Source organism: Papio anubis, chromosome Y (genome assembly GCF_008728515.1).
Source record: "Papio anubis isolate 15944 chromosome Y, Panubis1.0, whole genome shotgun sequence".
NCBI lineage: Eukaryota > Metazoa > Chordata > Mammalia > Primates > Cercopithecidae > Papio > Papio anubis.
In genome coordinates this window covers 31,068-175,246 of record NC_044997.1, presented here as the reverse complement: position 1 = coordinate 175,246, position 144,179 = coordinate 31,068, and the positions used below count along the sequence as shown (strand labels likewise).

Genomic DNA, 144,179 nt, shown 5'->3' with positions numbered 1-144,179 from the left:
AACCATCAGATCTCATGATAACTCACTCACTATGATGAGAACAGCATGGGGGAAACTTCCCCCATGATTCAATTATCTCCCACTGGGTCCCTCCCATGACATGTGGGGATTATAGGAAGTACAGTTCAAGATGAGATCTGGTTGGGGACACAGCCAAACCATATCAGTGACCTTTACCACCAGGAGTGTAGATTCTCTGGCTGTTCTGATGTTTCACTATCTTATAACATTCGTTATACAAATCCCTTTGCTTGAATTTTATTTTTCCTCTACAACTAACTTACTTCTGTTTAGGAGTGTTTTTTAAGATATCTTTTAGAATTAGTTTAGCACACTGTTAAACTTAGTTAAAAAATAATATTTTCGATGGCTGTGTATCTTATTGTATATTAATTTGCAAGGGAATTCTCTTTTTCGTTTTTGCTTGGGTTCTCACATACACACAAAAAAGCATGAGACAACAATCTCTATGTAGGTAAGTATCTGGGGGAAGTGCTCCCCAGGAGCAAATCAGGAGAATGAGATAGAACACAGGGAAAGAGGAAGGTCAAGCATAAGAATGCAAAGGATGCTGGGTGCAATTGCTCACAGCTGTAATCTCAGCACTTTCAGAGGCCAAGGCAGGTGGATCACTTGAGGTCAGGAGTTTGAGGCCAGCCTAGGCAACACGGTAAAACCCTGTCTCTACTAAAACACAGTAGCATGCACCTGTAGTCCCACCTACTCTGGAGGTTGAAGCAGGAAAATTGCTTGAGTCAGGAAGAAGGAGGTTGCAGTGAGACCAATATCACACCACTACATTCCAGCCTGGGCAACAGAGCAAAACTTTCTCTCAAAAAATGAAAATAAAAAAGCAAAGCCTGAGTCGTGTGCAAGCAGGACCTCCTGGGAAGCTTATTTATTACTGACTGCTGCTATCAGTTTTGTTTTTTCTTCCAAGCTTGGCTCCTGTCTTTTTTTTTTTTTTTTAAGCCCTCTTTGCATCTCAGCCCTGTCCCATCTGCTCTGTTAGGTGATGCTTGTTAGTTGTAGCACCTGCCCTTCCAACACATGAAGAGGGAGTCGAGTGACTTTAGCTTCTCCATTATTTCTTCCTACAAGTTCCCCTCAATCCTCAAATAATGTCCATAAAAACCTTGTGTTCCCATGAATGTCCAGAGATCCCCTCTTTTCTCCAATGTGACATCTTCTGTCTCCTGCAATCAAACACTCAACAATTTCTACTGAAGTCATTTCTCTCCTCTACCCTCCAACTGCACACAAGGGCTGGTCCAGTTTTATTTCTTTTCATTCCCAGATGGCCCTGTTAGTGTTGAGTTTCTTGAACTCAAATTTTGCTAGACAACAGCAGATGTACTCTCACACAGACAACAGTCTTTCATACTATTTTGTAGGAGACATTGCAAGGAGTCGGGAAAGGAAGAGAGGGAAGGAGGAAGGGAAAGAGGGAGAAAGAAAGAAAAAAGAAAAAAGAAAGACAAAGGAAAGAATGAAGAGAGAGGGAAAAAAGAAACAGGATGCGAGAGAAAGAGAAAGAAAAAAACAGGAAAAAAGAAAAAGAATGAAAAAGAAAGACAAAGGAACAGAGAGAAACAAAGGAAAGAAAAGACAGAAAGGAACAAATGAAGAAAGGAAAGAACGGTGAAAGGAGGAAGGGAATGAGAGAGGAAGGAAGAAGGAAAAATGGAGGAAGGAAAAAATCTTTAAAAAATAAATAATATAAGCATTATATAGCTACCTATGACCTGGAAGCCCGCAATTTGAGTTGTTCCACTTTTCCCAACCAAACCAATAGACACATTACATGCAGTGATGGATTTATCTCCTAAAATAGGAGTGAAATATGACTGCTTAGTTTTTCAAATTTATTCAATTCATTATGTCATGCTTTCTCTCTGTTACACTAAATATTTTTTAAGTTAGAGATACAATTATTATCTTATTCAAGCAATAGAGGCTTTGGCAGTATATAGTTTAGGCACAAGCTCAACCCTAATGACATTATCTAAGATCAGAAAGAGAACAGAAAGAAAAAGAGCCACCACAGAAGACAGAGTGCACTAAGTTAGGGCAGGTTCAACACTACCACACCTGCAACCCACAGCCTCTCCTCTGTAGGACTCACTGCTTCCTCCCCTCTGTCTCTCTAGTGCATGAACTGTCTCCACCAACATGTGACTCTGTCTCTACTGCCCCACATCAGGGCAGCCCTAGCCTACTGCCCAAGCCCTAGGCCACACATGGGTACCACTCCCTGACCTGTTAGAAACTGGGCTGCATAATAGGAGGTGACTGCAGATGAGCAAGCAAAGCTTCATCTGTTTTTACAGTCACTCCCCATTGCTTGCATTACTGTCTGAGTTCTGCCTCCTGTCAGATCGGTAGCAGTGAACTCCATGTGCAAGGGATCTAGGTTACACACTCCTTACAAGAATCTAATGTCTGATAATCTGTCACTGTCTCCTTTCACCACCAGACAGGACTGTCTAGTTGCAGGAAAACAAGCTCAGGGCTCCCACTGATTCTCCATGATGCTGTGTTATGTAATTATTTCATTAGATAGTACAATATAATAATAGAAATATAGCCAGATGTGGTGGCTCACGCCTGTAATCCCAGCACTTTGGGAGGCTGAGGCAGGTGGATCACATGAGATTGGGAGTTTGAGACCAGTCTGACCAACATGGAGAAACCCTGTCTCTACTAAAAATATAAAAAATTAACCAGGTGTGGTGGTGCATGCCTGTAATCCCAGCTACTTGGGTGACTGAGGCAGGAGAATCACTTGAACCTGGGAGGCGGGGGTTGAAGTGAGCCGAGATCACACCATTGCACTCTAGCCTGGGCAACAAGAGTGAAACTCTGTCTCAAAAAGCAAAAGAAAAAAAAAAAGAAGTAAAGTGTACAATAAATGTAATACACTTCAATCATCCTGAAACCCTCTCCCCCAACCTGGTCCATAAAAAAACTGTCTTCCACAAAACCAGTTTCTGGTACCAAAAATTTGGGGACCTTCAAACCGCAGCAACTCCATTTTGAGTGGGGACTATGAAAACAAGGCTGAGTCTTGCTGCATTCCCAGAAAATTAGGCACTCCTAGACTCTAGATGTTTATGATTGAGGAAATAATTTTATGATGTTTACTGAAACAGACACAGACTTGGAAGCATCCAGGTATCCTGTTAGCTGGAGAAAAAGGGCATTCCTAATTTTGCTTTAAAGATAACAATATTGATTCTTGCAAAATACAATAATTATGAAAATTAATATTTCATCACAAACCCATGTAGCAGAGCACATCTCCCCAAGAGCTATTTCTATCCTATGTATACACAAGTGTTAGAAACAAGTGCTCAGTGCTGCAAAGAAAAACCAGCACTTAGGCAGAAAATTTCTCAGCAAGGCACCTTTATTTCTGCAGAATAGTGCTGCCTGGGTCTGATGCAATCACAAGAGCACACCAAACAAAGGAAGGGGTTTTTAACCCTAATGCCCTGCTTCTGTGTCCTTCCGCTATTGGCTGGGGTTAGACCCCACAATCAAAGCTGATCCTGGGTGGCTTAGACCTAAACTTTTTTCAAATAGGGTAAACATGCAATTTTGAGAAAAAGAGAAGAAGGTAGAACAAGAGGGGAAGATTGATTTACAACTTGTAAAACTTACGGCCAGGAAGTTGAGTCTTTGAAAGGGAACTTAGTTGTCCCAACAACTTTCTGCTTTTCTTTTGTAGTTCTTCCTCTTCAAAATTCTTTAACATGATCTGGTTTTATTGTTCTTCTTGGTTGTGTAGGAACAGAGCTTATCTGAGTACCAAGGGGAAGAGGTAATGGGGGTTTTTGTGAGAGTTGCTTCTATGAGTCTTTGGGTTAACCCGTAAATACAAGGTATGGTACAGCAGCCCATAGGATAAATACACCTCTAACAATTGTGAGGGAGGTAAATATTAGGTCATGAATCCCTTCCATTTTCCAAACCAACTTTCCCTCAGACCCTTAAAGGGGTCATCTATTCCAGAGTTTTTGGCTAATTCATTTGCTGCGGTGGTAAGGCCTTGTAAGGCTTTTGTGATTGCTCCATTGGAGGCTGTATTATTTGGGATAAAAGTACAACATTGAGCTGCAATCATGACACAGACCCTGCCCTTTTCTGCCAACATCATGTCAAGGGCTATCTGATTTTCCCGGGCCATTTTATGGGTGGGGTCTAACTGCTCAGCCATTCCCTTGATGGCATTTCTGGTATAATTTATGAATTGCTGTTGATTATAGTGTATAGTTTTTCCAGTCTACATTTTTATTTATAGTGGACCACTAGAACAAAACAGATTTGAACCCAGCAGCTATTTGATTTTGAGCTTTAAATTCATTTAGTATCCCTCGTGGGACCCAGATGGCATCTATATAAATATGGGGGTCAAATGACCCTTAAGAAATTTCTCTCTTTTTCCAGGTTAGTTCTCTATTCTCTTGTGGATGAAATGCCAGGGTGAAAGGGATAGTCAATTGGATTAGAATGCAAGTGCTGCTCGAATTGCTTGCCTGTGTACCAGTAAAGGTCCTCCACGATACCACTATACATCTGCTCCAGGTGGACAAGGGCCAACTGATTGGTGAGCTCTTGAAAAGGCTTGGAATCACTACACCCCATTAGATTTCCAAGGGATGTCAAATTTTCCCATTTTCATGACAGATATGAGGTAAAATTGGCATCAGAAGCTAGAATTCGAATGGCCCTTGGGGGCTGACCCACAGGCCTCTTGACTTGTGGAAACAGTAGTGAAAATGTAGGGCATGCTTTGTTTCCCCAGGCTGTGGGGTGCTGAAAGAGAGCCACCATACTGACTGTACCTGGCCAGTTAGACTATCTGAGTTGAAAGGGAACAATCTGGTTTTCTGGCCTACCCATTGCACAAGGGAAACAATTGCTTTTATTTAGGGTGCAGACAGAATATTTAATCCATTTCAGCCAGACCTTTACATCTTGGTACCTACCCTTAATGGCTAGAGTTTAAGTTTTTGACTTCTACTACAACTACTTTGGTTTTATCACTGGGCATGGAAAGAGAAATGGTTTGATTTGGTGGGCTTGGGGAGTGGGAGGCAGTAAGAATTAGAGGAGGGTGAATGAAGCACATTTCAAAGTAGCCTATGGGTCCCACCCAGCATCATTGGCTCCCATTACATAGAAGCATCTTAAAATAGGATTAGAACTAATAGAGGTGGGGACATTAATAGAGATTTGCACTGGGTTACATTGTTGGAGTTGGTAATTAGAGGGGGTAGTTCCTGTGGTAAAGAGGATGTGGGGCTTTAGAATGGTGCAGGAACCTTGTGTGGAGGTCCAGCCGTGATACTCGGTAGTCCAGCAAACATTTTCCCAAGAAGCACAGAACAGGAATCGACCCCAGAGAACTGTTTACTACAAGGGTTCAGGCAAAGATATTTTTTCCAAAGAGGCTAGCTGTCTTTGGCTTTGGAGATCTCCATAGGGTATGACGAGATAGGCATCAAACAAAACTGCTTGGGTAAAGGATATTCAGGTTATACTGATAATGAAATGTCCTTGGTAAACTAGAGGGAGGAGGAAGAGACAGATTAAACTCTTTTGAATGTAATTTGGAAGGTGTTGGTCCTGGAGTGATGGTCCATGATCCCACAAGGATGGGTCCCTTTTTACCCATGTGTGATGAGTTCATCATTTTTCAGCCAATCGCGTTGTTTCGGTTGTTAGGAGTACCAGGTAAGGTCCTTCCCTGGTTGGCTTGAGTTTTCCCTCTTTCCAACTTTTAATAAGGACATGATCCCCAGGCTGGTGTTGGTGAACTGGGAATTCAAAGGCTGGAGTTTGCATGAGGAGGCCTTGAATCCTGAGGGTGGAAAAGGTAGAATACAGATCAAATGTATAGTTTTTAAGAAACTGATGTTTTGTTTCTAATGTAGGGATGTCAATAGTGGAATTTAGATAAGGCAGCCTACAGAGCATTTAATAAGGAGACAGGCCAAGATCTTTTTGAGGAGCAGCTCAGATTCTTGATAAGGCAATAGGAAGGCATTTTGTCCATGGTAACTGGGTTTCTAAGATTAATTTGGTTAGGTGATTTTTTATAGTTTGATTAATCCTTTCTACCCTCCCTGATGAGGGTGGGTGACAGGGGGTATGATATTCCTATTTTATTCCTAACGCTTGGGTTAGCCCCTTAACAATGTGTGCACTGAAGTGGGTTCTGTTGTCTAAATCAATGTTCTTTATTAGTCCAAAACTGGCTATGATATATTTCAACAGGGCTTTTACTACCTTACTGGCTGTTGTGCTTGGGAAGTGGATGGCTTCTACCCAGTGGGTAAGATGGTCTATTATTACTAGTAAATATCTGAGATGGCCTACTGGGGGGCATTTCAGTGTAGTAAACTTGGATGCTTTGGAATGGCCCTAACTCTGGGTTTCTTCCCCCAAAAGGTTGTCTTTTTAGGACTTGCTTTTTAGTTTTTCTGCACGCTATACAACCATCCACCACTTGACTAATGGGGGTATATATCCCTATACACCAATAGGCTCTGAGGGCCCCAGTGAGTTCTTTGGTGAAGCTGTGACAGTATTTCCTTCATGAGGAGTTTAGACATTTCTCTTCCATCTGGTAATACCCACTTTCCTTCTGGGCTTTCTTCAGCTCCTCATTTTTTTAGTTTTTTGTAGTCTGCATGGGAGAAGATGGAGATTGCATCTGGAGGGGGAAGATGGGACATGGACAACTGCAATTTCTTCTGGCAGCTGAAGATTTTCTAGTACCCATGTAATTAATTCCTTGTGGATGAAATCTTGGTCTCTACTATTGATGAGGGCTCATTCAGTCCAGATTTTTCCAAAGGTATGGACTACTCCAAAGGCATCCTTGGAGTCAGTGTAAATGGTTACCTCCTGATTTTGTAGAGATTTTAAGGCTTGGTTTAATGCAGAGTTCACATGTTTCGGCACACCAGTTATTTGGCAGTCTTCCTGACTCTACTTCTGTGAGGGTTTCCCAACAGCTACAGAATACCCATTGTGCCTTTTTCCTTCAATGGTCTGAGAGTAGACATCTATAAAGAAGTGACGCTCTGTTTGGAAGGCGGTCTCACTTAGATCTATTCTGATCTGGCTTGGTAACTGATTAGATCTAAGCATTTATGTTCAGGTTCTTCTGGGTTTGGATTTCCTCTTAGGAAAGCAGCAGGATTGAGTGAATGATCAGTGGTTAGTGTTAGGTCATCCCTCTTGATAGCTTCATATTTTAAAATTCTTGAGTCAGTGAGCCACCTCCCTGCCTCCTGATTAAGAATGGTTCTCATTTGGTGAGGGATACTTATTATCAGATTTCCCCCAAAGGTTATTGTCCTGCTTTCTTCTGTTAGCAAGACAATTGCTGCTGTGGGTTGGGCACATTTGGGGATTCTTTACAAGACTCTTCATTGATACTGCTGTTTTTGATGGTAGTGTGGGTCCTCCTACTCAAAGGCAAACATGTCCCAGCAGTCCTCTGCTAAATGGCAAGTCCAAAATGCATCCTTTAAATCTATCATCGTGAATCATTGATGGCTGATGTAAGGATTGCGAACAACAGGGTGGGTGGTTTGAACTATTTGATTAATAGCCCGGAGGTCTTGCACTAGCCAGTATCACTCATCTGGCTTCCCTATGGCAATATTGGTGTGTTATAAGGGTACATACAGGGTTCAAGGAGTCCGTCATGGACAAGGCTTTCAATTTTAGGTTTTAAAACTATCCTGGCTTCCAAGGGAACAGGGTATTGTTTTCTTTTTACCACTTCCCTGGGAGTTTTTAATTTGACATGGATTGGAGGAACTCATAGCTTTCCTTGATTTCCTTCCTTTGACCATACATCACGACAGATTGGGCTTTCTTCAGAAGTGGCGAGTAGGTTTAAGGAAGTAAGGAGTTTTCCCTGATTAACGTATGGACCAATGCCTAACCCTAACATCAAGTCCCTTCCTAATAAGTTAGTTTTTGCTTCAGGAATCAACAAGAACTTAGTAGTGGGTGACTTATTATTATATTTGACCTCGGTTTACTCTAGAACTTTTGCCCTGGGAATCCTTCCCCTTTAACTCCTGAGACAGAAAGGTCCACTGCTGAGCAAGCTAAACCTGAAGGGAGAAAACCTAGGGAGGAGTGAGCTGCTCCTGAATTGACTACGAAAGTGACTATCTTTGATTTGGGTCCCATGTTAAATTTGTCAAGGGCTCTAGGTGGGACTCGAGATGAAAGATACAGAGATTTTGGCCCCCTACTATTCTTCAAATGTCATGAATGGAAGGATTTTCTTTTCTCTCTCCCATTTGGGACATTCCCTTTTTAAACTACCTGGGTTTCCACACCTGATATATTTGTTTTCCCCTCCCTATTTCCTGAGTTTCATGTTTTATCCTTTTACCTCCTGGATAGGATGTGGTAGCTGGGTACTTAGGAGGTTTCAAGTTATGTTTCCCTGGTCTCCCTGTTGAAGAGTTCTCTGTTGTAAGGTGGACAGCATAATTTTTGCCTTTTGCTTCTGCCTTTCCTCATCCCTCTGTATGTATACCTGTTGGACCTCTCTTAAAAATTCCTCTATTGGGTGGTCTTTCCAATTTTCTATCTTTTGTAATTTATCTATGATGTCCGGCCAACTATTGATGACAAAGTAGAGCTTTAGCACCCTTGTCCCAGTGGGTTCTCTGTGTCTAAACCTGCATATTTTCTCATCAGTTTCTTAAGTCTGTTTAAGAATTCCATAGGCCCTTCATCTTTCCCTTGTTGTACATTAAATGCTTGGTAGATATTTTGGGTTTGAGGAACTGATGCCCTAATCCTTTTAATTATCATATCTCTGAGATCTCTCATGTTCTCTCAGTGAGGATCTTGGACTGGGAATTTATGCTCTCCTGCAAGGACATTTTGACCAGGAGAGTGTTCATGCTCCCAGATTGTTATAGTGGCCTTGCGGATCATAGTTCTTTCCTTTCCTGAGAATACCTAGGATAGACGTTAATTCAGCTCAAGTGTACAGTTGTGGCCCTAGAAATTGGTTAATTTGATCTTCAACTCCAAAAGGTCATCTACCAGTGACCTGAGTTCCTTTTTAGATTCCTAACCTCTCAGCTAGTTAAGTGGGTATTTACAAAGCCAATATTACCCCCTCCCAGTGGTACTTCCCTTAAGGGAAAAAGGGTTGGACCAGACTTCTTGGAGGAAGAGGGGAAAGAATAGTGTTCAATATCCCTTTGGGATTGTTCTGTTTCCTGTTGGAGCTTTTCTAAGGAGGGGGAATGTTTGAGTGGCTGCCCAGAAGGGGTGTGGAGTATTAAGGTCCACGGGGCAGGATTATATGGGGAACGGACTGAGTGTTCATCTTGAGGCAGCAGGTTAGGTGGGGGAAGGGCTGAGTGTTCAGCTTGGAGCAGAGAAGTAGGTTGGGGGAGGCGGTCTAGAGGATCCCATGCATCTTTAGATATAGAATATGACTTAGCTAGGTTTTCTCTTGTGGACTTTGAGTTCAGCTTTGCTTTTTCAAACTTTGGGGGTGGAGGACAAGTCCCTATCTCCAACATAAAGCATAATCTATCTCCTCTTGAGAAACTGGACTTTTATCATTTACATATTGGATTAGGAGTTGTCATATCCAGTCCCCACTCAACCCTAACTGTGACCAAAAAACCGAAGGTTTCAAGATGGGTTCCTTAGTCAAAATAAAACAGCAATATTTTATTATCATTTGCTGTCTTTTCTTGTGTTTGGTCCTTTCATTATCTTTCCAGTATTTTTACATAAGGCCTAGGGGACTGTCAGGGGGGATTTTATTGTCTGCTTGGTCTTTCATAGTCTCTGTCTTACTTGAGGTAATTCCCAACCTGGAGGTTGGTGAGGCTCAATCTGCCGTATTCAGGATTTCTTGTACTCCCATATCCTGGAGGCTAAACCACCCCTTTTGGTAAGTTCAATCTCTCATATTAGAGATTTCTTGCACTTTCGTATCTTGGAGGCTAAATGCCCCCTTTTCCCAATGGAGGTTTCTTACATTCTTCTGAGCACTTGCTTCATCCTTATTGGCTGCTTTCCTTGTGGGAACTTTAGGTCCCTCTTAGCATTGGCAGGTCAGTATAGTCACCTGACAGGAAAGCCACCCTGGGGCCACCACAACGAGGCAGTGGGATGCATCTCCCCATGAAAGATTATCACTATTCCTTCCTGAAAGAGAATGAGATCCCAGATGAGCCCATAAGTTGTTATAAACAAGTGCTCGGAGCCACAAAGGAAAACCAGAGCCTAGACAGAAAATTTCTCAGCAAGGCAACTTTACTTCTGCAGAAGGACTTGTGCTTGATCCAATTGCAAGAGCACACCAAACAAAGGAAGGAAGGAAGAGGTTTTTAACACTAACACAGTTCCTGCTTCTGTGTCCTTCTCCTTTTGGCCAGAGTTGAGCTGCAAAATCTAAGCTGATCTCACAATGGCTTAGACCTAAACTTTGTCCAAATAGGGTAAACATGTGATTTGTGAGAAAAGGAGGAGGAAGAAAAAGGGGGTAGGGTTGATTTACAACTTTTACAACTTATAATCAGGAAGTCTTTGAAGAGAAACTTAGTTGTCCCAACACAAGCATTGCATCTAAGGTGGACACTATCATCCTCTTACTGTCAGGAACATCCTACTCTGTCTATGCAGTGGCTCTGTTCTTTCACCACTGTACTTTCTTAATAAACTTGCTTTTATTTTGCACTGCAGCCCCTGAAATCTTTCTTATGCAAGATCCAAGAACCCTCTCCTGGGGTCTGGACCCTTTTCCTGTAACACTTCCTCCTTGGCCCATGTTGATTGATCCCATGCTCACTCACTTCTGGATCTGCAGTTCTTTGCCCTGCCTGCAAGGACAGCATCATCACATAAACACCCTCAAACACAGGGTCTTCTGGTGCATAAGTAATGTAAGCTGAAAATAACCAATGCAAGATTGTATAAATATGTATCCTATTGCTAATGAAAATGTCAAACTCTGTAAAATGTTTGAAGAGATTTGTTCTGAGACATATATAAGTCACCAGTAGCCTGTGACATAGCCCCAGGGGACCCTAAGAATGTGTACCTATGGTGGTTGGGCACAGCTTGGTTTTATACATTGTAGGGGGACATGAGACATCAGTCAAAACATGTAACGTGTACATTGATCTGGTTTGGAAAGTCAAAACAACTGGAAGTGTGGGCAGCTTCCACATCATAGATAAACTAAAAGATTTCCTTATTGGCAGTTGATTGAGTTATTATCTAAAGACCTGGAATCAGTAGGAGGGAGTGTGTGCCTTGCTGTCAATGAAAAGAGTCAAACTCTGTAAAATATTTGAAGATATGTATTCTAAACCAAATATGAGTGACCATGGCCTGCGACACAGCCTTCAGCAGGACCTGAGAACATGTCCCCAAGGTGGCTGGGGTGCAGCTTGGCTTTATATATTTTAGGAAGGCATGAGACATCAACCAAATACATTTGAAAATGCATTGGTTTGGACCAGGAAAGCAGAAAAATTCAAAGAGGGGAGTAGGGTGTAGGGGCTTCCAGGCTATCGGTAAACGTAAACATTTTCTCGTTGACAATTTGTTGAGTTTGTCTAAAGACCTGGGATTGATGGAAAGAAAATGTTCAGGTTAAGATAAAAGATTGTGAAGACCAAGTTCTTTTGAAGTCTTATAGTGGCTGTCCTTAGAGATAATAGATAACAAATGTTTCCTATTCAGATCTTCAAAAACGTGCTAGACTCTAAGTTACTCTCTTTAGAATTGGGAGGGCCTGGAAGAAAAACATCCGGCTATGTAAATAGAGATTCTTGATAGATGCAAAATTTCCCCCACAAAGGATGGCTTTGTAGGGCCATTTTAAAAAATGGCAAAGAAACATGTTTTGGGTCATAATAATTTGATTTTCTTTGTCATGTAATGTTATACCAGAGTCAGATTGGAAAGCAAGTGACGGTATGTAGGGTTAAATACAACTCATCTGATGAGAATTTTTGATTTGCAGGCATGGCTCCCCAGACCGCTTAGATAGGAATTTGGGCAAGATAAGAAAAAATCAGAACGTAGTCTTCATTATGAGGAGTTGTGGAGCCCCAGGTTCCACAGATACAGATGAAACTTTCAGGCAGCAGACTTAGGGAAGAATAGATTGTAAATGTTTCTTTTTTCTTTCTTTCCTTTTTTTTTTTTTGAGATGGAGTTTCATTCTTGTTGCCCAGGCTGGACTGCAAAGGAGTGATCTCGGCTCACCGCAACATCTGCCTCCTGGGTTCAACCAATTCTCCTGCCTCAGCCTCCCAAGCAGCTGAGATTACAGGCATGCACCACCATGCCTGGCTAATTTTTTGTATTTTTAGTAGAAACGCGTTTCACCATGTTAGTCAGGCTGGTCATGAACTCTTAGCCTCAAGTGATCCGCGTGCCTCAGCCTCCAAATATACTGGGATTACAGGCGTGAGCCACCACTCCCAGCCTAGATTGTAAATGTGTCTTGTCAGAGTTGATTCTCTCCTGAATTGGGAAACAGGCCTAGAAAAGGAATGGGATTCTCTTCAGAATATAGATTTTTCCCATATGAGACAGCCTTGCAGGACTATTTCAAAATATGTCAAACAAGTACGATTTGGAGAGAGATGCTTTTATTTCTTTAGGGCGTGCTATCTGTCATGGGGTGATGTGCTAGAGACAGGCTGGAATTTGGTGTCTACTTTGTCAGTCCTAATGAGAGGTGAAGCTGGCTGGACTTCTTGGGTCAAGTGGGGACTTGGAGAACTTTTCTGTCTAGCTAGAGGATTGTAAACACACCAAGCAGTTCTCTGTTAAAAACACACCAATCAGCACTCTGTCCAGCTAAAGGACTGTAAATGCACCAATCAGCCTTCTGTAAAAACACACCAATCAGTGCTCTGTGTCTAGCTAGAAGTTTGTAAATGCACCAATCAGGGCTGTGTAAAAAAGCACCAATCAGCACTCTGTGTTAGCTAAAGGTTTGTAAATGCACCAATTAGCCCTCTGTAAAAATGCACCAATTGGCGCTGTGTCTAGCTAAGGACTGTAAACGCACCAATAAGTACTCTGTAAAATGGACCAATCAGCATTCTGTAAAATAGACCAGTCAGTAGGGTGTAGGTGGGGCCATATAAGGGAATAAAAGTTGGCCACAAGAGCCAGCAGTGGCAACCTGCTTGGGTCCCCTTCTATGCCGTGAAAGCTTTGTTCTTTTGCTCTTCACAATAAATCTTGCTGCTGCTCATTCTTTGGGTCTGCACTATCTTTAAGAGCTGTAACACCATTGAGGTCTGAGGCTTTACTCCTTAGGTCAGCGAGACCAAAAACCCACAGGAAGGAAGAAACAACTCCAGACACACCACCTTTAAGAGCTGGAGCACTCACTGTGAAAGTCTGCAGCTTCACTCCTGAAGTCAAGTGAGACCACAAACCCAGTGGAAGGAATAAACTCTGGACACAGCTGAACATTGGAAGGAACAAACTCCGGATACACCATCTTTAAGAGCTGTTACACTCACCATAAGGATCTGCAGTTTCATACTTGAAGTCAGCAAGACCAAGAACCCACCGGAAGGAACCAATTCCAGACACACTAAGGTCTCTGTTTTAATGTGGATGCTGGTCAGCGGGGTCTGAACATCAAAGGGAGGAGGGTATCAGGCATATCTGACCCACACTTGGAATCAGATCCTAAACAGTTTCAGATGAACTCTAGTATGCCCTTGGCTGAGTGAATTGACTGAGGAGCTTAGAGTTCTGTTCTTGGTTTACACTATTATCACAGGTTCAAACTTTCTCTTGGTTAATTAAAACCATTTTTGTGTGACAGAGCCATAAAATCCAGATGTCTCCATGATTAGGAAACTTCAGGAGGAGAGGAGAGGGGCAGAGGAGGGAAGAGGGTGCCGGGGAGGAGAGATGGGAGAGGGAGGGCAGGAAAGCAGAGGAGAGGAGAGAAAGGGAGAGGAAGGGGAGGAAAGGAGAGGGAAGGAGTGAGGAAAGGAGAGGGGAGGAGAGGGGAGGCAGCAGAAGAAAAGAAGGGAGGAAGGGTGGAGGGAGAAAGGGAGGAGGGGCAAACGAGAGAAGGGAAGGAGAGAGGAGGAAAGGAGAAGGGAGGGGAGACAGGTAGAGAAGGAGGGATGGAAGGAGGTAGGAGGGGAAGACACGGAAAGAAGGGGAGGAGAGGGGAGGAGGGCAGAGGGGAGAAGGGAGGAGGAGGAAGGGATGAAGAGGAGGAGGGAAAGAAGATGGAAGGAGAAGGGAGGAGGGAAAAAGGAAAGAGGAGGGCAGAGGGGAAAAGGACAGAGGGGAGGAGGGCAGAGGGTTAGGGGAGGAAGGAAAAGGGGAGGAGGGCAGGAGAGGAGGGAGGAATGAAGGAGAGGGGAGGGAAGGGGAAAACAGGGGCTGGGAGAAGAGAAAGGGAGAAGATGGGAGGGGAGAAGGGAAGAGAGGAGAGGGGAAAAGAGAAGTAGAGGGTAAGAGAGAAAAGAAGTAGAAGGGAAGAGAGAAGTAGAAGGAAAGAAAGGGGAGAAGAGGGCAAGGCAAGGGAGAGAGGCAGTGAACCCCAGTTCCCTTTACTCTGACATGGGATTGCAATGTGTAAATTCCTACCAATAAAACCCAGTTAATTACTCCCTCAAAAGTGTTGACGTAAGTCTGGAGCCTATCCCTGAGTCCGAGGTGTTGATGTCCCAAATCCACAAAGGGAAATTCTGTTTTTACACCAGTTTCTCATTAGTAAACTCAAGTGAAACTGCCTTCTGTGCATCCTATGATTCTGGCAATTCTTTTTTATTTCTCTTTTTTCTCAGAATCTGAATTCCGAGGAAGATTTTAATGGTTCTCAATTCATCACCAGCATTGTCATGGGACCCTGGAAATGTCTCAGAAACATGTGTCTCCTTTCCCTCTTTTTATTCTCCAAGATGGCAAGAGATACACTATCTCTTGCTTTCTCCACTACCTCTTGGTTTCTCGCTTTTCTTGAATCTCAATAAAAATGCAATTGTCCTGAAAAGTCTGGTGGATGTGCACATTTTATTGGTTGTGATTGTTAATCGACACAGCACATGCCGCACGCATTTTCTTTGTAATGTAGGAATGAGTACTGACTGCACGCCTGCGGTGTCTGCAGATACTACACTAAGTGATCGTTTCAAGGGGGGAAAAAAAATTGAAAACTGACATGGTTTTCTTCTGTTGGCCATACTTAAAGTCAGACATTTGCTTTCTAGGCAGTTGTTTTCCCATCACTGAGGATGTCTTATACATAGCCTTGTATGTCTGCAGAGAATGGGCTCAGCAAATGTCCAGTCCTGAAACAAATGCAAGCTGATTATTATTTTCCTCTCCAATAGGCTGAATATAATTTTCCTCTCCAATATGAGGAGCTTTGCCAAGTCAGGATAAAGCCGTAGCAGGGAAGAATGTAACTATTAGCCAACAACCACAGAGGCATCCTGGAAACAGCTAGTTTTCTTCCTCTTTAGACTATTTTAAAATCCAATTTCTCTCGTTGTCAATCCTTCCACTCCATAAATGGGAAGTGTGTTCTCTTATTTGCTAACGTTTGTCATTTGTTTTCTTTAAGTCAATTGTATTTCGTCTTCTTGTTTAGTAAAAGCATATGGGGAACACTAGCTGATTATTCATCTGTCACAAACAATTTGCAACACTGCCCTTTAGGTAGGGCTGTCAGTGTAGCAAATTTAAAAAACCGCTGTAAGTAGGACCCGAATGTTGCATGGGATATACTTACACTAAGATAAGATTTACTGTTTTCCCCAAATTCAAATTTAACGGGGCATCCTGTATTTTATCTGGCAAACCAACTTTATGAACTGAAACTACTGCTGTTCTGTTTTGTTGTTAAAGTACTGAAGGGTATGACAATGATACCATTGTGGTCTGGGAGAGATGCTTCACCACTGGCCTTCTGAAGAAACTATTGGAACCAGTCATTATGATGATAATGATACCACTGTGGTCTGGGAGAAATATTTCACCATTGGCCTTCTAAAGAAGGCCAAACATTTTTGCATTACAGTCTGCTTAGGGTTCTCTCTTACCTCACCAACAATGACAATTTGTTCTGAGGGTATCTATAACTTTAAACGTTCATACCCACAATTTGTCATTGAACATATAATGCTTGGTGCCATGGTTCACGTCCGTAATCCCAGCATTTAGAGAGGCCAAGGTAAGAGGACTGCTTGAGGCCAGGAGTTTGAGACTAGCATGTGCAGCACAGTGAGAAACCCCTCATCTCTACAAGAAAAATGTAAAAATTAGCCAGGCGTGGTGTTTTGTGCCTATAGTCCTAGCTACTGGGGAGGCTAAGGCAGGAGGATAGGTTAACACCAGGAGGTCTAGGCTACAGTGAACCAAGATTGCACCATTGCACTCCAGCCTGGACAACAGAACAAGACCCTGTCTCAAAAAATAAAATTGAAATAAACATATGACCTTGTGGAATGTGATGGGGTTCAGCTATTTAAATTATCTGAAAATAAAAAACATGTCTTTATTTTTTATTTATTTATTTTTCTGAGATGGAGTCTCTGTCACCCAGGCTGGAGTGCAGTGGCGTGATCTTGGCTCACTGCAAGCTCTGCCTCCTGTGTTCACACCATTCTCCTGCCTCAGCCTCCTGAGTAGCTGGGACTACAGGCATCTGCCACCACACCTGGCTAATTTTTTTGTATTCTTAGTAGAAACGTAGTTTTACCATGTTAGCCAGGATGGTCTGGATCTCTTGACCTCGATCCGCCCACCTCGGCCTCCAAAAGTGCTGGGATTACAGGCTTGAGCCACCACGCCTGGCCAAAAACATGTCTTTTAAACATGCAAGGAAAGACTTGCCATAGAATTGAAATGAATTAGAAATAAAGGTTGCCTTCCACTTCTGGATTTTCTGAAATAAAATTAAAACATACAAGTTTATGAGATGCTCCAGCCACTACCTTATAACCCTGAAGCAGATTCTAAATGATCCAGTCCTAGGCATTTACAAAATAAATGCACAGACCTTACATTTGTCAGTCCTATGAAAAAGAAAAAAAAAAAAAAAAAACATGAAAACACATAATACATATTATTCTGCCTTGAGAGAACCAAAACTCGTATAATCATTCCCACTGACCCACAATGATCTAGTTACAAAGAAAAATGTTCCCATTTTGTACTCTTTCTTGGAACCCATACTATCTGGACTGGGTTCTTTGAAGGATAATTGAAGGGGTGGCCTGCACCTTCACACCTGTGGGTGTTTCTTGTCAGGTGGGACGAGAGACTGAGAAAAGAAAGAGACACAAAGTATAGAGAAAGAAAAGTGGGCCCAGAGGACCAGTGCTGAGCATACAGGGACCCACGCCAGCACTGGTCTCTGAGTTCCCTCAGTATTTATTGATCATTATCTCTACCATCTCAGAAAGGGGGATGTGGCAGGACAATAGGGTAATAATGGGGAGAAGGTCAGCAGGAAAACATGTAAACAAAGGTCTCTGCATCATAAACAAGGTTAAGAAAAGGTGCTGTGCCTTGATGTGCACATATACAAACATATACAAATATCTCGGTGCAATAAAGAGTAGTATTGCCGCCAGCAGGTCTCACCTCCAGCCTTAAGGTGATTTTCTCCTATCTCAGTAAATAGAACATACAATCGAGTTTTACACCGATACATTCCATTGCCCAGGGACAAGCGGGAGACAGATGACTCCTTTTATCACAACTGTAAAGAGGCCTTCCTCTTTTACTAATCCTCCTCAGCACAGACCCTTTATAGGTATGGGGCTGGGGGACAGTCAGATCTTCCCCTTCCCATGAGGCCATATCTCAGGCTATCACATGGGAAGAAACCTTGGACAATACCTGGCTTTCCCAGGCAGAGGTCCCCTGTGGCCTTCTGCAGTGTCTTGTGTCCCTGGGTACTGGACATTAGAGAATGGTGATGACTTTTAACAAATGTACTGCATTCAGGCACTTTTTAACAAAGCACACCCTGCATAGTCCTAAATCCATTAAACCTTGAGTCAACACAGCACATGTCTCTGCAAGCACACAGCTGGGGCTAGTGTTACAGATTAACAACATCTCCAGGCAGGAAAATTTTTCTTAGTATAGAACAACATGGAGTATTTTATGTCTACTTATTTCTACATAGACATAGTAATACTCTGATCTCTCTTTCTTTTCTCCATATTTCCCCCTTTTCTTTTCGACAAAACTGCCCTCATCGTCATGGCCCTTTCTCAATGGTCGATGTCTCTTCGGAGCTGCTGGGTACACCTGCAGACTAACAACAGACAGAACAGGCACAGAAGGATTAATATGAAATTTACAATAGTAGTACCTCCGATGGTCTTAACCCAAGTGACAGGGTTAAGATTTGCGAGGCCATCAGCAACTCCCGCAATTGCCTCAGTTCTTGGTACCAAATCTAAATGGGTTTTGATGCTTCAAAAGTTTGCTCTTTTAATTTGGAAATTCTAAAGTGAGATTATCTCCTCTTCACTGTAGATAGAATCTAGTCATGTACCAGTGATGCTCAGATTCATTATGAACTCGGGGTGTAATACAAAAATCTGACATATTCCAGTCACACTGTAACTGGAAATCATGTTCTAAGCTCATGAGCCTATCTCCCATCCAAATGACAGTTTGTCTAAGATCATTAATTTGATCTGCCAATAAAAATCTGGTATTTTTGATCAATACCAGATTGTGAATTCCACAATCTTGTATAATTCTTTTGCCAATCATTAACAAAGTTTACTGTCTGAACAGAAGAGTGCAATGCAACTCCTGCCATAATGGCCATAGCTATGACTGCAATTAATGCCATAATCACTGTAATTCAAGTAAAAATGAATCTTTTGGATCTATTTAGAATGCTTTTTAATACTTCAGTTAAAATATGGACGGATGGTGAGGCCTCCCACGGTCAGTCCATGGACACAGGGATCCACATGCCTTCTCTTGCTCTCACTAGCAGAATACGGTGCTGCCAATTAAAAGTCGAATCAATGCAAATAAACAATCTGCAGTTTCCACAGGTTATAGTTTGGGGGTCTGGTTTAATAACTATATTTTCTACAACTAGCATATAAGGGGGCTTTACACAACTTTTCAGAGGACCTGTCAGACTGGAATTTAGGTCAATAGTACAAAATGGCTTACGATCTCTTGTTTCTATGGCTGGATTTCCAGACCAAATTCTAATGCGGTATGAGGCTACAGTAAGCCTCCATAATTCTGGATGTTCGGGACCAGAAACAGGACTAACCACTTTTGGTCCTGGAATAGAGATTCCTTTTTCTCCCCATTCCCAAGGGTAGAAAGACTGTAATGTTTTGTGCTTATGTTTGTCTAAACTAACTCTGTTAAGTCACTATTAACAGCTGGACTGACTTGTGCACTGGGACACGATTGAGTTTGTCCTGTGCAATTGTGGTAGAATTGACCTCTGGTTGCTCAATCTATAACAGTTCCAAATTCATCATTTTGTAATATCACAGCACTATCAGCCACACATTCTTCCCAAACTACAACTTCTGTATCTTTTGATCCTCTGGGAATATCATTGGGGCAAGATTTTCCTTTAGGCCTAAATTTTAATGATCTTTGATAAGAAAAGTCCTGTAAATAATTTACCTGTGGCCTGAGTGACATTCCATTTACATGAGATAAGTAAATCTACTAGTGGTACTGACAGTAGCTACTTCTACCAACCAATTTTGGATTACAAGAGTTAAACATCCTGGTGCTCTCCCTAAGCAATTGTTATCCTCCTACTTATCATCATTCCTTCTTCCTCCGGTTTGGCAGGGCAACGATCATCTGTGGGGCCAGGTGCCCATACACTATTGTTAACATATACTTCAATAGGATTATCCATCCCTGTGACTGCCTGAATTAGGGGTGGGAAAGACATGTAGGCCCAGTAGGTATAATTAGCTGCAGCTGTTCCTGCAGGCATGGGGAGACTTACCACCGTTGATAAAATCATCAAAGCTGCAAGCAGCATGTTCTCTGGAGTTTCTGTTACCTTTGTGTTCTCAAGGCCTTTTTTAGCTAACTGTGTCAGCTTCTTTAATTGTGCCCAAGTCAGTGGCTCCACTTTCTTGGTGGATGGTACTTTCTCTGTTCTTCTAACATCACCACTTTGTTCACCTTGTGAGTCAGTGATGCTTGACTGTGGTGTTTCCATCTCCATGGAGGTGCTTTTCTTTGTATCTCCAATGGGTTTATTGTAAAACTTCAAATGTTTAGTGGGTATCCAAACAGGAAACTGATTTTCTCCTGGTGAAACACAAGCAAAACCTCTCCCCTACTTTACCACCTTCCCTATTTCCCATGTCTTATTTTTGTTGTCTTTCCACCAAATCAGTTTTTCTTCATGTGGGTTGTTCTTTTTACCAGTAAGATATTCTGCACAAGTAGTAGTCTGATTTCTATTAATGTTTAAAAAATGTAAAGTATACAGTGCTAGATTAAGTAGTATCTGAGGAGGGGTACACTCCTTACTGTCTCCCCCTTCTTTTTGTTTAACTAATTGAGTTTTGAGTGTTCTATTAGTTCTTTCAACTATGGCCTGTCCTTGGGAATTATGGAGAATTCCTGTTATATGTGTAATTTTCCACTGATTTAAGAATTTTTGGAAACCTTTACTACAGTATCCTGGTCCATTGTCAATTTTAATTTTTTCTGGGACTCCCATTACAGCAAAACAAGATAATAAATGTGTGGTTTTTTTTTTTTTTTTTAAACATGGGAAGTACTTTCTCCTGTCTGGCAGGTTGCCCATATGAAATGTGAATAAGTATCAGCTGTTACATGGACACATGATAATCTTCCAAATGAAGGTACATGTATGACATCCATTTGCCATAACACATTAGGACACAGAATTCTGGGATTAACTCCTCCTGCCTCTTAAGTGGGCAGGTGTAGGACTTGACACTGGGTGCAGTGTTATACAATATTTTTTGCCTGTTTCCATGTGACATCAGATTTGTTTTTTAACTCTGCTGCATTTACATGAGTCAAAGCATGAAGTTCTTGTGCTTTTATGAATGCATATGATACCAGTAAGTCAGCTTGTTCATTTGCTTTAGTTAAAGTTCCTGGTAAATTAGTGTGTGCTCGAATACGAGTAATATAAAATGGGAAATCCCTTTTTCTTACAGTTTGTTGTAATAAATTGAACAGCTGGTTTAACTGATCCTCCATGCTATATTTAATTAGAGCTGTCTCAACATCCCTTGTAGCCTGTACTACATATGCAGAATCTGATACAATATTAACAAGTTGATTAAAATCTTGTAACACTGTAACGACTGCAACCAACTCTGCTCTTTGAACTGACTGATACTGAGTTTTGATTACTTGCTCTTTTGGCCCAATGTAAGCCGCTTTTCCATTGCTGGAACCATCAGTAAACACTGTCAGAGCATTTTCTAAAGGTTCATGTCTGGTAATTTTAGGTAAAATCCAAGTAGTCAATTTTAAAAACTGGAAGATTTTTGTTTTTGGGTAATGATTATCAATAATTCCCATAAAATCAGCAAGACCAATCTGCCATGCACCAGAATTGATAAAGGCTTGTCTAACTTGTTTCTTGGTTAAAGGAATAACTCTTTTGTCTGGGTCATTTCCACACAATTTTATTATTTGCAATCTTGCCTGACCAATTAATGCAGCTATTTGATCCAAGTACAATGTAAAAGCCTTAATTGTACTGTGAGGAAGGAATGACCACTCCACAATATCAGTATTTTGAACAATGATGCCTGTTGGAGAATGTGCAGTAGCAAAAATCAAAAGTTGGAGTGGGGCTAAGGGATCTATTCTACTTATTTGTGCTGACTGAATTTTTTCTAATTTAACTTCTTTTGTTGCCTCTGGGGTTAATATTCTTTTACTGTTTAAGGCTGGGTCTCCTCTTAGGATAGAGAACAAACTTGACATGGCATAAGTAGGAATGCCTAGAGTTGGCCGAATCCAATCAATATCTCCTAGCAATTTTTGAAAGTCATTTACTGTGTCTTTTCTTATTTCTATTTTTTGGGCTTAATTTTTCTATTTTCTATCTGCATCCCTAAATAATGAAAAGGAGCGGAGGTTTGAATTTTATCAGATGCTATTGCCAGTCCTGCGCTGGTAACCTCTGCTTGCAGAAATATGTAACAGCCAATTAATTTGTCTCTCGTTTCTGAATCACATAAAATATCATTAACATAATGAATGATGTAACAGTCTGAAAACTTGTCTGTAACTGAAGAGCTTGACCTATGAAAGTCTGACAAATAGTTGGACTATGAAGCATTCCCTGAGGTAACACTTTCCACTGAAACCTGGTGGCTGATTCTTTACTATTTATGGCTGGAAGAGTAAAGGCAAATTTTTGACAATCCTGCTTTGCCAGAGGAATGGTAAAAAAGCAATCCTTTAGATCAATTAAAACTAAAGGCCAGTCGTTTGGGATCATGGCTGGAGAGGGCAACACGGGTTGAAGAGGCCCCATGGGTTGAATTATGGCATTTACAGCTCTTAAGTCAGTTAGCGTGTGCCATCTGCCAAATTTTTTCTGAATTACAAACACAGGAGAATTCCAAGGCAAGAATGAAGGCTCAGTATGTCCCTTTTCTTATTGTTCCTTTGCCAATAAATGCAAATCCTCCAGTTTTTGTTTTGGTAACTCCCACTGATTTACCCATACCGGTTTTTCTGTTTTCCAAGTTAATGGAATGGGTTTAGGAGGCTCTACAGTGGCCACCCGTAAAAAGGATACCCTATTCCTTTTCTTTCTTGATTTTCCTCAGTCTCAATTGTGACTTTAATGCCATTTTCATTTTTTCCTAGTCCTTTTCCTGGTATATATCCCACCTTAGTCATGATTTTTTGACTCGTGGGGCCGTATAATGGAGTGGGCCTTGTGATTTCCGCACCCCATTGTTGTAACAAATCTCGACCCCACAGATTAACAGGAACTAAAGTAATCATTGGCTGAACAGTACTTTCTTGGTTATCTGGCCCTAAACAATGTAAAATCATCATACTTTGATACACTTCTGAGGCAGTGCCTACACCGACAAGTCCTGTAACAAACAAAATTGGCCTTTTGTTTAGGCCAATTTTTTGGCCACTGATTTAAAGAAATGACAGAGACATCTGCTCCAGCATCTACTCACCCTTGAAACTGTTTTCCTTGAATAATGGCCTTACACACAGGTCTGCTCTGTGAGACCTGACTTGCCCAATGTGCAGCCTTTCTTGCCAGATCAGTGCTTCCAAACCCTCCTGTTCTTTTTATCTCACTGTTTCCAAATTTAATATAAGGTAGGAGTAATAATTGAGCAACCGTGTCTCCTGGACTGGCACTCCAAGGAATTGAGGAGCTAATAACCAACTGAATTTCACCTTTGTAGTCTGAATCAACCACACCAGTATGAATTTGAAATCCCTTTAGATTTAGAGTTGATCTTCCTAAGATTAGTCCTACAGTCCCCTCAGGCAGTGGGCCATACATCCCTGTGGGGATTTTTCATGGAGGCTCTTTTGGAAGCAGAGAGACTGCTTGTATAGTACATAAATCTACTGCTGCACTGTCATTTGTGGCAGGGGACAATTGCTGTATTGTGTTAACTGGCTCATTCCCTGAGGCACTCATGATGGGGGTGGGGGAGTGGGGGGGGGGGGGGGAGAGGGTTGTCCCTGAAAACCCTGAGGAACAAAGGGCTGAATTGGGAATGCCCCAGTTTGTTGCAGGGCCTGAGGCTGGCGCCTCCTCTCGTTTCCCGACAGTGGTTGCCCATTTTTGTCAAATTTAGAACGACATTGATTAGCCCAATGTTTTCCTTTTTTACATCTCGGGCATAGGCCAGGTGGCTCTTTATCTGTTGTTGTAGTAGCTTGAGTTGTTATATTTTGTTTGAGACTGGGCAATTCTTTTTTAGATGACCAGTTTGACCACAATTATAACATTTTCCCAGAAATGTTCTAACTTGTCCTCCTAAAGCAACTCCTGTGATTGCTTGAGCCATAAGCATAGCTTTATGCATAGCTCCTCTAATTCCATCACAGGCTTTAATGAACTCTGTGATTACATCTGATCCTGCCAGGATCCTTCCTTTTAATGGCTTAATAGCTGATTGACATTAAGATTGACATTTTCATATGCCGTCAACTCCACTATGACCTTTTGCGCATTCTTATTGGCAATTGACTTTTGAGCAGCATCTTGGAGTCTTGCCACAAAATCAGGGTAGGGCTCTTTAGAGCCTTGTCTTATTGTATTGAAGGAGGGGCAGGTGGTTCCCAGGTCTTGCATTTTTTCCCAGGCTCTAAGGCAGATACCTCTAACTTGCTTAATGGCCTCATTTTGCATTGCTTGTTGATTAATAGCGCTCCAATTTTGACCTGTTCTTAATAGTTGATCTATGTCTATGTTAATTGGAGGATTGGCAGCCCTATTTCTTCAGACCTGTACTTGTGCTCCTTCATCCACCAAGTCTTAAATTGTGAAAATTGAGAGGGTGAGAGTGAAGATTTTGCCAGAATCTCCCAATCATAAGGACTGAGTCTATGTCCATGAGCAATGGAATCTAATAACGTTCTCATGTAAGGAGAGTTGGGTCCATACTGTTTTACTCCCTCTTTCGTATCTTTTAGCATTTGTATAGAAAAGGACTCATACCTAGCCTCAGCTAGGGGAGGCGCTACCCTTTGGGCCCCTTCTCCAGGTGGTATCGGCTCTAATATTACTGGGAATTGCCATGCTTCAGTATCTCTCCCTGTTTTCTTATCAGTAATTTTATGTAATGCGCTACCCTATCCACTCGGTGGTGCTCTAGGATTAAGTCTCATGGTGGGCGGCTGAGGCTATAGCGCCCTGCCCTGTGGCGCTGGAAATGTTGCTGGCTGTCCATATGGATTTTCTGGGGGCGGCCGACACTGAAGTTCGGCTGGCAGCCAGTATTGATAGGCTACTGGTGGCTGGGTCTTATTTTCTACTGGCTGATATTGTGGACACTGTATTGGATTGGCATTGCCATGACAGAGACTCTATCTTTTTCTATTTGATCTTCTTTTGGGATTTGTACTTGTCTAACCTGCATTTGAGTTTGTAATGTTACAGGCATCTGAGCTGCTGGAAGAGGAGTTGGCCATTGTAGTTTAGACTCTGGTGGCTCTGCTAATTCTGGACCTTTTTCTTCTAATTTTAATGATTCAGGATAAATTACCTACTGCAATTCATTATAGCCAACATGTTGCATTGACCGAGCCATTACCGGCTCTGCTACATATTTACAATGTGAACTTTCCTTTCCTTTCCAGGATTCTATCCCTGCCTCTTCTTCACAATGTATTACACAGTTTTCAGGGGCATCAGAAACTGAAATGTTATCTTCTTCTGTTTGAAACAGTTCTAAAGCTACTTTAATAATAGCCCAATTATTCCATACTGTAAATGGGATTTTACCCTCCCTACTTGTTTGTTTTAATTCTTTGTCAATTTTTCCCCCAATCTTTTAGATCTAAAGTTCCCTGTTCTAGAAACCATGGGCAGAATTGTTCTATTGTTTGAAATAGCGTAATTAGATGTTTTTGTAGAGGCTCTAACTCCCCATCTTCTTAGAAGAATTTTAAAAGAGCTAAGATGCATATTTACTTTTAGTTTGCCCCACTGTTACCCTAAGTTCTTCCAAGTGCACAAGCTTACTGCAAGGCTGACTGTAGACTTACTCAGGAATCTCTCCTCGACTTGTCCTCAATGACCACGCTCAAGCGCACCTTCACCCTAGAGAAAAGCACCCACGTTGGGCACCAGATGAAGGGGTGGCCTGCCCCTCCACACCTATGGGCATTTCTCGTCAGGTAGGATGACTGAGAAAAGAGACATAGAGACAAAGTATAGAGAAAGAAAACTGGGCCCAGGGGACCTGTGCTCAGCATACAGAGGACCTGCACCAGCTCTGGTCTCTGAGTTCCCTCAATATTTGTTGATTACTATCTCTATTATCACAGAGAGGGGTATGTGGCAGGACAATAGGGTAATAGTGGGGAGAGGGTCAGCAGGAAAACATGTAAACAAAGGTGTCTGTGTCATAAACAAGGTTAAGAAAAGGTGCTGTGCCTTAACCTATATACAAACATATACCAACATCTCAGTGCAATAAAGAGCAGTATTGCCGCCAGCAGGTCTCACCTCCAGCCTTAAGGTGATTTTCTCCTATCTCAGTAAATAGAACATACAATCAGGTTTTACACCGAGACATTCCATTGCCCAGGGACAAGCGGGAGACAGATGACTCCTTTTATCACAACTGTAAAGAGGCCTTCCTCTTTTACTAATCCTCCTCAGCACAGACCCTTTATAGGTATGGGGCTGGGGGACAGTCAGATCTTCCCCTTCCCATGAGGCCATATCTCAGGCTATCACATGGGAAGAAACCTTGGACAATACCTGGCTTTCCCAGGCAGAGGTCCCCTGTGGCCTTCTGCAGTGTCTTGTGTCCCTGGGTACTGGACATTAGAGAATGGTGATGAATTTTAACAAGCGTACTGCATTCAGGCACTTTTTAACAAAGCACATCCTGCAGAGTCTTAAATCCATTAAACCTTGAGTCAACACAGCACATGTCTCTGCAAGCACAGGGTTGGGGCTAGGGTTACAGATAACAGCATCTCAAGGCAGAGGAATTTCTCTTAGTACAGAACAAAATGGTGTCTCTTATGTCTACTTCTTTCTACATAGACACAGTAACAGTCTGATCTCTCTTATCCCCACAGATACTAATTTTCCAATTATTCTGTTCTAAAAGGAGTCCTCTATGTATTTCTAAGAATTCTAATTTACCCTTTTCTTAACTCTTTCCTTTAGCATAGAGGATAATAACATCTGACACAAGTTTGCATCTGTGCACGGGACCATAACAGGGACGGAAACAGTACGTATCCAATCTAACTCTGCTACCACTGAATAAATGAATAGTAGACATGCATTCATGAAATAGTAAGGCTAGATGTGGTTTCAAGGAAAGGGGAGGCCACCATAGGAAATGCTAAAACCACCTTTGCAAAAATTACAACTGAACAGACCTTCTGACCTAACCAACACCGTCTCAAAAAATAAAAATATAGAAAGCAACTTGTGGCCAGGGATGGCCAGGGGTGGTGGCTCATGTCTGTAATCCCAGTATTTTGGGAGGCTGAGGTGAGAGGATTACTAGAGGCCAGCCTGGGCAACAGAGCAAGATTCCATCTCTACAAAAAAAATTTTTAAATTAGGGGAATGTAGTGACAAGTGCCTGTAGTCCCAGCTGAGTTACTCAGGGGGCTGAGGTGGGAGGATTGCTTGAGCCCAGCAGGTGGGGGCTGCAGTAAGCTACAATCACACCATGGCCATCCAACCTGGGAGACAGAGCATTCATGACCCAAAATAAATATACTGAATGGTCTCGAGGTGTAAAAAAAAACAAAGAAATAAAAAAATTAATTAAAATTAATTACAGCAACCTTAAAAGTATAATAGATGATTAACCTAAATTATAACTTCAACTATTTAAAAATGCAAACCAAAAAATATCTTTTACCTACACAATTGGCAAAGAAAATTCAAAAGTATAGTAATATTTATGATAGCAAATGTCTGAGGAAAAGTGTGTTAAGAGAACAACTTTAGCTGCATTACATTTAAAAGAGTTGAATTAAGCAAAGAACAATTTGCAAATTGGGATGACTCCCAAGTCAGAGTGGGCTCTGAGATTTTAGCGCAGCCACGTGGCAGGAGATTTGTAGACAGAAAAAGGAAAGCAACATACGGAAAATAGAAGTGAGATTCAGAAACAGCTGGACTGGTGACAGCTCAGCTTTTGCCTTATTTGGGCACAATTCGAACAGTTGGCTACATTTGATTGGCTGAAACTCAGTGATGGGCACAAGAGTACGCTATACATAGTCCTTGCACACCTCCACTTGTTGGAGTTCCCGATGTACTAAGAAACCTTTGGTTGAACTTAAAATATGTAAGGAGGCAGCTTTAGGCTAACCTTGATTTCACAAGTATGTTTTGGTTGTTTTCTTTTTAAACTATTGATGGAGAATAAACAAGAGGAGTATTACATTTTCTAGAGGCCAGGTTGCCAATGTTAAAATGTAAAATGCCTGTAAGCAACAAGTTTAAGGGTGATAGGTGTGGCAGGAGGTATTTATCTACCTTCTTTTCATGTGCTAAAGTGTCCATTTAAAATACTGGAATACAAGAATGAATGATGGAGAAGCCACACTTCTGCCTTGCTCCTGAGGCTCTTGGCTCTGGGGTAGGGGCTTCCTGGCTGGGCTAATTCCTCCTGACCCTCTTAGCAGGCAGGATAGTCTAAGGAAAAGATTAGAAGACCTTAAACGAAGCCCCTTAGTTCCCAAATCCACCATGAAAAGGGGAGAAAGACGAAGTGCCTTACAAATGGTTCTTGGTTCCTCTGGGGACCCTAAGTAAATCCATGATGCCTTCTGACTTGTTTCAGCTCTTTCGAGGTGATTGTTAAAATATTCAAGAGCTAGCTGAGCATGGTGGCTCATGCCTGTAATCCCAGAACTTTGGGAGACCGAGGTGGCTGTATCATCTGAGGTCAGGAATTCAAGACAGCCTGGCCAACATGGTTAAACCTCGTCTCTACTAAAAATACAACAACAACAACAAAAAATTGGCCAGGGATGCTGGCAGGCACCTGCAATCCCAGTTACTTGGGGAGGATGAGGCAGGAGAGTCACTTGAACCCAGGAGGTAGAGGCTGCAATGAGCCACGGTCACACCATTGCATTGTTGCCTGAACAATAAGAACAAACCTCCATCTCAAAAAAAAAAAAAAAAAAATTTCAAGAATTTTGTGAGCTACTTGTTAAACTGTTGGCAGCTTGAAATCAATTGTGGGAAGAATAAGCATTTACACAGAAGCTGGCAAAGGCTACAAATCGGGGCTTTATTTTACCCAGGGTAACTGGCTCACCAGCACACCAGCCTCCTCTTTTATTTTTGAGACAGGGTCTTGCTCTGTCACCTACACTGGAGTGCAGTGCTGCAACCTAGCTCACTGCAGTCTCTGCCTCTGGGGCTCAAGTAAACCTTCCACCTCAGCCTCCGAACTGGGGCCACAGGTGCACACCATGGCCACACTCATTTTTTTTTATGTTTTGTAGAGATAGGGTCTTGCTATGTTGCTATGTTGCCCAGGCTAGTTTTGAACTCCTAGGCTGAAGTGACTCTCCTACCTTGGCCTCCCAAAGTGCTGGGATTAGACGTACGAACCACTGTGTCCGGCACAACAGTTTTCCATCCTCTTAATGTTGCTCTTTTTTTTGTCTTGTTTTCTGAACCATACAGGAGACTTAATCCCTCAGAGTCTTGAGAGGACAGTGGTAGCCTGATATTTAAGGAGTTCTTTTCATCTGGCCAGCTACAGGCTTATTTTGAAGGTGTGATGAGTATGCCAGTGATAGTGGACATAAATCAAAAAGTAAACATGGGGGAAAATTCTAGAATGCCTGTAGGAAAAACTCTGAGGTACTACAGAGTTCAGACAAAAGGAGATTTCCAGCAGCCTAAAAGTAAATTTTAACAGAAAAATATCTTCCATGAGTAGCTTTTATTTAACCAATACAAAGCAGAAGGGTAAACTTATAAACAAAAATAATTCTCAATATAGAAATAACATGCACTGTAATCTCACTATTATTCAAAATAACTGGCAGAAGAGACAATAAACTACTCCAAAACATCTACTAATTCACTTCCAAATGTTACCGAAATATGGCAGGTCCACATCCACTAGTGAATATTCACGTTACACACAGACTATGAAACAAAACACAAAATGGGCACTCATAACAAATAAAATTAATAAAGTTTTATTTGGAATTAATAACCTAACATGACGTAGAAACCCTTTACTATGTGATTAGTTGCAAAGTTCAGAAGTTGAAGGAATGGGGAAAGATAGTTTACGTATGACAACTGTTTAGTTGTTGTTTTGTTTTGTTTTGTTTTGTTTTTTGACAGAATCTCACTCTTGTTGCCCAGGCTGAAGCGCAGTGGTGCAACCTCACTCAGCTCACTGCAACCTCCACCTCCCAGTACAAGTGATTCTCCTGCCTCGTCCTCCTGAATAGCTGGGATTACAGACACATGCCACCACGCCCAGCTAATTTTTGTATTTTTAGTACAGACAGGGTTTTGCCATGTTGGCCAGGCTGATCTCTAACTCCTGACCTCAGGTGATCTACCTGCCTTAGCCTCCCAAAGTGGTGGGATTACAGGTGTAAGCCACAGTGCCCAGCCCTGATTATTTTATGTAGTATTGTTTGTAATACAAAAATGGCAAACCACTTAATTCTCTTTTTCTCAGACACCTAAATTACAGTGAATCTTATTCATGTCATATCATGACTGTAAATTAATATAAGGTAGCTATGCCTGGTGATAAGGTGAATCATCACTAATATAGTTTCACATGAGGAATGCACCACCTAAGTACCAGATATTGTTCTAGGTGCCAGGGTTTCAACAACAAATCCAACCAAAGACCAAATTCCTTGCCTGCTTGGAGTTTGCATTCTAGTGGGAAGAGGAAGACAATAAACAAAGTAAACAAGAAAAGGGTACAAACCAGTAGAAAGTGCTCAGTGATGGAGAGGAAAAAAAATAAGTTTCAGAAAAGTGGTAGACAAGTGTTGGAAAGAAGTTAAAATTTTAAATGAAGTGCTGGAGGAATTGAGAAGAATTTGAGCAAAGAGTTTGAAGATGGTGAAGGTGAACGCTATGCTTGTATCTAGAAGAAAGAAAAGGGCCAGAGCAAAGGTCCCATGGCAGGAGATTTTGGGATGTGTTCTAAAGCACAGTCCAGGCATTGACAGTGGATGCCCTGGAGAGAGACTCTTGGGACATTACTGACAGCGGATCATGGAGACGCTTCTACACTGTTATGACATTATTTTGTCCTCTGAGTGCAACAGAGCTATTGGAGGTTTCTGATCAGAAAGGGAGCCCACAGGAGTAATTATTGCCCCTATTTGAAGAATGGATCCATTAATATGGAAAACAGCTTAAGAAACATGTCCACCACGATGGCCCCAGTGAGAAGCAGAGCCTGACCCAGGTCTCTGACTCAGGACTCAAGGCACTTTCAAGCACCCCAGGCTCTTACTTACAATTCACTACACTGTTCATAGAAATATTTTCTGTTTGGCAAAGATCAAATGTTGACTTGGCAGCATTGAGTAAAATCCCGAGATGAATTCAGAGAAAGGAAAGGCAACAGACATCAAAAAAAAATCCTTCGAACACCCACTGCAAGAGATCTTTATACTTCTTTTCTACTTCTTGCTGTGAAAGCTTAAAGGAAGATCACCATTTAAGTCCTGGTTCTTTCTGTTTTGCTCTCACTTGATGGCTCCCAAATGGTCCCCAATCTTATTTTTCTAAGTAGTGGTTTTCAACCAGGGGAGATTTTACCTCCCAGTGGCTTTTTGTAAATGTCTGGAGACATTTTTAGTTGTTACCACAGGAGTGGGGGCCAAGTTGGGGGATACTGGTATCTGGGAAGTAGAGACCAAAGACGTCTACCAAATCCTATAATGCACAGAATGGCACCAATCACAGAGAATCACCCAGCCTCAGATGTCAGCAGTGCTCAGTTAGAGAAACCCTGGGCATTTGCATGAGAAACTATCATTCAACCTATCTAACCACGTATCATCCATCCCTATAAACCTCTATCCCTATCAACCTATTATCTATCATCTATCTATTCATCTATATCTACCTATCATCTATCTATACACATACACATACACACACACACCCTTTTTGGGCTCAAGCAATATCTTCCTACCTCAGCCTCCTGAGTAGTGAGGACTACACCATGCACCACCACATCCAGCTAATATTTTCATTTTTTTGTAGAGACAAAGTCTCACTAGGTTTCCTAGCTCAAATTTTATAAATTGTAAGAGAATTGTGAAGCCCATATGACAATGACCAAAGTAGATATTGATAGAGGACTTTTTACACATTATGAAGTGGTTTTATTTCTGGGATATGTTTTAAGACTTATTTTCATTGTCACAAATGCTGTAACATTTACAATACGAAACATGACAATATTTACATAATATTAAAAAATTAAAAAAATAATTAAGCCATTTGAAATATTAATTCAAATTTGAAGAACCAAAACCTCAAAAAGATAAATTTTTTAAAAAATGTGCCATCAAAATTTATTCTCTCTAGAAAGAGTACATCTACTATAATCTTTGGAGCCTAGAACGAGGATGATCAGTCATTACTCGAAGAACACATTTAAAGGCAGAAAACTAAGCTAAACTTCAGTGAAGATAAAAGGACAGAAAGTGTTAAGGAATAGCCAAATCAGGTGAATAGTAAGAAAATAAAGGTATAGGATCAAGATATAGGCAAATGATTAAAATGGTAGGTTCTCCTATGTATTCTGTGAACCTGGAAGGAGTCAGTGCTTCAAGGTGGACCCCAGGTCACTAAATTGGACTACATTGCCCAGGCTGGTCTCAAACTTCTAGGCTCAAGCGATCCTCCTGCCTTGGCCTTCCAAAGCACTGGAATTATAGGCATGCACCTCCATGCCTAATTATAGCAGCTTTTTTGTACTCTGTGCAACAGAGACTGTGTGTCCTGCCAGGCAGAAAGTATCTGCCATGTGGCCCCTACAGATAATTGCCTATCCCTGGATTAGACTAAAGGAGAAAAGCCACAGCTTGTTTGGAGACAGAAGCAGACGAGACTCAGACTTCTGAAAAGATAAAAAGTTTTATTAAACAAACCTGGAATCAACAGTATTATTATATAAATTAGACAGCAGTAAAATTTTCCTAGGGCATATGTACAAATCACAGTGATTTCCACTGTGCAACAAACAGACAGGATTAAAAATAGGCACTCCCCTCCCCGACCCCCCATGAGAAGGTGGGGTCACCCCGCAGGGTTCCCAGTTCTGGCTCAAACCTGCAAAGGCACTCTGCCTGTGTGTGCGGCATCCGGCGGCAGTCACAGGGCCCCAGAAGCACGGTGGCAACACGGTGAGACTGCCCAATGTTCAGCGCAAAACAAGAATTCAGCTACAACAGCTGAGCAGAGTTCAACAGCCATCTCACAGGATAAGGACTGTGGAAAGGCTTCAAATCCCACCCGCTAAAACACAATTGTAATGCCTTTTACATACAGAACAGACGTGTCCACCATGGAAGATCAAACTAAGCCTCAACAGAACCTCCCAACACACAATAATTTACAGAGAACCTGACAGAGCATTCCCCTGTTATTAGGAAGGACTCTTCTGCGGGGTACAAGGCCATAAGGTTTGCAAAGCAAACTTGATTATGAAAAGGCTTGGTGAAAATACAGCCCCCCACCTTCACCAAGACACACAAACACACACACGCACACACACCCCACCTCAAAGAAACTATCCAAACGCATCAAGACACCCGTTCACGTGCTTTTCTTCTTGCTTTTGTTAAGTGAATCCCATTCCTTTAAGTTAGACTAATTAGAAGGCCTTCTTGCCTCCACCAGCAACAGAGAAAAAAACAGTGCATACGACTCCTCCAATGTGTGTAAAATGCATGCTAGGTGGATTGAAGGAAAGATGAGAGGAACCCGGGCAACCTATTTCAAATCTCTACAACAGGAGAAATCAAAGGCTGCAAGGACTGTGTAGACCTGATGCAAAGTTAACTGGCTACAAAAATAAAACCCAAGCCAGTGCTGTCTTGCACTCTGTTCACTCAGTAGGTGGAGCCATGAATGCCTATGACATTCTGGTGTGGTATTTGTGCAGCCTGAGGTGCACCCTGGCTACAGAGTTGAGCCTTGGGGTCTTTAACAGTATTAAGCCATAGTTTGACAGTTACAATGGTCCAAAGAACTAGAGGCCACGTAGGTCAAACACAGAAATGGCGAACACATCACGAACCACTCAACTGTTTGGTTCCACTGGTGATTTTTTTTAATGAGTAGTGATTTCAAATGATTCGGTGTTTTTGTTCTTGTTTTTGCTTTTTCTTCGAAGCAAACAAATGATTTGGTCTTTAAGTGTGGACAGAAAGAAACCAAACGCTGAATGAGAAATTCACGAACAAGTGATTGTGCAGTTGTTTGATGGGCATGGAGAGGGAGTGGGGCTGAACAGCATTTTGAGGGGACGAAGCGCGCAATCTTACCCCACTGCTGGGGGGTTTCTGATTCTTATTCTATCATGCTGACAGCAAATATAATTTGCCCATCACTGGCTATAGATATGTTTAGGCTAAGCAGGATTTAGACTTCTGTTGCAAAGGAATTAGAAGAATTCAGTAGATACAGTGTATACTATTTTGTTTGACTTTATTTCCTTCCAGGCTTTATCAATGCCTATGAAAGCAGGCTGGTGGCATTTCCCTTCAGAAAAACAAGACTTGCCCCAATATACTTCTTGTTGTAACATATCCATTTCTTAAAGATATTCTCTTACAGTATTCCAATTTAAGAAAATACTTCCAACTCATAAAATTACATAAGCAAAGTAAATTTGTAATGTTTCTCTGATACAAAATTATGTGATTATTGTAATGAATTTTCCTCCACATTTTGCACAGTGATTGTTTCACATGACCATCTATGCAAAAATGTTGCAACACCCACCCAGGTCAACTATTTTTATTTTGGGAGATGCAGTCTCGCTCCTTTGCCCAGGCTGGAGTGCAGTGGCACAATCTTGGTTCACTGCAGCCTCTGTCTCCCAAGTTCCATATTCTCCTGCCTCAGTCTCCATAGTAACTGGGACTACAGACCCGTGCCATGACGTCTGGCTAATTTTTGTGTTTTTAGTAGAGACAAGGGTTTCACCATGTTGGCAAGGCTGGTCTCAAACTCCTGACCTCAGGTGATCTGCCTCCCTGGGCCTCCCAAAGTGCTGGGATTGCAGGCATGAGACACAGCACTCTGCCAGGTAAACTCTTTTTAAATTATTAATAGTGATTGTTCCATGTTTTAGCTAATTTTGATTAAATTAACCTCTACATGACACTGGGCCCTTTAAACTATGACCCCACCATGGGCAGTTACCAGGTAGCCCGTGTCACTTCAAATGCTGAAATGTGCATGACGGTCAAAAGTGGCTTTCACACCATCACACGCTCTTGAATTGCTTCTAATTTTTCATTTGTTCTGTATGGCTAGAGGCTGATAACAATGTCCGTAAAGAACGAGGTCATCAATGTGCTTGCATATTTCATTTTCCTGCATATCAGGTCACAATTAAGGCATTTCAGGTGTTTCCTGATGCTAATTTTCATCTGAGTATGAAATCCTGGATAATAAAACAGACAACCTAAAAATAGGCATATGGACTCATGGGTCTACGCACTTTTTAAAGTGTGCTCAAGAAAAGTGTTTCATTTATGATTTTATTGATTTTTAAAGTAGAATGTTCAATAATATTGCTATGATTTAGATTTATAGTCAGCAAACATGACACTTAAAGCTTTTCCTTCTAGCTCCACATCTCAGTGCACAGTATAACCTTTTTTTAAAAAAATTTTGGAATGCTGCATGAATATACGGATCTTCCTTGCAAAGGGAGCCATGCTAATCTCCTCTGTGTCATTCCAATTTTAGTATACCTGCTGCCGAAGTCAGCACCAGTTTCACCTTTTCACATTCATGGTAAAACTGATGAGAAACTGCATGCTACATGGTTAGACAATGATGGCCCTCAACTGTTAATCCCAACAAGATGGTGAGTGAGACGCACAGGCTGAAAATACAGTTGTCTAAAACATTTCCACATTTCACTATCTGAACATCATTTTCCACTGACTGATTAATTGTAAAGAGTTTATTCTACTGAACCTACTAATTTTCTCACCTACTGAGTAAACCGCCACGTGAAGAAAAGGTCACTGATGAAAAACAGTGGCAATGTTCTGTTTCTGCAATTTCACTGTGTTTTAACATTTTTTTTCTTTTTATAGAGATGGGATCTCGCTATGCTACCCAGGCCAGTCTCAAACTCCCAGGCTCAAGCAATCTTCCTGCCTCAGCTTCCCCAAATCCTAGGATTATAAGAGTGAACCACCACAATCAGCTTCACTGTCTTTTAAAGCTTTAAAGTGGACGTTCTCTTCATGCCACCTTCAAAAGCAAAAAGCCACTGAGGTTTTTTGGGTGTTTTTGTGTGTCTGTGGAGGAAGGAGACAGGGTCTCACTCTGTCACCCAGGCTGGTGGGCAGCGGTGCTATCTCAGATCACTGCAACCCGGACTTCCCTGGGTTCAAGTGATCCTCTCATCTTAGCCTTCTGAGCAGCTGAGACTACAGACATGCTCCACTATGCTCGGCTAATTTTTTTGTATTTTGTAGAGATGAGGTGTCCCCAGACTAGTCTTGAACTCCTGGACTCAAGCAGTCCTCTCACCTCAGCCTCCCAAAGTGTTAGGATTACAGACGTGAGCTTGACCCAGTGCCTTCTTATTTGTAGGCGAACTCTGGCCAAATCTGATTACATTTCTCTTGACAGTTCTCTACTTTTAAATAACTGAATGGCTTTTCCTAATAGACACTCTCCACAGTACTAGATGTGTGATGTGTGTGCAGAAGAGAGGTAGCAAGTGCTAGAGGGAGAAATATCTTCCCAGGTACTGCTTGAAAAAACAGCTCCAATAGCAAGGAATGCACTGATGGCTCCAGAGAACCGGAGCTATTGAGTTTTGAGAAGAGATAAGGAGCCAGGGGGAACCCAACTGTCTTCTCACTGCACACATTTTCACCAAAACATGGCAAGGGCACATTCCACCCCCACTCTGGGTGCAGAAGGAGACAGATGAAAGCAGGACATGAAAAAAAGAAGAGGTGGAGAAGGAAGTCTTGGAGGTCTTGAGTGTATCCCTGTTGTCAATTAAGAATTCCTGGAAGGCTCTAAGTCTACTTCTTCAATGCTCTCACTCCTGCCACAGCTGGGCCCTGCGACCTCATACACAGCAGATTTGAGCAATGCCATACTTAGGCTGAGTCAGAGTAAAGAGAAAAGGTGCACCCTGTTCAGATCTCTACAGCCAAGTTTTGAGCCAGGATGGTCCAGAGAAAAAGCAAGGAAAAAAATGAGTTACTTACAAAGCAAGATCCCACGCCCGCAGTTTATGCTGTGTCTAGCATGACCCACATTTAGCGAGAGATGTTTCAGGACAAACTCACTGTATGGCTGTCATGACATCAACACCCAGGGAAGAACATCTGCAGGCTGCTCCTTCGGGGTGTCTCCCCAATCACTTCCCAAGAGATGACTCTCACTCCTGGATTATTCCGCATAAAACAGCATGATCTACTGAGGAAGATTATTAGGCACACTCAATATGAACATTTATGAGAAATTAGAAACAGGTGAGGTTCCTTTCAGTTCTGCCACTTACTCACGTCCCATAGATCATCTGTTTGTCGCTTTTCCCAAAACTACAGGTGAAATAAAATATCTGCATAAAGGTCAGCCTTACAGGTGAACTGATCTTAAAAGTTATTTGGGAAGTATGGGAGGTGTATTTTATTCAAAACATTTCAACTGGGACTTTAATAGGTAGCCATTTACCTGTGCAGGATGAATTTTTTTTTTTAATACAGGGTCTTGCTGTGTCGTCCAGGCTGGAGTGCAGTGGTACAATCACGGCTCACTGAAGCCTCAACCTCTTGAGCTCAAGCCATCCTCCTACCACAGCTCCTGAATAGCTGGGACTACAGGTATGCACAACCACATCCGACTAATTTATAAATTCTGTAGAGACAAGGTTTCACTATGTTGCCCAGGCCAGTCTCAAACTCCGGGTCTTAAGCAATCCTCCCAGCCCAGGCTCCCAGAGTGCTGGGACTACAGGAACGAGCCACTGCACCTAGCCCAGATGAAATTTTTGAATGTGACACAGGTTTTTTGAATACAGTACATTGCTCCAACAATTTCAAAGTCATTGTGGATTCCTGGAATAAATTCGCTCCCACATCTTCTTCTCCATGTTTCTCCTTTTAAAGTCTCACATTACTAGGTAGGAGGCACTGAAGATACTGAATGTAGACACCTCCCACCCCCCGGATATTTTCTTCCCCCAAACTATAAAATGCATATGAGATGATTTTTTTAAAAATGCATGCAACATACCCTTCAGATGTTGTCCCCAAGAGAAGAAAATTTGAAAAACCAAATTGAAAAATAAAAATTACAGGCTCTGTGAAGTATGAATATTTACATCATTGCACAATTTGTGTGCATCTGCCATAATGACTTCTACATATATATACACACACACACAATTTATGGTTATAATCGAATGAGTCCAGTTCAAACTTATAAAGTCTATGAGAAAAACCAAGACAACACTAAAGGATAAGACAAAATCTACAATCAAACAATTTTCTAAACCTTCCTACAGTGTGGAATTCCAGTTGCTTAAATAATGCCAGTTCCATTGCCAATGGAACTGCCAGCTGAGGTGGGAGGACTGCTTGAACGTCCAGCTAATTTTTGTGTTTTCGGTAGAGACAGGGTTTCTTCATGTTGGCTGGACTGGACTCGAACTCCTGACCTCAGGTGATCCACCCGCCTTGGCCTCCCGAAGTGCTGAGATTACAGGCATGAGCCTCTGTGCCCAGCCAGCTTCCTCATTTAAAAAAAAAACTGCTTTGTATTCCATCACATGACTGTACCATAGCTTAGTTAGTACTATATATGTATATATTTTGAGACAGGATCTCATTCTGTCATTCAGGCTAGAATGCAGTGGTGCAGTCATGGCTCACTTGCAATATCTTTTTTTCAAAGATGGAATCTTGCTCTGTCACCCAGGCTGGAGTACAGTGGTGCGATCTCGGCTCACTGCAACCTCTACTGCCTGGGTTCAAGCAATTCTCTGCCTCAGCCTCCAGAGCAGCTGGCACATGCCCAGCTAATTTTAGTAGAGATGGGGTTTCACCATTGTGGCCAGGCTGGCCTTAAACTCCTGACCTCCTGATCCACCTGCCTTGGCATCCCAAAGTGCTGAGATTACAGGCATAAGCCAGCATGCCTGGCTAATACATTCTATACATGTGTCGAAATACAACATGTACACCCATAATTATGTACATGTGATAGTTACACCGTTTAGCAGCTGTGTAAACTTCAACATGCTGCTTAATTTCTGAAGTAGTCTCATTTATAAAATGCACAGGAATTGCATACTGATAAAAATGCCAGATTTTTTTTTTTTTTTTTCTCTGAGATGAAGTCTCACTCTGTCACTAGGCTGAAGTGCACTGGCATAATCACAGCTCACTGCAACCTCCGCATACCAGGTTCATGCAAATTCTCCTTCCTCAGCCTCCCAAGTAGCTCAAACTACCAGTATGCACCACCATGCCCAGTTAATTTTTGTATTTTCAGTAGAGACAGGGTTTCACCATGTTGGCCAGGATGGTCTCAATCTCTCAACCTCACGATCTGCCCACCTAGGCCTCCCAAAGCGCTGGGATTGCTGGGTTTTTGTTTTTGTTTTTTTGGCATGGGGTCCAGCTCTGCCACCCAGGCTGCAGGGCAGTGGTGCAATCTCGGCTCACTGCAACCTCCGCCTCCTGGAATCAAGCAATTCTCATGCCTCAGCCTCCCAAGTAGCTGGGAATACAAGCATATGCCACCACACCTGGCTAATTTTTGTATTTTTTGTAGAGATGGAATTTCACCATATTGCCCAGGCCAGTCTCAAACTCCTGGGTTCAAGCAATCTGCCAGAGTTGGCCTCTAAAAGTGCTGCAATTATAGGAGTAAGCCACCGCACCCAGACAAAAAGCCAGATGTTTAAAAATAAGCAGTTTGGCCAGAAATGTTCCAAAGAATATTCTCCACATAATACACCACTATCACTGAATGATTACCATGGAGCTAGACACATGCTTATCTCTGTAATCCTGTTTACCACTTTCCACTAAAGAGGAGGGAGCTAGTCAGGAATCAGGCCAGTTCTCCTAAAATCTGCTTCAAAATCTGAGATGAGCGTCCATCCATGAATGAATGGACAAAGAACATATGATATATGACTGGGTGTGGTGGCTCCCGCCTGTCATCCCTGCACTTTGGTTCTGGACCAGCCTGGGCAATATAGTGAGACCTCATCTCTTAAAAAAAAAGAAAGTTACAGCAGAAAGAGGGAAGAAGGAGAAGGGGTTAAAGGAAGGAAGGAATAGCTAAGAAGGCATGAAGGGAAGGTGAAGGAAGGAAGGGAGTGGAGGGAGGGAGGAGGTGCCAGAAAGAAAATGTGCGTCACAGATAGGATAGAGGTCAATGGACTATTAAAAATACATGAAATTCAGCATTGCAGCAACATGGATAGAACTGAGATCCATATATATATAAAATAGTTTGACATGGAAGGTTGTCAAAATTATCGGTAATGTCCTCACCCCTTTATGGGAGCTAATTATCACTAAGACACAGAGTGGGAAACTTGGCTTATGAAAGGTTTTAGACAAATAGTTGTATTATATAAATTAATTACATGTCAGGCATCAATAAAGAAGTCCCAGGATTCAGAGGCAGTCCCTGTTAACGGGAGAGCTCGGGCGTACTGAGTCACCCACTGATATGTGTTGTACCTTCAGTTTTCTCTGCGGAACAGCTTCCCAGTCCACAGAGTGGAACCACCGATGGCGTTTCACATCATTCGCCCCGTTCTTCAAAAGAAACAACACGTGTCGTCAGCGTGTGGAATTCTGACACGGCAGGAAAGAAAAATACCCCAAAGAATCTCTACATTATTCTAGTATTGAAACAAACGGAACAAGTTTGCTGCATTTTGGATAACTGTGCCTGGAGGGTGAGCTGCTAGGAAAACCTGCAAGCAAAGCTGTTAGTGTTTTGTTTGCCCTTTTTTGTTGCAGAAACAAATCCAGTCATTCTGCTCCTGTGCAATGCGTTGGCATTGCGGACCAAAGACGAAAATGATAAATACGATTCCATCTCTCGACATGAAATTGGACACCCAGTAATTTCCCAGTTTGTCTCCTGTTTTCATCTTGCAAACTTATTCAGTATTTTACAGATATAGAAACTAGGGTTCACTGAAAGATATTAATTTGCTTAGTAGGAACCAGCAAGTAAATAAGAAGACTGGGAACTCAAACTAAGGATGTCCAATTTAAGAGATCTTAGGAACGATATTGCATGGCCTGGCAATTAACAACCTGCATTCAAGTCGGCCTGCTTCATGCTCAAGGGTAGCACCAGGCATCGGCTGGCTCACACTGTGGCCATCACGACATCTGAAATCCCTCCCAAGGCAACAAATAATAGCTGTTGAGTTTTACCTTCAGCAATGTTGTGAATAAAAGTAAGAGTGCTGTGAATAAAATAAAATAAATTTTATCCATCAGATAAAATTCTAATTTGGATACTAAAAGATGTGTGTGTATGTACTCACATGCATACACAGTAATATACACACACACACACTCTTATATATATACACACACATTGATATATACATACTTTTATACACATACACGTTAATATATACACATATACTGATCTATAAACATATTTATATACATACACACGTTAATATATACACATTTATATATACACATACACGCATATACACATTTATACACATTTGTATATATACATATTTATATACATACACACATTTATATACATACATTTATATATACACACATACGCATACACACAATATATACATTTATATATTCACATACTTATATGCATACATGTTAATCTATACACATATATATACACATATACACATACACATGTTAATATATACACATATTTATATATGCACACACTTCTACATACGTAAGTATCCAAACTGTGTGTGTGTGTGTATGTGTATGATATAAAGTGTGTGGGGGTTGGGAGCAGTGGCTCACATTTATATGCCAGCACTCTGGGAGTGCACTTTGGGAGTCCTCAAAGAGGACTGCTTGAGCCCAGGACTTTGAGACTAACCTGGGTAACAACGTGAAACCTGGTCTCTACAAAAAAGTATTAAAAATTAGCCAGGCATGGTGGTGCGTGCATGTAGTCCCAGCTATTCGGGAGGCCGAGGTGGGAGGATCACTTGAGTCCAGGAGGTCAAGGGTGCAATGAGCTGTGATCACACAACTGCACTCCAGCCTGGGTGACAGAACAAACCCTTGTCTCCAAAAAAAAAAAAAGAAAAAGGCCTGTAGTCCCAGCTACTGGGGAGGCTGAGGCAGGAGAATGGTGTGAACCCCGGAGGCAGAGCTTGCAGTGAGCTGAGATCCAGCCACTGCACTCCAGCCTGGGCGACAGAGCGAGACTCCGTCTCAAAAAAAAAAAAAGAAAAAGAAAAAAGTTAGTGTATGTGTGGGTGTGTGTCTACAGTCATGAGTCTCAAAATAACGCTTCAGTCAACAATGGATGACATATACAGTGGTGCTCCCATAAGATTATAATGATCGTAAAAACTCCTATCCCCTAGTGACGTCACGGCCATTGTAACCACAGGACAGCGCATCCCTCCTGTTGCACTGCTAGCCATATAACAGTCTAACACGTATGTTATCTGCAGCACCTAATAGTTGGTAATGATAATAAATGACTGTCTCCCTGATTTATCTATTTACTATACTCTACTTTTTTTTTTTTTTTCTAAGATGCAGTTTTACTCTGTCTTTCCAGGCTGGAGTGCAGTGGTGCCATCTTGGCTCACTGCAGCCCATGCCTACTGGGTTCAAGTAATTCTCATGCCTTAGCTTGACAGTAGCTGGGATTACCGGCATGCACCACCACGCCTGGCTAATTTTTGTATACTGTGTAGAGTTGGGGGTCTCACTGTTGTTGCCTGCACTGGTCTGGAACACTTGGGATCAAGCAATCCTCCTCCCTTGGCCTTCCAAAGTCCTGGGATTACAGGTGTGAGCCACCGCACCTGGCTTCACACTTTATATCTATATACCTATATTTTATATATATACAAAATATACAGGTATATCTGTATACTATATATAAACATATATAAATATAATAGATATAATATGTACATCTATATTTACACTTATATATGTATTATATAGGTTTATATATTTATATTTCTAAATATAGATAGTTATTTATATGTAATATACACACTATATATTTATAGAGATATATAAATATCAATATATAAATACATAATTTACAGATAAATCTACATATATGTGCAAATATCTATATAATGTATAGATAAATCTATATTCCTTTGACCTTTTTGTATGCTAGTTTGTATATGAAGTGCATAAAAATGCAATGTGTATACATAGATACACACACTTTATATTATATAAATAAATTTGTATGTAATTCTCTATATATTTTACATTTTATATATATAAAGTGTGTGTGCAAATACATGTGTGTTTAAGGCCAGCTAATATGAAAAAAAGGAACCCATGTGCCAGGGATTTTCCAAGCATGAAGGGCACAGCAGAGTCCACAGAGGATGAAGGAGTTCAACAAAATGGATGTGGTTCCAGAAGAAGGGAAGACCCCCGAATGAAGAGGTGCCAAGTGAAGAGAGAAGAACAACAAGGTATGATGGTTACACATATGTGACTGGGTGGTTCATCCACCCTGGCTGCATGAAGGTTCATGGGAAAGACCAGGAAATCATCAGATGAGAAGCACAGGATGAGAGGAACCTGGAAGGTTCTGAGCACCAAGCTAAAGCCCTGGGGTCCCAGGCTATGAATGACAGACCCTCTTCCTACAGAAAAGGAGGGATTGATGGGGAAAGTCAGGGGCGTTGAGGGTGGTGCCAGAAGCAGTTATGACAATTGCCTGGGAACGCAGTGATACACCCAGGCTAAGGATGGCAGTGCAGGTGAGAATGGAGAGGTGGTCAGAGCAGGAGAAAGAGTAAGTATTCCTCTCTAGCGCACCCATAGACCAGGGGCTACACAGGAATATACCTCCATTTTAATCAGACTGTTTCTTCCCTGACAATGTAAAAACAGAAAGTAAGCTTCAGCAATCCCAGTACTGTGTATACACCCAAAGAAAAAAACAAATGAGTATATCATTTGCACCCTCTGCTCATTGCAGCAAGGTCAAAGCAGCCAAGATGTAGTAGAATCAACCTACATGCCCATCAAGAGGGAAGTGATAAACAAAATGTGTGATATATATGCCATGGACTACTATTCAGCAAGGAAAAGGAGGGAAATGCGGTCATTTTCAAAAACATGCATCAACCTGGAGGATAGTGTATTAAGAGAAACAAGGTCCAGGCATGGTAACTCACACCTGTAATCCCAACACTTTGGGGGAGGCTGATGCAGACAGATCACTTGAGGTCAGGAGTTCATGAACAGCCTGGCCATCATGGTGAAACCCCATCTGCATCCAAAAATACAAAAATTAGCCAGATGTGGTGCAATCCCAGCTACTCCGGAGGCTGATGCAGGAGAACCTTTGAACCTAGGAGGCAGGGGTTGCAGTGAGCGGAGACTGCGTCACTGTACGCCACCCTGGGCAAACGAGCAAGACTGTCTAAAAAAAAAAAAAAAAAAGAGAGAGAGAGAGAAAGAGACAGAAATAAGCCAGGCACAGACAGACAAATACAGTCTGACCTCACTTATACAGGAAATCTAAAAAAGTTGAACTCATAGAAGCAGAGAGTAGAATGGTGGATACCAGGGGCTGGGAAGGGACTCAGATGGGAAGTCATTGGTGAAAAGAGACAAAAGTGAGTGAGACAGGAGGAACAAGTTCAGTCAGTCGCTTGCACAGCTCGGTGACTATAACTAATGACGTACTCTCAAGAATCTCTAGAAGAGTAGATCTTGCTGGGTGCAGTGGCTCTTGCCTGTAATCCTAGCACTTTGTGAGGCCGAGGCAGGCAGATCACTTGAGCTGAGGGGTTTGAGACCAGCCTGAGCAACACATCACAACCCCATCTCTTAAATACAATTTTTTTCAGAATAGATCTTAAGTGTTCTCACCACAAATAAATGGTAATTATGTGAGGTAATGCATATGTTAATGAACTCAATGGACCCATTCCACAATGGGTGCATATTTCAAAATTTCATGTTGTACATGATAAATAAAACCATTTTCATGTGTTAATTAAAAAAAAATAAAGTGTTTTCTTGAGTTTCTTTCAGTTTATCTTCATATCAGAAAGCTTTAACTAGACTTTAAGACCTAGTTTGACAGTTTGTGAGTTTTTCCCCAATTCCTTTGATGAGGAAACTTGTTCTTTCCCCTCGGAGGGCATCTATGACAATCACTACACCACTCCCAGCAGATTCTAGATATGGGTCATCTGTGATTCCCTGCAGTTCTGGCAAGAGACCCAGCTCTTTTCTAAATGGCTGTGGCATTAATACAGGACCTGTCCATCCTTATGAAGAGTCACGGCGCAGATGAGTCCACACAGTGCAACCTGGCTGGATAGGCTCCTCGGAGACCTGAAGGTATCAGTTGCTGTCTACAAATAATGTGAAGGACAGAGGCTTGACTACTGTTACAGAGTAAACAATGTCTCTCAAAAAGATGTGCATGTCCTCTCCCCCGAGTGCCTGTGAATATCACCTTATTTGGAAATAGGGTATTTGCAGATGTAAGTAAATTAAGGTTCTTGCGATGACATCATCCTGGAGAAGGGTAGGCCCTAAATCCAGTGACAGGTATCCTCATAAGGGACAGAAGAGGAGACACACACACAGAGGAGGATCCCCCCTAGAGCCTCTAGTAGGAAGTAGTCACCATTATCACACACTGGGCAGAGGCCCCCAAAGTATATGCCCATGTCCTGACTCCCAGTACCTGGGAATGGAACCCTGCATGCAAAAAGGGATCTTTGTAAATGTAGTTAAGGGAAGGCTCTTGAGATGAGACATTCCTGCATTAGGGTGGCCCTGAACCCAATGACAGGTGTCCTTCTGAGAGAGAGAAGAGAAGACACAGACACAGAGGAAAACACCACATGGAGGCAGAAGCAGAGACTAGAGTGATGTGGCCACAAGCCCAGGGATGCCTGGAGCCCCAGGAGCTAGGAAAGGCAGAAAGGATCCTCCCCTAGAGCGTCTGGAGGCCTGAGACACCTTGATTTCAGAGTCCTTCCAGGACTGAGACTATGAGAGCATAAATTCCTGTTGTGTAAGCCCCTAGTTTGTGGTCAGTTGTTATGGCAGCCACTGGAGACTCCCAAACCACACAGACGGTACAACACAAAACCAAGAAAGCCAAGTGGTTCAACCCTCACACCCTGGTATACTGTGTCTCTCCAAAAGGGAATTTACAGGGTCAAGATGTACATGGAAGACCCTCCATGTATAAGTCCCTCCAATGTTGTCCAGAGCTAGAAACAGCCTACAAAAAGTCCATGAATTCTATCAGGTTCACGGATGCCAAAACATGCATATAAGGTATGATATTATTTATGGAACAGTTTTTGTCAATTATGTACTTGCTTCCACACAAAAAGTTTGTGGAAATCATACCTGATGCACAACTTCTAAAATCATTGCTTGCATACGTAAAAATATATACACCTATATCGACGGCAGAACTATTCACAAAAGACAAAGGTGGAAACAGCCCAGGTGTCCGTTCATGGATGAATGGATAAACAAAACAAGGTCCACCCATACAGTGGAATACTATGCAGCCAGAAAAAGGAACGAAGCTCTGACACAGGCTACAGCATGGATGAACCTTAAAGATGTCATGCTCAGTGAAACAGGCCAGACACAAAAGGTGACATTTTGTACAATTCCATTTTTAGCAGAGCCCAGAATACAAAACCCTAGAGAGAAAGTCAGTAGATTAGTGGTTGCTTAGGTTAGGGGTCCCTAACCCAGGGGTCCCCAACCCCAGGGCCATGATCCAGTAGCAGTCCATGCCCTGTTAGGAACCAAAATGGGCCACACAGTAAAAGGTGAGCAGCAGGTGAATGAGTGAAGCGTCACCTGTATTTACAGCCGCTCCCCCATCATTTGCATTACCACCTGAGCTCCACCTCCTGTCAGATCAGCCATGGCATTAAATTCACATAGGTGCACACACCCTACTGTCAACTGCACATGTAAGGGATCTAGGCTGCATGCTCCATGGAAAAAGAGTCTTCCACGAAACTAGTCCCTGGTGCCAAAAAGGTTGGGGACCACTGACTTAGGGCAAGGGAGGAAGAAAGACTAGCACAGTGATAGCTGAAGGGTGCAGGGTTTCTTTTTTGAGCTAATAAAAATGTTCTAAGATTAACCATGGGGGTGGCTGTTACATAATTATGTGTATACTAAAAGCCACAGAATTGCACCACATTTTAGAGAGGTAAATGGCATGGCGTGTGAATTCACTCTCCGTAAAGCTGTTTAAAAATGAGATAAGTAAACAAAATAATGAATAATAACTTATAAATTGTTATTGCTCTATTAGCTTGCTCAGAGGTGAGGGGAGATACGGTGTAGACCCAGTTTGACGTTGTGCACCCAGACACCCAGATTTGATAGATCTTTCCTGGTAATTTCAAGTAAAATTTAAAAAACAATAAATGAAAAACCAGATTTTAAATTTGGTAAAGTTTAAAGACCATTGAGGCTTGGTTTAGATCTGCACACATCATTGTGGGGGTGAGACGGCAGACGTGCACATCGGGTACCACTGAATACCTAATGGGATCAAATACTGACCTTCATGTTTCCTAATCGCCTTGTTCTGTCAACCACAAGCAGTTTCTTAATGAGGTCTCTTAGGGAAAGGAGACAAAAATAAAAAAGCAGATCATTTATATCAACATCAGCAAACGCAGCATGGCAACAGATATAAGATCTACCTGATACGAGGACGGCAGTTCTATTTCCACTTTGGCAAAACACTTTCTAGTGCTTATTTCATACTATCATGAGCTCTCAAATAACTTATGCAAGGTTGGGCTGCCGCATGCACGGCTGAAGTAAAGGGAAGAGTGTTGATTACATGTTTGTAAAGAAACTACCCCTTTGAGTAGAAAAGGGTGAAATTTATATGTGCCTGCAGGGAGGATCCAGACACTTAACGTAAACATGCCTGTCAGGCTGTCCCTGCAAAATAGAAGACATCTGCTTTCACCAGCATCAACAGTCACACGCTGCCCTGGGGGTCTGCTTATTGATGGGATTCCTGTTGTAAAAGGCTGGCTTTCCCATAAGCACACACATTAGGATGAGTCTCCTAAGTCTGTGTCTTCACTTGTAATCTTCCTTTTTAAATAACAGACCATGTCAGAAGTACAGCATGTGGGGAGGCCAAGCACATTGACTCACGCCTGTAATCCCAACAGTTTGGGTGGCCGACGGGCATGGATCACTTGACGTCAGGAGGTCAAGACCAGCATGGCCAACATGGTGAAACCCCACCTCTATTTTAAAAAACAAAAAAATTTAGTTGGGCATGCTGGCACATGCCTATAGTCCCAGCTGTTTGGCAGGCTGACGCACAAAAACTACCTGGACCCAGGAGGTGAAGCTGCAGTGAGCTAAGATGGCACCACTACACTCCAACCTGGGTGATAGAGTGAGACTCTGTCTCAAAACAAAACAAAAGAAAAACAGCAAGCTGGTTCAATTAGGATGGGTAGTTGGAGATGATGTTGAAGACTTCCAGTAGATTAGGTGAGTTTTAAGACGCATATTTATGCAAGTAGAAATGATCATGTGTGTCTGCGTGTACACACACAATACACTGAGTATATTATATATAACATACATAATATGATATAATAATATATTGAAGTCCCCCCAAATAATCCAATACCCACGACCCTGGTGTAAGCATCTAGGCTTTCCTGGCATAAACTACGTCCCAGGGAAAGAAGCACGAACTTGGACTGGGTTACTCCCAGGTTCTGTGACGGACTGCGGAGTCTCCGACAAGCCAGGTGACATCCCAGGCTCAGACTCCACTATCTAGACTGTGAATCTCGCCAGTCCTGTCTGATCGGAAATTTAACCAGTTTCCTGCCACCATGCTTTCTGAATTACGATGGGATACTTGTCAGACTTCACAGCTTCTCTGTCTCAAAGTAAAACTCAGAGACCATCTGTCTGCCCACCTAAGGCTGGGATTTTGTATCCATCCTGTAAGGCTGAAAAGCTTTGAGCAGAGTGGGGAATATAAACATCACTGAAAAGTTAGCTTTACAGTACTTACTGAGTTTCTCCTTCATTATTTCGACATCCTCCCCCTTGCCAAAAAATACCAAGGTCATCAAACACCATACCTCCAAAACATTCCCAAATCAATGTGGGGCTTTTTCCCCGTGTAGTTTACACCACTGTCTGCCCTCTTAGTGCAATACTAAACTTAAACCTGACTGGAGTGGGATTATAACAAAGATTTTTTATGCTTTTAGATTTTAAATAAACTTCTGTTTCCTTATAATTCCAGTCCAATCAGCTATAAGTATGTGTGCTAATGGGGCAGGCAGTGGTGTAAATTATACAGGAAGAAAAGCCCCATGTTTATTTCAGAATGTTCTGGGGATCACCTTAATAAACTTCATTTTTTTTTTTTCTTTTTTTGGTGTTTGGCATGTAAGAAAACAAAGTGTTTGATGGCCTTGTTTTTTGTTTTTTTTCTTTTTGAGTTTGGCATCTAAGAAAATGAAGATTCATCTAAAATACAGGGAATGGTGGCTTGTAACCCCAGCTACGCAAGAGGCTGAAGTGACAAGATCACTTGAGACCAAGAGTTTGAGACTAGTGTGGATAACATAGTAAGACCCCACATCTCTACAAAATGTCAAAACATTAGCGAGGCATGGTGGCGCATGCCTGTAGCATCAGCTACTCAGGAGGCTGAGGTGGGAGGATCACCTGAGCCCAGGACGTCAAGGCTGCGGTGAGCTATGATTGTGTCACTGCACTCCAGCCTGGGTGACAGAGCAAGACATCCTTCTCTTCAAAAGAAAAAGTAAACTACCAAAGCAAATTCTTGTAAAGCAGTACAAGATGCAAAGCCCTGTAAAGAAACACCACAAGTGTCCGCAGCTATAGACGGGTCCCTTGACTCCAGGATAGGCGATATGTCTGCCAGCACTCTTTTGATTCACCATAGCCAAAATTCTAAACTTTATGTGTGATCCTGACACCAGCTGACTCCTCTTAGATCCAGATACTTTCAGTTGTGAAAAAAACACCAGAAGATAATACCTCTGCTGAATTGGTAACAAGTCCCAGAGCTTTGTTTTGGTGTTTTTCTTTTCTTTTAAATGGTATTTATTTCTATAAGGAATGTCAATTCTGATGTGCCATATGTCGAGGCAAAATGTTTATCTAGTCAAATGTTAAAAACTGCAGGAAGCAACATATCACTTTAAAAGCTGAGAATCAAAGTTGTAGCATCACGGCCAACCAGAGACAGCAATTTGCATAAGAAAAATGTGTCACTAAGGCCAGGTGCAGTGGCTCACACTTGTAATCCCAACATTTGGGGAGGACAAGGCAGGAGGATCACTTGAGCCAAGGAGTTGAAGATCAGCCTGGATAATGAAGCAAGGCCCTCCCATACCCATCTCTACCAAAAAAAAAAAAAAAAGATACGAGTCATTGAGCTCTTGTTTCTCAGTCAATTTGAAAAGATTTAATAAAAAATGGGAAGAAGTGAAGTTTTACTCAACTACCACTGTTCCTGCTCTTGGTGGACCCGCACTGGGTATGTAAAGAGACAGGGACATTGTGGGGAACACTGGAAGGGGCTGGGAGCTACATAAAGAGAGGGATGTTAGATCAGACAGTACCAAGATGGCCACCGCTGCTTCTCTACTCTCTAGGAGAGAAACAAGGAAAAGTGGCAAGAGACCAGACTTTGTTTATGCTTCTGGTGTGTTCTATTTTTGCAATTCCTTTTTTTGTTTGTTTGTTTCCACAGGACATTGGAAACCTCTCTACCTCTCCCCCCGCCCTATATATATATATATATATAATTATTTTTTAAATTTTTTTTTGAGAGGGTCTCACTCTTTCACCCAGTCTGGAGTGTAGCAGTGCAATCACAGGTCACTGCAGCCTCAACTTCCTGGGCTCAACCAGTCCTCCCATCTCAGCCTCCCTAGTAGCTGCGACCACAGGCACAGGCTACCAAGACCAGCTAATTTTTTAATTTTTTGTAGACATGGGGGGTGTTACTACATTGTCCAAGCAGGCCTCAAACTATTGGCCCCAACCAATCCTCCCACCTCAGCCTCCTGAAGTACTGGGATTACAGGCATGAGCACCTCACCTGGCCAAACTCAATCATAAAAGTGCTTTGCCATCCACCTGATATAATGTCACTCGACTCAGACGGCATTTGGGGCCTGAGACAGAGGTTCTATACAATCCTTTCCATTTCCTTCCAGAGCAGTTGGCTTCTGAGGTGCTGTTTCCTTTGACACCACCCTGTCTTTGAGGGACAGGGTGTCCATTCTAAGCGATTCATTCTTAAGCACAGCCTGTTTTCTTGCTGAAGTCTTTTAAAGCCTGCCTCTAGTGTGTCAAACACAACACAAGTTGAAGCCAATAAAACACAACCTCATCTTCTGTTCAGACTAAGAACCTCTGGTTAGGATGGGGTGCATTCGCCACCAAGAAACTCAACTGAACATAGCCAGTGGCCCCATAAGGGGCATATTCAAAACAACCTGGTCCGTCGCCCTGAAATAAGTCTTCTCCAAACTGAACTTCCACTGGCTCATAAGAAAACAGGCCATGGAAAATAAAAGTTTAATTCTCCACTAGATACATTTAGCTCTACTTTGTGCCCAGGGGGTTGGTGCACTCATCACCTTATCTGAAAAATACAGTGAAACAAACAGAAATCAGTGCTTATTGCAGTAAAAATGACTACCAGGTGACCCGATTGGGTAAGGTAGCCAGAAAACCAAAAGCATTCTTATATTTAACAAAATATCTTTTCTCCCTATTGCAACAACCTTAATAAAATGTGCATCCAAAGTTGCCAATATCCAGCAACTATGTAAATGTTTGTAAAGCAACATGCTCAGAACTGAAAATGTTGACGTTAAAAAGGGCTTAGAGGTTGAGCATAATTTAAGCCGGAGAGAAAGGATAAAACTCTGCTAAACCCATCAACAGTTCTGCTAGCCCCAGAACTAGGATCCTTCTTGTCAAATTCCAAAACTGCTCTCTCATAAAATACGACGACAAACTCATTCATTGGCTCATTTTAAATACAACATATCACCAAAAGAATAAAATACAGCCAAGACTCATTAAAATGTGAAGTTATCATTAAAGTAGAATACTTAAAATTTTTTTCTTTTCTTGTGGAAAAGACAACTGTCCAAAATAGTTTATGCGCAGCACATTTAATACCACAATCTGGTATCCTGCTGAGTGCGTGTTTTCATGGTGATTTTAGACACTTTAAAAATAAACACACCCCATGACGAGGCAAACGGTTTACTTACTTTACATGGAAATCCAAATGTCTGGGGAAATCTATTTTGCCTGCAAGAATTTTCTGATAAATGCCAAACGGGTTGTCATCAAAAAACGGAGGAAACCTGTTAGAAAAACAAACATGTATTTTTAGTGGTGAGTAAGCATGGAAAAAAATCCCTGCTTTGTAAAGATAGCTATTTCTGCTTAACACAGGCAGAAGATAATTTATTTCACGTGCACTCTTCCCCGCACACTGAAGTTGTCACGATCTGAAAGCACGTGACGCTCAGATGGTTCTAAGAGGCAAGGCATCGTGTGCCGCAGCCCGATGTAAGGGAAGCTCCCTTGGAGAGAATATAAAGACCATTTGAGAGGCAGAAGGCAACTCCTTTGAGGCAGAAGGCAACTCCTTTGAGCATCTTATTCAGAGGGGCCACCAGCCCATTCCTTAACTGTGCACTGAACACTGGACGGAAATGCTCTCTCATGTTTACCGGGGTGAATCCACCACCGTCACCAAGCATGGAACTCAAACGTCTCAACAGCGAAAAGATAAGCAGTCCAATTAAAAAATGGACAAGTGGTCTTCACAGACATTTCTCAAAAGAAGACATGGAAAAGGCCAACAGGTATATGAAAAAAATGCTAAGTGTCACTAATCACCAGAGAAATGCAAATCAAAACCTCAATGAGGTAACAATCATCTCAACCCAGTTAAGATGGCCATTACCAAAAAGACACTGTAAGCCCAGCACTTTAGGAGGCCAAGGTAGGTATACCATATAACCTAAGGTCAGGAATTTGAGACCAGTCTAGCCGACATGGTAAAACCCTATCTCCACTAAAAATACAAAAATTAGGCAGGCATGGTGGCACACGTCTGTAATTCCAACTACTCAGGAGGCTGAAGCAGGAGAATCACTTGAATCTGTAAGGTGGAAGTTGCAGCGAGCTGAGAACATGCTACTGCACTCCAGCCTGGGCGACAAGAGTGAAACTCCGTCTCAAAAAAAAAAAAAAAAAAGACACATACACACAAAAATAACAAATGCTGGTGAGGGTGTGGAGAAAAGGGGACTCTTTTTTTTTTTTTTCAAGACAGGATCTCGCTCTGTCTCCCAGGCTGGAGTGCAGCGGTGCAATCTCAGCTCACTGCAACCTCTGCTTCCCAGGCTCAAGCGATCGACCTGCCTCGGCCTTCCAAGTAGCTGGGACCACAGGCGCCCACCATCACACTGGCTAATTTTTGCACTTTTTGGAGGGGGCGGGGGGTTCACCACGTTGCCTAGGCTGGTCTTGAAGTCCTGGGCTCAAGTGATCCACCCAGCTTGGTCTCCCAAAGTGCTGGGATTACCAGCATGAGCCACCGTGCCTGGCTAGAAAGGGAAGTCTCATGCAATGTTGGTGGGAATGTAAACTAGTAGAGCCACCATAGAGAAGGGTATGGAGGTTCCTCAAAAAATTAGAAATGGAACTCCCACATGACCCGGCCATCACATTACTAGGTATCTGTTCAGAGGAAAGGAAGCCATGATATTGGAGAGACATCGGCACGCCCATGTTTACCGCAGCACTATTCACAACAGCCAAGAGAGGGAATCAACCTAGGTGTCCACCAGCAGATGAGCAGACAGTAAAGAAAAGGTGCCATCTACACACAGTAGAATACTATTCAGCCATGAAAAGGAATAAAATCCTCTGATTGGCAGCAACACGGATGAAACTGGAGGACGTTACGTTAGGTGAAATAAGCCAGGAAAAGAACATTAAACAGTACTTGTGCTTACTCATACATGAAAGCTATAAAAAGCTAATCTCCTGAAAGGATAAAGAAGAACAGAGGATACTAGATTCTGGGAAGGGAAGAAGGGAGAGATAGGGAGAGGTTTGTTAAAGGATATAAGATAGGAGGAATATGTTCCAGTGTTCCTTAGCCTTGTAGGGTGACCATAATTAGCAATAACATGTCATACAGTTTCAAACACATACAGGATATTCAATGTTTGTAACACAAAGAAATGGTAAATAATTGAAATGATGGATATGCTAATTAACCCTGATCTGATTACTCCATTCTTTGTATCAGAGCATCACTATGTACCCCATGAATACATACAATTATTATGTGTCAATTTAAAAAATAAAATAAGCCTGGGAAATATGGCAAATCCAGTCCTTTAAAAAAAAAAATTAGCTGAGTGTGGTGATGCACAAGTGTAGTCCCAGCTACTTGGGAGGCTGAGGGAGGAGAATCACTTGAGCACAGGCGGTCAAGGCTGCAGTGAGCGGTGATCACATCACCACACTCCAGCCTGGGTGACACAGTGAGACCTTGTCAAATAAAAAATAAATAATTAAATTAAATAAATAAAATGAAATAAAATAATAAAATATAGGCTGGACACTGAGGCTCATGTCTGCAATCCCAGCACTTTGAGAGGCTGAGGCACGCAGGTCACTTGAGGTCAGGAGTTCCAGACCAGCCTGGTCAACATGGTGAAACCCATCTCTACTAAAAATACAAAAATTAGCTGGACATGGTCACTGGTGCTTGTAATCTCAGCTACTCAGGAGGCTGTGGCAGGAGAATTGCCTGAACCTGAGAGGCAGAGGTTGCAGTGAGCTGAGATCATGCCACTGCACTCCAGCCTGGGTGACAGAGCGAGATGGAGTACATAAATGAAATAAAATATTTAAAACTTGTTAAAATAAAGTTTACAGTGGTGAATACGCCACGATGGCCAAGAATAGAACACCTTTCTTGAGGCTTCCTTCAGTCTACAGCACAAGCAGTACCTGATATGTCCTGCCTTGGAGAGCTCGGTACTGAGCCGGTTTGCACAGCACTATAAGGCACCCTCAATAAACTGCAAGTGAACTACTTTTTTTTGAGACAGGGTCTTGATCTGTTGCCCCCAGGCTGGAGTACTGCAGCGTGATCCTGGCTCACTGCACTGAACCTTGACCTCCAGTGCTCAGGCTATGCTCCCACCTCAGCCTCCTGAGCAGCTGGGGCTACAGGTGCACACCACCACGCCAGGCTGATTTTTTTCTTTTTTTTTTTAATTTTTGGTAGAGACGAGGTCTCACTATTTTGCCCAGGCTGGGCTCAAGTGATCCTCCCACTTCAGCCTTCCAAAGTAATGGGACTACAGATGTGAGTCACCACACCCATCACTGACTTTCTTGATACTCCTCATTCATGGAACAGTACGTGGCAGGCAACAGGTCATCAATAAATGTGTATAGGCCAAATGAAAGAGCCAGAGTTTATCATATTTCTCTTTTTTGTGAGACAAGGTTTGACTCTGTCACCCAGGCTGGAGTGCAGTGGTGCAATCATAGCTCACTGTAGCCTTGAACTCCCCCAGGAGGCCATCCTCCCATCTCAGCCTCCCATGTAGCGGGGACCACAGGTGTGTGCCACCATGCCTGGCTAATTTTTTGACTTTCTATAGGGATGCGGTCTTACCATGTGACTACTTTTAAGGTGCAGGAGCAGAGTCTGTATTTGCAGCTGAGACTGGGAGGTCTGCAAAGCTGACCAAAGCTCTTTGCCCCAAGAAAACCATTTCTTGACCCCTGAAGACCAGGAAAAAGACAGAAATACATGCAAATACAGCCTTGAAAATAGCGGTGCGTGTGTGAAAACAAGATTGTCATGCTATGCTTTGTTGACTGTAGTAAAAAGATTGCAGTCCTGCTGCAGAAACCAACAGACTTTAGTAATATCTAGAAATTTTAGAAATACATGAAATAAACTAAAAAACATATATACTTAAAACTGCAAAGACCAAGATAAATCCAAGAACACCTAGAAGTCAACTGTATTAGTCCATTTGCAGTCTGCTATAAAGAACTACCTGAGACTGGGTAATTTATAAAGAAAAGAGATTTAGGCCAGGCACGGTGGCTCACGCCTGTAATCCCAGCACTTTGGGAAGCTGAGGAGGGCAGATCACGAGGTCAGGAGATTGAGATCATCCTGCTAACATGGTGAAACCCCTTCTCTTTTAAAAATACAAAAAACTAGCCGGGCGAGGTGGCGGGCGCCTGTAGTCCCAGCTACTCAGGAGGCTGAGGCAGGAGAATGGCGTGAACCCGGAGGCAGAGCTTGCAGTGAGGGGAGATCACGCCACTGCACTCCAGCCTGGGTGACAGAGAGACTCCGGGTCCAAAAAAAAAAAAAAAGAAGAAGAAAAAAAAGAAAAAAGACTTAATTGACTTATAGTTCCACATGGCTGGAGAGGCCTCAGGAAACTTACAATCACGGCAGAAGGCAAAGGGGAAGCAAGGCACATGACTGACAGTGAGCAATGGAGGAAGTACTACACTTTAAAACCATCAGATCTCCTGAGAACTCTCACGAGACAGTACTAGGGCAATGTTGCTAAACCATCAGAAACCACTCCCATGATCCAACCACCTCTCACCAGGTCCCGCCTCCAACACATTTAAACATGAGATTTGGGTGGGGACACAAAGCCAAACCACATCATCAACCAGTAAGTGTATACTACACACCTACATGTCCGAGGCACAAGTTGTACTTCTGAGATTTTCTCATACTGACCAGGACAGAGACTCATATTGGCTCAAAGTCATGTTTTCTATTTAGCTTCTTTGGACTTCGATACTCCAATTCAGGTATTCTAGCAATGGAAATACCTTACAAAATGGAGCTTTCAAATGATACCCTCACTGATGATCAGAAATGCCAATGAGCAAAAATAATTCTCTTGTAGATTCCAAATCACTTCCTGACCTTAATGAAATTCAGTGGAGTGGGTGGAATGAGAGGTCTCCAGAAAGTTCCATCTGTGATCCTGCCCCACCAACCTGTGAATGGGACCTTACTGGGAAATAGGGTCTTTGCAGATAGAATTAACTCGAGGAGCTTCAGATGACATCATCCTAGAATAGGGTAGGTCCAAATCCAATGACAGGTATCATCGTAACAGACTGAAGAGGAGGCACACACACAGAGGAGAAGGCCACATGGGGACAGAGGCAGAGATGCAGTGAAGCGGCCACAAGCCCAGGGACTCCTAGAGCCCCCAGGAGCTGGGAGAGGCAGGGAGGATCCTCCCCTAACGCCTCCAGAGGGAACTGGATACACCTTTAGTGGATTGAACTGTGGCCTTCAGAAAGATCCATCCACGTCCTAATGCCCAGACCTGGAATGAGACCTTATTCAGCAACACGGTCTTTGCAGATGTGATTAATTGAAGGATCTTGAAATGAGAGCATCCTGGATTACGGTGGCCCTAAATCCAATGACAGGTGTCCTTCTAAGAGACTGAAGGGGAGACAGAGACACAGAGGAGAAGGCCACATGAAGGTGGAGGCAGAGACTGGAGTGATGTGGCCACAAGCCCAGGGACGCCTGGCGCCCCCAGGAGCTGGGAGAGGCAGGAAGGATCCTTCCCTGGAGCGCAGTCCTGAGGCACTCTGATCTCAAACTTCTGGTCTCCAGGACTAGGAGAGGATAAAATTCTCTTGTTTAAACCTTCCAGTCTGTGGTAGTTTCTAACAGCAGCGTCAGGACGTTCACATGTAGAACTACACACATGAACTGTCCAATACACTGCAGTGAAGAAAAATTCAAAGGAAAACAAAGAGGAGAAATACAAAGTACAAAAATGAAAATCAGTGGCAGAGGTGACAGAGAAGTGGGGGTGGGTTACATGAGGAAATGAAAGATACTAGAGAAAGGTAAATGATTAGGTGTGTGCGATGTGGCCTTAACACAGCATTTCTTCCTTCTTAAATAACATTTCAGTTGCTCGTTTTGCACTTTAGCACAAAGGTGACTTTTCCAATAGCGTCTCTCTTTGATCCACTGGTTCTGGAGTTACGAGCCACCACAACGTACTGATAAACCACCCAGGCCAGGCTGGGAAGCAGAGCTCTGAGTACGGACACTCGTCAGATCTGCGTGTCCGATCTGCGTCAACGCTGCCGCCTCAGACGTGAACAACCTCCCGAGCCCGTCCTCCCTCACCCACCCGCAGCGTTCTCTGTAACAGTAGTTGGGGGACTTGTATTCCTGTTTCTCTCTAGGTTTGGGTGGCGACCCTGCCTGAATACATTCAGCTGTGTGACTTGATCGGGGAAATGCACAAATACAGGAATGGAGCATTAAACTCCAGGAGGAAATCTGTCATACATACCTAAAAACATTTATGGAGAATATTAAACGACGTGCTGTTGGACAGTAGACAATACATAAGATCATGGGAAAGGTATTTAATAAGCAGAAAAAAATAAATAATAAGTGAGCACTAACTGATGATCTTGACCGAAAGAAAAAGCAGAGACAGTGTGTGTGTGTGTGTGTGTGTGTGTGTGTGTGTGTCTGAGAAACAGCACTCCCCCGGACGCCTGGGCAGTGCCCTCTGAAACCCTCAAATTTCTGTCTCTAAACATACAGACTGCTTCCAATTCTTACCAAATGGAGAATAAATTCTCATTATATGGAATTTGGCATTATTAAACAAGTTGAATTGATCTGTGGTGACAGCTATACTTGCAAGAACAATCTGCTAATCAGCATGAATGCAAGTTCAAGATTTTCACCTGAAAAATTAAAGTCCAAGTTAGGCACAGTGGCTCATACCTGTCATCCCTGCATTTGGGGAGGCCAACACGGGAGGATTGCTTGAGCCCAGGAGTTCAAGACCAGCCTGGACAATACAGCAAGACCTTGTCTCTACAAAAAAATTTAAAAACTAGCTGGATGTAGTGGTGTGCACCTGTGGTCCTAGCTACTCAGGAGGCTGAAGCAGGAGAATCACTTAAGCCCAGGAGGTCAAGGCTTCAGTGAGCTATGATTGTGCCACTGTACTCCAGATTGGGCGACAGAGTAAGACCCTGTCTCAAAAGAAGAAAACACTGGGCACACTGGTTCGTGCCTGTAATACCAGCACTTTGAGAACCCAAGGCAGGAGAATTGCTTGAGCCCAGGAGTTCAAGACTAGCCTTGACAAAACAATGAGACCGCATCTCTACAAAAAATTTAAAATTAAGCTGGATGTGCTGGTGTGTGCCTGTGTTCCCAGATATAGCTTTCTGTGGTCCCAGGAAGCTGAGGCAAGAGGATCACTTGAGCCCAGGAGGTAGAGGCTTCAGTGAGCTATGATTGCACCACAGCACTCAACTACGGACACAGAATAAGACCCCATCTCAAAAGAAAAAATTGCTGGGTGCAGTGGCTCATGCCTGTAATCCCAGCACCTTGGGAGGCTGAGGTGGGTAGATCCCTCGAGCCCAGGAATTCAAAACCAACCTGAATAACACAGCAAGACCCAATCTCTACAAAAAAGTTTTTTTTTAAATTAGCCAGGCATGGTGACGTGTGCCTGTCATCCTGGCTACTCAGGAGGCGGAAGCGGGAGGATCACTTGAGCCCAGGAGGTAGAGGCTGCAGCAAGCTGTGATTGCACCACTGCACTTCTTCCTGGGCTGTGACAGAGCAAGACTGTTTCCAAAAAAAAAAAAAAAAATTATTGCCAATTGTACCACTACCTCTATCATTTGCCAGTAAAATTTTAACACAATCATTCCACCTGTCTACATCTTCCCTTAAAATAGATTGTCCTGGCAGAGGTGGTGTTGAGAGGAGGTCTCTTACTCAGAGACCTCAGCTAGAAAAACACCCTCCTAAACTATCAGCTGACACTACCTGCCCCAGTTCAGAATAACAGGGCTGGCCTTGGAAGACAGGTGCTTTGGAAATGCATTCAAGAAAAGGAAGGCAGAGGTTTTTAGAGAAAAGAAGAAAGTCGTCACTAGAATTTCATCTGACCTTGACTTCTTCCTCAAAGATTTCTGTCCTGATACCTTCAGACTAAAAACTAAAATCTAGGCTGGGTACAGTGGCTCGTGGCTGTAATTTCAGCACTTTGGGAGATTGGCCAAGGCGGGCGGATCACTCAAGGTCAGGAGTTTGAGAGCAGGCTGGCCAACATGGTGAAACCCCATCTCTACTAAAACTACAAAAATTAGTCAGGCATGGTGGCGTGCACCTGTAACCCCAGCTACGTGGCAGGCTGAGGCAGGAGAACTGCTTAAACCCAGGAGGCAGAGGCTGCAGTGAGCCAAGATCACACACTGCGCTCCATCCTGGGTGGCAGACAGAGAGTCCCTCTAAAGAAAATAATAATAATAATAATAAAAAATACATATAAAATCTGTGCTCAGATGAACCAGGGTGGGTGAGGTGGGAGATGAGACAGGGGAATTCAAGGGCCAGATAAAGCGGAAGGAGCAAGCACTGGGGTGTGTGAGGGTTGGGGCTGAGCAGAGAGTTTGAAAATATAGCCCCGGGCGCGTTGGGGTGGGCATCACAGCAGTGGCTCTCAAAGTGCAGTCCCAGGGTGGCTTCCCAACCCCAATTTAGGGATGGGTGAGGTCGTTTTTCTGACTCCAGCTTTGAATAGTGATGAATTTTCTTCCTATGCCTCAACTCAGCAACACGCTATGCAGCACAGCAGACAGGCTGCAGATGAAGGGAGGAGAGGCCAGCAGTCCTGGTGAAAGCTGGACACTAAGAGATTCGCAAAACCCAGAAAACACGGCCAACCTCCTCACGAACGTTTTCTCTCTGTCACCCAGGCTGGAGTGCAGTGGCGAGACCACAGCTCACTGCAGCCTTGACCTCTCAGCCTCAGTGATCCTCCCGCCTCAAGCCTCCCAAAGTACTGGGACCACAGGCGTGCACCACCAAGCCCAGGCAATTGGTCTATTTCATTTTATTTTTTGTAGAGATGGGGTCTCACTATGTCGCCCAGGCTGGCCTCCAACTCCTGGGCTCATTTGATCCTCCCACCTCAGCCTCCTGAAGTTCTAGGATTACAGGTGTGTGAGCCACCGTGCCCAGCCTGAATGGTTTCAATTCTAGAAAAGTGTGGTTACACACATTTTTCATTAAAAAATGCCATTTATGTTCACCTCTGTGATTATTAACTTCTCATATATATTACTTATGTATTCTGTTTATTTATATTTCAGTCCCACTTTAATTTCAAATGTAGTCAGCGTGGACAGCTGTAACAAACAGAAATGAAAGTTCTGCGGGTTGTTAATAACTCTGAGGTGTGTGATGAAGGGTTCCCGACGCCTGCATGTTTGAGAACCACTGCACAATGCCTAATGCTCCCCATGGAAGAGGCTCCACTGCAAACAGATTCCACCTTCTCTAGAATCTTCTGCACCCTGTCTGCTATGCCGTATTGTCTTAGTTGACACCTGTGAAGAAAATTCATCACTATTCAGATTTATCTTTGGAAAAATGATCTCACTCATCTGCTAAAACACACTTCAGAAACCCCACATTCCTCTGGGATGCCACCTTGAGAATCACTACTGTCATAACTAAGACAAGATGCCCTGGAGGCTTTTTCTTACCCTAAACTCTGCTCTATGCCTTGTGTGCCTGTGTTTTGTTCTTGATGCTTTAACTGTTTTTTTTTTTTTCCCTTTTTTCCTTTTCCTGACATAGGATCTTGCTCTGTCTCCCAAGCTGATGTGCACTAGTGCAGTCTCAGCTCACTGCAGCACTGACTTCCTGGGTGAAACAATCCTCCCCCTCAGCCTCCTGAGTAGCCGGGACTACAGGGACATACAACCACACCTGGCTAGTTTTATTTTTATTTTTTGTACCAGTAGGGCCTCACTATGTGGCCCACGCTGATCTCGAAGTCTTGGCCTCAAGCAATCCTTCTATCTCAGCTTCCCAAAGTGCTGGGGTGACAGGCGTTTGAGCCACTATGTCCAGCCTTTACCTAACTTTTTAGTTAAACACTGTGGGAGAACAAAAACATGGAAATGCATAAGAAAAGAGAACATGGTGGGAGAAATCAGAGCTGAGCTCAGGCCCTGGAAAGTGCATAAGTGATTTTATTTCACAATGTGCCACACAATTTTCATCTGATCTAAACACGCCTCATTCCATGAAAATAAAATCTGCATCATGATATGATCTCCTTCCTAATCACATGGCAGATTTTGCCAAACAGATGTTTTCCCTGTTCTTAGTGGAAAATTCAATCAGTAAAAGCAATAAAACAGACAAGGCACAGCCTCACTTGATCCTGCTAAGAGTGGGAATCCATCAAATGGAGCTGGAATAGGGAAGGTGCAGACACGGGCTGCGAAGGGAGCAGGAAGACTCTGACTGCAGGCCGGCTCCACTTATGTGTGCAGCAACGCCCTCCCTCTAGCCACCAGAAGTTTCTGGGTTGGAGGAGGTGAGGAGAGCAGCTTGGAAGCATTGCTCTCAGAGGCAGGCAACACATACAAAATCAAGATGGTTTCAGAGCTGCTAAGCAGTATAAAGAAAACAGATGGGCTGATCGGACAGGGCATGGCCCAGGAGAACAGGGAGGCCCCAGAGGGCTGTGGGAGCAGGTGACAGGTGAGCCTGCTGCATGTGCAGTGGAAGAGAAAGGGCCAGCCCCAGGGATGCCTGTAGGCAGGGGGATAGGTCGGGCTTCCAGGCATGTTTAAAAAACTGGGGGGAGACAATGAGGGGCCAGGCTGTTGTCTAAAGAGGGTGGACCACCCACAGTCAGATCATCTCAGAACCTCATATGATAACGAGCTTCCAATTCTACTCCAGTCATCCAGGAAGCCACATGTGGGCTCTCAAGAGAAGAAAGACACAGGTAGACAGGACGCCTGCAGCTGCTTCAAGGACAAGGTACTGCAGGCAGAAGGGGATGCAGAAGTCAGTGAGAAAGCTGCCTCCTGCATGTCTGTCGAGGCAAGAGCTCAGGCCAATCAGAGCAGAGGGAGAGCCCAGAAATGCCTGGGGAGAGTTGGGGTCGCAAGGCTGGCCACTCTCAAGAAACCCACTGGTGCGAAGAGACACAGGTTGCTGAGAAACGGGGAAGAAAAACACACTCAGAAATAGACTCTAATTAGGAAAACCGAGAATAAAAATAGGTTTACTCTGAATCAACAGCTCCCTGTCTCATGAAAGGCACAGGTCAGCAGACTGGGGTTTCGATTAGGAGATGGTTATTCATTTAATTATTCTTTTTTTTGAGACACATGTGTCATTCTGTTGCCCAGGCTGGAGTGTATTGGCACGATCTCGGCTCACTGCAACATCCCACTCCGAGGTTCAAGCGATTCTCCTGCTGCAGCCTCCCAAGTGGCTGGTATTACAGGCTTCTACTACCATGCCTGGCTAGTATTTCATGATATTTTTAGTATAGACAGGTTTTCACCATGTTGGCCAGGCTTGTCTTGAACCCCTGACCTCAGGTGATCTGCCAGCCTCGAGCTCCCAAAGTGCTGGGACTATATGCATGAACCACCACACCAGGGCTAACTATTAATTTTCAGTTAGCCTAATGATATATTATAATTAGGTTATTTTTCATTCTATTGTATTCTAATATATTTAAATATTCTAATATACTATAGCCCATTAACAATTCTCATAACTTTATATAACAATTCTAATACAGCAATTCTATAATTATAATATTCTTTTCTTTTTAAATTTATTTTCATGTATTTTAACTTCAGCATACTGAGACTAACATTGTTTCAACTATATTCTAATAATTTTGTTATATTCTAACAATATTATGTTCTAATAGTATATTCTATTCTAATAATATGCTACTCTACCCAATCGGATACAATCAACACTCCTTAGGCAATGCTGCCCTCGTGTGGTCAGTGTCATCACAGAGGGAAAATGTGGTGCCTTTCCCTGGGTGGATGCCAAACAATATGCGTGGTTTTATTTATTTATTTTTTTTGAGATGGGAGTTTCGCTCTTGTTGTCCAGGATAGTAAGTGCAATGGTGCAGCGCAATCTCAGCTCACTGCAGCCTCCACCTCCCAAGCAATTCTCCTGCCTCTGCCTCCTGAGTAGCTGGGATTACAAACATGTGCCACCATGCCCAGCTAATTTTGTATTTTTAGTAGGAACAGGGTTTCTCTATATTGGTCAGGCTGGTCTCAAACTCCCAACGTCAGGTGATCCGCTCACCTTGGCCTCTCAAAGTGCTGGGATTATAGTCTTGAGCCACTAAACCCGGCCTGCCTAAGTTATTTTTAACCTTTTGGGTTTGCCTAGGACATCACGGGTTTGGGTGCATATTGAGAAGTTTGATTCTATCTGATTTGTAGGCATGTCTCAGCAAAGAGTAATGGAAAATTCAACAGACCAACGGGTAGGTAGGTAGGTATAGGTGTTTGACAGCTAGACAGACAGAAAGCTAGAGACAGATGGATAGGTATGTAGGTAGGTGAATAGATGACTGACAGATAAATAGGTAGGTAGATACACAGAAAAGCAGGAAGATGAATAGGTAGACAGATGATTGACAGATGGACAGGTAAGTAGGTATTCAGTTACACAGAAAAATGATTAACAGATGGATAGGCAGAAAGATAGATGAATAGGAAGTAGGTAGATACACTGATACATGAATTACAGATGACAGGTAACTACATGGTAGGTAGGCAGATAGATAAAAAGATCATAAAGAGATGGATAGAGAGATGGATATATAAATATCTAAATGAGAGCTTGGACAGATGATAGATAAGGCTAAATGGAAAAACAGATATGTATATACATACATAAAAGGTAGACTATATAGACAGGGATGGATGGATGGATGGATGGATGGATGGATGGATGGATGGATGGATGGACAAATGGATGGATTGTTGGGTGGACAGACAGATGGACAAAGGAGTGGGTGGGTGGATGAATGGATGGATGAATGGGTGGGTGTGTGGATGGATGGACAAGTATGCAGACTTAGATAAAAAGACAGGTGGGTAGATTGATGGATGATAAATATACACAGATAGCCAGACACAATGAAATACAAGTTTTCACAAGTTCCATTCTTCTCCTTTTGCTTCTCATCATGGAATTCTTTGATAGTGCTTGTTTGACATCGTTCCAATCCCTAAGCTAGTGAGGAAATTAACGGATGCACTTTCTTCATAAAAGGCGGCAGAGATAAGCACATGGGACGATGACCCCTGTCTGCTCCCCAAACAAAAGTCAGTGACTGCCTGGATTTCCTAAGGTGGATGTTAGAATGTCACATGCTCCACACCCCCAGGAACAAGCGCTGGGTCTGGGTGCTCCCGCCAGCAGGATCTGGCTGAGACCCGCCTTCCAGGCAGGAGAATGCCTCTCCTCCTTCCCTCCTTTGTTTCCAACTGAAAGGGAAAGTTTCCCAGTAAAAATCTCTGGTCTTGACCCCCTGCAGGGAATCAGCGAGATGTGAGCGAGGATCTGGCTTTTGCGACAACGGAAGGCACTCAGAGGATACGCTGGTGTCTGTCTTTGAGACTCAGGGGCAAGCAGAAAAAAGGAGGAAACAGGAAAAGAGAGAACATAGAAGGCAGAGTGTCGGCTGTGGCAAAGCACGGCAGAGGATCCCCCAACCGGTGTTCTGGGCCCTCGCAGGCTGGGCTTCCTCTCGTCTTCATCCCAGAGAGGACAGCCTTTCGTGCAGAGCCACACAGTGCAACAGTTCCTCTGCACACACATGGCTCACTCCTTCCTACAGGTTCCTTTCTGGAAAAGTGCCACGCTACTGAGTCATCTTAGGGAATTAATGGACATGCTGGGTACAACGGAATGAGGATGACGCCCACGTCCTGGGTTTCCAAGTGTTGCATGCTTCCTTTGCGTTTCTGGTCAAGTCATAGTGGAGCTGTCCCAGGCACATGCTAGACTCGAACACTGAATCATGCTGACATCCCAACAAATGACCGACCTCTCTGTTATGTGGTGGCAGGGAGGATGGCACCTCCCCTGACTTCCAAATGTCACCCAACACAGGGTTCACAGGCGCTGGAACCAGAGCAACTCCATCTTGAACAGGGGCCGGGTAAAATGAGGCTGAGACCTACTGGGCTGCATTCTCAGACGGTTAAGGCATTCTAAGTCACAGGACGAGATAGGAGGTCGGCACACAAAGACCCTGCTGATAAAACAGGCTGCTACTAAGCTGGCCAAATCCCTCCAAAATCAAGAAGGCGACAACAGTGACCTCTGATCGTCCTCACGGCTCATTATACATTAATTATAATGCATTAGGTACTAAAAGACACTCCCGCCAGCGCCACGACAGTTTACAAATGCCACGACAACGTCAGGACAGGGCGTTACCCTATATGCTCTGAAAAGGGGAGGAACTCCTCAGCTACAGGACTTGCCCACCCCTTTCCAGGAAAACTCATGAAAAAATCCACTAAAAATGACTGTTTAGCATATAGTCAAGAAATAACCATCAAAATAGCCAACCAGCAGCCCTCGGGCCTGCTCTGCCTAAGGAGTAACCATACTTTTATTCTTTTACTGTCTTAATACACTTGCTTTCACTTTATGGACTTTACCCGAATTCTTTCTAGCGAGAGATCCAAGAACCCTGTGTTGGGGTCTGGGTCGGCACCCCTTTCCTGTGCCACAGGTGTGCGGTTTTAGGAGAGAACATATTCTCACCTTCCTCGCCGGCTGTTCATGCAGAAGCCACTCAATTGTATTTGGCTGATTTACCTTGACCCAACCTGTGCCCTCCTGAGCTCCGCAGGTTACTTCAGCAAGGGTCAGTGCAGAAGATTCATTTTTACTTTAATTTCTAAATTCTTTTTAAGACTAATTAAACACAGAAGTGATAAGGGGGAAAAGAGGAGAGCAAGGAGTTCAATCTGTAGCTAACTGTGAAAACCAACTGAGATAACTCACTACCTTCAGAGTGGCCCAGAGCGTTAATTTTATATTTAAGGAAGATATGGATATTTCAATATAAAAATCTCAATGGGCATGCATGGGTGGTTCCTTCACAAGTTTAGGTTTTTTGCCTCTTATTCAAACAAGCGCAACTGCTAATTCACATTGCCAACCTCAGCAGGGCAGGAGATGTGTGTGCAGCCACACCGTGTGTCTGTGATACTCACGTACTGTTTTCAAGGTTACAGAAACGCCGAGGGGATGAATGGGTGGGGGAAGGGGGTGCTGGCCTGTAAGATGAAGATTCTCTACGGAGACTCCACTTACCCCGAGAGCATCTCGAATATCAGGATGCCGAGGGCCCACCAGTCCACGGCCCTTCCGTGGCCCTTGCTCTGAATGACTTCCGGGGCCAGGTACTCGGGTGTTCCACAGAGGGTCCAAGTCCTATATGGGCGACAGAGACAGACACCCACAAAACTCAGTGGTACTTGGCTAATGCAGTCACCTTAGAAGCTCTGATTGTTACAATAACTTAGTTGAGTAAAACCACCCTCCCTTCACCCTCCTGTGCACACATTTTACTGTGTCAAGACAGTAACATTGTTTTTGCTGATTCCTTTCCATAGTAACATTTCTTAACTGGCTTGGAAATTAAGAATTGGTTTTATCATCCTTGCTACTGTTGCTGGTACTGTTACCACTGTTACTCAGAAGCAAAAAAACTCAGACTTTTTATGAGTTATTTATACCTGTCTCAGTAAAAATCATAACGAATTAAACTAAAGGAAAAAGAATGAGATCATGTCCTCTGCAGCAGCATGGATGGAGGTGGACAAGACATTCTCCTAAGTGGACTCACATCACACAGCAAATACGCCACGTTCTCACTTACATGTGGGAGCTAAACACTGGCTACACACTTAGACGGAGAGGAGGACACACAGATACCTGGGCCTGCCTGAAGATGGAGGGTGGGAGGAGGATGAGGATGGGAAAATAACCTGTCAGGTACGATGTGTATTACCTGGGTGACAAAATAATTGGTAAACCAAGTGGCATGCAGTTTACCCATATAACAAACCTGCACATGTACCCCTGAACCTGAAACAGAAGTTCTTAAAATAAATATACAAATAAATAAATAAAATGTTTTTAAAAAATCCTTTATCCCTCAAACAAACAAAAAAATGTGGCACTGAAAAGAATAATTCAAGAACTCATTTAGGCTAGAGCAGGAGCTCATTCCTATAATCCCAGCACTTTGGGAGGCCAAGGCAGGTGGATCACCAGGAGTTTGACACCAGCCTAGCCAACATAGCAAAACCTCACCTCTACTAAACATACAAAATTATCTGGGAATTGTGATGCATGTCTGTAATCCCACCTACTCGGGAGGCTGAGTCAGCAGACTCAGTTGAACCTGGGAGGCAGAGGATGCAGTAAGCCGAGATCACACCACTACACTCCAGCCTGAGTGACACAGGGAGACTCTTTCCAAAAAAAACCACAAAAAGTGCAAGAGCAGAGTCCATACTTGTAACAGACTGGATGGTCTGCAGAGCTTATATATGTGTTCTTTCACTCTTGACCTTCTGCAAAAAAAAAAATATTTATTGCCCCCTGGAAACAAGTGTAAAGACAGAAATATACTTCCTCCCCTGCATGCCATTTTAAAAGTGCCTGCTTTGTGCTCCGAAAACAAACTGGTGGCCTCAAGCAAAAAATCTGTACTTCTTCCCCTAAGAAAGCTCTGGAATAAAAAATCACTTTCTTTATATCATACCTCTTGCTAACTGCACTCTGCAAATGGTGAGCAGCTGAACCTGTGTTTTGGTTACAGAAGCATCTGCTAAACAAAGTCAGGACAAGATAACAAGGACTGTAGCAGAAGATGGAAGCCTCATGGGCTGGAAAGGAGCTGAGTATCATTAACCCCAGAGAGGGGGCCATGTCTAGGCCATATCCCATTAGCGTTCTACTGCTAGGTAGAATTTCGCTTTAGGCTTTCAGCAATTCAGACCCGTAGCACACCTCCAAGACACATCCACCCTTCCTGACACATGCTTGCTGTCCTGGTGTGTGGGGCCCGTCTGTAGACAGGCAGAAAGAAGCAACATCCTTTGAGGGGAAAAAAATACAGAGGCTTTGCAAAAGACCTTTCCCTCCCCCAGGCACATCAAAGAAAGAAGAAACTCTATTTTGTAATTTGAATGTAAACCGAACAAAAAGCAAGTTCCATGGAGTCTAGTAATGTACACATTTATCCACTCTCAAGTTCTTTGCACAATATATCAAGCATGTGCAAAGCCTATTTTATATCCAGCACATGTTGCCTGAGTCCGCCCTGTTTACAGTGGTGTGGGCATGTATCTTGGCTTCAGCTCCTCAGCTTCCTGCTTGCAGGAACCCACCCAAAATGTTGTTACTGTTATCTTTTCCTCCCTTCCCCACCACACCTCCATACTCCAATTCTTTTCAGACAACAGACTTTTCCACATTAATCTGTAAGCCCTTGGGATAACAACTGATTGCCATACAAATTTCAAATTCTCTTGGCCATCCATGAAATAAAAGTACCACAAAGCCAGGCATGGTGGTTCATACCTGTAATCTCAGTACTTTGGGAGGCTGAGGCAGGAGGATTGCTTGAGGCTAGAAGTCTCAGACCAGCTTGGGCAACATAGCAAGACCTCTTCTTTACTAAAAAAAGGCCAGGAACGGTGTCATCCCTGTCATCCCAGCACTTGGGGAGGCAGAGGCAGGTGGATCACCTGAGGTCAGGAGGTCAACCAGACCAGCCTGGTCAACATGGTGAAACTCTGACTCTACTAAAAATAAAAAAAATTAGCTGGACATGGTGGTGAGCACCTAAAATCTCAGCTACATGGGAGGGTGAAGCAGGAGAATCACTTGAACTCGGGAGGTGGAAGTTGCAGTGAGCCAAAACTGCGCCACTGCACTCCAGCCTGGGCAACAAGAGCAAAACTCCATCTCAAAAAAAAAGCCAGGCATGCTGACAGGTGTCTGTAGTCTCAGCTAGTCAGGAGGCTGAGATGAGAGGATCACTTGAACCCAGGAGTTCAAGGCTGCAGGGAGCATGACAGTGCCACTGCACTACAGACTGGACAACACAGCAAGACCCTGTCTCAAAGAAAAAAAAAACAAAAATTACTGCAGGCTCTGGCAGATACAAGTCAAGAAAGAAGACAAGGAGAGAAATTAAGTTACCTTCCCATAGAGGAATATGGGAAGAGGCTTACTTTCTGTTCAGGTCTCTGCACACTAGATCTAAGCATGGAACAAAGATCGCCTTGTGGTCCTATTAAGTGCTTCTCACCCATTAGACTTAAATCTACAAATGGAAAGTACAATGCACACTATTTTAGAAATGTCCTCTCCCCTGCCCCTCCCAGCAGAAACAACTCCAAGTATACCCTAGTTGATTCGATGCACAACACTTCTGTTACTCTACAAGACAACTGACTTATTGGCCTACTAATTTTGTATTTTCACCTGGCGAGTCCATCCAAAATTGCCTGAATGTAGCCAAAAGCACAGAACTTAGCTGACATGAAGCCCAAGCAGAGGTGGCCAGAAGTCATCCCATAGGCATTAGCTGCAACTTCCACTTACCTTTTGAAAGATGAGGCTCTTTTTGGCTCCATGTTAGGGTAAGGACACACAGCTAAGGTTGTGTAAGTTTCCAGGTTCTAACTTGCCTCAGGAAGACTTTGGCCCCATTAGAGTCACTCCTTCCTGCAAAAACCCCAATGCCTCACTGGATGTACAAAGAGACACATGCTGCTATGGAGAGATGTCGACTGTGTGAATATGAGATGAGACAGTCTGAGTGTTGTGTCGACACCACTGGTCTGGGCAGTGAATTATCCACTTCCCTATTCCTGTCTCCTTTTGCTCACCTGTCTTTTGGGTAGAAGGAAGGTGACACCTGCTGTTCTGTTTTCTCACTGTTCTTAGTTTCACTATGGCCAGGGGGAGGGGAGGGAGGAGGCCACGTTAATGAAGCAGAAACAGAGCTAAGGATAGGATTCTCTGTGAAGTATAGATATCCAATAACTCCTGTGTTCTGAATGCCCATGCCTTCCACCACACCTGCACTGGTTGGACTGTGCACCCCAAAAAGTCCTAAACCCCAGTATTTGTGAGTGGGACCTCATGTGCAAACAGGATCTTTGTAGCTGCAGTCAAGTTAAGAAGAGATCGTCCTGGCTTAGGATGGGGAATAACTGCTTAACAGGTACAGGTTCTCTTTTGGGATGACGAAATGTTCTGGAACTAGAGAAAGGTGATGGTTGCACGACATGATAAATGCAATAAATGCCACAGGATTGTGCACATTAAGATGGTTCAAATGCGCTGGGTACAATGGCTCAAGCCTATAATCTCAACACTTTGTGAGGCCAAGGTAGGAGGATCACTTGAGCTTCAGGGTTCCAGACCAGCCTGGGCAACATAGCAAGACCCTGTCTGTACAAAAATATTTAAAAATTAGCCTGGCCTAGTGGTTCACACCTCTAGTCCCAGGTACTCAGGAGGCTGAGGCAACAGGATTATTTCAACCCAGGAGTTGGAGGCTACAGTGAGCTGTGATTGCACCACTGCACTCCAGCCTGGCTGAGAGAGCAAGACCCTGTTTCAAAAAAATTTTTTTTTTTTTTTTTTTTTTTTTTTTGAGACGGAGTCTCGCTCTGTCACCCAGGCTGGAGTGCAGTGGCCGGATCTCAGCTCACTGCAAGCTCCACCTCCCGGGTTTACGCCATTCTCCTGCCTCAGCCTCCCGAGTAGCTGGGACCACAGGCGCCGCCACCTTGCCCGGCTAATTTTTTGTGTTTTTAGTAGAGACGGGGTTTCGCCGTGTTAGCCAGGATGGTCTCGATCTCCTGACCTTGTGATCCGCCCATCTCGGCCTCCCAAAGTGCTGGGATTACAGGCTTGAGCCACCGCGCCCGGCCAAAATTTTTTAAATGTAAATAAACAAAGACAGTTACTATGGTACATTTTAAAAGCATTTTACCACAATAAAAAGAGAAAAAGAGAGAGAAATGGATGACATCTCTAAGTTGAGTTTCAGTCCAGTCCCTTTACGTCCTAACATGCGGCATCACCAGCCTCACTCTCTGTCTCTCCTCACAGCTTTGTGTATGACGTGGTGAGCATGTCACTCACCTAATGGGCACAGTGGGGCTCAGGAAGAATATGGACAGCTGATGAGAGCTTTTACTCTTGATTTCAGAAACAAATGCACGTTTCTCCTTTTTATCAGAAAAGTATGAGACAGTGTTTTCTCTAGGTTTGATAATGCAGGAAATAGATGCTAGTCAGTACTCACAGGGAAAATACTACACACCTTTTCTTGTAGGATCATGGGTTACAATCAAGAAGTGGGGTGTGAGAGTTTTTCAGAAAAAGGAAAATTTTTCATCATTGTTGTTTTTTATGGGGACACAATCACAGTTCCTAGAACTGCCTGATGGAAACAAACAGTTGAGAATTTCAGGCCCGTGAAGGGAGAAGGTGCACGTCTGCAAGCATGGGACAGCTTCCAATAGCCAGCCCAGGCACTGGGAGGGGTTTCCTCTGTGACAATGGCTCCTAGACACCACTGACCAGCAGGGAGAATGGTGCCTGTCACCAACCTCGGCACAGTAATACACACTTCCTAGTACGAAGTACAGCAAAATTAAACAGGGCTCAAGGGAAAGTAACACCACCAACTGCAAACAGACTCCACATCTCTCTTCTTCCTTTTTTGCTTTTATCAAACTCTTTAATTAATGAGGATGGTATCAAAATCTTGATAGGAACACATCTTGCCTTTTTTATTTTTTATTTTTTTGAGATGGAGTCTCACTCTGTCATCCCGGCTGGAGTGCAATGGTGCAATCACAGCTCACCATAGCCCCAACTTCCCATCCTGCCACCTCAGCCTCCCAAATAGCTAGGACTATAGTTATACCTGGCTCATTTTTTGTAGAGAGGGAGTCTTGCTATGTTGCACAAGCTGGTCTTGAACTCCTGGGCTCAAGTGATCCTCCTGCTTCAGCCTCCCAAAATGCTGCAATCATCACGCCCAACCTATGTCTTGCTTTTGATCAAATCTCATTTCTTACTATATCTATCTTCAGTCTTTCCTGGTAATTTAAATACCTTACTGAAATTCACTCTTCATTATTCTGACACAGTAAAATGAAGTCACTATCACCAAATTTGGCAATAACAGGTTTTTCCTGCCAACTTCAACACTTCACCAAAACTCCACACCTCATCCCTCAAGGCATCATTCTGAGGCAGTAAAACAGTAATTAATGGGAACTTGGGAGTAGGAGAGTATAGACAGTTCTTGTCAGTTTTGTCAGGGGAAAAGTGAGAATAATTGCAACACGGAGCGTTCCCAGACTGTTTTGTTTAAAAACAAACAAACAAAACAAAACAAAAAAAACACACACACACACACACACACAGATACAACTGCCTCCTCAATCTGTCATCAGGAAATTACCTCTGTAACTGGCTCCTCCCACCTTTCCCACTTCTGAGTCTCCAGTGTCTATTACACTCCTCTGTATGCCCTGCACACCCACAGCTTAACTCCCACCTATAAGAACACATCCTATTTGGTTTTCCATTTCTGAGTTACTTCACTTAGGATAATGGCCTCCAGTCCAACTGAAGTTGCCAGCAATCACAGCCCACTTAAACAAGGTCAACCTGGCTCTCTCATCCCTGGCTGCAAGTGTCTCCCACACATGAAAGTTAAACTCTGGTTCCCAGTCTTTCCCTGCTGACCTGCCACAACTACCACGATCTTTCTTATTGCCAAGCAGCATAGATCCCGTCTGAGCTCACATTCCTCTTACCTGTCTACCAGCTTCTTGGCAAATCCAAAGTCTGTGAGCTTGATGTGGCCATCCCTATCCAGCAGGATGTTCTCCGGCTTCAAGTCTCTGTAGACGATCTCCTTGGAGTGCAGGTACTCGATGGCACAGATGATCTCCGCAGAGTAGAAGAGCCCTGTGGTGCTGGAGAAGTGCCCCTGGTTGCAAAGGTAGCTGAAGAGCTCCCTGCCCGGCACGTACTCCATGAGCATGTAGAGGAAGCGCTCGTCATGCCACGTCCAGAACCTGCGGGGACAGCACATGCTCAGGGCCCTGCCAGGGCAGGGCAGGGGTACATTGTCAGCTAGGTGTTGGGGTACAGATGCAGCTAGGTGTCAGCACACACTCAGGGCCCTGCCACAGGAGGAGAGAGGATATACTGTCAGCTAGGTGTCAGTACACGCTCAGGGCCCTACCACGGCAGGGCGGGGGTACGCCATGAGCTAGGCATCAGCACACACTCAGGGCCCTGCCTCAGGAGGGGATGGGATATGCCGTACGCTAGGTGTTGGGGTACAGATGCAGTTAGATGCCAAAATGTGTGTGCAGACAGGCAGTAATAGCTGGGGACAGATGCTGGGACATGGAGCACACAGGTATGAGCATATGGGTAAAGACATCTGTCCTTACATATGGGTACAGATAGGTGTTAGAATGCATCTACACATAGATATTACTATGTGCTCAGAGACAGACATTAGTATATGGGTGCAGATGGGTGCTAATATATGGGTGTAAACAGTGTTACAATATGGTATAGAATATGGATATAGATATATGTTAGCATACAGATATATAAAGATGTTAATATGTAGTTACAGATAGGTGTTAGGATACAGGTGTAGATGGATATTAATTATACGGGTGTAGATAAGATATTACAATACGGATATAGATAAATGTTGAATACAGATGTAGACAGATGTTAATATGTAGGCATAGAGAGATTTTAGGATATGGGTGTAGATGCATATAACCAGGTGTTACCATATAGGTGTAGATGGATGTTAGGATATAGGTGTAGATAAATGTTAACATATGGCTACAGATGTTAGGACATGGCTGTAGACATATGTTAATATATGGGTGTAGACAAATATTAGAATATGGATATAGATAATGTTAGAATATAGGTGCAGACAGATGTTAATATGTAGGTAGAGATAGATGTTAGGATATAGATGTAGATAGGTATTACAATATAGATAGATACAAATGTTAGAATATGGGTGTAGAGAGATGTTAACATATAGGAAGAAACAGATTTATAATATGGGTGTAGACAGATGCTAGGATATGCGTGTAGACAGATGTTAATATACATGTAAAGACCGATGTTAGACTGCAAACATAGATATTAACAGAGGTATAGAGAGACATTAGGATATGGGTGGAGACGGATGTAGACTGGTGTTGCTCTGTGGGTGTAGACACATACTAGGATATGGTTATAGACAGACATTAATATACACATAAAGACAGATGTTAGACTATGAACATAGATAGATATTAACAGAATATAGAGAGACGTTAGGATATGGGTGTAGATGGATGTATACTGGTGTCGCTCTGTGTGTGTAGACACGTATTAGGATATGGGTATAGACAGATGCTAATATATGGATGTGAGGGCAATCTGGCTGCGACGTCTGCTCACCACTGATTGCCAAGGTTGATTCAGCTGATCTGACTGGCTAGGCGGTTGTCCTCTTCCTCCCTCATGGCTGTGTGTGCATCCCTCCCAAACATGCCTGTTCAGTCAAAGAGTATGACCATCCCCAATAGAGGAGGACTAGTCTTCGGTCAAGGGTATACGAGTAGCTGCGCTCCCCTGCTAGAAATGCCAAACAAGCTCTCAAGGTCCACAGATGCTAATATATGTGATAGATGCTAAGGTGCGTATACAGACAGATGTTAGGATCTGCATGTCTGTAGATGTGACTCTGGGTACAGATAGGTGCTAATGTATACAGATAGGTGTAATTCATCAGTATAGGTAGATGCTAAGATGTGTGTAGATGTTAAGACAGGTGTATAACCAGATACTGGGAGAAGCATACAGATGGATTTTAAAGCACAAGTTGCATAGATTTTACATACGTGTTGTCTTAGTACATTCTGGCTGCTATCACAAAAATACCATATACTAGGAGGCCTTACAAACAAGAAACATGTATTATTCTCAGTTCTGGAGGCTGGAAGTCCAGGGCGCCCGCTGATGAACTGCGTGGTAAGGGCCCATTCCTGAGGGAAGAGCGCTTCTCGTGACGTCCTCCCATGGACCCAGGGGAAACGGGCTCCCCTGGGCCCCTTCACCAAGAACACTGGTCCTCTTCATTGGCTTCACCCTCATGATCTAATTGCTTCCCCCAATGCTCCATCTTTTAATTCCATAGCTTTTGGGGTTACTGTCTCATTATATGAATTTGAGAGATGCTTTCAGACAACAGCAGATGTTAAGATATGTGTCTCCTGGGACATGGGTAAATGTCTCATTGTCTTGGCATGAATGAAGAGTAAATATCATGGTCTCACATGTTAATATTCTTTTCAAAATTCTAGCTTCAAGAATGGTAAAAAAATAAACCACTGTTGTTTAATCCACCCAATCTATGCTACTTTATTATGGCAGCCCTAACCTACTAACCGACAACACACAGATCTTCAGAGATCACACCCGATTCAGTAACCTGGAACCATCACTAAGCTTGGGAATTAACAATAAACTAGCGGACTGCATCCCAAACCTGCTGGGAAAAGATAGCCCTTTTAAAAAGCCCCAAAGGAGGTATTCCTAAGCACTTGCTTGCGGGAGCTTGCCCGAGGTGCCTTCTTACAAAGGTGTTGATCAGTGGAAGAAAATGCAGCAAAGAGAGATCAAGGAAGAGGAAGAGGTAGGGATGAAAGTAGGTACAGAAGATACTGAGGTGCGTCTGTGCATTCAACATCTCAGCAAATATAAGTACAATTTGCACAGATAATGAAAGAAGGTTTGTGCCTAAAGAGGTGGGGGAAAATGAGGCAGATTTGGAACCAAGGGCTTTGGGATTTTGTTTGGGGTGTTGTTTGTTTTTGAAACAGGTTATTCTGTCCACCAGGCTGAAGTGCAATGGTACAATCATGACTCATGCAGCCTCAACTTCCTGGGCTCAAGCAATCCTCCCACCTCAGCCTCGTAACTGGCACTACAGGTGCATGCCACCACATCTGGCTCATTTTTTTATTATTATTATTATTTGTACAGACAGGATCTCACCGTGTTGCCCAGGCTGGTCTTGAACTCCAGGGCTGAAGTGATCCTCCCAACTCGTTCTCCCAAATTGCTGGGATTACAGACGTGAGACACTGTGCCTAACCTGGGCTTTGTTTTTGGAGACCTAGAAGACACCAGCATGCCTGTGTTTCCATGAGCACATGAGAGGGCCACCAGGAGATGGCACCCAAAAGAATCAGAAGCATAAAGGACAACCTTAACCATGACCAGGAAACATACTGTTATGTTTCATCTGATCATGACACTATCATGGATGCTCCCTTGCAATGTCATTCCAATGAGTTGCAGCCAGTCGGTGTATGAAGAAAACAAAAACAATGCCCAGGAAACCTTTCCTGAGGATACAGAGCAATGCTCAAGGTTGACCAGACAGTCTCGTCTGCCAGCACAGACCATGCCACCAAAACAATATAGAATGAAAGCAAAGACATGGGAGACAGCTTACAATGACACAGAGATTAATGATAGGAAAATCATAGGCCAGGCACAGAGGCTCAATGCCTGTCATCCCAGCACTTTGGGAAGCTGAGGCAGGAGGATCACTTGAGGCCAGGTGTTCGACAGCAGCGTGAGCAACACAGCAAGATCCCATCTCTACAATAAAAGAATCAGCCAGGCATGGTGGCGTCCAGCAATTCAGGAGGCTAAGGTGGGAGGATCCCTTGAGCCCAGGAATTGGAGGCTGCAATGAGCTATGAGCACAACATCACTGCACTTCAACCTGGGTAACACAGCAAGATCCTGTCTCTAAAAGAAAAAATAAATAAATAAAACAACATGCTACTGTCAATTTTAAATAAACATTTATTTGACTAAACACAATACATATAAACAGAGTTTATATGTATTAGCAAAATATAGGCCTCTTACATAAAATTACCTAATGCACTTTAAAATTTGCAGATTCTGCAACAATGCTGGCGTTGGGGAACTAATGACCCACAAATTCAGGCTGTAGGAATGCCTTCCTCTGTCCTCCTTGCTGCTACATTCCTGCCCCTCAGCAGCTGGGTGGCTGAAGGAAGCTCAGGATTAGAAATTTCCTTTTTTTTCTTTTTTTGAGACGGAGTCTCGCTCTGTCACCCAGGCTGGAGTGCAGTGGCCAGATCTCAGCTCAATGCAAGCTCCACCTCCTGGGTTTACACCATTCTCCTGCCTCAGCCTCCCGAGTAGCTGGGACTACAGGCGCCCGCCACCTCGCCCGGCTGGTATTTATTTATTTTTTTTAGTAGAGACGGGGTTTCACCATGTTAGCCAGGATGGTCTCGATCTCCTGACCTTGTGATCTGCCCATCTCAGCCTACCAAAGTGCTGGGATTACAGGCTTGAGCCACCACGCCCAGCCTAGAAATTTCTTTTGTTTTTTTCCCTTCAGTTACTGAAGGCTGTGCACCTGTGTCCTACCTCTCCACTGACTTCTTACAGCTCAGCAAGTTCAAAATTTGGGGTCTTGAGGCAAAAGGGATCCAGGGAGAGTATCTGGGGAGGGAGAGGTATTTGTTGGAGTGGTTTTTTTGTTTTGTTTTGTTTGTTTGCTTGTTTGTTTTGAGACAGAGTCTCTCTCTGTCGCCCAGGCTTGGAGTGCAATGGCATGATCTTGGCTCACTGCAACCTCGGGCTCCTGGGTTCACGTGATTGTACTGCCTCAGCCTCCTGAGTAGCTGATTACAGGCACATGGCACTACGACTGGCTAAAATTTGGTATGTAGTGACTGTTTTCCAGAGCAATCTGTTGGAGTTATAAAGACCGACCACACACCCATGCTCCTTTCATCTTACAGTTGACGTCTCAAGTCATTTTCTCCTAGCTAAATGCCCTAATGTTGTGCTCTGCACCATTACTGGTTGGGCAGGAGTGTTACTCTCAGTACTATTTCATGATTAAGCACACGGGATCTCAAATGCATGACAGTCAAACTGTACTTTTGTGGATGAGCTTAGAAGACAACCACAATTTCACTGTTCTGATGGCGAAATATTTTCCAAGGTCCAAATACTATCATACTGCTGAACTTCTACAATAAACTTCTGTGTCAGCTCGTGACTTTTTATCAGCTAGTGACTTTTTAAATTTCTTCAGGCCACAAAAACGGTCAAAGCAATAGCAAGACCACTGTGTACAACAATTAATTTAGTTGAAGAGAATGGCTGACATATGCAAGAAAAAGATGCATTCTCTCTCTCTCATTTGATACAAAGTCCTAATTCTCGTCCTCTACAGATCATCCTACCCGTGGTTGAAATTGCAACTTCCCCTGCAAGCCACGTGACCGAACCTGAGATCTTTGTATTGTCAGGGCTTGCATATTCTATATGCCTGCTAAATCCTGAAAGTCTCTCTCTCTCTCTCCTGTCAATTAGTTTGCAACACATCAACACACTCTTTGGATATATCCTCTATCCTCCCCCATCTACCCCAGTCTGGGATAATAATCTGCACAGATCCTCTTAGGAACAATGCATCACCTTGTCACAATGTAGGAGAATCCTTCAGGAGCATCAGAGATAAATGAAGGAAGGTCACCCTTCAGGAGCATCAGAGATAATTAACCATAGTGGGAGATTAGAAGCATTTGGGTAGGTTAGAAGGGAGGAATGAAAGAACTTTCAGGATTTAGCAGGCATGTACAATACGCAAGCCCTGACAATACAAAGATATCAGGTTCGGTCACCTGGCTTGCAATGGAAGTTGCAATTTCAACCACAGGTAGGATGATCTGTAGAGGAAGAGAGTTAGGGTTTTGTATCAAATGAGAAGAGGAGGGAAGGGAAGAGGGGACGAGGGGAGGGAAGAAGAGGTGGGGAAAGGAGGAGGGAAAGCAGGGGAGAAAAAGTTACTGCATGAGTGGGGAAAACTACTGAGATGTGTAAGGTTGTATGAAAATATATTTGTTCCACAAGTGTCTTGGTAAAATCAACATCAACAAACTACAAGATTTAACAACATCATCTCATCAGTATATATGAAGTGAACACATCATTTTTACCTATACACTAATGCGGGATCACCCTTCAGCATCTTTAAGAAGTAACAGTTTATAAAGAGAGGTAGCCAAGTAAGAACATATTCCTATAAGGAAAAAAAAATCTGGAAAACTGGGATTCCCTTGCCTTTCCCCAGCTCAGTAAGATTAAATAAATATTAGAAGAAAAACAAAAGTTCTCTGAGACATCCTTCCTTCAAATCTTTTATCAGTAAGACTTTGCAGACGAGTGTGGTGGCTCACACCTATAATCCCAGCACTTTGGAAGGCTCAGGCAGGAGAATCACTTGAGACTAAGAAGTTTGAGACTAGCCTGGGCAACATAGGGAGACTCTGTCTCTGGAAAAAAATAAAAAGATTAGGCAGGTGTGGTTTGTGCACGCCTGTAGTCCCAGGTACTCAAGAGGCTGAGGTGGGAGGACAGCCTGAGCCCAGGAGTAGAAGGCTGCAGTGAGCTATGACTGAACCTCTGCACTCCAGCCTCAGTGACACAGCAAGACCCTATCTGGAAAAAAAAAAAAAAAAAGACTGCTTACATGGACAGAACTTGTACAGAGCTGGGTATCACTAAAGATAAGGAACAAAATGTTAAAAGAGATACTGACTTTACTATCTCCAAAAAACATTTACAAAACTTAAGTCATCATGTGCAGGGACTGTGGAATGGGACAGAGTTTAGTGACCACAGGTGATTTCACATCTGAGTTTAGAAAATTAGAAACCGATGCATCAGTTCCACGATTCCAGTTAACTGTGTGACTCTGCCCCTGACATCACGTCTATAAAAGTTCAAAAGCAACAGAAGATAAGAGGGTTTGTCACAACGGATATGAGAAGCATGTTCAAGATCTAACCCTTACGGTACGTACTAGCCTCAGGAATCAGTGAATTCGCCAACACATTAATCAGTAACTCAACAGCCACATTCTTTGCTGGTCCCCAGATGTTTTGCACAAGGGCCCCTTATGTGCCAAGCAATGTCCTCGGTACATCATGTCCTCAGGAAGGGCAGATCTTGTGACTGTCATGAGCTCTGCAGGCGTGATGGGGAACAGACATTACATAGTAAACTTGGAAGGATGGCTGGAGGGGGTCTTGCAACACCAGGTAGAAGGTGGAGACAGGGAGGCAGAAGGCATCTCTGTCCCCACAGCTGAAGGCCAAAGGAAGACTGCGGAGGGACATAAAAGAAGGTTGGAGGCCAAAATGCCCCAGCACTTTGTGGGGCCAAGGTGGCAGACCACTTGAGCCCAAGAGCTCAAAACCAGCCTAGGCACAAAGCAAGACCACGTCTCTACAAAAAAATTAAAAATTAGGTAGGCATGGTGGTGTGTACCTGTACTCCTAGCTACTTCAGAGACTGAGGTAGGAAAATCACTTGTGTTCAAGGGTTCAAAATCAGCCTGTACAACATAGCAAGACTCTCAAAATTTAAAAATTAGCCAGGTTTGGTGGTACTGGTGCTATAGTCCCAGCTACATGGGAGGTGGCAGGGTAACTGCGGCCCAGGAGAATGAGGCTGCAGTGAACTACAATGGCACCACTGCACTCCATCCTGGGCAACAGAGAAAGGCCCTGTCTTTACAAAAAAAAAAAAAAATTAGAGATGGGGTCTCACTAAAATGCCCAGGTTGGTCTCAAACTCCTGGCCTCAAGCAATCCTCTCGCCTCAGCCTCTGACAGTGGTGAGATTACAGGCATGAGCCACCGCGCCCTGCCTATTTTCACATTAGAAAGGTTTCAGCTGATACAGGAGGAAGGGGTGAGTCCAGCAGAGATGGCAGATCAATGGAGAGCAGGGGAGGGCATCTAGATAAGCTATGGTGGCTTCTGTGAAGACAGCATTGACGTGGATGGGCTCTGGAGACGGGTTATAGAATTGGAAAGGGGCAAGGCATGGTGGTGCGCACCTGTAATCCTAGCTACTTAGGAGGCCGAGGCAGGAGAATCATTTGAAACTACGAGTTTGAGACCAGCCTGAGCAACATAATGAGATCCTGTTCACACACAAAAAAATGTTAATTCCCTGGGCATAGCGGTGTGTACTTGTGGTCCCAGTTTCTTGGGAGGCTGAGGTGGGAGGATCCCTTGAGTCCAGGATGTCAAGAATACAGTGAGCCATGACTGCACCATTGCACTTCAGACTCGATGAGAGAGTAAGATTACATCTCTTTAAAAAAGAAAAGAAAAGGACAGGACTCAGGATTAGTGTGAATACAAAGTGAAAGAAATAAAAAAATGGTTCGTAGGTGAGCCCCAAGAGCTGGAAGGACCGCTTCCGAAATGGGGAAGTGCAAATGAGGAACTGACTAGGGCTGAGGGGCAAGGAGGAAGAGCAGGAACTTATTTTTGGTGAGAGGTATCTGAGCAGAAGGCTCAGAGAATGGTGAAGTGGGCACACACGCGTAGCTTGGCAGGCTGAAGGCGTGGGTTGGCAGCAGCGCTTGGGAATCTGGAGACCAGCAAGACAGCGAATGCAAATACAGAGCAAGAGGAATGAGAGGGCAGAGGCACTCCTGTTTCCCACTGTGGGGTCCAAGGAAACGTCACCAGGAAGTGCGTGCCCACAGGCACACAGCCTTGCTCCTAGGGTCACATCCACCCTCCCATCCTCTGCAACTCTGCCTTGCACAGCTGAGCTCCTCTCGACGAGAAAGTGAGGTCACCCCCTCTGCCGCATGCACTGGAAGGCCTCCTCCGCACCAGCAGCACATCCACGGCCCCTTTCCTCCACTTCCACACCATCTGTTGTTTTCTTACTGTTTTGTTTTTTTTCCTGGATAGGGTCTCACTCTGTTGTTGCACAGGATGGAGTGCGGCGGTGCGATCATAGGTCACTGCAGCCTTCAACTCCTGAGCTCCAGCATTCTCCCACCTCAGCCTCCTGAAGACCTGTGACTACAGGCATGCAACACCATCCCTCGCTATTTCTTTGAGCTTTTTGTAGAGACAGGGTCTCACTATATTGCCCAGGCTGGTCTAAAACTCCTGGGCTCAAGCGATCCTCCTGCCTGGGTCTCTCAAAGTGCTGGGATTATAGGCGTGGGCCACCCTGCCTGGATTTTTTTGAGTTTTTATAACCGCCATTCCAATAGATGACTGGATAAAGAAAATTTAGTATATAAAAGCCACATAAAATGTAGTATATCAACACCACCAACAAAAATAATATCATGTCTTTTGCAACAACAGGGATGGAACTGGAAACCACTATCCTAAGTAAAATAACTGAGACACAAAGTCAAATACCACACAGTCTCGCTCAAAAGTGAGAACTCAACAGTGGGTCCACATGGACATAGAAATGGAAATAACAGATACGGGGACTCCCAAAAGGGAAATGTTGGGAAGGGGTTGAGGGCCGAGAAATTACCTATCGGGTACAATGTTCATTATTTGGGTAAGGGGTACACTAGAAGCCCAAAGCTCACCATGACACGATACACCCATGTACCAAACGTCCACGTGTGCCCCTGAATATCTAAAAATCAACAACAACAATAATACTACAACTTCCCTTCCTCAAAATACCCCAGAGGGATCTCCAAGAAAACAAGAGACAAAAATGATGCATACTCTAGTGGCATGAGGCCAAAACTGCATGGGGCATGTGTGCATGTGTGCATGCATGCATATATGTGTGTGTGCATGTGCACATGTGTGTGTGCGTGTGTGTGTGCATGTGGGGGCTTTTTTAACACAAAGAAAAGTACAGAAGGATCCACACCAGGCTGTCAAATAGTTACCTGGCAATGAGGAAGGGTGAGTGGAAGAAAGGAAAACTTGAGGCAAGCCTCAAAAACAATCCATAACTAAAAACACTGCACAGGCGCCCTGCATCAGTGGGAAAGGCATCTAATTATAATACTAAAAATGTATTTGAGGGGCCCGGGTGGTGGCTCACGCCTGTAATCCCAGCACTTTGGGAGGCCCAGGCGGGTAGATCACTTGAGGTCAGAAATTCCAGATCAGCCCGGTCAACTAGGTGAAAACCTGTATTTACTAAAAATACAAAATTAGCTGGGGGTGGTGGTGCATGCCTGTAATCGCAGCTATTTAGGAGGCTGAGGTGGGAGAATCGCTTGAACCCAGGAGGCAGAGGTTGCAGTGACCCAAGATTGCACCGCTGCCCTCCATCCTGGGTGACAGAGGGAGACTCCATCTCAAACAACAAAATTAAAACAATGTATCCAAGCAGCTGAAAGCAGGCAATGGAACAGATATTTGTGGAATCGTGTTCAGAGCAGCATTACTTACTACAGCCAAGAGGTGGAAGGCACCCCAGTGTCCATGGATGAATGAATGGATAAACACAACATGCTGTATCCTCTACACGATGGGATACTACCCAGGTTTAGAGAGCAGGGAAATTCCTTTCTACAGGATGGGGGAATCTGAAGGACATTACAGTAACTGAAAGAAGCCAGTCACAAAAGGGCAAACGCTGTAGGATTCTGCCTATATAAGGTTCCTAGAATCACCAAATTCATAGAGCAGAGAGTACAAGGGAGGTTGCCGGGGCGGGGCTGGAGGGAGGGGCACTAGGGCGCGTCTCATGAGGACAGAGTTTCAGCTGGGGAAGATGAAAAGGAGTTCTGGAGATGGATGGGGATGGGGGGGGCAGTTGCATAGAAACATGAATGTGCTCCATGCCACTAAACCATGCTTTTTTTTTTTTTTTTGAGACACAGTCTTACTCCGTTGCCCAGGATAAAGTGCAGCGACACAATCTCAGCTCACTACAACCTCTGCCTTCCTGCTTCAGCCTCCCAAGTAGTGAACTGTACACTTTTTTTTTTCTTTTTCCTGAGATGGAGCCTTGCTCTGTTGCCTAGGCTGGAGTGCAGTGGTGTGATCTCGGCTCACTGCAAGCTCCACTTCCCGGGTTCACACCATTCTCCTGCCTCAGCCTCCCAAGTAGCTGGGACTATAGGTGCCCGCCACCATGCCCGGCTAATTTTTGGTATTTTTAGTAGACGGGGTTTCACCATGTTAGCCAGGATGGTCTCGATCTCCTGACCTCGTGATCTGCCCACCTCAGCCTCCCAAAGTGCTGGGATTACAGGTGTGAGCCACTGTGCTGGCCGTGAACTGCACATTTCAAAAATGGTTAAAATGAGGCCGGCATGGACTCTCATGCCTGTAATCTCAGCACTTTGAGAGGCCAAAGCAGGAGGATTGAATGAGGTCAGGAGTTTGAGAACAGCCTGGGCAACAAAGCAAGATCACATCTTTGCCAAAAATTTAAAAATTAACTGGGCCTGGTGGCATGTGCCTGTAGTCCCAGCTTTACTTGGGAGCCTAATTTTTGCATTTTTGGTAGAGACAGGGTTTTTGCCATGTTGGCCAGGCTGGCTGGAACTCCTGACCTCAGGTGATCCACCTCCCTTGGCCTCCCAAAGTGCTGGGATTACGGGTATGAGCCACTGCACCCATCCTCTGTATATGATATTATTTGGAGCTCAGGCCACCTTGGGTCTAGAGAAGGCAGGTGTACTTGTTCCAGTACACATAAGGTGCTTCAAGAACATCATAGGAGGCACCCTGTGTCCCAGGGACAGCAAGTAAGTGAGGGAAAACAAGTATGTTTCTTAGGTGGGGGAAGTGAAGCACAATAATAAAGACAAAGAAGGAGGTCTGTCAAGGAGGGATGGTCTAGGAGAAGCCCCATAGTTAGCGTGTAAACAGCACCTTCTACCTTCCCCTGCAGGGAGGTGCTGGCAGAAAGCCAGTCCATGAGGATATTGGTAGGAGGATGCCGAATTGCTGGGGCTTTATATGGGATACTTCAGGAGTTCCCTGAGAATGACCAGAGAGAAGCAGGTCATTGCAGAGGTACCTGGGAGGACTAGTGAGGCTATAAAGTGAGGAATGTCTTCAAGGGGAGCAAGGCTGGGAGAGAAAGATCAGGTAGGAGAGACGCCAGTACAGAAAATCAGGGCAGAGAAACGGGACCCAGATAAAGTAGAAGATGGATAGGTGGACAGGAGAGGCGTAGTAATAAGACGGCAGAGGGAAGACTTGGGGAATTGGATGGAAGGCACCCATGGAGGGAAAGGAGAGACACGCAGGACATCCTCGTCTAAGACACCTGGCTGGAAACGGAATTACCCTGCTGGAATGGTCTGAATATCTTGTGTCCTCCCAAATCACTATGTTGGATCCTAACCCCCACAGTGATGGTGTTAGATGGTGTGTCCTTTGGGAGGTCATGAGGGTGGAGTCTCATGAATGGGACAAGTGCCCTTATAAAAGGGACCCCAGAGAGATCCCTCGCCCCTTCCACCATATGAGGACACAGTGAAAAGGCGCCATCTATGAACCAGGAAGCGGGTCCTCACCAGACACTGAATCTGCCATGTCTTGATCTCGGACTTTCCAGCCTCCAGAACCATGAGGTAAATGTCTGTCATTTGTAAATTACCGAGTCTAAGATCCTTTGTTATAGCAGCCCGAATGGACTCACACACCTACCCTAGGACATAAGACTGTTGTGTACCATCAGCTGGAAGGGTGTGGGCTGCATCTAAATGGGATATCTCTCATCCACAGTCAACCAGAAACCCACAAAACCTGAAGCCCAGCCCTGTCCAAAAGACTGTGGTCCCTTAAAAATCAACTTAACCAGTTCTCCAGAGAGCTATAGATGCAGAACCCAAGGAGGTGAGGAGACAAAGATTCTTGCATCCTTTTCCAGGCAGAGGTACTTGGCTCACCCAGGAGAGGAGCTAGGGGCCTTGGGCATGGACTTCTGAACACAGAGCATTTCTTTTTGGACCTGGTCAGCCATGGAGGTCAGGAGCCCTGGAGGTCTTCCAGCTCCGAGATCAGAGGCTGATAAGACCTGACAGGTGGAGACTGCTGTGGCCTGAGGCTTTGCACGCAGGCCACGGTCTCGGCCCACCCTGCTTCTTACAAGAAGAGACACACAGGGGCCTAGGGAGGGTGTGTGGGGAGAGGCCTCAGGAGGGGACTCACAGCCTGATGAGAAACGGGTGACTGACTTCCTTCAGGACAGACTTCTCATTGTGCACGTGCTGCTCCTGCTTCAGGCGGATGACATCGGGAATGCTCATCACCTTGAGAGCGAAGAAATGCTTGGCTGTCTTCTCCTTCACCAGGTGCACCCGCCCGAACGTCCCAGTGCCTAGAGAGAGAAGAAATCGACAGAGCCATTAAGTCCCCTGGCAAAGGGAGAAACCACCGCAGCCACGCAATCAGCGGGCGGCTGCACCAGGACAGCAAACACAGACTCCAAGCGAAACTTTCAGAGACTGAGTGTCACGGCACAGGTGGGCTGATGGCATTTAGTGAGAGGTGCTCACCTGGAATTTTCCACTGAATACAGAAATTGCAGAGAGAGAAAGAGGGAGAGAGGGAAACAGAGAGAGCCATCTGCCTCTGAATGGTTCTTCAATTTGGAGACAAACTGGCTGTAGAATCTGCAGATCAGTCTTTGCAGACAGCACACCCACACGTCCCACACACCCACATGGAGAAGCATTAGAGTAACAGTAAATGGACTTGTGCAACATGCCTTTTTCTCTTCAGGCTCTCTGGTTTCATCAGAAATCCAGACAGGGTGTAAAACACACAGCCCTCCGCAACACGGCTGTTTCCTTAACGCACACGAAGGCTTGCTCAAAGCACGGAGTCCGTATTCTACAATCTGCCATGGATTGGGATGAAGTGCTGTAGGTGTCCACAACAGAAAACAACAACAACAACAGCAACCACTACAAATACCAGAGAAAACCAACAGCTCTACAGTATTCTGCTGGGACAGTTTCAATCCAAACACTCTCTTCTCCTCCTTCCCCTCCTCTACCTCTTCCTTCTCTTTTTTCTCTTCCTCAATCTTCTCTTCCTTCTCTTTCACCTCCTCCTCCTCTTCTATTTCCTTTTCTTTTCTACTTCTTCCTCCTTCTCCATCTCCTCCTCCTCTCCATCCTCCTCTCACTGGGGTGCATCTAAATGAAGAAATCTAATAGACAATGAGATATAAAAGAAACTCAGAATCTCTAAACAAGCTATGCTTATTCCTCCTCCTTCTATCTCCTCCTCCTTCTCCTCTTCTTCCTCTTCATCCTCCTCTTCTTCCTGTAACACACTGATCCCACAAGGTGTGCATGTGTTCACGCACATATTGAAATATTCTTCACGTAACATAAATGTTCTTGGGTTGGGAACAAATGAGTTTACTCTGTCGCCCAAGCTGGAGTGCAGTGGCGCCATCACAGCTCACTGCAGCCTCTACCTCCTGGGCTCAAGCAATCTTCCTGCCTCAGCCTACCCGGTTAATTTTTGTACGTTTTGTAGAAGGGGATCACACTACGTTACTCAGGCTAGCCTTGAACTCCTGGGCTCAAGCGATCCTCCTGCCTCAGCCTCCCAAAGTCCTGAGACTACAGGCATGAGCCACTGCGACTGATGCAGGATTTCTAGTGTATCCCTAAATTGCCTTTGATCTACCTTGATCCCAGCATCAACAGCCCCTTACTGACATGCAAGTCATTCCTCAGCAATATTTTTAAACAACCCATTCACAGCTTCAGACAGAGATGAGCAACTAAAACAAAACTGCCCTCCCATATTATGTGATCACATTCACCCCAGACAGCAGTGCAGGCTTCTCAGAAACTGACATTCAGAGAAAGGACGGTTTGGAAGTATATCCTTCTGAGGAACCAGCATCTGTTGACGAGCAAAGCTCACTAATCAATATTGATCCATTTACCTATCCATTCATTTGCTGATACTCCTGTGCCTGCTTTATGCTAGATTGCAAAACTCAAGAGAACCAGGTTCTTCCAGACACCTGCACTGCTATGTTTATGGCAGCACTATGCACAACAGCCAAGACATGGAAACCACCTCAGTGTCCATCCAAGGGCAGATGGATATAGAAAACATGGTACATATACATGATGGAATACCATTCAGCCCTAAAAAAGAAGGAAACTCTGTCATTTGCGGCAACATGGATGGAATTGGAGGCCTTTATGTTCAGTGAAATAAGCTAGGCACAGAAAAACAAACATTAAATATCACATGATCTCACTTATACAAGGAATCTGACATGGTTTGGCTGTGTCCCCACCCAAGTCTGATCTTGAATTGTGGCTCCCATAATCCCCACGAGTCATGGGAGAGACCAGGTGGGAGGTACCTGAATCATGGGGGTGGGTTTTTCCCATAGTGAATAAGTCTCACAAGATCAGATGTTTTAATAAATGGGAGTTCCCCTGCTTGTGCTCTCTTCTTGGTTGCTGCCATGTAAGATGTGACTCTGCTCCTCCTTTTACCTTCCACCATGACTGTGGGACCTCCACAGTCATGTGGAACTGTGAGTTCATTAAACCTCTTTCCTTTATAAATTAACCAGTCTCAGGTATGTCTTTATTAGCAGCATGAGAATGGACTAATGCAGAATCTAAAATAGTCAAACTCATAGAAGTAGAGCGACTGTTATCAAAAGATAGGACTTGAGGGGGAAGGGGAAACATATTGATTAAAGGATGAGCAAGATATGTAAACCATAGAGATCTACCATACACCCAGTTCCTATAGTTAACAAAACTGAATTGATATGTGAAGTTTTATATATAAAAATCTCACATATACAATAGTGAAACTGTATATATGAAAATTTGCTTAGAGGGTAGATCACGTTATGTTGTTTTGTCTATTTTTTTGAGACAGGGTCTCTCTCTGTTGCCCAGGCTGGAGTGCAGAGTGGCACAATCATAGCTCACTGCAGCCTTGACTTGCCAGCCTCAAGCAATCCTCCCACCTCAGCCCAAGTAGTTGGAACTATGGGCTGTGCACCACTAAGGGTGAATAATTTTTTAAATTGTGACTGGGTATTTTTGACTGGGTTGAGAAGAAAAAAAAGACCACAACCATACAATGGATTTCCTTCCAAGAATCTGGAACACCACTAATTGTACATGCTAACATGAAAATAATTTTTTAAAGTATTTGCTATAAACTAAAATCCCCGTATTTTAAAATATATAAGCTAATGAATGACGAATTTACTAGCTTATAGGGCAGACTGGGAAGGGCGGAGAAGTAACCTCGGCTATTAAAAGAAGTTCCTAATAATGAATATTTTATTATGGTAGAAACAGAAAGTGAACTACAAAATAAAGAAAAAGTGTAAGAAGTAAACAATGTCAATAGCCGACAAGTGTTAAATTTTTTTAAAAGTAAACAAATAATGAAATAGTAACAAATTTTTAAAGTATATTCTCTTAGTTAATTTGGAAATAAAATAGGTTTTATTACAGTACGACATGGTGTGGACAAAATTAGGTGGAATGAGGTCAAAGACAGGAAGTAGGAGAAGGGCTTTGAGGACTGTGAACTGATCCAGTTTAGGTGTTTGACTATGGCCACTGATGTTTCAACTGGATAAAACACAATCAGGAATCAGGAACACTGGCATCCTACCCAAGCTTTGCCTGGGATTGGACCTATGAAATGGGCAACAGAGTAACCTTTTAGTCTCCTGTTGCTCTTCTTTCCAACAGAACATACAGATTACTGGGAAACATTAAATTCTTGCCACACCCTAAAATTCTAGTAAGGCAATGAATATGGTCCTTGACTTTTCTTCCTCTGTCTGGTTCCCTCCTGCTTATTTATCTTTCTCTATCACCACTCCAGGGAAGCTATTTATTACTTGGCTGTGTTTACTGCATAACATTCGGTCTTCTTAGCACTTGTATTTGACCATCAATGGAGATAATTCTCCATGCCTACTTTAAAAACAACATCTTTGACTCAACACATTTTTTACACTTCTGTGACTTCTTTAAACCTTTCTCTGAGCTGTGTGAGTTATAAATACACAAAACTCAAAACATGTTATTCGTGCACTGCAGCGGATCTTTGTGCTACCCTGGGAGATGTGGTCAGCGCCGCCAATGCCACAATCAGACTGCAGAAGTGTATTGGTAAACAACCTTATTCAAAGCAGACAGAAGTGGCATGCTGTAATGTTTAAAGTTTAGTAGCTTAAGTGCACAGAAGACAAAGGCAACACTTAATGGCGCTGGTAGATTTTCCCTGCTTGGTGTTCGGAGGCTCTCCAGTACCATTATCCCACTTGAGTAGAAAATGTCTATTTTTAGCCTACTCTGCAGCTAAGGGTGGCCATCTGACCCAGCTTTGCCCAATAAGACATAAAAAAATAGTCTTTTCAAGTGTTTCTAGGTAGGTCAGATCTTTCCTTCCTGATAAGACAGATCTTGAAGGTAAGTGGTCCATTCCTCGCCCTAGAAATCCCCTCCATCTTTCCCCAAGCTAAGTAGCAGCGTTACTCAGGAGGAAAATCTATGTGGAGTTTATGTCTTTTCTTTTAATCTTAGTGAGACCACTTCTGTACTAAAAATACAAAACCAATTAGCCAGGCACAGTGGCAGGTACCTGTAATACCAGCTACTCCAGAGGCTGAGGCACGAGAATCTCTTGAACCCGGGAGGTGGAGGTTGCAGAGAGCTGAGACTGCACCACCGCACGCAGCCTGGGCAACAGAAGGAGATTTTGTCTCAAAAATAAATAAATAAATAAATAAATAAATAAATAAATAAATAAATAAATAATATCTTGGTTCAGAAATCTAAAGAAAAATAAATAAAATTTTAAAATTTACAAAGTGAGGTATGAGAAAGCGCAAAAAACACGTTTCTCACTGTGAAAAGAGATGCCCTTTTCCTCTTTTCCTCAAGCTCAGCAAACCCGAAATCCCTCTTGCCTGTGACTTCGGAGGGAAGGAAAGAGATGGCCAGCAGAGACAGAAGGAAAGACAGCAGGCCTCTGTGTTTACCATCATGAAGCCCATTCATACTAAAGAAGTGCCCAGAAAAAGGAGAAACATGGATTTAAGTTTCTTTTGGTTATATTTTTAAATTTTGCTAGAACTCAAAACACTTCAGCAGATCTGTATGGAATAAACATAGGGACTGTGACATGGAATTTCATGCGGTCACAAAAGGGAAAAGAAACCAACCAACCCTGAGTACTTTCCCTTGGGGTCCGTGGGTAGATGGGATGGGGTCAGGAGGGTACAGAGAAGGACTGTGTCTCACTACAGCACACCCCTGAGAGTAGATTCACAGACGATCTCAGACACTAGCAGCTGACACCATCTGAGCTCAGTTCTTCCTCTGTGCTGCAAGAGCAACACCCCACAGCTAGCTCAGCCTTTCATGCGTCACCTAAATACAGCCAATCTCCCCTCTCCCCATTTGTGTGGGTTGAATTGGGTGCCCTGGAAAAGACACATTGATGTTCTAATCCTTGGTACCTGTGAATGAGACCTTATTTGGAAATAGGGTCTTTGCAGATGTAATTAAGATATACACAAAGGCTGGGCACAGTGGCTCACACCTGTAATCCCAGCACAGGCATTCAACATCAGCCAGGGAAAGACAGCAAGACCCCATCTCTACTTTTAAAAAATGAAATTAAAAAAAAAAAAAAAGATATATATTAAGGTGAGGTGATCCTGGAGGCAGTCCAGTATGAGTGGTGAAACTAATAAGGAGACACAGACAGAGGGAAGGCCACGTGAAGACAGAGGCAGAGAGTGCAGTGATGCGGCCATAGGTCCAGGGAAATCTGGAGCCCCCAGGATCTGGAAAAGGCCGGAAGGAGCCTCCCCTGGAGCCTCCAGAAAGAACTGGATACAACTGTAGTGGACTGAACTATGCTCTCCCAGAAAGATATGTCATGTCCTGACTCACAGAACCTGTAAATGAGACCTCATTTGGAAAAAGGGTCTTTGCAGGTGTAATTAAGTTAAGGATCCCAATGTGAGGTCATCCAAGATTGGAGTGGACCCTAAACACAATGACAGGTGTTCTCATAAGAGTCAAAACAGGAAAAAGAGACAGAGGAGAAGGCCATGTGGAGACGGAGGCAGAGACCACATCACAGCCACAAGCCCAGGGACGCCTGGTGCTCCCAGGAACTGGGAGGGACAGGAAGGAGCCTCCCCTAGAGGCTCCAGAGGGAGCGCAGCCATGCCACATCTGGACTTTAGATTTGTGGTCTCCAGGACTGCGAGACAATTAACTTCTGTTATTTCAAGGTACCCAATCTGTAGTATCTGTTACCAAAGCAAATATGCCCAGGGAGTACAAATTCAACCAATCAGTGCCAAATTCAGCCAAGCACATTCCCTAGCAATGCTGCGAGCTCAGAGTCAAAGGTATAATTCCACTGTCTCTGAGAACCTGAGAGAGGCTTCCAGGGTGGTCTGAACTGTGCAGACCTCAGCAAACAGCAACAACCCAGGAAAGAAAGGGGCTAAGGAGCTACTAATCCCTATTCCTACAAAGGCAGCCTAGACATGTCTGAGCCTCCCCAGGCCGATCGCTAAGGAATGTCCACAAGGCAGAGCCGCCCCAAACATGGGAGAAGACAGAAGTCTTCAAAGGCGCTGAGATGAAAAACCAAGTTCAAATTGTAAACTAGGCAGGGCGGGGTGGCTCACGCTTGTAATTCCAGCACTTTGGGAGGCCAAGATGGTGGGATCACTTGAGGCCAGGAGTTCAAGACCCGCCTGGGCAACACAGCGAGATGCCAGCTATAAAAATAAACATAAAAAATTACCCAGGTGTGGTGGTGCACAGCCGTAGTCCCAGCTACTTGGGAGGCTGAGGTGGGAGGATTGCCTGAGCCTGGGAGGCTGAGGTTGCAGTGAGCTATGATCACATCATGCACTCCAGCCTGGCCAACACAGCAAGTCCCTGTCTCAAAACAAAAAAAAACCCCACCAAAAACAACAACAACAACAACAAACAGGAAACCTATGGCTGATATTTTAGTCACTGGTACATAAATACCTTCATAATCTCTACTGATATAAGAAACACATTTTCATCCAAAAAAAAAACAAGGTAGTCAAGCAAGAAATTGGTCGTCACAGGGAGAGATTACTTTCTGGGTCTCAATCTTCCAACCTATCAAGTGCTCATTATTTCTTTTAATCAGTACAAATATTCTGAGATGCATAAAGATCTGACTTAAGCTGTCAACTAATTCAGTTTCTGCAGTATTCACTACTCTGCTGGAAAAAAAAAACACAGTGGCTAATAGTAAATGTAAAAAAAGAACCTATAAATTACGCTCCATCTGACCTCAACTCATCCTGGAAAGCATTTCAGGGCCCATAATTCTGGCAGACTTCTATGTAAATAAAGTACTTTGCTTGAACTACTGTAATAACATAACACAGACTGGGGGACTTAAAGAGAACTTTCTTCTCCCACAGGCCTGGAGGCTGGAAGTCAGAGACCCAGATGTGGGCAGGGCTGGTTCCTCCTGAGGCCTCTCTCCTGGCTTGGAGATGCCGTCTTCTCCCTGTGTCCTCACAGGGCCATCCTCTATGTCTGTCTGTGTCCTCATCTCTGTTTGTATGTTTTTATTTTTATTTTTATTTTGTGAGATGGAGTTCTGCTCTGTGGCCCAGACTAGAGTACAGTGGCACGATCACAGCTCACTGCCACCACCATTTGCTGTGTTCAAGCGATCCTCCAGCCTCAGACTCCCAAGTAGCTAGGATTTACAAGCATGCGCCACAACCAGCTAATTTTTTTTTTTTTTTTTTTTTGAGACAGTCTCACTCTGTCGCCCTGAGCTACTGCACCCGGCCTGTTTTTTATTTTGTTTTTCGTTTTCCCTAAACCTGTTGTGTCAATCTCCTGAGTAGATGGGACTACAGGTATAAGCCACCACACTCAGCTAATTTTTTTATTTTTTATAGCGACAGGGTCCTGCTATGTTGCCCAGGGCAGTCTTCAACTCCTGGCCTCAAGCAATCCTCCTGCCTCAGCCTCCCAAAGTGCTGGGATGACAGACATGAGCCACAACGTCTGGCCTAAAACAGCTCTTACATACACACTTTCCATCTTTACATACACACTATTTCCCAGATCGTTCCTGGGAATAAACCCACCTGAACAAGGGACCTGTTCCTTCCTTCAGCCCTTCCCTTCTTCTTTCATCTGTTTCCTTCCTTCTTTCCTTTCATTCTTTCTTTCCATCCTTCCTTTCTGCCTTCTTCTTTCCTTCCTCTTCTTTCCTTGCTCCTTTCTCCTTCCTTCCCTCTTCTTTCCTTCCTTTCTGCCTACTTTCCTCCTTCCCTCCTTCTCTTTCTCTCCTTTCTACTTTTTTCCTTCCTCAGCCATCTTACTACTCTAAGCCTCATTCAAGAGGCATCATCCCATCACGATTAAAAGCTGCATGACCTTGACAAGCCCCCTAACCTGTTTAAAATTCATCTGCAAAATAGGGATCATAATCTTTACCCCTACTGGGTTTAAGTGAAATAACACACAGAAAGCAAATCACATAGAATAATAAACATAGTAAATGAATGCATCCGTGTGAAAACATTCCAACATCGGCTTCTCAAATGTCCCAAGTGGTGGTAGTTACCAAGCCCTATCCATTTGGCAAAGACTCCTTCCAGGGTGCACTTAAAATGGGTGATTTTGCTATATGTACACCTGAATAACACTGACTCACCTCCCCCAAGATAGGCTAAGAGGAATTTTTAAAAAATAAAATAAATAATAATTCAGCAAGACCAGGCTCAGTAGCACACGTCTATAATCCCAACACTTTGGAAGGCCAAAGCAGGTGGGTCACTGGAGCCCAGGGGTTCAAGACCAGGGTAGGCAATGCTGCAAAACCGTGTCTCCACAAAACTTTAAAAATTAGTTGGGCGTAGTGGAGCATATCTGCAGTCCCATCTATGCAGGAGGCTTAGCAGGGAGGATCTATTGATCCCAGCAGGTAGAGGCTGCAATGAGTGCCATGACTGCACCACTGCACTCCAGCCTGTGCGGCAGAGCAAAACCCCCTCTCGACGACAACAACAACAACAACAAAAGTAAGCTTCATAGAAATAGAGCTGGTAGGCCAGGCGCGGTGGCTCACGCCTGTAATCCCAGCACTTTGGGAGGCTGAGGCGGGCGGATCACAAGGTCAGGAGATCAAGACCATCCTGGCTAACACGGTGAAACCCTGTCTCTACTAAAACTACAAAAAATTAGCCGGGTGTGGTGGCAGGCACCTGTGGTCCCAGCTACTCGGGAGGCTGAGGCAGGAGAATGGTGTGGGCCCGGGAGGCTGAGCTTGCAGTGAGCCGAGATCGCGCCACTGCACTACAGCCTGGGCGACAGAGCAAGACTCCGTCTCAAAAAAAAAAAAAGAAAAGAAATAGAGCTGGTATTCCTTTCTTCTTATTCTGCATGAGACTGAACATGGGCATTCATGAGGACCTGAACAGCACAGCTCACCTTGCAGAATCAACGATCTCACAGCAGTAAGTGCGGGCTAGGAGCAAAATCTCCTGCCACACGAGGAAATGGATAAGAAAAGGAGTCTGTACTCCCAACTCAGCTCCTTTATTCCAATAGTCTAATATGTCCAAAACATAAGTCTTAAGATGTCCATTGAAGACATGTAGGCAGGTTCCCTCAAGTGCCAGCTCTGGGAAAGAATGTCTCTATTTACGATCCAGAATGAAAGTCAATTTTTTTTTTTTTTCTTGAGACAGGGCTGGTCTTGAACTCCTGGCTTTAGGCAATCTGCCCACCTCAATGCCCCAAAGTGCTAAGATTGCAAGCGTGAGCCACTACACCTGGCATTGAATATACTTTGTTTGTTTGTTTTAAATCTATTATTTGTTAATTATGGTAAGATATGTACAACATAAAATTTACCATCTTAACCATCTTTAAGTGTACAGATTAGTGGTGTTAAATACATTCATAATGTCATCCATTCCAACCAACACCACCAACCATCTCCATTTGGACTTGCTTTTATTTATTTATTTTTAAGTAATTAAATAATTTTTTTTTTTTTTTAGAGACAAGTCTCACTCTGACCCACAGGCTACAGCACAGTGATACAATCTCGGCTCACTGCAGCACAAACTGCTGGGCTCAAGCCATCAGCCCGCTTCAGCCTCCCAAGTAGCTGATACTACAGGTATGTACACCATGTTTGGCTAATTTTGTTTTTTGAGATCTCTTTGTTGCCCGAGATGGTCTCAAATTCCTGGGCGCAAGTGATCCTCCCACCTCAGCCTCCCAAAGTGCTGGGATTGCAGGCTTGAGCAATTGCGCCCAGACTTAACTTACTTTTAATGGGAGAAGTCATATACAGGTCCCCAGTAAGCATATTAACTCAGCCAGTAATAAGGTAACATAATGAGAAATTATGTGGTGGGACAGCAAATGGTTGATGTCAAAGTAACTTGGATAACAAAACATCACCATTTTTTTTTAGAAGTTTTGAGGATTATACACTTAAAAAGTCCCTTAATAAATTGTAAATGCCAGTCAACTATAAGAATTCCTAAGCCTCAGGAGGGCGCGGTGGCTCATGCCTGTAATCCCAGCACTTTGGGAGGCCAAGGCACGCGGATCACAAGGTCAGGAGACTGAGACCATCCTGGCTAACACGGCAAAACCTTATCTCTACTAAAAATCCAAAAAAATAGGCCGACATGGTGGCAGGCGCCCATAGTCCCAGCTTCTTGGGAGGCTGAGGCAGGAGAATGGCACGAACCCAGGAGGCAGGGCTTGCAGTGAGCCGAGACTCACACCACTGCATACTCTCCAGCCTGGGCAACAGAATGAGACTCTGTCTCAAAAAGAAAAAAAAAAAAAAGAAAATTCCTAAAAGAATACCTACGGCTCAAAAACAGCTGACACAACAGTCCCCAAAGTAAACACATGCATTGTCCATTATTACCCTGCACACTTACCTCACATATTTTAAATATGTGCATTTCTTTCCTTAAACTGAGGTGCTTAAGGAACCTTGAACATGGGCATCCCAGGTGCTAACAAAACAGGATGCACCAATTCAATGGGAGAGAGGTGAGGATGGATGAGCCCCAATTCTCCCTAAAATGCAAGAGAAAAAAACCCAGTCAATGTTGAGACATTATGGACAGAAATCTTTGAAAGAAGACAGTGTCACAGTGGCCCTGCAGAGACACCAAAAAGGACAGTACCGTGTTCCTCATGGACACTCCAAGAGAGATGCCTATGTGGAAAATGCACTTCAAAAAAGTTAAAACCGGCCAGGTGCACTGAGTCATGCCTGTAATCCCAACACTTTGGGAGACCAAGGTGGGTGGATCGCCTGAGGTCAGGCATTAGAAACCAGCCTGACCAACATGGAGAAACCCCGTCTCTACTAAAAATACAAAATTAGCCAGGCATTGTGCACGCCTGTAATCCCAGCTACTCAGAAGGCCAATGCAGGAGAAACACTTGAACCCAAGAGGCTGAGGTTGCAGTGAGCCAAGCAAGATTGCACCATTGCACTTCAGCCTGGGCAACAGGCTGTTCAAAAAAAAAAAAAAGGTCGTTTCAAAAAAAAAAAGAAAAAGTTATAAACCAGCTGGGCACGCTGGCTCACACCTGTAATCTCAGCACTTTGGGAGTCTGAGGCGGGCAGATCACTTGAGGCCAGAGTTCGAGACCAGCCCGGCAAACATGGTGTAACCCCATCTCTATGAAAAACACAACAATTAGCTGCACATGGTGCCAGGCTCCTGTAATCCCAGCTACTCAGAAGGTTGAGGTGGAAGAAATGCTGAATGCTGGGAGGCAGAAGCTACAATAGGCCAAGATCGCATCTCTGCATTCCAGCCTGACTGACATAGTGAGACTCTGTTTCCAAAAAAAACAAAAAAGTAAATCAGGAAGTGGGCACAGTCCCCATCAATCTTGTCTACAGCCTAGGAGGCCAGTACATGCCACATTAGCTTGGGAGAGAACATGCTCTTGTTCCACACCTGTAGATGGGTGGAGGCCGGGAGCAGTGGTTCATGCCTGTAAACCCAGCACTTTAGAAGTCTGAAGCAGAAGGATCACTTAAGCCCAGAAGATCAAGACTAGGTTGGGCAACACAGCCAGACACCATCTCTACAAAAAAAATTTTTTTAATGTACAGGGTGTGGTGGTATGTGCCTGTAGTCCCAGCTACTCATAAGGCAGAAATGGGAGAATTGCTTGAGCCCGGGAGTTGGAGGCTGCAGTGAAATATGATAGTACCACTGCATTACAGCCTAAGCAACAGAGTGGGACCCCAATCTGTTTTAAAAAAAAAAAGTGGGCCAGGCGCGGTGGCTCACGCCTGTAATCCCAGCACTTTGGGAGGCCGAGACGGGCGGATCACGAGGTCAGGAGATCGAGACCATCCTGGCTAACACGGTGAAACCCCGTCTCTACTAAAAAAATACAAAACACTAGCCAGGCGAGATGGCGGGCGGCTGTAGTCCCAGCTACTCGGGAGGCTGAGGCAGGAGAATGGTGTGAACCTGGGAGGCGGAGCTTGCAGTGAGCTGAGATCCGGCCACTGTACTCCAGCCTGGGCGACAGAGCAAGACTCCGTCTCAAAAAAAAAAAAAAAAAAAGTGAGGCTCTTCTCCGTAAGTGATATTTGCTTCTACATGGAGAAAGGACTTTGGAGAAATATACAAGACACATTAATATGGGAACCTGGGAGGTAGGAGAGGGCAAATTCTACAGGTGAGGCACAAAAACAGAGATGCATTTCACTGCATAACTTTCTCACCTTTTAAAATGTGACTATCGAAATATTTCATCTACATAGGTTCAATTTATGTTAAATTGATAAACAAAACTGATGCACTGCATTAAATAACTGTTTCAAAGTAATGTTGAATCACAATGTATGAATTTAAAACTGTCAAACTCAGTTACTTTCTTTGACATTTTCCCCACTGGGAAAAATCAGTAAAAGAACATTAAATACTATAATGTATGAAATCAGTGTGTGAAACATGTGGAGATGCAGGGTTAAAAGCCTGTTTATAAGGTGCTTGGGCAGAGAATGGGCTGAACTGGGCTGCAAGAGGGAGGGCGGAGATGATCACGGTTTAGGATTTAGGCATCTAAGCAGTGAGTGCTGATGACTCAGGCAAGGTATGCAGGTGCACAGGGGTCTCTTAAGTTGTTCTCTTTGGTAGAAGTGGACACAGTTCATGTTGAACCCAGTGGACATATTTAGGTTGAGGGGTGGATGAGGTTGAATGGTGCTCCCCAAAAATATGTCCACATCCTAACCCCTGGTACCTGTGAATAGAGCCTTACTTGAAAATAGGGTTGTGGCTGGGCAAGGTGGCTCACGCCTATAATCCCAGGACTTCGGGAGGCTGAGGCAGGTGGATCACGAGGTCAGGAGATCGAGACCATCCTGGCTAACATGGTGAAATCCCTTCTCTACTAAAAATACAAAAAAATTAGCCAGGCATGGTGGCCAGCACCTATAGTCCCAGGTACTCAGGAGGCTGAAGCAGGAGAATAGCGTGAACCCAGGTGGCAGAGCTTGCAGTGAGCCAAGATAGTGCCACTGCACTCCAGCCTGGGCAACAGAGCGACACTCCATCTCAAAAAAAAAAGAAAAAAAAAGAAAATAAGGTCATTGTAGTTTCTATTAAGTAAACAATCTCTAGATGCGGCCATCCTGGATTTAGGGTGGGAGCTAAATCCAACAACAGGTGTCCTTCTAAGATACAGAAGAGAATGAATAAAAAATGGCCAGGCATGGTGGCTTATGCCTGTAATCCCAGTACTCTGGGAAGTCAAGACAGGTGGATCACCTGAGGACATGAGTTTGAGACCAGCCTGAGCCACACAGTGAAATCCTGTCTCTATTAAAAATGGAAAAAATAACCCGGGGGCAGGTGCCTATAATCCCAGCTACTCGAGAGGATGAAGCAGGAGAATCACTTGAACCCAGGAGGAAGATGGTGCAGTGAGTCAAGATCACACCGCTGCACTCCAGCCTAGGCAAAAGAGTGAAACTCCAACTCAAAATAAATAAATAAATAAATAAATAAATAAATAAATAAAAATAAAGACACAGAAGAGACAGAGACACAGAGGAGAAGTCCCCATGTGGAGAAGGAGGCAGAGACCAGAGTGATGCAGCCACGGGACCAGGAACACATTTAATGACATGCTTCTATAGCAGGTGGCAGCTAACTTGTTTTCTCTGCAGTTATTTCTGTGACTTTTTGAGTAAAGAGGCAACTAGCGTGCCGATTACACACAGTAGGAAGCTGGAGCTAAAACAGCACCAGCTGGGTAAGAGAAACTTTTAAAAAAGCAGAGCTCAATCAGAGTCTAATAGTCACAAACTGTGAACACATCAGACTATGAAACACCAAAATCTAGGACCCTCTGGCTTGGACAGCCAAAGCACCAGCTCAGAATCTGTATCAAAATACAATGCTTCAGGAAAATTCCAGAAACCTAAAATGAGTGGAAAAAAAAGAAAAACCAGAGCAAAATGTAATGAAACTGAAAACAGGAAATCAACAGAGAAACATTAAAGAAACCCAAAGCAGTTTCTTTGCAAAGACTGATGCAACTGATAAACCAGAATCTATTCTCAAAATAAAATACTAAACCGTTTAACAATGAACTAAACAAGAGCCTTAATAGATAAAATCACATCCAACAACAGTTTGTATTCAACCATCTAGGGAATATTTCCAGACATTACTGACTTTTACTACATATTTTTTTCTTTTACTTTTTTCTTTCCTTTCTCTTTTCTTTTTTTCTTTTCTTTCTTTTCTTTCATAGTTTCACTCTGTTACCCAGGCTGGAGTACAATGGCACAATCATAGCTCACTTCAGCATCAACCTCCCAGACTCAAGTGATCCTCCCACCTCAGCCTCCCAAGTTCCTGGGACTGCAGGCATGTGCCACCATGAGCGGCTAATTGTTGTTTGGTTTTTTGTAGGGATAGGGTTTCACCATGTTGCCGAGGCTAGTCTCGAACCCCTGGCCTCAAGTGCTCCTCCCACCTCAACCTCCCAAAGTTCTGGAATTACAGGTTATTAAGCAACCACACCCAGTCTGAAAATCAATATAGTTGACAAGACAGGATTTGTTCTCAAAAGAAAATACTAAACTGTTTACAGAAGAACTAAAAAAAGCTTTAATAAACAAAATCAAGCACAACAACTATTTATATTTGTGTCCATGGAACGTTTTGCATCATTATGAATTTTTTTCTATATAAATTATTATTTTTCTATTTTCTTCTGTTTTCTTTTTTTTTATGTTTTATATCCTTTTCTTTTTTTCTTTCTTTTCTTCCAGCATCTTGCTCTTTTGCTAAGGCTAGAGAGAAGTGGCACCATCATACCTCACTGCAGCCTCCAACTCTTGAGTTTAAGTGATTCTCCTGCCTTAGCCTCCTGAATAGTTAGGACTACAGGTATGAGACCCACCATACACAGCTAATTTTTTTTTTATTTTTTGTAAAGACAGGGTCTCACTATGTTGTATAGGCTAGTCTAGAAATTGCTAGCCTCAAATGATTCTCCCTCCTTGACCTCCCAAAGCACCAGGATTACAGGCGTGAGCCACTACGTGTCACCTATTTTCTCTTTTTGTTGTTGTTGTTGTTGTTGTTGAGACAGAGTCTTGCTCTGTCGCCCAGGCTAGAGTGCAGTGGCAAGATTCTCAGCTCACTGCAACCTCTGCCTCCCGGATTGAAGGAATTCTCCCACAGGCAAGCACCACCATGCCTGGTTAATTTTTGTATTTTTTTTGTAGAGACGAGGTTTCACCATGTTGGCCAGGTTAAGTATCAAACTCCTGACCTTGTGGCTGAGCCTCCCAAAGTGCTGGGATTACAGGTGCAAGCCACCGCACCCTGGTCTATTTTTTTTCTTAAGGTGTTATTATAAAGAGAATCAACAGCCCATGAAGAGGAAATTCTAGACAAGTTGTTTTCTCAACACCCTTTTGACTTTTGGAATCTCATCCAAGCTGAATTTTGCAGTCTTTGAAGAATAATTCCCTATGACATTGTCTCCAACCATAAGCTAGCTCTGTCAGTGGCATTTGAACCAGAGCAACTCCATCTTGAAGAGGGGCTGGGTAAAATGAGGCTGAAGCCTGCTGGGCCGCATGCCCAGATGGTTAAGGCATTCTAAGTCACGGGATGAGACAGGAGGCCAGCACAAGATGCAGGTCATAAAGAGTTTCCTGATAAAACAGAATGCAGTAAAGAAGCCGGCCAAATCCCACCCAAACCGAGATGGCAACAAGAGTGACCTCTGGTTGTCCTCACTGCTACACTCCCACCAGCGCCATGACAGTTTACAAATGCCATGGCAACATCAGGAAGTTACCCTATATGGTCTAAAAAGGGGAGGCAAGAATAATCCACCTTTCATTTACCATATAATCAAGAAATAGCCATAAAAATGGGCAACCAGCAGCCCTCGAGGCTGCTCTGCCTATGGAGTGGCCATTCTTCTATTCCTCTACTTTCTCAATAAACTTGCTTTCACTTTATGGATTTGCCCTGAATTTTTCTTGCACGAGATCCAAGAACCCTCTCCTGGAGTCTGGACGTGGACCCCTTTCTGTTAACAGCTCTGTTCTCTCCACTCTCGTCCTCTCATTGCCAAGACTCCAATATAAGCTTGCACACCCAAATAAATGCAGGCAGGTTCGCACAGGGTCCCCCATGCCCGCCCATCCGAAGAGATCCCAGGTGCCCTAAGCATTACAAAGCACTTGTTTCTTCTGTGCCAAGGTTTCTCTGGCCACACCTGCCTGCAACCCCTTTGTTCTGCAAAATGACTCCCAAGGGAATGATTCACCAAGGTGAAAACATCCACCAAATTAGTTGTCAACGATTTTAAAAGAACCCTCCACAGGTTGCCCTCCAAATCTCTTTGATGGGGTGCCTCCCCAATATAACATCCAAAATAACTACCTCAGAGAATCATGTAATGCCCACACACAACGCATGCTAAGTAAATGGTAGCACATGTTGCAAGGATCTGTGTAGTCTTGCACAATTTAACAGGAACCGTGTTGTCCGGAGCCCCGTGGCCCGGCCATAGCAATAATAATTGACGACTGATGCCTGAGCTCTATAAGTTTCTGCTCTATGCCTCCTTCCTAGATTTACTTTCTTCCCTGTACTGATATTTCATACGCCAGTACAAAATGGCCCTCTTCCGGGTTCTCCAACACCCATCTTCCCGCGCCCGGGAAAATGATCAACTTACAGCACAGGCACCATTCCGCGCCCGAGAAAATTACCAACCGAGGGCGCAGGCTTCTGACTGAAGAAACCGAAACCTACCTGGCCACGCCCACCGCAGGGCCATCATCATCGCCCTGGTCCAACCTCCGCCCCTGCTGGTCTATATAAGGCATTACGCTGCCACCCATAAACCAGACTTGATCAGGATACTGTCTTGTCTCCATTTCTCGTGTCTCTTGTCCCTCTGAGTTCCCACTCCCTCTTCTAGGGTCTACGTTGACGATCCCGCAGGACGGGACACCTGGCGCCTCAACGTGGGGCCCGGAAACGAGGGATTCCGTGAGGAAGAGGATGCAAAAGAATGGTGGACCGCTAAAGTGAAACAAAATTCCTCTGATCCCTGCGGGAGCCTGCCGTGTCAAGATCACAGGTAAGTAATGCACCCGAAATGGGACAAGAATTAAGTCAACATCAAATCTATGTAGGACAATTAAAAGAGGCTTTAAAGACACGAGGAGTAAAGGTTAAAGGCAATGATTTGTTTAAATTTTTTGACTTTGTAAAAGACACCTGGCCCTTGGTTCCCACAGGAACTACTGATATTAAAAGATGGCATAGAGTAGGAGATTGTTTTCAAGATTATTATAATACTTTTGGGCCAGAAAAAATTCCTGTGACTGCCTTCTCTTATTGGAATCTCATTAAAGATTTGATAAATAAAAAGGAGGCCGATCCACAAGTCATGGCCGCGGTCGCTCAAACAGAACACATTCTAAAGGTTAGTTCCCGCTCTGACCTCACAAAGCCTCCGCAAGATACCGAGGAGGATCTCATTTCCCTTGAGAGCAATGATGAGGGAGTCAAGTCTCCTTCTAAAACAGATAAAGAAATGTTACACAAAAACAAATAAAAAATATCCGGTTTTATAAAAACCTCAAAAAGAGGAAGAAACTAATGAGCCTGATCAATCAGACATAAATTGGGATGATTTGGAGGAAGAGGCGGCTAAATATCATAACCCCGACTGGCCTCCCTTTACTTCACGCCCGCCCCCATATAATGGGACACGTAATGGGGCTTCTGCGCCCATTGTTATGGCAGTAGTAGATCCCAAAGAAGAATTAAAACAAAAAATTGCTCAACTAGAACAACAAATTAAACTTGAGGAGTTGCATCAATCATTGATAACTAGGCTCCAAAAATTAAAAACAGGAAATGAAAAGGTACCTAACCCGGATATTATGGGGGGTTCCCTGCACCCACCTCAGCGGCCCGGACAGCATGTCCCAAGAGGGGGGTTAGTTGCTAGCCGACATAGAGAAGACTCCTCCCCCAAAGATATCTTCCCAGTCACTGAAACAACAGATGGACAAGGACAGGCCTGGAGACATCATAATGGGTTTGATTTCACTATTATAAAAGAGTCAAAAACTGCTGCTTCTCAATATGGGGCTACTGCCCCATATACTCTTGCAATAGTAGAATCTGTAGCCGACAACTGGCTCACCCCAACAGATTGGAATACCTTAGTTAGGGCGGTTCTCTCCAGGGGAGATCATTTGATTTGGAAGTCAGAGTTTTTTGAAAATTACAAAGACACAGCTAAAAGAAACCAACAGGCAGGAAACGGCTGGGATTTTGATACGTTAACTGGTTCAGGAAACTATGCAGACACTGAGGCCCAAATGCAATACGATCCTGGCTTGTTTTCACAAATCCAGGCAGCTGCTACAAAAGCCTAGAGGAAACTCCCTGTTAAAGGAGACCCAGGGGCCTCACTCACAGCAGTCAAACAAGGACCAAATGAGCCGTTCTCAGATTTTGTACACAGACTCATGACTACAGCAGGTAGAATTTTTGGAAATGCAGAAACAGGTGTAGATTATGTTAAACAGTTGGCATATGAAAACGCCAACCCTGCCTGTCAAGCGGCAATCAGACCTTATCGAAAGAAAACAGATTTAACAGGATATATTCGCCTTTGTTCAGATATTGGGCCCTCATATCAACAGGGTCTAGCAATGGCCGCCGCCTTTAGCGGTCAAACAGTAAAAGACTTTCTCAATAACAAAGGCCAAGATAAAGGGGGTGCTTTAAATGCGGTAAGAAAGGACACTTTGCAAAAGATTGCCTCGAAAACCAAAACAAAAACCCCGAAACAAAAGTTCCAGGCCTTTGCCCAAGGTGTAAGAGAGGAAAGCATTGGGCTAATGAATGTAAGTCTAAAACTGATAGTCAAGGAAACCCTTTATCACCTCAACAGGGAAACGGGATGAGGGGCCAGCCCCAGGCCCCAAAACAAGCATATGGGGCGGTCAGCTTTGTTCCAGCCAGCAGCAACAATCCATTTCAAAACTTAGTAGAGCAACCCCAGGAAGTGCAGGACTGGACCTCAGTTCCACCTCCCACACAGTATTAACACCTGAGATGGGACCACACCTTTGGGCTACTCTTGGGAAGAAGTAGTGTCACCATGAAAGGTTTACAAGTCCTCCCTGGAGTTATTGATAATGATTATGAAGGAGAAATTAAAATTATGGCCAGGGCTATTAACAACATTACTACTATCCCTCAAGGGGTTAAATAGCACAGTTAATTTTGTTGCCATTAGTTAAAACAGCTAACTATATCCAACACTCTAATAGAAATACAATAGGTTTTGGTTCCTCAGATATATATTGGGTACAACCAATTACTAACCAAAAACCCTCTCTAACCTTGTGGTTAGATGGAAAAGCATTTACAGGACTAATAGACAAAGGGGCTGATGTAACCATCATTAAACAAGAAGACTGGCCCTCTCATTGGCCTACCACAGAGACTTTAACTCACCTGAGAGGAACTGGACAAAGCAGTAATCCTAAACAAAGTTCTAAATACCTAACATGGACAGATAAAGAAAACAATTCAGGCTCATTAAGCCATTTATCATCCCTCACTTACCTGTTAATCTTTGGGGACAAGACCTGCTCTCCCAAATGAAAATTATAATGTGCAGCCCAAATGATATAGTTACTGCACAAATGCTAACTCAGGGATACACCCCTGGTAAAGGTCTTGGGAGAAAAGAAGATGGTATTCAACAGCCTATACCAGTCTCAGGACAACTTGATAAAAAGGGGTTTGGAAATTTTTAGCTCAGGCCACTGACATACCTGCACCCCAAAAGTGCGCTGACCCTATTACTTGGAAGTCAGATGAGCCCGTTTGGGTTGATCAGTGGCCTTTACTTAATGATAAGCTAAGTGCTGCCCAACAGTTAGTGCAGGAACAACTGCTAGCAGGACATATTACAGAAAGTAATTCCCCTTGGAATACACCTATCTTTGTCATTAAGAAAAAGTCTGGCAAATGGAGACTCTTAAAAGATTTAAGAGCAGTAAATATCACTATGGTCCTTATGGGTGCCTTACAACCGGGACTGCCCTCACCAGTTGCGATTCCTCAAAAATATTTTAAAATCATTATTGACCTTAAAGATTGCTTCTTTACAATCCCCCTTCATCCTGCTGATCAGAAAAGGTTTGCCTTTAGTCTTCCATCTACAAATTTTAAGCAGCCAATGAAACGTTACCAGTGGAAAGTCTTACCTCAGGGTATGGCCAACAGTCCTACCTTGTGTCAAAAATATGTAGCCGCTGCTATAGAACCAGTCAGAAAAATATGGACACAAATGTATATTATGCATTATATGGATGATATTTTAATAGCAGGACAAATTGGTGAACAAGTCTTACGGTGCTTTGCCCAACTCAAACAAGAGTTGACAACAGCCGGACTGCAAATAGCCCCAGAAAAAATACAACTACAAAATCCATATACCTATCTTGGTTTTCAAATTAACGGACCCAAAATCATTAATCAAAAGGCCGTTATACGCCGTGACCATCTAAAAACTTTAAATGATTTCCAAAAATTACTGGGAGACATAAATTGGCTTCGACCATACTTAAAACTTACCACAGGAGAGTTAAAACCTCTTTTCGATATATTAAAAGGAGACTCTAATCCGAAATCCCCCAGGTCCATTTCAAAAGAAGCATTAACGGCACTCCAACGGGTAGAAGATGCCATTACAACACAATTTGTTACCAGTATTGATTATTCTCAGCCATTAATATTCATTATTTTTAACACAGCAATGACCCCTACTGGTGTATTCTGGCAAAACAATCCCATTATGTGGGTACACCTGCCCTCCTCCCCCAAGAAGGTTTTGTTGCCTTATTACGATGCCATAGCTGATCTAATTATCTTGGGAAGAGAAAACAGTACAAAATACTTTGGAATAGAACCCTCTACCATTATACAGCCCTACACTCAATCACACATCCATTGGCTGTTACAAAATACAGAAGCCTGGCCAATTGCTTGCACTTCTTACACTGGCACAATTGACAACCATTACCCACCTAACAAACTCATTCAATTTTGCAAACTTCATGCGTTTGTATTTCCTCATATTACCAGTAAGGAACCTCTCAATGACGCATTACTAATTTTCACTGATGGATCTTCCACAGGACTCGCTGCTTACACCTACAACAATACAATTGTCAAATTCCAAACCACTTACACATCAGCTCAGCTAGTCGAATTACAAGCTATAATTGCAGCATTATCAGCTTTCCCTTGTCAGCCACTTAATATTTACACAGACAGCGCCTACCTGGCTCATTCAATACCCCTCTTAGAGACCGTGCCGCAAATTAAACATATTTCAGACACAGCCAACCTATTTCTACAATGTCAACAACTTATTCAAAAAAGGACTACTCCCTTTTTCCTTGGACATATTAGAGCACATTCAGGATTACCGGGACCTTTAGTACAAGGTAATTCAACAGCTGACATGGCAACAAAAACCATAGCCACAGTCACTACAGACAATTTACAACAAGCACAAAAAGCACATGCCCTACATCATTTAAACGCCCAGATCTTAAGACTTATGTTTAAAATTACTAGAGAACAAGCCCGACAAATAGTTAAACAATGTGCCAACTGCATAACTCATTTACCCGTTCCTCATCTAGGAGTTAACCCTCGAGGACTCATCCCCAACGAAATTTGGCAAATGGACGTTACACATCACTCAGAATTTGGCCGACTAAAATATATTCATGTATGCATAGACACCTATAGTGGGTTCATTATTGCGACTCTCCAGACAGGAGAAACCACCAAACATGTCATAGCTCACTTATTACATTGCTTTTCCATCTTAGGTATACCCAAACAAATTAAGACAGACAACGGCCCTGGTTACATAGCCAAAACTTTCCTACAATTCTGCAACACCCTACAAATTAAACATATCACAGGCATTCCCTACAATCCCCAAGGACAAGGAATAGTTGAAAGGGCCCATCTGTCATTAAAAACTACTATTGAAAAAATGAAAGGGGGGAGCTGGTACCCCGTGAAGGGTACCCCCAGAAACATACTTAATCATGCCCTCTTTATCCTTAATTTTTTAAATTTGGACAGTCACGGAAAATCTGCTGCCGACCGTTTCTGGCATCCTGAATCTCAAAAACAGTTCGCAATGGTTAAATGGAAAGATCCACTCGATAATTCATGGCATGGCCCTGACCCAGTTTTAATTTGGGGAAGAGGCTCAGTATGTATTTTCTCACAAAAAAATGATGCAGCCAGATGGCTGCCCGAAAGATTGGTAAGACAAATAAACCATAACCATTGTCAGTCCAGGGAAAATAATCCTCCCTGAGAAGTTTCTTCCCTTTTGTTTTTCAGAAAATGAAGCCCAACATGAGATTCCTTTGGAAAATAATCTTTTTATAGAACATAGTGACAGTCTATGCAGGTTTTGATGACCCTCGTAGAGCAATAGAACTAACACAAAAGCAACACGGCCAGCCTTGTGACTGCAGCGGGGGACAAGTATCTGAACCTCCGTCAGACAGGATCTCCCAAGTGACCTGCTCAGGCAAGACAGCTTACTTAATGCCAAACCAGCTATGGAAATGTAAGTCAACCCCAAGAGATACCTCCCCTAGCGGGCCGCTCCAAGAATGCCCCTGTAGTTCTTTCCAGTCCTCTGTACACAGTTCTTGCGACACCTCATATCAACAATACAAATCAGGCAATAAAACATACTATACGGCTACATTATTAAAAACACAAACTGGAGGTACCAGTGATGTACAAGTATTAGGATCCACCACTAAACTTGTACAATCTCCTTGTAACGGCCAAAAAGGACAGCCTGTTTGCTGGAGCACTACAGCCCCTATCCACATCTCTGATGGGGGAGGTCCATTAGACACCACAAGAATTAAAACTGTTCAGAAAAAACTAGAAGAAATTCATAAAGCCCTATATCCTGAAATTCAATATCACCCTTTGGCCCTGCCTAAGGTTAGAGATAACCTTATGATCGATGCGCAAACTTTTGATATCCTTAATGCTACTTACAACTTACTCCAAATGTCCAATACAAGCCTTGCCCACAATTGTTGGCTTTGTTTAAGAATGGGTCCCCCTACTCCTCTCGCTATACCTAATTTTTCATTATCCTATGTCAATTACTCTGGTGAGTCCTTGGTCAATAACTCTTGTCCAATTATTTCTTCCCTCTTAGTTCAACCAATGAAGTTTTCTAATTCCTCTTGCCTCTTTTCACCCTCTGACAATAGCACTGAAGAAATCGATCTAGCTACGTTGTATTCAACAACTGTACCTCCATAATCAATGTCACCAGCCCCTTGTGTGCTATAAATGGCTTGGTTTTCCTCTGTGGAAACAACATGGCATATACTTATCTACCCACAAATTGGACAGGGCTTTGTGTTCTAGCCACTCTTCTCCCCGACATTGATATCATCCCTGGAGATGAACCTATCTCCATCCCCGCTGTTGAGCATTTTATATATGGACCAAAATGGGCCATACAATTTATTCCCTTGTTGGCTGGACTGGGAATCACGACTGCGTTTACAACAGGAGCTACAGGCCTAGGAGTCTCACTAACCCAATATACTAAATTATCCAATCAATTAATTTCAGATGTACAAACCCTATCCAGTACTATACAAGATCTACAAGATCAGGTAGATTCATTAGCAGAAGTAGTTGTCCAAAATAGAAGAGGTCTAGACTTACTAATAGCAGAACAGGGAGGGATCTGTTTGGCTTTACAGGAAAGATGCTGCTTTTATGCTAACAAATCCGGGATTGTCAGAGATAAAGACCCTACAAGAAGAGCTAGAAAAACGCAGAAAAGACCTGGCCGCCAATCCACTTTGGACTGGACTCCACGGACTTCTCCCTTATCTCCTACCATTTTTGGGTCCTTTACTTACCCTTCTACTCTTTCTCACTCTTGGACCTATAATCTTTAATAAGCTTATGGCATTCATCAGACAACAAATCGAGGCTTTCCAGGCCAAGCCTATACAGGTCCATTATCATCGCCTTAAGATGTCTGAACATGGTGAGTCTTATCTGTCCTTATAAGACCAGCTCCCCCGTGAGCTGAACTGGACAGTCAATGACGGGTAAGAGAACACCATCCCCAATTGAGCCTAAGACAGGAGGGCCACCCCTGCCGCTGCCTAATCCCATGACGGGCTTAAAAGGTGGGGATGGGTTGACCCAACCTAAGACAGGTGCAGTTCCCGAGGGGCTATCTCTCATCATGAAATAATAAAAAAGCGAGACCTGTCCGGAGCCACGTGGCCTGGCCATAGCGATAATAATTGACAACTGATGCCTGAGCTCTATAAGTTTCTGCTCTATGCCTCCTCCCTAGATTTACTTTCTTCCCTGTACTGATATCTCATACGCCAGTACAAAATGGCGCTCTTCCGGGTTCTCCAACACCCATCTTCCCGCGCCCGGGAAAATGATCAACTTACAGCGCAGGCACCATTCCGCGCCCCGCAAAATTACCAACCCACGGCACAGGCGCAACATGACGTCCCATGGAAGAAACCGAAACCTACCTGGCCACACCCACCGCAGGGCCACGTCATCGCCCTGGCCCAACCTCCGCCCCTGCTGGTCTATATAAGGCATTACGCTGCACCAATAAACCAGACTTGATCAGGATACTGTCTTGTCTCCTTTTCTCGTGTCTCTTGTCCACCTGAGTTCCCACTCCCTCTTCTAGGGTCTACGTTGACGATCCCGCGGGACAGGACACCGTGTGAGACAACTTCCTTTTTCTATGTCCTGGTGAAAAATGCTAAGTATTTTTAAACAGGTACAAGGACAAGCTAGAGTGTCGTAGCACAATCACAGCTCACTGAAGCATCTACCTCCCGAGCTCAAGCAATCCTCCCATCTCAGCCCCTCAAATAGCTGGCAACACAGGCATGCGTCCCCCTGCCTAATTTTTTTTCTCCATTTGTAGAAATAGGGTCTTCTTATGCTGACCAGGCTGGTCTCAAACGCCTGGACTCAAGTGATCCTTTCACCCTGGCCTTCCAAAGTCCTGGGACTACAAGTATGAGCCACTGTGCCCAGCCCTATTTTTCAAACATATTAGAGAAATGACCAGGGTCTAACCTTGACAGTTCTGGATTAAGCAGGATGGAAAGGCCCAAACTAGTCATATGGACAGTTTTCTGTCCTCCTCTCTTCTCTTCTCTCCACCTTCTGAGAGAATGAGCTGAGCATGGTGGTGTGTCCCTGTAGTCCCAGCTACTTGGGAGACTGAGGTAGGAGGATCACTTGAGCCCTGTAGTTTGAGGCTGCAGCTGAGCTATGATTGATTGCACTCCAGCCTGGGCGACAGAGCAACAGTCTCTAAAAAACAAAAAACAAACAAAATCATAATCCCTTGACCTGGCCACTGTATCATCTGACAGAAGACATGAAAGGCTGGAAGAACTGCCCAGAGGCATCCCACAGGAAATTCCTCCACAGGGAGACTCACCAGAGGCAACTGCCTCCCACACTGACAGTCTCTGTGTGGTCTCCTTAGACCACAGGAAGGTGGAGGTGGACGCCATCAGCGCTGGAGGGGGAAGGAATTTCCATCCTTGAACCTGCACCTTCTTCCTCTGCAAGTCATTTACATCTTCGCTAAAGGTGTTCAGACAGGGTAGGGTGAGTCTCCCAGATACCTATTCCACCATCATGGGAGAACTGCTGGGCGGCTTCAAATGCATCTAATGTGTTTTGGGTTTTTTGTTTTTTTGAGATGGAGTCTCACTCTATCACCCAGGCTGGAGTGCAGTGGCACAGACTCACTGCAACCTCTGTCTCTTGGGTTCAAGTGATTCTCCTGCCTCAGCTTTCTGAGTAGCTGGGATGACAGGCACCCACTACCACGCCCCGCTAATTTTTGGATACAAACGGGATTTCATCATGTTTGCCAGGCTGGTTTCGAACTCCTGATCTGAAGATGCAGTAATCCCAAAGTGCTGGGATTACAGGCGTGAGCCCCCATGGCCCGGTCTCTAATGGCTGTTTATCATGTTTTCTCCTACTCAGATCAATGTAAATGCCAAATGGACTTTCACTTAAGATCCTAATGGGGAAACAAAATGTCCATCATCCTGTCTCAACCAACACAGCACAGAAGTGGAGATGCCGGGAAAACACGCCCACCTCAGAAACACAGCGTGAAAACGCTCCAGAAAGGAGGAGTTCCTTAAGAGTACTGGTTGCACTGGTTTCATTCTTCTTGCACAAGGGAACCTTGGAAAAAAAGGGGCTGGCCAAGTTTACCCACACACACGTGGGTATTACCAAATTCATCCACACGCCCAGGTTTCTGTGCAAACAATCTGCCCTCTAGCACCTGCACCTGTGTTTCTGTCTTGCTCCTCCAGTAGGATACAAGATTTGCTTCTAGGATTCTAAAGTGCATAGGTCAGGCAGGGTGCAGTGGCTCACGCCTCTCATCCCAGGACTCTGGGAGGATAAACTGGGAGGATCACTTGAGGTCAAGAGTTCAAGACCAGCCTGGGCAACATGACAAGACTCTATCTCTACAAAAAAATCAAAACAATACCCTGGTGTGGTGACACACGCTGTAGTCCCAGCTACTCAGGAGGCTGAGGTGAGAGGATCCATTGGGCCTCGGACATCGATGCTACAGTGACACCATGTCACTGCACTCCAGCCTGGGCATCCGACTGAGACCCTGTCCAAAAAAAGGAAATAATGGTATTTATCTCTCTGTGCAGTATTTATCTCTCTGTGCCTGGCTTATTTCTCAGAGCATAATGACCTCCAGTTGCATCCACACTGTTGCAAATGAGAGGACTTTATTCTCTTTACAGGCTGAATAGTACTCCATTGTGTACAGATGCTGACGGGCACATGGGCTGTTGCCCTATCTTGGTTGTTGTGACTTGTGCTGCAGTGAACCTGAGAATGCAGGTATCTCTTCATTGTATGTGATTTTAAGCTACTATATTTATGGTCCTTCATTCCAGCAACCATGCAAGACTAAGACGGTATGAAGGAACATGAGAGAGATATCAGAAGTCAACCAAAAAGGGGAATCTTCTAAGAAGCCAGTTTTAATTGCAGTGACACTACAATATTGCTTCAGGAGAACTTCCAACATATTCCTGGATGCATTACAATTTGCATAGGGGCTATGATCTGAATTATGTCCCCCAAAAAATCATATATTGATGCCCTAATCCCCAGACTTTAGCATGTGGCTATTTGGAAATGGTGCCCTTGAGGAGTTAATTAAGGTAAAATGAGGTCATTAGGGTGGGCCCTGATCCAATAGGACTGCTATCCTGGTAAGAAGAGGAGGTTGGGTGTCGTGGTTCATACCGTAACCACAGCACTTTGGGAGACTGAGGCAGGATGATTGACTGAGGCCGGAATTTGAGACCAGTCTGGGAAACATAGGGAGACTCCATCTCTAGGAAAAATGTGTATATATAAGCTGAGCATGGTAGTGCACACTTGTGGTCCCAGCTTACTCAAGAGGCTGAGGTATGGAGTGTTGCGTGGGCCCAGGAAGCCAAGACTGCAGGAAGCTATGATAGCACCACTGAATTCTGGCCTGGGCCAGAGCAACATCCTATCTCTAAAAAAACAAAAATAAAAAAAGAGGAGATGAGGACACAGAGAGGGATGGCCCTGTGAGGACACAGGGAGAAGACAGCGTCTATCTAGGAGAGAGGCATCAGAAGGAACCAGCCCTGCCCACACCGTGATCTCAGACTTCTAGTCACCAGGACTGTGGGAAAATTAATTTCTATTAAATAAGCCACTCAGTCTGCGGTATTTTGTTATGACAGTCAGAGCAAACTAACACAATTACACCCTGCGTTCATTCTCAAAAGGACTCCTGTGGCTTCAACCTCCAAAACAGACCAAGAAACCTGCAACTTATTATCTCAGTGGTGAAACCCCGTCTCTACTAAAAGGACAAAACTTACCTGGGCATGGTGGCAGGCACCTGTAGTCCCTGCTGCTCAGGAGACTGAAGCAGAAGAAACACTTGAACTGGGCGGTCAAGGTTGCAGTGAGCTGAGACTGCCACTGCACTCCAGCCTGGGTGACAGAGCTAAACTCCATCTCAGGGAAAAAAAAAAGTCTGCCACCAAGCTCTGCAAGACCTGGCCACCGGGAAGGCATATGCAATTTCACACTGGGGAGAAGAGGAAACTGATGGACAGAAAAGGTTCACTTTTTGGAGACCCTAAGTGTAGCAGGCATTGTGTAATCATGTGCCTTGATACTTCCTTTTCTTTATTTTTGACATAGGGTCTTGCTCTGTTGCCCAGGCTGAAACACAGAAGCACCATCATGGGTCACTGCAGTCTCTACCTCCTGGGCTCAAGCAATCCTCCTGTCTCAGCTTCCCTAGTAGTTGGGACTACATACAAGTGCATGCCACCACACTCAGCTACTTTAAAAAAAATTTTTTTGGCCAGACGTGGTGGCTCATGCATATAATCCCAGCAGTTTGGGAGGCTGAGGTAGGTGGATCACAAGGTCAGGAGTTCAAGACCAGCCTGGCCAAAACGCTGAAACCATGTCTCTACTAAAAACTACAAAAATTAGCCAGGCACGGTGGCAGGAGCCTGTAATCCCAGCTACTTGGGAGGCAGAGGCAGGAGAACCACTTGAACCTGGAGAATCGTTCTCCAGGTTCTCAAAAAAAAAATTTGAGATGGGGTCCTACTACATTGCCCAGACAGATGAGCTCATGGGCTAAGCGATGCTGCCACCTCAGCATCCTAAAATACTGGGATTACAGACGCAAGCCTCCACAACTGGCCTCCCATGAATTTTTATTTTTTGAGACAAGGTCTCTGCCATCCAGGCTGGAGTGCAGTAGCATGATCTCAGCTCACTGCAGCGTTAATCTCCTGAGCTCGTGATTGTCATGCCTTCGCCCTCGTTTGATTTTCACAAACCATGTCTCTTCCTGGAGGGGGCTGTCTGCTGCTTTCAAAAGTTTAACGTCTCCCTTCTTTGCAGCACGCCCATGAACTGTAGTCCCAGCTACTTGGTTGGCTGAGGTGGGAGGATCACTTGAGCCCAGGAGTTCGAGACCAGCATGGGCAACATAGCAACACCCATCCCTACAAAAATAAATAAATAAACTAACTGAGTGTGGCAGTGCATGTCTGTAGTTCCAGCTACTTGGGAGGCTGAAGTGTCAGGATTGCTTGAGCCAGGGAAGTGGAGGCTGCAGTGAGCTATGGCTGCACGACTATACCCTAAACTGCACTACAGAGTGAGACTCTGTCTTTAAAACAAAGAAGAAAGAGGTGGTGGCTCATGCCTGTAATCTCAGCACTTTGGGAGTCCAAGGCGGGTGGATCACGAGGTCAGGAGATCAAGACCATTCTGGTTAACATGGTGAAACCCCATCTCTACTAAAAATAAAAAAATTAGCCAGGCATGGTAGCAGGCGCCTGTAATCCTAGCTACTTGGGAGGCTGAGGCAGGAGAACAATGTGAACCTGGAAGGCAGAGCTTGTAGTGAGCCAAGATTGCACCGGTGCACTCCAGCCTGGACAACAGAGCAAGACTCTGTCTCAAAAAAAAAAAAAAAGAGAAAAAAGAAAATAACGCTGATGTTGTCATGGCGGAGCTTCTGCCCATAGAGAAACTAATGTACATAGTGTACATAGTGTACCCGTCCAGTACTTGGCATCAGTGAGTGTCATAAGAACAACTGTCGATAGTGCCATCATCCATTCATTTCTTTATTCACACACAGAGTGACCAGCTTGTCTCTGTCTCTGACTGCGACTTTCCTGGCTAGCACTGAAGGTTTCCCACCTCGGGAAACCCCTGGCACATGAGGAGGGTTGATCTCTCTATCCATGCAGTGGATGGTCTTGGGCACGCACTAAGTGCCGGGTCTGTTCTCTGAATGTGGGAGACGAAAGTGACTCCAACACACAGAGGTCCCGGCACTCTTGGCATCTATGTTCCAGCAGCGGAAGCAGGCGGAATGCTTGAGCCCAGGAGTTCAAGATGAGCCTGGGCAACACAGTGAGACTCTGTCTCTTTTCTTAAAATAAGTCCTGCACATGTATCTTAATTTAACTTAAATTTAATGTAACATGCATTTTAACTTAAAACTAAATTAAATTTAAAAACTAAAATGAAATAAACAATGAAAAGGAGAAACCGGCAGGACTTCTATCCTTGGAAATGTTCTCTGATGTGTAATATTTTATCTCATCTCTTGGCATTTGTGTGATGCACTTAAATGGAAACTGTCATTCACACATGCATGAGCCAGTTTCACACGGGGCAACCACACAAGATAAACAAGATTAAAGGGCTGAGCTCCACCTTCTGTGTATTGTTAGGCCACAAACAACACTTCTAATTGCTATGTCAACACTGCCCACAAGGCTGCTGATATATGCACACAGTAAAATCTCACCAGTTCAGATGCCATTCGTGCCGGCAGCATGCTGGTGTGAGAGACAGGGTGGAGGTGCCATGGACTCAATGTCTGTGTGCCCCTAAAATTCCTGTGTTGAAATCCTCACCTGCAAGGTAATGGTGTCAGGGGGTGTGAGGCCTTAGGGAGGTGATGAGGTCGTGAGGGTGGAGCCTCATGAATGGGATTAATGCCCTTATTAAGGGGCCTCAGAGAGCTCCCTCACCCCTTCCACCATGTAAGGACACAGCAAAAAGGCACCATCTATGAACAAGGAAGCAGGTCCCCACCAGACACCCAATCTGCCACGCCTTGATCTTGGACCTCCAGCCTCCCGAACTGTGAACAATAAATGTCTGTGGTTTGCTAGTCAGGAGGCTGAGGCAGGAGAATGGCATGAACCCGGGAGGCGGAGCTTCCAATGAGCCTAGATTGCACCACCACACTCTAGCCTGGGCAACAGCGTGAGACTCTGTCTCAAAAAAAAAAAAAAAAAAAAGTCACTCAGTCGGTGGTGTTTTGTACAACAGCCTGAATGAACTATCTTATGGTATTAATAAGACCCCAGCAACGAGGAGAGGAAAGGAAAATTCTGCCCAGTTTAGGAGAACCTTTTATTCTTTAATTCCCAGTATCCACCCCTGCATCTCTTTCTTCTCCTTTTCTTCTTTCTGACTTTACTACATGACCAGGCATGCCCACAGTACCACTGGCGTTATCAGCACCAGCTCACATTCCTTCCCTTATTTGGGAAAAGACTGGCTCTCTAGTTCACCACAGACGACCGCTTCCTCCTCTCCCCTCTCTCCCATCATGTGCACACCTTATCATTAAAGAAAGTTTAAATGTTAAGCCAATTGGGTCTAGTTTAGATTGTGCAGTCTGACCCCAGCCAACGGGGAAAGGACATAGGGACAGGAGTTGCCTTATGAATAAAAACTTCTACTCTCCTTTGTTCGGGGTGCTCTTGGGGCGACCAGCCATATGGGAGGGCACCCTTGTGTGCAGCAGTAAATTTGTTTTGCTGAGAAATCCTTTGTCTAAGGTCTCGTTTTCCTTACAACTCCAAGCTTTATTTCTAAAAACCAAGGACGGGATTAAAAACTACCAGTATTAAACACTTCAGATTTCAGAACTATGTATCATTAATTATGAAGATCTACTAGCTCTTAAAAATATACAATATTTTCAGATAGTATACCATGTGAAAGTTAAAAAAAAAATGTGTTGAGGAAGACCAAGTAGTCTGTGGTGAGGGAATTCATTCTGCACCATGGTTTGGAGGGCGGTAGCTGCCCAAATCCACACACTAGGTAAAACTGCACAGAACTCTATACACACACTTGCAAACACAAATGAGCACCTTCTGAAAACTAATAAAGGCTGAACAAGCTGGGCACGATGGCTCATGCTTGTATACAATCCCAGTACTTTTGGAGGCTGAAGTGGGAAGATTGCTTGAGACACCAGGAGATCAAGACTTGGCAACATAACAAGACTCTCCCTCTACAAAACATACAAAATTTAGCCGGGTATGGTGCATGCCTGTAGTTCCAGCTACTCGGGAGGCTGAGTTGAGAGGATCACTTGAGCCTAGGAATTCAAGGCTGGAGTGAGCTGAGATCACACCACTGTCCTCCAGACTGGCCAACAGAGTGAGATCCTGCCTCAAAAAAAAAAAAAAAAAAAAAAAAGCTGAACAAGGTATGTGTTCTCTTTAATAGGGATATACCAACATCAATGACATGTTTCTGATATTGTCCCACAGATATGAAGACGTCACTATGGGGAAGCTGGCTGAAAGGTCCGTGAGACTCCAGGTACTGTTTTTGAAATCTCCTGTGAAGTCTGTATTTCAAAATACACACATTTTTAATACTGGTCTACGAACTTTGAAGTCTTCCTCACAGTAACCATGTAGGATAGGTTCTGTTATTACTTCCTTTTTTTTTAAATAAGCAAATGCGAACTAGGTTGAGCAAAGGAAAACGAAATGTGGACCCAAAGCCTGGCCACTGGTTTACCTGCTGAATTACCTCCTTCCTGACAGGTTAACACTCGGGGTGCCCACAGAAACAAGCACTGGGTCGTAGATGCCAAATGATTCAATAAAAACACTTTCGGGAAAAAACCTAAGCTTTTTGAGTTTTGTTGTTGTTGTTGTTTTTGAGATGGAGTCTTGCTCTGTCACCCAAGCTGAAATGTGGTGGTGTGATTTCGGCTCATTGTAACCTCAGACTCCCTGGTTGGGATGGTCTTAATCTCCTGACCTCATGATCGATCTGCCTCAGCCTCCCAAAGTGCTGGGATTACAGGCATGAGCCATCATGCCCATCCACACCTAAGTATTTTTTATCTGATATATAAGGAAAGTAATTCTCAAGTAATCATTTTAAGTGGGAAGATTGATAAAATAAGGCTGGTAGATTGCTGCACAGAGAGTCATCCTCTCTATGTAGTATAAGTTTTTCACTTCCATAACATAAATTTATTTGATTTTGTTTCATTTTTTAGACAGAGGATCTCACTCTATCACCCAGGATGGAGTAGAGTAACATGACTATGGTTGACTACAGCCTTGACCTCCTGGGCTCAAGTGATCCTCTTGCCTCAACTTCCCAGGTGACTAAGAGTACAGGTATGCACCAACATGCCCAACTAGCTATTATTACTTTTTTTTTTTTTAAGAGATGAGGGTCGCTCTGTATTGCCTAGGCTAGTCTGGAACTCATGGCCTCAAGCCATCCTCCCACCACAACCTCCCAAATAGCGGGGACTACAGGCACGTACCACTGTACCCGGCCCAGATTTTCCTTTTTTAAAGCACAATTGTTTTCCCTCATAGAAACAAGCACAGCTTGGTTATATGAACAGAAATGTGAAGAACCAGATTGAAACCCATTTTTTTCTCTAAGGAGTAGTATGGCTGTTCTGATACAAAGTTCCTAAAACTATTAAATCAGCCTTTAAACAAGACGTAGTACAGAATCCCTTCATGCACAAAGAAGAAAAAAAAATCCATTATCAGATTTTTCACAAGTGCAAACTGCACTCTTTTTCCTAACTACCTGAACTGGAGGAAACTGGTCAATCTAGAACGCTGACATTTTCTTTTCTTTTTCCCTCTGTCGCCCAAGCTGGAGTGCAGGGGTGTGATCTTGGCTCACTGCAACCTCTGCCTCCTGGGTGCAAGCAATTCCTTTGCCTCAGCCTCCTGTGAAGCAGAGATTACAGGCACCTCCCACCACGTCCGGCTGATTTTTGTATTTTCTCAGTAGAGACAGGGTTTTGCCATGTTGGCCTGGCTGGTCTGGAACTCCTGAGCGCAAGAGATCTGCCTGCCTCGGCCTCCCAAAGTGCTGGGACTACAGGCATGAGCCACCACACCCAGCCTGTGATTGGCTTTAAGTCATAGAAAATAGGATTGTTCAACTGGCAATCTGCATACAGATCCCCTCCGCCCACCCCCCAAAAAGTTCAGTACTCCTGGGGGTGCTTGTTTGGGGCCTGAGAGATTAGGAATGAGTGGAAAAGAGCACTGAAAAGCAAACTTATGTTCCTGCAGGGACAGCCTAGGATGAAGCGAGGTCACACCCAGCCAGACTGGGTGTCAACTCCAGACTGAGACTCGAGCTCGTTCCTCACTCTTCATCAAGCCTTGGAAAAGAGTCCAAAGCTGCTGTAGATTGTGGCTCAGAGATACAATCGTGAAGGCTCTACAACGCTTAGTATATTTTAGAATTTATTCTAATTCTTCTACGTGAATCACACTTAGACTGCTCTTTAATCAACAATAAAGAAACGGGCTCGGATAAAATGCTGCAGTTAATGTCACAGCTTTGGTAGCTGTGAAGCTGTCATGAGAGACTGTTCCAGACACACACACATACACACACACACACACACACACACCCCCCGGGTCCTGGTCCCCTGCTGTCCAATGAATATGGGATACCTACCTCTCCTGTCACACCCTTGGAGCCCACCGGAAGTTATACTTGAGAAAGGAGCATCATCCTCATTAAGAGAGCACTGACTGGACTGAAAAAAAAACAGCTGACCTCCCCGCCCAGCCAGCTTGGTCCCCAGAGGAAATGACACTCTATTTTTTAAAATGAGGTTACCCGCTGGGCACCCTAAGCTAACTTGATGTCAAACTGAGTGGCCCCCTGTCACACCAGAGCTCCTCACCTCTGCCGCCCTGGGGCCCGCATCCTGCTCTCTGCCCCGGCCTCCAGCTCCAGCTCCACCCTTCCCAAGAGACCCATGTGGGTGCCCCAAAGAATGACAAACTCCGGTGCTGAGTGCCAAGGAAAGGCTGGATCTCATCAATTTTCCATTGTCGAGGTGTATTTCCACCGATTGTGGCAGCTGAAGCAGTCAGGGTTCCTGCCCCACCCTTCCTCCCCGCAAAACACACACAGCATTAAGATTAACACGACAGCCTTCCGGGGGGGACCAGGAGAAGAGGGAAAGCAGAGAGAGAGAAGGGAGGGAGTCAGAAACAGAGCAGAGAGACCAAGACAGTAAGGGGACAGGGAGAGAGGCATAGACAGAGGAGGAGAAATGCAAATACACGAACAGGGTCACAGAAAGGGAGAGAGAAGAAAAACAGAGAAAGAGATAGAGAATGAGATAAGAGGAGGGAGGGAGCGAGAGAGAGGGCCTCGTCCCACACTGTCTTTCCAAACTCAGGCTTTATTCGTGGGCCCTTCCTTCAAGGTCTAAGTGGCAAAGAACTCACTGAAGGAAGCTAAGTCCCCTCTTCCTCAGCGGTTCTGAAGGCCCACTGGCTATGCCCGCGGGTCTTCCTATGCCATAAGGTATGACCTTGAGCCCTTGGGATTCCCAGCCCAGCTTCCTCCTTTCCAAAATGAGAGGACAAACAGGAGTTAGAGGGCCTGAGAGCCCCCGCCTCACCAACACACCCAGGACACCCCCTCTGTTCTCCCGTTTATTTTCTTGACAACCAACACCCCACTTAGCCACACAGAGTCCCTAAGAGGCACAGGCGGGCTGGTGACAACTGTTTAAACTCAGCTCCCATGTTCGGTTGGGATATTCCGACCCACTCAGGGCTGTCCCATAAACCAGCGCGTGTCCAGATCCAAGCGCACCGAGAACTCGAAATCTGTCAAGCTGCCCATTCGGGGTTAAGTTCAAAGACAAAGGACAAAGGAAACGAAGAAAGCGCCCAATACAATAATTATCCACTTGAGACGAACAAGACGAAAAGCACAGGCAGTGTCAGGACATGTTAGGATCCTTTCCCAACTCCGCCGTTCCCATCCCCACAAAGCCACGGAATACCTGTTCCCTGGAGCCCAGTTGCTCCCGCAGCCCGTGGAGAAACCTGTACACTCCCCGCCGAGGACCCTGCCACTAGGCAAACAGGAAGGCTGGCCTGGAGGAGGCCCGCAGGGGCCTTCAGAACTCGCGCCCGAGACCCTGGAGCCGCCGTATGGGAGGCGCACGAGGTTGCCGAGGCGAGGGGACCCACAGGAAGTTTGGTGACGTTGGACCACCCAGCCCCAGACTGCTGTGTGTGCGGTGGATGCAGGGTGGTCTCAGACAGGAGTCGTCGGTGTTCCAGGGAACGCACCCGGCTGGGCCGGTCTGGGGGACTCGCCGGGGCTGGGGATGTGGGTGCGCTCCAGTTCTCTGAGTGGCCCTCTGGGAGACCCAGTGGCAGGGGCAACCCCGCGCGGGGACCCTGAGCCAGAGCGGCGGGGTAGGGCCCTACCCAGGAGGCCAGCACCCGGGGCCCTTTGTCCGACTACAGCGTCCCGGCCGCGCCGCGCGCCCCTATGGGCCAAGTCTCCGCGCGCACTCGCTCACCCATGGTGACCAGCGTGTCGAAGTCCTGCAGGCAGTAGGCAGGCAGCTCCAGCGACCGCGCCTCGGAGCTAGGGCAGAGCGCGGGCACCCAGTCGGGGGTCTCCTCCGCCACCTCTCGGGCGATGTTCGCCGCCGCGGCCTCCTAGCCCAACCCGGGCGCCTCCATGGGAACGCACTCAGGTCCGGGGCGCCGGGCCAGGCCGGAGTGCTCGGGTAGCCGGGCTTCCCGGGACGCAGCCTAGGAGGGCCGCGCGGCGACAGCATCAACGCAGGCTCCCCACGCGCGCCCTAGCCTCCTGGTGCGCGGCCCGGCGCTGTTGACAGAGCCACCGGGACAATGGTGGGGCGGCGCTCACTGCACAAACAGCAACGGCCCCGGAGGGAGCAGCCGCTGGCCTCGCGGGGCCGGCACCGAATGCCAGAAGGCTGCGGGAAAGGCGGGGGCCGCGGCCCTGGCTCTGGGGGCGCGAGCCAGGGGCTCCTGAGTATTCCTGGTCTCGCGCCAGCCGCCTGCTCCACCTCGGTAGCCGCGTACGCGCTGATGGGGCGGGCAGAAGCAGCCTGGGCGTGGTCACGCCTCTCCCCGCCCCCACCGGGCCGCGGGGCTAGGGGCGTCACCTTCGCGCAGGCTCCGCAGCCGCCGCTACCCCATCTCAGTAGCCGGAGACGTGGGCGTGCGGGCGACTCCAGCCGTCTAGAGCAGGGGCGGCTCTGGGGAGGTGCCCACGCCCCCTCCGCGCCTGGGGTGACCCTGGGGTGGGACCCAGGCTGACTTCTCCCTGGGGACGCACTGGCCGGTCATCCGCGTCGCTGTACCCAAGCCCAGAAGATGGGGAGGCGGGAGGCGAGAGGGGGGAGGCTGGAGGGCCCGGGGACTGGGAGCGCGTTGCTCAGCAAAAGTGAAGTTCACAAATAAAACCTGCAATTGGCGTTTGGTGAGGAGTGGGACTCGAATTAACCTGGCTACTCAAGACGCGCGCTGCGCGCGGATCCCCGAGAGGGGCTGCTGGGTCTGGGGGACAAGGTCAGCGGCCTGGTGTCGCTATAGGCCTGGTGATTCCAGATTTCTAATTGGAAGGGGAGAGGAAGGGTGGGCGCGACCCGGTGCGTTTCTTTGCAGCTTCCTGTGGATCAAGAATTCTTTCCAAATAAACATTTCATTAAATAACTCAGGAGAGACAGATTTGAGAGATCTCCCGAACAAATGTAGCGCGTGAAATTTAATTGGTCACTGTTTGAAACGCTCCAGCGACAACCCGAAAAAGAATTGTGCAGACGCCTGTTCACTGCACAATTCTTTATCATTGTCGCTGGAGCCGCTTCAAACAGTGACCAATTAAGTTTCAGCAAACCATCGCAAGAAATCGGTGAAAAAGATCCAAACAATCGTGCATGTTCTCACCATGGGTGGGAACCAACAATGAGATCACCTGGACTCGGGAAGGGGAACATCACACACCGGGGCCTATCACGGGAGGGGGGAGGGGGAAGGATGGCATTGGGAGTTACACCCGATGTAAATGACGAGTTGATGGGTGCTGACGAGTTGATGGCCGCAGCACACCAACATGGCACAAGCATACATATATGTAACAAACCTGCACGCTATGCACATGTACCCTAGAACTTAAAAAGTATTTAAAAAAAAAAAAGAAGAAGACCAGCAGAGACGACACTACCCCAGAAACTAAAGTTGTTTTTATTTTCCTGGCTTAAGTGTGGGTCTAGACAATAGTAGAACATATAATTTATTTCTAAAAAAACTCTATCCGTGTGGATTTGCAATGCAAATATAGCTAGACATTTGGTCACCACTTTCCCCAGGGAAATGCAGACACTTCTTAACTTGCAGGCCTGGCATGGCCTGGACACTGGGCGCCTGGACCTCACTAAGCAGCTCCATGCTGTCAAGCCGACTACACTTTGAGCAGCAAGGGGTCAAACTGCAAACGTCTTTTGTTTTGAGGGATCTCAGCGATTCTGAGACTGGAAGGGTCTCCAGACCCTCAGTCCGCAGGTCAGGGGGGCCTTCCGAGAGGCAAAGCGGCCTGTAAGTCAGAACGGACACATTTTTAAGGGGACCAGGCCGAGCCATCCTTGTGCAGCTAACAGTGAGTGGGAGTCAGGAAGTTTGAACTCGGTTCAGGCTTTGGATTTCTGGCCCCTAGCTGCCAGCCTCGCCCCAGCCTCCACCTGCATTTTGTGGGTGGCATATCCCCCCAGGGGTGACACCCGCTCTCTATGCTTTGCAAAATCCAGAGCTGGAATGCAAAACATACGCGACACCAGCAGGCCCCCGCCATTCCCTGAACCTGGTTAGGACAAGTCACGGCCCTGCCAAGCAAGCTTCACCAGCAAGCTGTGCAATCCCTTGACCCTGGTTAGGACAGGAAACGGCCCTGCCAAGCCCTGCCTGGCTGAGGGGTTAAGGGACAGCCAGGAACGCGCACTCAGGAAAAGTTCGTGTCACCCCGCGGAACGCGCGCCCTCTCCACTAGGGCCTGACCTTGGAAATGCAAGGCTGCGGCCTCATAAAGTCCTTTTAATCAAGGCCCGGGTTTCACACCCAATTAAGCAGATGTCTTTGCCTGCAGATTGCGCGCAGGAAGAATAACGTGGCGCAGATTTGCAGCGTCAAACTCTGCTTGGGCTGCTTGTTAGTTTGACTCCACCGATCCCACTCTGAACTTGAACACATAGCTACCTCTTCTTAGAAACAGACCCTGCACGTTTCTCAACACCTTGCTTGACAAAGCAGCTTTCATCTGGAAGGATCATAAAAATCCTTGAGAAACCACAGCCTAGTACTTAAGAGACAAAAAGGAAAATCCTGTAAGTTAGGCATGAAAGGGTCATTATCGCCTAATGAAGTGGCATTAATTTTGCAGTGGAGTCAGGAATGCTGAACTCTGCCATTCCGAAGGAATAAGTCCCTGACCCTAACCCAAAATGAGCTATAAATTCAATACAATGATAGGTGCAGGTGTTGTTAAATATGAGGAGAATCAAAATTGTACCATCTGGCTGAGTGCAGAGGCTCACACCTGTGATCTCACACTTTGGGAGGCACTGGGGTTTGAGACCAGTCTGGGCAACATTGGAACACACCTCCCATCTCTATCAAAAATAAGTTTTTTAACTAGCCAGGTGTGGTGGTGCACACCTATAATCCCAGCACAGAGGCAAAGGCACAAGGATGCCTTGAGCCCAGGAGGTCGAGGCTGCAGTGAGCTATGACTGCGCCACTGCCCTCCAGCCTGGGCAAGAGAATGAGATCCTGACTGAAAAAAAAAAAAAATCTACCATCTCTGAAGGGAGCTGAACACTCTTTAAGCATGTATACTGTATGTGTGTGTTTGTGTATGTATGTGTGTTTATATAGTGTACATATATCCACTATATGTTATATATACTGAGTTAGATATGTTATATACTTGTGTATATGTATGTGTAGCTAAGTATGCATATATAATATATGACATATAATATATTTTGCATAAATGATACATAAAATATTTCTATATATGCTGATATAAAATATTTTTTGTTCTCATTTTATTTTTTATTTTTTCATTTTTATATATTGAGAAGGTACAAGTGTAGATCTTCTGTTTCTGAGTAATTTTACTTAAGATAATGGCCTCTACTTCAATCCCTGTTGCTGCAAAATGTATCATTTCATTCTTTTTTACAGCTGCATAGTATTCCATGGGGTGTGTGTGTGTGTGTGTGTATATATAACATCTTGTCTGAGCTCAGTGGCTCACACCTGTAATTCCAGCACTTTGGGAGGCCAAGATGGGTGGATCACCTGAGGTCAGGAGTTCCAGACCTGCCTGGCCAACATGGGGAAATCCCATCTCTACTAAAAATACAAAAATTAGCTGGGCGTAGTGGCAAGCATCTGTAATCGCAGCTACTAAGGAGGCTGAGGCAGGTGAATTGCTTGAACTGAACCTGGGGAGCAGACATTGCAGTGAACAAGATCACACCATTGCACTCCAGCCTATTGGAGACATGGTAGCATGCACCAGTAATCCCAACATACTTGGGAGGTCAAGGTGGCAGAGTCACTTGAGCCTAGGAGTTTGAGGCTGCAGTGAGCCATAATCACACCACTGCCCTTTAACCTGGGTGACAGAACAAGACTCCACGTCTTCAAAATAATAAATAAATAAATAAGAATCTGACTCAAGTGAATTCCAAATAACAAGGCCAGTGTTGTATATTATAGGAAACAGAAGATTTGGTTAAGAGTTTTCACACACTTCTTTGCTTTCCCACACTGACATTATAGGGATCTAAATATTTGAAGGATCTCTCATTAACATATTACAAAACACAGTGATGGGTGTCCATAATCTTTTTCTTTTTAAATAGAGATGGGGTTTCACTATGTTGCCCTGGCTGACCTCAAACTCCTGGCCTCAAGTGATCCTCCCATCTCAGTTTCCCAAATTGTGGGATTATAGGCAAGTGCCACCACATCCAGCTAATTAAATTTTTTGTGTGTGTGGAGATGGGGTCTTGATATGTTGCCCAGGCAGGTGTCACAAACTGCTAGGCTCAAGCGATCCTCCTGCCTCAGCCTCCCAAAGTGCTGGGATTACAGGTGTGAGCTACTGCAGCCAACCATGGTGAATTCACTCCTAAGTCATCTTTCTTACTGACTCACTTCAATACATATCATTAATATTATTCTTTGAGTACAACATTACCTGTGATGTTCAAACATGGAGAAAACCTGTCTCTACTAAAAATACAAAAATCAGCCAGATGTCGTGGCGCATACCTATAATCTCAGCAACTCCAGAGGCTGAAGCAGGAGAATCGCTTGAACCCAGGAGGTTGCAGTGAGCCAAGGTCAAGCCACTGCATTCCAGTCTAGGTGATAGAGTGAGACTCCATCACACACACACACAGAGAGAGACACACACACACACACAAATTAATAAAGTAATGGGAAAAGCAGTGATTACTTTTGCACCAACCTAATATTTCACACCTACCTCTTGAAGGAAACACATATCCTCCTCTGATAAAACCATAATTACTAATGCAAATATAATGGTTCTCCATGATGGCAGAGAGCCAGGTGAGCAGAGACTATACTCTTGGCACAGCAACAGTTAGTAAATTCTGCCCCTGACGTTTTTCCTCTGGAGGTCCCCTGTGACTCTGAAACCTCATTCCTTGTTGGTTTTTAGGGATTACAGTGATATCATTTTCATGCCATCTTGTCTAAGAAAATTACAGCTAAATAGAAGGAATACATTCTAGAGTTCTATAGCACTACATGATAACTGGAGTTAAAAATGATATAGGCCAGGTGAAATGGCTTACACCTGTAATCCTAACATTTTGGGAGGCCAAGGTAGGAGGATTGCTTGAGGGCAGGAGTTTCGGACCAGTCTGAGAAATAAGATGAAACCCTGTCTTTACAAAAAATACAAAATTAGTTGGGCATGGTGGCTTATGTCTGTAGTATCAGCTACTCAAGAAGCTGAGGTGGGAGGATTCCTTGAGTCTGGGAAGTTGAGGCTGCAGTGGTTGTGATGACACCACTGCACTCCAGCCTGGGTGACAGAGAGAGACCCTGTCTCAAAAAAAAATTATGTATGTGTGTGTGTGCATATTTGTGTATATATATGTGTATGTATGTATACGTGTGTGTGCATATACGTGTGTGTGTATATATATATGCCAGGCTCCATGGCTCACTCCCATAATCCCAGCACTTTGAGAGGCCAAGGCAGGTGGGTCATTTGAGGTCAGGAGTTCCAGACCAGTGTGGCTGACATGGTGAAAACCCGTGTCTACTAAAAATAGAAAAATAAGCCAGGCGTGGTGGCACATGCTTGTAGTCCCAGCTATTTGGAAGACCGAGATAGGAGGATCAGTTAAACCTGGGAGGTGGAGGTTGCAGTGAGCTGAGATTGCACTCCAGTCTGGGCGACAGAATGAGACCCTGTCTCCATATACGTGTGTTTTATACACGTATTATATAGTTTCAACTGTCTAGGAGGATATCAAATCTTCCTAGAACAAAGAAGTAATAAATGTTTGAGATGATGGATAAGCTAATTACCCTGATCTGATCACTATACAGTATATGTATCAAAACATACACCCCATGAATAGGTACATTTATTATTTGTCAATCAAAATAAATAAATAAAATGTAAAAATGTTTTAAGTACTGATACTACTGGCAACACTATTGTAAACAAGCAGCCTATTTCTGGTTATGCATCTGTAGACCTTCCATTTCGTTCTATCACTTCAGAAACACAGAATTGATTCTTTGCACATTGAAAACATTCAAAAAATTTGTTTTCACCTAGACACAATGGGTCATGCCTATAATCCCAGCACTTTGGGAGGCTCAGGTAAGAGGTTTGCTTGAGACCAGGAGAGGGAGACCCAGAGACCCAATCTATAGCAAAATAAAAATTTTAAAATATTATTATACCTTTAGTAGTTTTGTAGCTTTCATTTTTTTCTTTTCTTTCTTTTTCTCTGTCTCTCTTTCTCTGTCTCTTTTTATTTTTTTTATTTTTATTTATTTATTTTTTTTGCAGGTCCTTCCAGGAACAAAACTTTGCATTTCTCTTTATTCAATGAAGAGGTTGGGTCAAGGACTTACCTAGGTCTCAGTATCACATTCTAGGCTGCTGCTACTGCTTGCAGGAAGGCTCTGGAATGCCCTTTACCCAAGGTAAGGTATGAAGTTGCCACAGGATGTCCACCTCCAAACTCTGACCTCACCTAGAGCCGTTGCTACCAATTTTCTTGTGCTCAAAGTCTTTTCTAGAACTGCATCTGCATCTAACAATAGGACCTAAACAAAGACAGCACCTCACTCCTCAGTGTTGCTTGAAATTGGTCATGAAAAAGGGAGGCAGTGTTATTTTCTCAGGGGCATTGTTGGATGGCTGCAGGGCTTGGGGGTCGTATGGTGGGGCATTTGTTCTTCTGAGTCTCTGTGGCATAGGCTTGAGTATCCCACCCTACCTGGGATACTTGAGATAGGTTTATAGGACCAAAGGGGTCTGTGTTTTTCCATACCCAGTAATCCCTCTCTTCCTCTGCTTGCTACGCAAGTTTGGGAAAATTACAATAAACGTTGCTGAGGCCAGGCAAGGTGGCTCACTCCTGTAATCCTAACACTTTAGGAGGTTGAGGTAGGAGGATTGCTTGAGTCCAGGAGTTCAAAAACTGTCTAGGCAATGTAGCAAGACCCTGTTTCTATAAAAACTTCAAAAATTAACTAGGCATGGTGGCACATGTCTGTAGTCCCAGCTATTTGGGAAGCAGATGTGGGAGGATCGCTTCAGCTTGTGAGGATCGCAATGACCTATGACCACAGTGCTGTACTTCAGCCTGGGTGGCAGAGCAAGACCCTTTCTAAAAAAATGTTTTAAGTTAAAAATTAAAACAAGGGCTGGACATGATGGCTCATTCTTATAATCTCAGCACTTTGCGAGGCTGAGGTGGGTGGATAATTTGAGGTCAGCAGTTCAAGACCAGCCTGGCCAACATGGTAAAACCCCATCTCTACTAAAAATACACAAATGAGCTGGGCATGGTGTCAGGTGCATGTAATCCCAGCTACTTGGGAGGCTGAGGCATGAGAATTGCTTGAACCCAGGAGGCGGAGGTTGCAGTGAGCTGAGATCGTGCCATTACACTCCAGCCTGGGGGACAGAGTGAGACTCCATCTAAAAAATAATAATTAATAAATAAATAAATAAATAAATAAATAAATAAAGTTCCTGAAAATAGAATCAAGAAAAGGACTGGACAAAATTGTTTGGTTAATAAACTCCATTTCTTGCTGCACTAATGAATAATAATTTAATAGTATAAACTTTGCCTTTTGTCTTTCCATGCAGGGAAGTGTTACTTACATTTTTCTTTTTCTTTTTTTCTGAGACAGAGTCTCACTGTGTCACCCAGGCTGAAGTGCAATGGCACAATCTTGTCTCACCGCAACCTTGGCCTCCTGGGTTCAAGCAATTCTCCTGCCTCAGCCTCCTGGGTCGCTAGGATTATAGGTGCACGCCACCACGCCCAGCTAATTTTTATATTTTTAGAAGAGAGGGGGTTTTACCATGTTGGCCAGGCTGGTCTTGAACTCCTGACCTCAGGTGATCCACCTGCCTCGGCCTCCCAAAGTGCTAGGACTACAGGTGTGAGCCACCACACCTGACCTGACATTTTTCATTAACTGTGATGAGAGCTGGATTGATTTCTACTTTGAAAGAAAAATAAGAGAGTTGATATATTGCAAGCTTTTCCTTCTGAGAAACTCATGCCTGTTATAAATAAGCTACATTCTTACTAATGGGCTTGGTACAGATCTTTGGGAGAAAAACAAGTTTTTAAAGATGAAATTAGCCAGGCATGGTGGCATGAACCTACAGTCCCAGCACTTTGAGAGGGAGAATTGCCTGAAGGCAGCAGTTCAAGACCAGCCCGGGCAACATAAAAAGACCCCATCTCTACAAAAAATAGAAAAATTAGCTGCCATGACGGTGCACCTGTAATCACAGCTACCAGGGAGGCTAATGTGGAAGGATTTCTCGAGCCCAAAAGTTTGAGGCTGCAGTGAGCTATGATGGCACCATTGCACTGCAGCATGGGCAACAGAGCAAAACCTAATCTCTAAAAATAAAAATAAATAGATAAATAAAAGAGACCAATTAAAAGGCAAATAGAGCCATATATAGTTTTTATATAGGCTAGCGAGCAATGGTGTAATCTCAGCTCACCGCAACCTTAACTTCCAAGGGTCAGCCTCCCAAGTAGCTGGGACTACTGGCACTCACTACCACACCTGGCTAATTTAAAAAAAAAAAAACAAAAAAACAACTTTCTTTTTGTAGAATTGGAATCTCGCTGTGTTGCCCAGGCTGGATTTGAATGCTTGGGCTCAAGCAATTCTCACACCTCTGCCTCCCAAAGTGTTCAGATGACAGGCGTGAGTCCCTCCACCTGGCCATAAGACAGGAGCAAATGAGGCAAGTGGTATAAATATGGAATTGGCAGACACAATGAATACTCCTTCTTTGACTTAATAAAATGGAATGGAGGGCATGGTGACTCATGCCTGTATTCCCACCACTTTGGAAGGGCAAGGAGATCAGATGACTTGAGGTCAGATGTTCAAGACCAATCTGGCCAACATGCCAAAACCCCGTCTCTACTTAAACTGCAAAAATTAGCTGGGTGTGTTGGTGCACACCTGTAATCCCACCTCCTTGGAAAGCTGAGGCATGAGAATCTCTCGAATCCAGGAGGCACAGATTGCAATGAGCTGTGATAGTGCCACTGTACTCCAGCCTGGCGAAAGAGTGAGACTCTGTCTGAAAAATAAAGATGGAATTGATATTTCTTATTAATTTAACACAGAGTTTAGTCTTTATCTTCTTAATTTTCCTGAGATGGCTGGTCCCCTGGTAGTCGCTCAATCATTTCCTAGATATTCTATGATTGCTTTAAGTGAACATGGTCATTTATTTTCACATATGAAATACACTCATGAGATTTACTCTGGACACACTTACCAATATTACAAGACATATCTGAAAAGCCGTTTTCTAAAATACATCCTGGATGTTTGAGTCACATAAAATTCTTTAAAATTGGCCGGGCGCAGTGGCTCATGCCTGTAATCCCAGCACTTTGGGAGGCTGAGGCAGGCAGATCACAAGGCCAGGAGACCGAGACCATCCTAGCTAACACAGTGAAACTCTGTCTCTACTAGGAATACAAGGAGTTAGGCAGGTGTGGTGGTGCACACTTGTAGTCCCAGCTGCTTGGGAGGCTGAGGCAGGAGAATGGCATGAACCCGGGAGGCAGAGGTTGCAGTGAGCCGAGATTGGGCCATTGCACTCCAGCCTGGGTGACAGAGCAAGACTCTGTCTCTAAAACAAATTCTTTAAAATCAAGCAAAATATATATGTGTATACACATACATATATACATACATATATATAAATGGTGTAAACTTAATAATTCATATACTTAAGTCTCCCCTGATACTAAAAAAAATAAGATTAGAATTTTGACTATTTTTTATTTTCCATTTAAAAGACATTTTCTGGCTGGGTGCAGTGGCTCATACCAGTAATCTTAACATTTTGGGAGGCCCAGGTCAGTGGATCACTTGAGTCCAGGAGTTCAAGACCAGCCTGGCCAAAATGCTGAAACCCTGTCTCTACTAAAAATACAAAAAAGTAGCCAGTCGTGGTGGTGTACCTGTAGTCCCAGCTACTCAGGAGGCTGAGGCAGGAGAATCACTTGAATCTGGGAGGTGGAGGTTGCAGTGAGGTGAGATTGGGCCACTATACTCCAGCCTGGGTGACAGAGAAAGATTGTGTCACAAAAATAAAATAAAATTTTTAAAAGGCATTTTATGATTTAACCATTGTCTACATTTACTCTCTCTGGCAAGTAATAGAGAAAATTACCCAAATATTTTTATCTCCTGACAAGAAGATAGAAAAAAGAACACTTAGCCAAGAGAAGTGAGCACAGAGGAATTTTGGACAGCTTGTCTCCTTACATGTGGCACTAACTTTCCTGCATGTGAAATCACTGTCTCATAATCCAAGGTCTCACAACCTCAGCACTGTGGACATTTGGGGTTGTTGGGGGTCTCTGTGGTGCGGCGGTCCTGGGCACACTAGCCCCCTTATTATTCTTTTGACCAGCGTCTTTGAGATCTACCCACCAGATTCAGGTAGCAGTGCCCCCTTCCATAGTTGTGACAATCAAAATGTTTCCAGACATTGACAGAAGTCTCCTGGGGGCAAAATCACCCCCAGTGGTGAATAATTGCTCTAATCCAAATAAATGAGAGTAATGTTGAACCTATCTGAAAATCGTAAATTCTGATGAATAGGGAGGTCAGGAGTTCGAGACCAACCTGACCAACATGACCAAACGCGATCTCTGCAAAAAATACAAAAAAAATTAGCTCAGTATGGTGGCGCATGTCCATTATCCCAGCTACTCAGGAGGGTGAGGCAGGAGAATCACTTGAACCTGGCAGGTGGAGGTTGTAGTGAGCCGAGATCGTGCCACTTTACTTCAGCCTGAGGAATAGAGCAACACTCCATCTCAAATGAATGAATGAATGAATGAATGAATAAATAAATAAATAAATAAATGGAAATCCTACGAAATGCAACCACATGACTAAACCATGAGAACCTTGTGCTGAGAGAAGGAAGCTAAGCACAGAAAGACAAATGCTGCAGGATTCCACCCACATGAGGCACCTAAGAAATGGTACTCACAAAATTGTTCCTTTCATTTTGTGCTAAGCTGTATGTCACAGGGGAGATAAATGAGAAGTACATCCAGTATTCAACAAGACTAAGAGATGCAGAAGACCTGAGGGCAGGCACAGTCCACAGAGAGTGGGATGGTCTGTAAAACATTCGGTGAACATTTTTCTTTTTTTTTTTTTCCTTTTCCTTTTTTCTTAATCTTTTTTTTTTTTTTTTGAGTTGGAGTCTCACTCTGTCATTCAGTCATTCAGGTTGGAGTGAGTGGTGCAATCTCGGAACACTGCAATCTCCACCTCACAGGTTCAAGTGATTCTCCTGTCTCAGAAGGCAGAGGTGGGTGGATCACCTGAGGTCAGGAATTTGAGATCAGCCTGACCAATATGGTGAAACCCCTTCTCTACTAAAAACACAAAAATTAACCAAGCATGGTAGTAGGTGTCTGTAGTCCCAGCTACTTAGGAGGCTGAGGTGGAAGGATGCCTTGAGTCCAGGAGGTCAAATCTGCAGTGAGCAATTATCACACCACTGTACTCCAGCCTGGGCAACATAGGAACACCTTGCCTCAAACAGACAGACAGACAGATACACACACACACACACACATGCACACAAAACTAAAAATAGAACCACCATTTGATCCAGCAATCCCACTACTGGATATTTATCTGAAAGAAAATAAATCTTTCTGTCAAAAAGATAAATACACTTGTATGTTCATTGCAGTACCATACAGAATAGCAAAGACAAGGAATCAATCTAAGTGTCCACCAAAGGTTGATTGGATAAACAAAATGTGCTACACATGCTCACACACACACACACACAGCAAAACACCATGGAATACTATGCAGCCATGATAAAGAATGAAATCATGTTTTTTTGCAGCAACATGAATAGAACTGGGGGCCACTATCTTATGTGAAATAACTCAAAAACAGAAAGTCAAATACCACAATTTCTCTCATATAGGTGGGAGCTAAACAATGACTCCAGATGGACATACAGATAGAAATAACACACACTGGAGACTTGAAAGTGTTGGAGAAGAGTGAGAGATGAGAAATTATTTAATGGGTACAACATTTGCTATTTGGGTGGTGGATACTTCAGTGAATCCATCTGGGCTCTTAGTAGCCCCGACTTCATCACTATGCAATATATCTACATAACAAAACTGTACTTCTTATGCCCCGTAAATTCATTAAAAGATTTGTTTTGAGATAGGGTTTTGCTCTGTCACCTATGTTGAAGTACAGTGGTAAAATCACAGCTCACTACAATCTCCATCACCCGGGTCCAAGCAATCCTCAAACCTTGGCCTCCTGAGTAGCTGGGACCACAGGCACACACCACCATGCCTAATTTTTGTATTTTTGGTAGAGATAGAGCTTCACCATGTTGCCCAGGCTGGTCTCGAACTCCTGAGCTCAGCATATTCACCGCCTTGGCTTCCCAAAGTGTTGGAATTATAGGCATGAGCCACCACACCTGAACTAGTTACAAAAAGATTTGTAAAAAAAAGATTTAGTTTACAAAAAGATTAGGTGAACCACAGGCACCAATGCTGGGGTCAGACTCACTCAGTAATGAGAGGTAGAATAGAAAGATGCAAGTGAAGGCCAGACATGGTGACTCAAGCCTATAATCCCAGCACTTCGGGAGGCTGGGGCAGGTAAATTACCTAAGGTCAGGAGTTTTAGACCAGCCTGACCAACATGGTGAAACCCCATCCCTACTAAAAATGGAAAAATTAGCCGGGTATGGTGGTGCACACCTGTAATCCCAGCTACTCAAGAGGGTGAGGCAGGAGAATGGCTTGAACCCATGAGGCAGAGGTTGCAGTGAGCCGAGATCAAGCGATTGTACTCCAGCCTGGGCAGCAAGAGTGAAACTCCACCTCAAAAAAGAAAGAAAGAAAGAAAGCAGGGAGGGAGAGAGGGAGGGAGAGGAGAAAGATGCCAGTGAAGTAGGTCAAATACAGATTAGCAAAAAAAGACATAGGCACCAGCTGTGAGCAGATTTTGTGACAAGAAGGACATTCCTACCTGCTCTCTGCCTCAGGGTAGGTTTTTTCATGATGCTGCAAAGGGCTTGCTGATGCCAGGAGAAAGCTGTTTGCAGGTGTGTGTGCAGAGCTGCTGGAACAGGAGGCATTGGCCTATGCTTATGTAAAATATAACTTGGAGAGCCAGAAGCTAGGCAAAACCTTCAACATGCCTGTGTTTCTATTGCTGTGTCTGTACATCCATGATTGTCTGTTTGCCTTTTCTCATGATTATGGAAGACAGAACTGGGTCTGAGAAAGAGCTGGCAATGGGAAGTGAGCTGGGGTACATCCTGCATTGCATTACAGAGACTCAAAATTAGTGCCTCTTCTCAGAACCAGTAATCTCATTGATTTTCTCAGATAGAGAAGGGATGCAGGATGCATGGGAAAGAACCAAAGATATGAAGCAATCTGCTGTTCACAAAGCCTTCAGTGCTTTAAAGGAATGTTGCGCTTTTGTGGGTTCAACCTCCCTCACATCAGGGACCATTATTCTCATGTTATTTATAACATGGGAAAATAATACTCATACAACTTATGAATGTCACACCCAGTGAATGGTGTAGATCACATGGAGACCAAACTTTTCATTTATTTATTTATTTACTTATTTATTTATTTATTTATTCATTCATTCATTTATTTTTGAGACAAAGTCTCCTTCTCTTTTCTAGGCTAGAGTGCAATGGCACGACCTCAGCTTACTGAAGCCTTAATCTCCTGGGCTCAGGAAATCCTCCTAACTCAGCCTCCTAACTGAGACTACAGGAGTGCCACTATGCCCAGCTAAGTTTTGTAATTTCTTTATCTTTTATTTTTTGGCAGAAATGGGATTTCATAGTGTTGCCCAAGCTGGTCTTGAATTCCTGGGCTCAAGCGATCCTCCTGCTTTGGCCTTTCAAGATGCTGACATTACAGGCATAAGCCGTTATGACCAGCCAGAGATCAATCTTTTCAACTCCAAAACAACAATCAGAAGCAGGTTATTATTATTATTATCATCATCATCATCATCATCAATAGAGACAAGTTCTTGATATACTGCCCAGGCTGGCTTCAAACTCTTGGCCTCAAGACATCCTTCCATATCGGCCTCCCAAAGCACTGCGATTACAGGTATGAGCCACCATGGCTGGGCTCAAAAGCAGGTTTTAACACCACATCATGCAAATGGGAAGTTTTAAAGCCTGCACAATTATTTATTTATTTATTTACTTATCATTATTATTATTATTTTAGAGTCAGCGTTTTGCTCTGTTGCCCAGGCTGGAGTGCAGTGGGATTATTATGGCTCACTGCAGCCTCCAACTCCTGGACTCATGTGATCCTTTCACCTCAGCCTCCTGAACAGCTGGGACTACCGGCGCATGCAACCACACTCGGTTAATTTTTAATTTGTTTATAAAGACAGGGTCTCACTATGTTACCCAAGCTGGTCTCAAAGTCCTGGTTTTAAGGGATCTTCCCACCTTGACCTCCCAAAGTGCTGGAATTATAGAAGTAAGCCACCATGTTCAACAAGCCATGCAATGCTTAATTCACACATCTAACTGTTTTTCACTTATTTTGAATTCACCCATGCTCATCTGATGTTGGTTTCTGGTCTACAAAGCAGCTGCTAATTAAAACCCAATTAATGGCCAGGTATAGTGGCTCACACCTGTAATCCCATCACTTTGGGAGGCCGTGGCGGGCAGATCACTTGAGGTCAGGAGTTCAAGAACAGCCTGGCCAATATCGTGAAACCCCATCTCTACTAAAAATACAAAAATTAGCTGGTCATTGTGGTGCGCACCTGTAATCCTAGCTACGCAGGAGACTGAAGCAGGAGAATCACTTGAACCAAGGAGGCGGAGGTTGCAGTGAGCCCAGATTGTGCCACTACATTCCAGCCTGGGCGACAGAATGAGACTATGTCTTAATAAAAAGAAAAGAAAAGAAAAAAAAATCAAATTAGCCTAAGTAAGAAGTAAATGTGCCCCATGTGTCTTGTGCAGGAAACCATGGCCCAGGTGTATCCAAGCTCCAAAGCATTCACCAGATTGGTAACACATCTGCATCAAGGCAGACCATGGATGCTTAGAACAGCCAACTCAACACAGCTGTGAGTACTCCACATGCTTAGAACAGCTGTGGGCCGCCAGTCGTCCCAGCTGAAGACAATCACCTGGGGGCTTGTTAAAAATAGCCATATCCTAGGAGATTCAAATTCCATACATTTGGGGTGGGGCCTAGATCTGCCAGTTTAACGAGCTCCCTGGGTGATTCTATTGCTCACCAAGTGTAAAACCTGCTGAATTAGGGCTGTTCATGCAGTTGCTTTGGGGTTCAGTTTGGAATATGTTCACCATGGAAAGGGCTCCTGAAACATGCTTTGTTATGAGTCCCCAGCACTGTCTTTGTTTGGGTGTCAAGGCTGTATATATGAAACCTGTGTTACAGGCTGAGTCCTGTCCTGCTCCCGCAAATGCGTATGTGAAAGTTGTAACTCCTCATGTTACCAGAAAGGGGTCCGGATCCAGACGCCAAGAGCGTGTTCTTGGATCTTGTACAAGAAAAAATTCAGGGTGAGTCAATAAAGTTAAAGCAAGTTTATCAACAACGTAAAGAAATAAAAGAATGGCTATTCCATAGAGCAGCAGCATGGTCTGCTGGTTGCCCATTTTTATGGTTATTTCTTGATTATATGCTAAACAAAGGGTGTATTATTCATGAGTTTTCCAGAAAAGGAGTGGGCAATTCTGCGAACTGAGGGTTCCTTGCTTTTCAGTTTAGGGTTAGGATTAGGGCTAGGGTTAGTGTTACCATTAGGCCCATTGCTGTGGCATTTGTAAACTGTCATGATGCTGGTAACAGTGTACCACAGAGGACTACTAGAGGTCACTCTCATGGCCATCTTGGTTTTGGTGGGTTTTGGCTTACTTACTGCAAGTTATTTTATCAGCAAGGTTTTTTATGACCCATGTCTTTTGCCAACCTCCTATTTCGTCCTGTGTCTTAGAATGCCCAGCCTCCTGGGAATGCAGTCCTGTAGTCTTCAGCCTTATTTTACCCAGCCCTTATGCAAGATAGAGTTGCTCTGGTTCAAAGACCCCTGATGCTAGGATCTCAGAATATGATCTTATTTTGTAAGAGTCACTGAAGCTGTAATTACTTAAGGTGAGGTCATGATGGTGGGCTATAATTCAACATGACTGGCATTTTTATAAAAACAGGAAAATTGGACCCAGACACACACACACACACAGAGGCAGAACACCATGTGATGTAGGCAGAAATTGCAGTGACACATCTACAAGGAACTCTAAGGATCTCTAGCAACCACCAGAGGCTCAGAGAGAGGCATAGAATACATTCTGTCCCAGAGCCTGTTGTTACCAGAAAGCGGTCCTGATCCAAAACCTAAGACAGGGTTTTTGGATCTTGCACAATACAGAATTCTGGGGAAATCCATAGAATAAAGTGAAAGCAAGTTTATTAATAAAGTAAAAGAATAAAGAATGGCTACTCCATAGACAGAGCAGTGATGTGGGCTGCTTGACTGAGTATATTTGTAGTTATTTATTTTTTAATTAATTTATTTATTTTTAATTTTTTATTATACTTTAAGTTCTAGGGTACATGTGCACAATGTGCAGGTTTGTTACATATGTATACATGTGCCATGTTAGTGTGCTGTACCCATTAACTCATCATTTACATTACATATATCTCCTAATGCTATCCCTCCCCCATCCCCACCCAATGACAGGCTCCAGTGTGTGATGTTCCCCTTCCTTTCTCATTGTTCAATTCCCACCTATGAGTGAGAACATGCGATGTTTGGTTTTCTGTTTTTGCCACAGTGTGCTGAGAATGATGGTTTCCAGCTGCATCCATGTCCCTACAAAGGACACGAACTCATCCTTTTTTAAGACTGCATAGTATTCCATGGTGTATATGTGCCACATTTTCTTAATCCAGTCTGTCACTGATGGACATTTGGGTTGGTACCAAGTCTTTGCTATTGTGATTAGTGCTGCAATAAACATACGTGTGCATATGTCTTTATAGCAGACTTATAATTATTTCTTATTTATTACTGTTATGATTTTTTTTGAGGCGTAGTCTTGCTCTGTTGCACAGGCTGGAGTGCAGTGGCATGATCTTGGCTCATTGTACCTCTGCCTTCTGGGTTCAAGCAGTTCTCCTGCCTCAGCCTCCTGAGTAGCTGGGACTACAGGTGCCTGCCACCACATGGGCAAATTTTTGTATTTTTAGTAGATACTTGGTTTGACTATGTTGGCCAGGCTGGTCTCGAACTCCTGACCTCAGGTGATCTGCCCACCTTAGCCTCCCAAAGTGCTGGGATTACAGATGTGGGCCACCATGCCTGGCTTAAGCACCTGTGCATTTATTTATTTATTTATTTATTTATTTATTTATTTATTCATTCATTTATTTTTAAGACAGTGTCTTGCTGTTCTGCCCAGGCTAGAGTGTAGTGGCATAATCTCAGGTCACTAAAACCTCTGCTTCCCAGGTTCAAGAAATTCTCCCACTTCAGCCTCCTGAGTAGCTAGGCCCTTATAGTTATTTCTTGATTATATGCTAAACAAGGGATGGATTATTCATGAGTTTTCCAGGAAAGGGATGGGCAATTCCCAGAACTGAGGATTTCTCCCCTTTTGAGACCATATAAGGTAATTCCTAGGCACTGCTGTTGTAGAACTTTCTCTAGTTCAGATAAAAGCCAGGTTCTTGCCACATGGCTGTGAGAGATTAGGCTTACAGACACTTTGAAGAGTGAGAAAAATGGAATTTATTGGGCAAAAAGGAAAAAAAGAGAAACAGGGAGTCTCAGTAAAGTGAGAGTCCCTGCTAGCTGGTCTCCCCCTCACAGACTGAATCCCAGATTCCACCCGAAACAGAAGACGCCAGGCTCCTTCCCGCTGCAAAGGGTGTGAACTTCCGTGGCTCCAGCCCATTTTCCCAGGACCCACACAGTGGTCTGAGTTTCTCCAGGGACCCCTTTATACTTGGCTGTCTCATTGCCATGGCATTTGTCAACTGTCATGGTGCTGGTGGAGTGTCTTTTAATGTGTTAATGTATTATTATTAGCGTATAATGAGCCATGAGGATGGCCAAAGGTTACTCTTGTCACCATCTTGGTTTTGGTGGGATTTGGCCGGCTTCTTTACCGCATGCTGTTTTATCCAAAAGGTCTTTATGACCTGTATCTTGTGCTGACCTCCTGTCTCATCCTGTGACCAAGAAAGCCTTAACCTCCTGGGAATGCCACCCAGTAGGTCTCAGCCTTATTGTACACAGCCACTACTCAAGATGGAGTTGCTCTGGTTCAAATGCCTCTAACACTGAGATGGAGCAGGCACTTCCTCTGTAGGGAACTGAGACCCCGTAAAACATGGAAATAAAGAAAAATCTTGAGTTCCTTCAAAGAAAATTCCAGGCACCTAGCTAGCCCTAAGAAGTCAGTGAGTTACTTGATAAGTAAAAAGGTAATAGTAACTTAAAACAATAGCTGTCCAGGCTCACGCATGTAATCCAAGCACTTTGAGAGGCCCAGGAGGGCAGATCACCTGAGGTCAGTACTTTGAGACCCAGCCTGGACAACATGGTGAACCCGTCTCCACTAAAAATACAAAAAAATTAGCTGGGTATGGTAGTACATGCCTGTAATCCCAGCTACTCAGGAGGCTGAGGCAGGAGAATCACTTGAACCCAGGAGGCAAAGGAGGCAAAGGTTGTAGTGAGCCAAGATTGCACTATTGTACTCCAGCCTGGCCAACAAGAGTGAAACTCCACCTCAAAAAAAAAAAAAAAAAAAAAAGTCAAGGAAGCTAGCTAGAGTCATGAGATACTTGGCTTTCTATAAAAACTAAAGATAGCATCAGCTGGGCATGGTGGTTCATGACTATAATCCCAGCACTTTGGGAGGCCGAGGCTGGAGGATCACTTGAGGTCAGGAGTTTGAGACCAGCCTGGCCAACATGGTGAAACCCCAACTCTACTAAAAATACAAAACTTAACCAGGTGAAAGATATAACAAATCTTTCTGAGTTTCTCTTCAAAAGGTTTAGCCTGTTAGCTTCCTTATCCTTTGTTCTGAAACTCAACTTTCTTGTTCTTCCTTGCCCCTAGTTACTATGAACAGCCTACCCCTTCCCATCAGCTCTAATCAATAACTCACTCTCTTCCCTTTGATACCAGTATCCAGTGTTCCCCTGAAACTGCACATCTCACACGCTCCACCTCTGTACCTCACATCCCACTCCCCTTCTATATTTAGGAAAACATGTACGAGTAGCCAAACAGGTCAGTTGAGATTGTGCGGTCTGAACCCCGCCCATAGGGGAGTGACACAGAAATAGGGACCGCCTTAAGGATAAAACCCCTCTGGTCTCTTTTGTTCTCTGTGCTCTTGTGATCTTGATTGACGCAAGTGGCACCCTTCTGCAGAAGTAAATTGCTTTGCTGAGAGAACATTTTCTTGAGTGCTGGTTTCACTTTGAGGCACCGAGCATTTATTTCTACAGCATTTTTATAACCAACACTTGACATGGTGGCCCACACCTGTCATCCCAGCTACTTTGGACACTGAGGCAGGAGGTTGAGCCTGTGAGGCAGAGGTTGCAGTGAGCCAAGATCACGCCACT

The 144,179-nt window shown here is 44.1% G+C and overlaps 1 protein-coding gene and 1 non-coding gene across 3 annotated transcripts; both read right to left on the bottom strand.

Annotated features, from left to right (window-relative positions):
• Nucleotides 1-35,650: 35,650 nt before the first annotated feature.
• Nucleotides 35,651-35,757, bottom strand: LOC116272405. The gene has a single exon (XR_004181096.1). It is a non-coding gene; the product is annotated as a U6 spliceosomal RNA (small nuclear RNA).
• A 4,822-nt stretch (nucleotides 35,758-40,579) lies between these two features.
• Nucleotides 40,580-124,656, bottom strand: PRKX (protein kinase X-linked). Of its 2 annotated transcripts, none has more exons than XM_031661049.1 (7): nucleotides 124,176-124,656; nucleotides 87,373-87,541; nucleotides 74,119-74,382; nucleotides 67,565-67,684; nucleotides 52,542-52,637; nucleotides 47,785-47,842; nucleotides 40,580-40,800 (listed from the first exon to the last, which is right to left on the bottom strand). In XM_031661049.1, the coding sequence occupies exons 1-7, from the start codon at nucleotides 124,177-124,179 to the stop codon at nucleotides 40,657-40,659; spliced, it is 855 nt and encodes a 284-aa protein (XP_031516909.1). In that variant the 5' UTR covers nucleotides 124,180-124,656; the 3' UTR covers nucleotides 40,580-40,656. The 2 variants fall into 2 exon arrangements, with proteins under 2 accessions (XP_031516909.1, XP_031516910.1); XM_031661050.1 differs by lacking the exon at nucleotides 124,176-124,656 and adding an exon at nucleotides 87,932-88,116 and having other exon boundaries at nucleotides 40,582-40,800.
• Nucleotides 124,657-144,179: the final 19,523 nt, after the last annotated feature.

What these genes read in the sequence shown, in the direction of transcription:
- PRKX (XM_031661049.1), bottom strand. An exon ending in ATATTCGAGATGCTCTCGGG is followed by an intron (nt 52,638 to 67,564) that starts GTAAGTGGAGTC and finishes TTTTTCTAACAG; the next exon opens with GTTTCCTCCGTTTTTTGATG. An exon ending in GGCGATTAGGAAACATGAAG is followed by an intron (nt 40,801 to 47,784) that starts GTCAGTATTTGA and finishes TTTCTTTTGAAG; the next exon opens with AACGGGGCGAATGATGTGAA.